Source organism: Rhinolophus hipposideros (genome assembly GCF_964194185.1).
Source record: "Rhinolophus hipposideros genome assembly, chromosome: 14".
NCBI classification, from domain to species: domain Eukaryota; kingdom Metazoa; phylum Chordata; class Mammalia; order Chiroptera; family Rhinolophidae; genus Rhinolophus; species Rhinolophus hipposideros.
In genome coordinates, this window is record NC_138060.1 from 64,651,287 (window position 1) to 64,795,465 (window position 144,179).

The window sequence follows — 144,179 nt, forward strand, 5'->3', positions numbered from 1 at the left end:
AGCATTTATTGAGTTTGTGGTCTTCTATGGGTGTGGTTTGTGGCGCCCCATAACGGTTACAATAGTAACATCAAAGATCACTGATCACAGGTCACCATGAAAAACATAATAATAATGAAAAAGTTTGAAGTACTGCAAGAGTGACCAACCTGTGACCAAAGACACACGTGAACAAATGCTGCTGGGAAAATGGCACCAATAGACTTTTCTGATTCAGGGTTTCCACAAAACTTCAATTTAGGTAAAAAGCAACATCTGTGAGGCACAATAAAACAAAGTGTGCCTGTACAAAGTGTGTGTGTGTGTGTGTACATACATACATACATACACATATCCATTCCATCAGATAGATCCACCCTGATTTACCAGCACCCCTAGAAAAACCATGGGATGGTATAAAACCCAATTGATAATACATAATAAATGTCACTCAGGCTAAGCCAGTTGCCCCGGGTACGCCCAGTGTGAATAGTAAAAGGACATCCCCAGGCCATGTGTCATGCAGCTCTGGAGCATAAAGGTCATCAGTGTGGGTGTGAGGAGCTCGGAGGCCTAACGTAGCTTCTGGATACATGTAAACTTAGGGAGGGAAGGAGACCCTGGGACTCTCCTCGGCTGCCTCCTTCATTTCACAGGCAACCAAACGGAGCCTCAAAGGATCGGGGAACTGTCCCCAAACTGAAGTGTAACACCTGGAATGTTCTTTCTGCTCTAGCAGAAGTTCTCCTCATGCAAAGAAAAGCGGGATTGGAAAGTGGTCTTGTATTGCAGTGTCCTGGAGTCTACACTGCTTGAGCCTACCTTGGAAGTCAGCTGGCCCCTCACCTTTGCAGGTCCTGCTACTCATACCAGGAAGTCGGCCATGACTTGAGGATCAGGTAGGAGAGGAGGCAGCTGGGATGTGAGAACAGACACTCAGGTCAACTCATGCTGGCTGGGGATGGGCACACACATCTCAAAATGATGGCGAGACTCTCTCCTTTAAAGTGGTCTGAAGTCCACTTTGGCCTAAACAATCTGGATAATGTGGATGTTATCACTGGTTGGTTTGATCCCTTCACAAACATTGGTGAGAAGCCTAGAAGGTTTGACCTGGAAGAAACCTGAGGAGCAGCTAGTTTATCCCCAGGATTATGCAAATGCAAATGGCCCAAGAAACTCAGGGATGCATTCCAGGGGTGCAGCCAGGATTTCGGCCCCGGTTATGAACCCTCAGGCACTCGTCCGTCCACTCTGCTCACTGAAACTTAGATGGTGCTTTCCTGGGAAGACTGTCAAGCATCCTGAAACGTGTTCAGTCTTAGCCCCATCTACTTGCCTCTCAGTCTGCCAGTTGTGCCTCTTGAGGTCAGAATTCATGTGCTCTGAAAGAGTGAAAAAAGTGAACTTGTAATCCCACTTTTTGGTGAATGAATAACAGGCAGTCCACTTCTATGATGAGGATACAACTTCTTTAAGGAGACTGGACTGGAAAGCACTAATTATACGCCAGTCATCTGGTCCTCTAACCATGACATTGTTTGGGAAAACCACAGACTTCTCACTTTCCTTTCATCCACCAAGTAACGTTAACTAGCCATCAGTGATGACCAGACACTCAGCCTAATATATTTAACATTAGATAAAGACATCCAAGTAGAGCCATTAGATAAACTTGAATTTGATGTTAAACCTAATTTGAAGATATTTAAATACTTCACACCTCAGGCCTTTGCTAGGGCAGTTGCTTGGATGATTTATTCCTGATTTCTCTAAATTCACTCCGACAAGGTGCACAAAATGCTTACCTATCAAGTGATACCATTTTAGGAAAATTCGTTTTACTGTTAATACTTAAGGGATGGGGGATTTCAGATTTGGGATATCTGCATTCTCCTGCGATACTTGGTACGTGTCCCTGTGCTGATTTTAAATCTCATCCTGGAAGTGAAGTGCATAGGTAAGAAGTGTTGTGTGAGACAAGCACTACATGTGGCTCTGCCATTTGCAAAGATTGGTAATGCAATAAAATACTCAACTTTGAAGCTGTGAGTAATAAAAATGTGACCTTTCCGTGATAGTTCTGAATGCACTTTAAAATTATGCAGTGCCGTGCCCTGGGGTCACTCAAAACAGTATTACTTTTTATAGCTCAGAAGACCATAGAACTTCAGAAATCAAAGGGACTTTTTTTCATCCCGTTCAGGGTTGACAACTAGATTTTGCATAGTTGCCAACCACAGTCTGCCCTCCATATTCATGGGTTCCACAATCATGGCTTCAACTAACCGAGGATCAAAAATAATTCAGAAAAAAAATGGTTTTTGTTGCTAACATGTACCTACGAGGCTTGCGCCTGTACAGAACATGCAGGGTTTTTTTTCTTGTCATTACTCCCTAAACAATACAGTATAACCACTAATTACCCAGCATTTACATTGTACCAGGTTTTCTGAGTAACCCAGAGACGACTTAAAGTATACGAGAGGGTGTGCATATGTTATATGCAAATTCTATTCCATTTTACAGGAGGGCTTGAGCGTCTGTGGAGTTGGGTGTCTGTGGGGGTCCTGGGACCCATCCCCCAGGGATACTAAGGCTCGACTGTGCAATGGGCAGGCCTGGCTCTGGTGTGCTGTGCGGACAGTTGTGATGTGACTGATGGGCTCAGTGGACAGGTGTAATGTGATCAATTAGCAATGTCTGCCGTGGGTGGAGGAAAGGAGTCACTGATAGGACACGTGTCTGCTGTCCCCAATGATGCAGGTGTCCATTGCAGAGAGGGGCAGCCAAAGGCCAAGTGTAGACCACAGTATTGGCCAGAGTCAGCCAGCTGGTCTGTGGTGGGGCTGGACGAGCCAGTGCCCTTCCTATCATAACAGGCTAGCTCTATGAGATCAACTCATAACGTCTACACAATGGGAGATCAAATAACAGTTTCTCAGCTATCTGAAAGCTTTGACAGAAAAGAAAAAAAACAAAAGCAGAACCTAGATTTGGAGGGTGCCATCCCATACCCAGGAAATGTGTGGCAGCTCACTGATAGTTCAAATGAATCTGAAGCTAATTTTCTCGTGAGGCACCATGTAGTATAAACTAAAAGCACACTTTCAGAATTCATGTTGACACACTCAATAAGTGTGTCAAACGTCTGCTCCATGCAAGGTACTGTGTTCGAGTTGTGGGAACACCAAGGATGTGTCCTATGCGAACATCCCTAGAATTCACTCAACAGACACTTACTGAGCACTTGCTCTAGTGAGGCAATGTACTCCTCAGTCCTAGAAATTCAAAGCCAAGCACAACTGGCCTTAAAGGGATTGCCATCCTCGTAGGGGACATCTGGCTCCAGCATCAAAAGTTACAGTAGCTCTGTGTGTGGTTTACATCTGCAGGGGTTTCTGAGAAACAAACAGAGACAATGCTCCACAGACGGGTAAAGTATAGGAAGGGAGAAGCTGGCAATTTTTCAGAACAAATGCCCAGTGAAGATGGGAAACTTCAGGCTTTAAATAGTTTACCACTTTTTACTGAAGTATAGCACGTACATAAATTAAAGCACACAGCTCAGCGAGTTAACACACAGAATGGACTCGTTGCACCCACGGAACCGTCACCCAGGTCTAGAAGCAGAACACTGTCAGCACAGGGGCTCCGTCCTTTGTCCTCCCAAGCGGTCCCCCTTGCATCAGCCCCAAGGGTGACAGCTATCCTGACTTTTTCATCAATTTTTAAACAGACGGAATCACATGATATGTATTGTTTCATTTCTGGCTTCTTTCGCTCAACGCTATTTTTGTCAGAGTAACACAGTTTCGAGTAGCTTCAGTTCTTCCATGTTTGTTACTGTATAATACTACACTGTATAAATACACTTCCGTTTCTTTATCCATTCTGTTTCTGGGGGACATTGGTGTCGCTTCTCTGAGCATTCTTGTATATGCATTTCTACTGGGGGCCTACTTATATGTATCATTGCTGAGCCAGGCATGTAGATATGGTGAGCATTATGTAAATACTTCCATTTCCACAGTGGCTGCAACCAACGCACGCTCATACCTGTACTGCTGGAAAGCCCCATGGTCCCAGGGCCCCATCCACACCTGGTGCTTGCAGTATATTTAACATTAGTCAGTCTAATAGGTATCTCCTTAGAGTTTGATTGGCATTTCCCTGCATTACTAAGGAGAGTGATGGCAGTCTCCTGTCGGTTGGGCATTGGGAGAGCCTTTTCTGGGACATATAACACATGTGCACTACTCTTGCTCATTTCTCCTTGGGACTGTCTGTGTTTTTAATTTGTGCAAGTGTTTTGACAAGTTGGATAATATTCAAAGTATGAACTTCTGTTCATCAAAAGACTCGAGTGTTTCCACTCCGGATGCATAAACCTCCTCAGTTATTTGAGAAGAGAGTTTGCTACAAAGAATTACCAGCTGGATACAAAGCCGGCAACTCGGTAACTGACTGGCGCAAGGCCTCCTGGAGGTAGGGCTGCAGGGACCAGAGGACTCCAGGACTGGCGGACAAAGGGATTGCTTGGCACCCAACTTGGAAGCCTGGAGAGGGGGCTTCAGCTCAGCCTGCTCAGCTGACAAGTGGTTCTCCGAGGAGGCGCTGGGCCACTGAGAAGGTGCCGTCAGGCGGTTCTGCAAGTGCTGGGAGCACCACAAACCAGATGGGGTGGCTGCTATGGGACCCAATGAGCTGCTGCTGCTGGTGCCCGGAGGGCCGGGCAGGGAGCCTGTCCCCTTCTCCAGTGTCCAGTTCCCTCCAGCTGCCCTGTTGGCGGCTCTCCAGGCTGAGCCTCCGAGCCCCTTATCCACAAAGACGGGGTGGGGGTGGAGCAGGGAGACTGCAGCCTAATTCCCAGCAAGAGAACAAGAAGGCGAGCCTGGGCTGGGGTGAGATGGACAGCCAGCAGTGGGCTTGGAACCAGGCTCAGTGTGCCGAGCGGTTAATGGCAGCTCGCCTCGGAGAAGAAGTGTGTTCCGAGGCTTCTCTGCCTTGTCACATCTCATCTCCCAGCAGCCCTTTAACATGACAACTCTCATCATCATCCTTTGAAAGAAGTAAAGGCAACGGAGTTTATGGAACCTGCTCAAGATCACACAGAGTAGACACAGAGTGCCAGGTAGAATACATAATAATTCAGAGCAAGCTAATTCATTTGTATCTTCATATTCAAATCCAAAACTAAAGCAGATTAACTGTGAAAAAGCTCTAATGGATCATGGTAAATGAGACAAGTAAACTAATAGCAGGTCCCCTGACTTAAGAGAACTTTCACAGGAATCAGTATTTCCTGGTCATATTAGCTCATAAAAATATGGCAGACGGCATGCATATGTTTTCTTGTTTATCTTCTACACTCTTTATCTTCTTTCGTTGGCCTTTCAGGAACCTTTGTTGCAGTGGTGAAACACCCCAGGTGCTACTGATGTGGGTTGTTTGGAATTATATTTACCTACTGTTGCTTTCCTGTCTGGGCTTCGTTCTCACAGGTGATCATTCTCTCTGGGTGGGGACAGTCCTGTGCCTTCTGTGGGATCAAACCTGATGTCCAGGCTGCTTGCAGAGCCAGAAACAGCAGGAGAAGTCTCTAGTGTGTGTGTCGCCTGCAGGGCCCTTTGGATGTGGTGGAACCGCCCTCAGTCACCTCGCTTTTTTCGCCCGCAGCCACTGCCTGGACACGCTTCTCCATCTGAGGTTTGCAGAAAATGCCAGAACTCATTTATCCACTTATTCTCAGGCTGAAGTGTAACGTAAGCAGGAAAGCTGACTGCCTTTAGAACACAAGCCGGCGTGGCAGTCCTGTGGAGTGAGGGGTGGGAGCTGAGCTGCAGTGGGCACCCTTGGGTCTCAGGCACCGTGCCAGTTAGTCCACTGCCTCCGAGTGAGGGTCTCCCAGCCCCATCCCACCCTCCCCAATACAACTGGCCTGTACCCTTGCAGCCAACACTAATTGCCAAATGGAAACCTGATCCCATGACTCATTGCTTCGGGGAAGGTAAAACTCTGACCAAGTCCACAAGGCCCATTCCTCTGCAGCCGCCCCTCGGCCGCTTTTGCCTTCACTCCTTGACCTCCGGCCCACGGAGTGCCTCCTGCCTCAGGGCTCTCGCGCAGGCGGTTCCTGCTACACCCTTCCCTCCCCCACCACCTCTTCCCATAGCTGACTCTCAGTGGTACTTCGATGTCCTTACCTAAGGGAGGTTCTCTGGCTTTCCTCCCCTGGCAGGTCAGGTCCTCCCAGGACTTCCTCTTTGTAGCCTCCATCATTTATGACAGACGCTCACATGTCCACGAATCCCACATGTTCTGTTTTTCCCACTAGACTGTAGGTTCCAGGGGGAGGGGGAGCCTGCTCTGTTCACCACTGGGGTTCTCAGCCCCTCCCACTGCACTGGAGCAAGGTCACCATTCCAACGGATGTCCCGAGGGGCCATAGACTTCCATGACCACAGCTGGGGGTGAGGGGTGCCGTGAGCAGCCCCTGGAGCCTAGATTTGCCCTGAACTTTCTCTCCACAAAGGCCAGTGCCAAGCAATATCCTCACACCGGTTAATTTCATTTATTTATCCATCTGGCTAGGCTAGGATGACTGTCACTCTCCAGGGGTCATGGGGGTCACTGTATGAGCAGTCGGATTGGGAGGTTAGAAGTGGGGGCCCGGGGGACCAGCACCACAGGTGTCCTGAGACCACCTTGAAAATCACTGCCCTGACCATGCAGCCCCAAACCAGTCTGACCTCTGAAATCTCTCCTCCACCTCAGGACCCCTGCACCGTCACATTCTGCCCTGCGTGCATTTGCTTTCACCGCTATGACAAAGGACCTGACGCTCAGTACCTTAAAATGCCACCAATTTATCACCTTACGGCTCTGGGGGGCAGAAGTGCAAACTCCATCTCACTGGGCTGACGCCAAGGTGCCAGAGGGACTGCGCTCCTTCTGAGCTTCTGGGGGTGTCCCTTTCCTCTCTGAGCTTTTAGACGATGCCACTGCGTTCCTTGGCGTTTGGTCCCACTCACTGGACCTCTGCTCCTATTGTCCTGTCTCCCCTGACTCTGACTCTCCTGCTTTCTTCTTATAAGGACTCTAGTGATTACACTGAGCCCCCGAGATGCTCCAAGGTAATCTCCCGTTCAGGACCCTCAGTGTCACACACCTGCAAAGCCCCTGTGCCACGTAAGGTTCCAGGGGTCGGCACGTGGACATCTCTGAGGACCATTATTTTGCCCAGGACTCCCCAGGCCCCACACCATCCTTCTTCCCTACCATCTCTAGGAAGGAAATGCCCCCTTAGCTACCAAGGCTAATGCCAGCACCCCCCCTCACTCACACACACACGCCACCTGGCATCCAATAGTATCTGTCGCTGTCTCCCACCGGTGATTATGGTCTCTTTGGAGACAGGCTGGTCTGGTTTTGAATTCTCAGCTCTGCTGCTCCCAAGCTGTGCCGCCTTGGTCCTTGGTCACAAAACTTCAGCTCTCTGGTTCCTTCCAGTGGGCGTACAGATGCCTGCCCTAAGGGCCGCTGGGGGGTGACTGGAAATCACGGTGCAGAGCCTGTTTCCCAGGGCCTGGCAGGAGGAAAGCATTCGGCTAAGGCAGTATGTCACTGCGGTCACTATCGTCAATGTCTTCCCTTTATCTGTCCTAAGGTGGGGTCTGGAGGTCCGTCCTTCTTTTAAATGTGGCTGAGCCATCACACTGACCTCAAACATCGTGACTGGATACACATAGGCTGGGCTTGTCTCTCTGTCATGTTCTTTCCTGAGTTTTTCCCCCACTGGACTATTCTCTGAGCAAAGGTGAGTGAGGAATCGTCCCTGCCCTCAGCAGACATTCCACAGAGCTGGGTAATGGGACACAGAAAAATAAAATTCAAAATAAAGTGGCAAGTGCCATAGTCACTTCAGGAGATTGGGAGAGATTCCGGATGAAGGGATACCTATGCTGAGCGAGGAAAGAACTGCTTTTGCAGGAAAAAGTTCCTGCTCTTTGTTTTCAACGATTATATCACTGCCCGAGGCATTGGGCCAGGCTCTACCATCAGCAAGATTTATGCTTGAGTGTTTCTGAATAATAAGGTTTCACTGCTCTGCTCTTCCAAGCCTGAGCCTGGCACAGACAGAGCGTGTGGTGGGGGCCCGGCCAATCCCAGCACACCCTGCTTTTCCAGGGACAGGCGGGCTGTAATTTTAAAACTGCATAGTCAGTTCGCTCGACTGCAGCATGGTGGCTGCCCAAGCGTCTCCAGGCAGCACAGAGACTCCTGCCCGCAGGAGAATGGCCAGGGGACAAAGCACAGAGCCATCAGGCTGGGCCACACATCAGCGGCTCCCTGACTTTAGATCTTGACTCATTAGAGCAAAGCCAAAGCCCTCCCTCTACCCATTTGATGCATTCGATGCATTCCACGGAACAGCAAGATGGCTAAACACTGGAGAGAGCGCAGTAACAACAAAATCTCCCAAGAAGCATCAGTCCACCTACAGAGGGAGCAACCACAGCAACCCCGACTATCGTTCCTCAACTATAATAATGCAACGATCAGAGTGGCAACCCCACACCAAGCAGATGCTGTCCCCGGAACACAGCACCCTTCTGGGGAGTTATGAAGACCCCCTGTCTTCATGTCTGCACATTCTCAGTAGGAGCTTTGCCAAAGCACTGGGTGACTGCCAGATGTTTGGATAGAATATAAAATCTAAGCCTTTAGCAAACTCTAAGGAGGCCTTAATTTTAGTTCATGAAAACCAAGTTTTGGTTGCCCATAGTTTTGAACTTTATTAATGAATAGCCCTTAGTCGTGCGTCCCAATGAAAATCTGTGGGCTTGTGTGTCCTGTCTGCAAAGAAAGACCTGCATCCCAGGATACAGTCACAGTCCATGCAAGAGGACTGCGGTGGCCTGCGCTGAGTAAAGCCACCGTCCATCCCCACCTGCCAGCGCCACTGACTTGGTTCTCTCTGTCGTCTGTCTTGGGGGAAGCCGAGGAGTATCGCAGACAATGAAAGCTAGAAAATCACCATGAAGCTCCCATCCCTTCGGGAGGCCGTGGCTGCTGGTCATGAAAGACAGAGATGCTAGAACTTACCTCTCGAGAGTGCTGTGACTTCAAGGGTGGGTCACATGCAAAGCACGCCCACGGACTTTGAATCAGAGTGAGTGCTAAACAAGCATTCGTGAGAGGCACGGCCTGAGCTAAGGTGTCTAATGTACAGGAAGTGCTCCGGCAGGCTGCCAGCAACCCCATACACACATGCAGAATATTCCCGATCAAACAACAGCCGTCTCGAGGGCACGATGCTGCCCAAGCTCTGGTCCATTCAGAGGGATCACATGTTTCTATTTGCAGAGGAACAGATCGCAAGCTCCTTGCATGCCTCTGTCTAGTACAGTCATTCTGCGTCTGCTGCATTCCCGGGACAGGAAACGGTCCACAGCTCCTGCCACCCTGGGGCTTACCCTGTTATCGGTGCATGTCTCCTCTCAGCTATGATTGTGCCCTTTTGGGGAAAAATTTGTACAAAATACACCTTTTAATTTTTTTAATTACAAAAGTAATTATAGTTATGTTTATTCATAAATTATGACACATTGAAACATATAAAAGTTTTAGAAGCCAGTGAAAGGGAAGGAAATCCCGGAATCCAGAGATAACCACTAGTTCAGAGTATTTCATTATTTTGTTTGTGCATTGCTTCTCATTTTGTTTTTGCAGTAATGAAGAGAAACTGACTCTGGCTCACAGAAGCAGAGAAATAATTCATTAGGAAGCTATCAGATAGCTCCCAAAATAGTAGAATTTAGTTGGTTTCTACCTTGCCTCTTTGAACAGGGCTGAGATGAACGTCATTAGGTGTACTTTTTTGTCTGCTGTTAAGCTAGTCCCATAGGGTGGGTTTGCAGAGGCAGAGACTTCTGCAGGTCAGATGAGGCCCTGCAGGTCAGGACACTCCTGTTCTTGGGGCCTGAGTGATGATAAGCTGTCATGGCCAGTGTCAGGGTCAGTGGTTTTAGGAAGGAAAGTAAGTGAGTGGCAGGGATCTCCAGGGCTGGCTTGTGGAAGACAGGTGCGCTACGAGGCCTGCCAACCGCTCCCGTCCAGACTGTGCCTGCCGCTGCAGCCCTGTGCGGCCTTCTGATGTCACTGTCGAAAGCTGGACAATTGGAAGGGAGACTGCGTGTGCTGTCCTGTGGCTGTGCTGAGTCCAGCTGTCTAAAGAGAATGGCTGAGGCCCAGCTTCTGTTTAATCCTCCTGCTCTGAGAGGGGCCTGCACTCCTTCTAGAAATGTGTCCCTCCTTCTGCAGTGGCCATCGTGGCTCACGTATCACAGAGGACATAAAATGTGCCCCCGGAAACCTGTGATGTGGTCTACACGCCTGCTCGTCCCACCATCACCTCAATCATAACCCGCCGAGGGCAGGGCGTCTTGTCCGCCCTCGAGCCTCTTCTCACTCATTATCCTCGTTCTCCAGGTGGAGTGGAAGCCCCATGGGGACAGGCACCTGTCTGTTTCCTTTCACTGCCCGTGTCCCCAGCTCCCCTAACAACACCTGGCACTGAGCGCACGTGTGGTGAATATGCTTATGAACCTGAGTTGAGGAACAGCCACGTGGTTCGGTCTGGAGTCTCAGTGACATTGTGTCTCTGGACACGGCTGGACTCTCCTCAGCCTGGGCCCTGGCTGGCACGTCATTTTAGCCTTGTCCTGCCTCTGGGCTTTCCAGTTAGCTCCTCTGACAAAACACACCGTTACTCTTTCTTTTATCCATCTTTCTAGTTTTCATCCATTGAAAGCCACATTAACACACATCCATTAATATCTTTATATGAAACATCTTTCCCACCTAATTAATTTCCTAGGTTCTACATTTTTCTGCTTCCCTGTGATGCAAATGGTAAACTAAGGTCAGTTGTGGGTAAGGATGTATCTAGTTGGGGGACCCGAATTAATCGGGGGGGCCCGAATCCTCCTCCTGCTTTTGGAACTATGCTTATCCAGACCCCAATGGGATCGGTTTTCCCTCTCTCTCCTCATTTCCCTTATGAGCAGCTGGACTTTCTCATGTCGCCCAGATGGGATGAGATACACTATTCTGGCTATGCCTGAGTTTGGTCATCGTGCTGGTCTCTTATTTTAAGCTCGTGGCTTGTGGACTTGTGGCCAGTTCCTGCTCATTGGATGGCCAGCATCACAGCATGTGACAACTGTCCAGGGATGGTGGAACTATGGTCGCCTCGAGTGTAGAAAGGGGATGAGAGCTAAAAGCACTGAGCTCAGCAGGTCCACTGTGATCTGTTAATTGAATTATTTATGCGTCCACCTCAAGTTTCATGTGAGCAAAGTATTCTGAAACATATATATGCATGTGTATATGTGTATATATATATATGTGTGCTTCCTATGTGCGCACGCACATGCACGCACACACAGGAAAGCCTCTGATTTAGTTCCACCCCATGGCAGATATTACTAATACAACCAAACTACAGACTCTGATTCTTCCCTGACCCCTTGAAGTCGGGCTTGGCCCTAGGATTCACTTCTAGTGAAATCTGATGTGTGTCACTTGCAGGTAGAAGCGTTTAAAAAGCCGCTCCATGCCCAAGCTTTTTCATTGACCCCAAGTGGGATCGTAGAAGTATGTACTGTACAGAGGTGCCCCATGGAGGAAGCAGCCCAGAGCCTATAGGGACCGATCTCAGAGTCACCAAACCCACAGTGGACTTGAGTTGAGCAAAAAACACACTCCTGTTAAGCCACTGAGACTTTGTTACGTATCTAGCAAAACCTCTGCATCATGGCCTTTGTAAACCCTTACACGCAAGGCCCCAATACAAGGCCGGTGGGGGGAGACATGGAGACTACCCAGCTGTGACTCAGCAGGAAACAAGGCTGGACTGGCACCTGGGACCTGCTCTCCTCTGTGTTCGCCTCTGCAGTACTCTCCACCCCTTTGCTTCCTAACGACGGTGGACACAGCACGTGGCATCAGGAAAAGCTACTGGCTGCGTCATGAAACAGTTCTGTTTAAACACAAGTTTAGAGCCACAAATTGCCCGTCATTTTTCTTTCCTGCAAAATCATCCCTACTTTACGTGTGAGGTGAGAGATGGATGTGATGGCAGGAAGTCTCAGTAAATTGTAATATTGAGTAGCATCACCAGCAATCATTTTGGCAAACAACCCCACACCCTTGGGACTGAATGGGCTGTGGTGTTCCTGGAAATATAGCCGTCACAGTGAATGATGCAAATATATTTCTTCAAATCCCAAATCATTCACCATATTACTGAAATATGAATGTGGGTAGTTTATAAAATCGTCAACATTTTGAAGGGGCTATGAAATAAACATTCCTGATGCATCTGGGCTCACGCCCACTCCCAGAGCCGGCTTCCCTTGTTCCCGCCCTGCAGAAGGAGACTCGATCCCTCCGTCACTCCATCACTCTGGGCTTTGCAGGATCGTAGATGCTGGAATACACATCCCACAGAACACATGACTTTCTCTGTCACATCAGCCAGAACTGTGTCATGTGGCCACTACGAACTGCAAGGGGTTAAGGGGCAGGGGAGTGGGCTGTGACGAGCTTAGCACAAACATGATGCCATGGAGCTGGGCACCTCATCGCCCTGAACAAAATGAGGGTTCTTAGTAGAGAGGAAGAGACGAATTGATGTTGGGCCAATCGCCAGTGTCTGCCATGAGTACATCATTCATTCATTCATTCATTCATTCAGTAAACATTTCTGAGGATTATCCAGTGCCAGGCCCTGTGCTAGGCCCCCGGGACATGTAAATAAACAAAACAGGCAGAGATTTCTGACCTCCCTGCTGAGCTTTCTTTCTTAGAGGAGGGATGACAATTTTAAAAAGTAATCCTCATAGTAGTTTAGAAGTTGCTAAATGCTTTGAAGGAAAATAAAGCAGAGAAGGAGGCTAGAGATGATGGGCCTGGGGGTGGAGCCACAATTTGATACTGGGTCGTCTTGGGAGGACTCCCTAAGACCAAAGACCTGGGCATCTGAGGGAGCGAGTCTCACCGCCAGTGGGGAAGAGCGTTCCAGGCAAAGGCCCTGAGGTGGGAGGGGCCCCCCTGGCTGGGGGACTGAAGGCCAGAGGCGATGGAGACGAGTGAGCCTGGAGAGAGGAGTGAAGGGGAGTCTCTGTGAGATGTGTGGGCCATCTGTGCGTCACAGAGGCCTGTGGGCCAGCCTGAGGCGCTGGCTACTGGGGCTGGAGCGTGGCGGGAGCGGTGAGTGGGCAGTCCCGTGGTCTGACGTGGATTTAATGGGATCATGCTGGCTGCTTTGTGGAGAAGCAGCTGGAGCTCCTTCCCAGGCTGGAGACCAAGAAACCAGTGTTGAGGCTGCTGCAGTAATGCAGAGACGAGAGGACTGACCGTTTAGGCCACGGCAGCAGCAGTCTTCAACCCATTACAGGAAAGAGACGGGAGCTAACAGTGTCTCCCCAGTAAGTGCGTCCCTTATGACTAACACAGTGTGGGAGCCCGAAATTGAAAGAGCAGGCGGCTTCTTCACTGGCCTTTTCTCTCATCGAATGCCTGCCTTAATTATGTACTATAAAAGGTACTTCTTCAGCATAAGGCAAAGGTCTATGAGCCTACGTGTTTCCTTTCCCTCTGCTTCGTGGAGCTCCTTACCAGTGGACACATTTTATGGAAGAAGAAGAAGCTTGAGGAACTCTGTATGATACCTTGTTTCATATAAAGCCACCAAATTAAAAATAAATGGTGAATGGTCATGCGTTCCTCTTTGGATTTAATAACCAGGGCTTAATCCAAGACTTACACGATTTTGTTCACTGGCCATTGGTTACACGATTTTGTTCACTGGCCATTGGTTGTCACCCCTGTTGGATGCGGCAGCTGTGGGTGATGGGTAGACACTGGCTGGCTGAAATGGAGGAGGGAGCAGATGGTGAATGTGAATGGAGGAAAAGGAGGTGAGTGGGGAGTGGCTGGTGCACAGATGGCAGCATACGTGGCCTGCAGCAGTGCACAGAAGAAGAAAGAGTGAGCTAGTGCTTTCCCAGCCACATCTGCCCCCTCTGCCAGGCTCACAGCTGTCCTCTCTTGTTCACAGGATTCCTGGTGACACGCGGGCAGAGCACGATTCTGGTGCCGCCTCTGGGAGGACCATGGGAAGGCCAGTGCTTCCTGGTGTGGAGAGCAGATGCTTGCTGTGCCAAGAAACGTCTATGGGTATCACAGCTCACTGAGGCTCTGCAAGCCACAGCGAGACGGGGGGTGCTAAGGCGTGAGGCATATGTGTGTACGTGTGTGTGTGTGTGTGTGTGTGTGTGTGTGTTCTCTCTCTGCCTCTGTCTCACACACGCCAGCCATTCCCTTGTCATCCTAGGGTCCTGTCCCTGTTTCCTTCTGTCATCTGGTTCCTCCTTCAGCTGACGACAGGATCACCTTAGCCCCACGAGCCCATCCAGTCATGTAGTGTGAGTAAACGGTGATTAACTTGAGAGGTGATGCTGTCATTAATATCACAGCCACTATGAACTAGAACTACCCTGGGGCACTATTTTTCATTTTGCAAATGGGTAAACTGAGGCTGGAGGTCATAGACAAGTTGACCCACGACATGGAGTGATTCAGGACCAAAGGCAGAATGACACAGAACGGGTTCAGCAGCCTGGCTCCCCGTTTTTGGTTGGCAGCTTTCCCCTGAGGCAAATTTTCTGAGCACTCCCTGTGTCTCAGGTTCATTCTTGTTTTCTCCAGAGCAATCCGCTTCTCCCTCTCCTCTTTCCCTCTCCACCATGTTTAGATATTTCGTGTCACTTAAAGATTGTTCATGTTCCTCCTTTGCTGAAAAAAGTGAAGTTGAAAGATACTAAGAAAACTTTGTCCATCATCCCAACCAACTCTTACTGGTCACGGCCCCACCGCTGTAACAGAAGTGTGTGCAGTTTTGCCTACCTCAGTCTTTTTGCCACGGAAGGACTATCTTTACCCACTTGAAGTTATAACGAGTAGGCTAGTTTACATTCTGGCAATCTTACCCACCCATCACAGACCTTTGTCTATTGTGCATCATTTCAAGTATTGGTTTCTGAGTCATGCATATTGCTTTTGGAATATACACGGAAATTACTGAACATTGTTGGAAAGCAATCAGCCGCGATCCCAGCACCCGCGGCCTAAGTGATGGATTTCTCCAGTCTTCGTGTGTCTACTTGGAGTTAATGGGGCCAAGACGGGTTTCTGTCTGCTCCCCGCCGCCGGCTTTAAGAGTGGGTGGAGATGAGAATCTGAGCCGCAGTTTCCCCCCATGTAAAATGTCGTGCTAGGGCCCCGGAGAAGGCGAGGGTTCTGTACGTGCGTGGCGGGCACGGAGTCAGAGGTTGCAGGGACAGCACCGGGTCCCAGCGGCCACCGCCGCACCGCTTCCAGGCCGCCGATGCGTGCCCTGCCCGCGGGCGCCGCCAGGGGGCGCTGGGTCCGGATCGCACGGCCTGCCCGCGGGGGCCGCCAGGGGGCGCTGGGGCCGGAATGCACGGCCTGCCCGCGGGCGCCGCCAGGGGGCGCTGGGGCCGGATCGCACGGCCTGCCCGCAGGGGCCGCCGGGGGGCGCTGGGGCCGGAATGCACGGCCTGCCCGCGGGCGCCGCCAGGGGGCGCTGGGGCCGGATCGCACGGCCTGCCCGCAGGGGCCGTCGGGGGGCGCTGGGGCCGGATCGCACGGCCTGCCCGCGGGGGCCGTCGGGGGGCGCTGGGGTCGGATCGCACGGCCTGCCCGCGGGCGCCGCCGGGGGGCGCTGGGGTCGGATCGCACGGCCGGCCCGCGGGGGCCGCCAGGGGGCGCTGGGGCCGGATCGCACGGCCTGCCCGCGGGGGCCGCCAGGGGGCGCTGGGGCCGGATCGCACGGCCTGCCCGCGGGCGCCGCCGGGGGGCGCTGGGGCCGGATCGCACGGCCTGCCCGCGGGCGCCGCCGGGGGGCGCTGGGGCCGGATCGCACGGCCTGCCCGCGGGCGCCGCCGGGGGGCGCTGGGGCCGGATCGCACGGCCTGCCCGCGGGCGCCGCCGGGGGGCGCTGGGGCCGGATCGCACGGCCTGCCCGCGGGCGCCGCCGGGGGGCGCTGGGGCCGGATCGCACGGCCTGCCCGCGGGCGCCGCCAGGGGGCGCTGGGGCCCCTGCGCGGCGGCGTTGGCGGCGCAGCCCCTCCCCGGCTGCGGGCACCGCCCCGTCCCAGCATCCTCTGCGGGTAAACAGACATGGCCGGCGAGGGAGCCCCGCAGGACGCTGCGCACGACATGGGCAACCACCTGCCGCTGCTGCCCGGTGAGCGGCCTGGGCCGGCGGGCGGGCGGGGCAGACCCCGGCGCGGCGCCCGTGTCCTCCGGGGGCGCCCTGGCCGTGCGCGGGGTGTGCGGCGGGGCGGGCGGCGCGGGGCAGGACCCGGGTCCGCTCCGCCCGCTGGGCCCCCGGGCGCGTCCTGTGACGGGGAGACAGGGAGGCGGCCGCGCGCGTCCCCGTGTCGTGGTCCCCACGCCGCCGAGCGGAACCCCGCCGGGGGGACACGCGGCCCGCCGGCGTCTCGTTGTGCGGCCCCGGCCCTGCGCGCCGGCGTGGGACGCGGAGCCCCGAGCGCGCGGACGTGCGTGGGGCGGGCGCCGGGAGGGGCCGGCCGCCGTCGGGGCGTGTGGTCCGCGGTCCCGGCGGGAGTGGGGCGGCGCCGTGCGTGGGTCTCAGGCCCGACGGCGCGCGGGCCGGGTCGGGGGCCTTTCTGTGACGGGGCAGCCGGGAGCCGCGGGGCCGGGGCGCGGGGCGCGGGGCGCGGGGAGCGGGGAGCCCGGCCGGGCCGAGCACGCGGAGCCGAGGGCGTGTGTGTCCCGCGCGGCGCCCGGGCCAAAGCCGAGGCTGAGGGGCCTCGGGGCGCCCGCCTTGCTCCGGGGTGGGGCCTCCCCCCAGGACGGGTCCCCGCGCGGACGGGGGATGGGGGGGGCTGGGCGGCTTTTCTAGGTCGCGTCTGAGCGTCAGTGGAGAGGAGCGCGGGCTCCAGAAGCCGCGCACTGAGTTGTGTTCAGAGCTCACGCTCTTTAACCGCGAAGGAAACGACTTGACTTCGTGTTTAAGACGCACGGAGCGGACTTGGCCGAAGGAGGCGGTTCCAGGTGACCAGCCACGTGGGGAGCGGCTTCAGCCTCGCGTGTCAGACGGGCGGCGGCACCTAAGCACTCACGCGGGGACCGGGAGCCACAGCCCTTCAGGGTGAAGTTTACAGTTGTGAATCCAGCCTTGGAGCTGACAGTCCATCTGGGAAACTCTGCAGTGGCAGCAAGTGGCTCTGTGCACCCGCCACGTGAAAGCCATGCTGTCAAACAGGAAATACAAGGACTTGGATCCAGAACGTCGGTTCACATTTGTCTCTCGTGGCTCCTGGTGAAACTTGGATGTTCTTAAGAACATTCTGTGTTTATGTGGAGTGTTACACCGTTGACCGTTTGAATGTAAGATGAAATAATTATGTTGTTCCCTTTGACAAAGCTTTGCGTCTAGGAATTCATAACAATTTATAGAAAGTCCAAGGCCATTACGATCTTCAAAAGCATTTGTATTTTCTCCCCAGAGACCTGGCTGGAGATAGTTTGATTTAAATCATATACACCACGGAGATGGCTCTTGTGATGAGCTTTTGTCTATTTAGGAGATTATTTGGGGTACTTAAAAATACACGAAATACGAGGTCAAAAAGAAGATTCGGTAAATCTTTATGGTTTGTGTAGGGCAGGGTTTTTCAACCTCGTCTCTGACACTTTGGGCTGGAGAATTCTCTGTTGTAGGGAACTGTCCTGGGGCTTGTTCAGCAGCACCCCTGGCCTTTGTCACTAGGACTCCCCGAGTTGTGACAACCAGAAACGTCTCCAGACATTTTCGCAAACCTCTGAGGGGCAGAATCCCCGTGGCTGAGACGCATTGGGCGCGGAGGGGCGCTGACCCGTCGCTGGCGTGAGAGGACGGCGCCCCCTTAGCAGGACAGCCCCTCCTCACCAGTGCAGCCTGTTCCACCCCCCAGACCTGTTGTTGGTAACGCCGGGCTCTTGAAGTGGATCGGCTTAGTTCGCATCGTTTAAAATTTGTGTGGAGAAAGCTTCCTAAAACATTCTTTTAAATATGTTTTATGTGCACTTTAAATTTAAAATCCCAAAGGAACATTTGTATGAGAATGATTCCAAACGCTTCAGTTTTGAATAGTGTAGTGACAGCCAGGGAAGTGATGTCACTGCTACCAAAATCTTTCTGCCGGGTAATAGTGATACCTTTTCTCACTTTCAATGAGCGGGTCTTCCCTGCTTGTCGTCTGTAGGAACTTTTTAAAGTTAAGCGTTTAAAAGAACCTCAGCGGCCACCTTATTCATGCTGTCACTTTTCAGATGAGGAAACCAAGGTTTCCTCGGGTGGAGTGAGGTGTCTGAGCTGTCAGAGTTAGTGAGGGGAGTGACACGTCTCTGACACGGACGAGTTCAGATGACGTGCGGAGACACCCGTCAGGAGGTGGAGCCCGTCGCCCCTTCCGTGGGGCTGCGCCTGGGGCCTCACTGCCAAGGGTACATTCCAGGCGAGCGGCGTGGCAAACGGGACCTGCTGGCAGTGCGCCCTCCACTTGACCAGAGGACAGCGGCCTTTCACCCATGTGGTCTTCCTCCCCCAAGCACAGGCACCTCAGTCTAACCGTGAGCATACAGCAAAGCAGTCCTCATTGAGAGAGAGACTGCGAAAGGCCTGACCGGCTCGCCTCAAAACTGGGAAGGCTGAAAAAACAGGGAGTCTGAGAAAGGAGCGCAGACGAGGCGGAGGAGACAAGCACACGTCACGTGGGAGGAACGGGGACAGAGAAAGGCGAGAGGCTGAGACGGAGGCAGTCCACGTACACGGTGGAGTGGAGTTAACCGCTAGGAGCCAGCGCTGGTCCCTCCCATGTGACGAGTGTGCCCCACTGTGTAAGAAGCCGACTGGAGGGAAACGGCGTGAGGCGTGCGGCTCGCTCTGTGCTGCCTCTGCAGCTCTTCCGTAAACCTCCCACTGTCCGGAGGTAGAGTAGTGGGGGGCAGAGCCCCGCCTGGGCCTCCCTGTGCTGCTGTAGACGTGCTCCCGCGGGGCATCCCCCGGCTCTCCAAGGGGTTTGCGTTGGAAGGGGCCCCGCGTCCGACATGGTCCCACATCTGGTTTTCCTCTTATGATATTCTCCTTTTGCAGTAGAGAACGAGGAAGAGGATGACATCGAAATGGAAGTTGAAGACCAGGATAGCAAAGAAGCCAAAAAGCCAAACGTCATCAATTTTGACACCAGCCTGCCCACATCACACACAGTACGTAATTTAGGAAGGGATCTAATGGGTGTACACATTTCCTGTAGGTAAAAGCTCCGTGAAACAAGCGGCTGGTGTTCGCATTGCACCCGAAATTCTGAGTGGGGTCATGGGCGTAAACGCACTCACTTGTGCTTGTTAAGCAGCTCATACTGTGTCCCGGTGTAATTCTCCGAGGAGTTGTCGCCCTTCCTTCTGTGTCTTTGCCGGTCACGGAGCCACTAAAGTTCTTCCTGTCTATACTGTTGGGCACGGCTCTTACTTAACTTACTGACACGTTTGTCCTTTGTCGTATTTGGACTCAGAAGGGTCTTAGTCAAAAGAAAATATGAACTGAAAAATCGCTCTTGAATTTGTGAATCTGTGAAGAGAGACTCTTCACAAAACATTAGAAGTTCCTCCACTAAGTGTCAGATTCCACTCCCACGTGGCATGCGGTCCCCCGTGCTTATGACCCCGATAAGTATTCGGACCCGCCGTTTTTATTGCTTTTACTCTGACTGGCTCTTCAGTCGCTTGAGCCGTGTGTCCCGACACACCTCCAGTGTCACGCGTGTGTGTTCCCGACAGTATCTGGGCGCTGACATGGAGGAATTCCACGGCAGGACTCTGCACGACGACGACAGCTGCCCGGTGATCCCGGTGCTGCCGCAGGTCACGGTGGTGCTGATTCCCGGGCAGACGTTGCCGCTGCAGCTCTTCAGCCCTCAGGAAGTCAGCATGGTGCGCAACTTGATTCAGAAAGACAGAACCTTTGCGGTTCTCGCCTACAGGTAAAGCACTGGAGTGAGTGCTCCGCTCGTCTCTCCCGCGGAGCCACGGAGGTCGGAGGTCGGGGTGAAAGCTCCCTGGGGGCTGGGGTGCCCTGGGGAAGCCATGAGGCGAGCAAGTCGGTGAGGAGACTGAAAGCTGGGGTGCTTTCCTTACTGTCGTCACCATGGACACTAGGCGTTTACCTTCATTCACAATTGACCTTTCTGGTATTTGAAAATTTGTAATCATTAATATTTAATGAAAAACATTTCTAGAAACTTATTTCCAGGAACTGCATTTAAAGAGAAAGAGGGCTTTTACACTGTAATGTGAAGGATTACTTTCCCCAAAGAATGGCTGTTCTTTCCCTCTGAGAATCCCTGAGCTGTTGCATTGCAAACTAGTGGTAGACTGAAGGAGAATGCCAGCAAACCGGTGGAAACCGGCCGCAGAGGCAGGAAGTGAACACAGGAAGTCCCGGCCCCAGAACAGGGCTGAGCATTCAGGTGCTGGCTACCGAAGGCAAGGAATGTTTGCTTTGGGAAACGGGAGTTTAACCCGTCAGTCCTCCATCCTCTTCAGTGACTAGAAATCTGGTCTTTTCCTAAAAGTGCTCTCTTGGTACTTTCTGAAGCCTCCTTATATGTCTAAATTCCTCCCTAGGATATTAAAATTGTAATAGCTTTGCAATGAGGGTGATTACTCCCGTGTGTATTGCTTTTGTCAACTTTGTATGTTTAAAAATTAAGTGTTCAAAACTGTTTCCTTTAAAAATCTGCCTCGGAAGTAACATACAGGAAAGGGAAGCGCAGTTTGGGACCACGGCAGAGATCTACGCCTACCGAGAAGAGCAGGACTTTGGCATTGAGATAGTGAAAGTGAAGGCAGTCGGAAGACAGAGGTTCAAAGTCCTGGAGCTGAGAACACAGTCGGATGGGTAAGAAAAGCCACGTGTTAAAGCTGTGGGAGCAACTGAAAATGAAACGGGCTGCGTCGAGTTTTGTATTCTGCTGACCTTTACACTTTGTAACTTTTAACAAGCTGTTCTTTTTCCCTTGGAAGGTTTAGCCTACTGGTGGGCATGTTTGCTGTGCGTCCAGTCACTTGGGAAGTTTTTCAAGCTATAGAAGCCTGAGTTCCAACCTCATCCCCTCCCTTGGGAGTGATTAGCCGGGACGAGGCTGCAGCGTCTGTTCTTGGGTTTCTGGGGCATTCTGATGTCCCTGTAGATGTGCTGATCCTGCTGAAACCCAAAGTGCAGCGTCATTTGGGACGTGGCTTCTTTGGGATTAAAGACCTCCCTTCAGTGAAAAGGGGAGGGAGGCCAGAGGTCGTGAGCTCGGTGTAGTCACCGCACAGCTGTGGTGTCTGAGGGCCACGCTGATTACCGCTGCCAGCTGCTGCAGCCGAGCCGTGTCCCTTCAGTGCCACTGATGTCACCCATAAGTGTACTACGTCCCTAATAAGTGATCAGTAACTGCGTGCTGGCTGAGCCTATGGAGACGGAAATTCCGAGCAGACTGTCTTAGCAGTTATCATTTCGGCACGGCTCTCATAGTCAGAGCTTTTCTTAAGTTCAGGGAATACTAAACTCACTCGTAAAAACCCAGTTCACCTAACTTTATTTTCTTAAAAAAAAAAAAAAGTGAGGCCCTTGTCCTGTTAGTGCCTGCTGCCCTGCGGACTGTTGCGCGGCGCTGGCTGGCACGGGAGGCGTGCTGTGAGGTCGTAGGGAGACGCAGACTCCTGGGTCTGCCCGGGCCTCCTGCACAGGCCTCTGTCTTACCTGTTGCCAGAGCTGGACATCCTGCCTGAGCTCGGTGCCGCACTGCGGATGTCTTCTGAACACCTGGCAATTCAGGATTTTATGATTTAAAAAAGAATGTGAGCTGCAGTGAGACAGGTTTTTGTATGTTTGGTTCACATAGTAGGTATTTATAAACATTACTGAATTCCGAAGACGTAGGTGGGTCAGGCAGCCCTGGGGGCTGGAGGGAACCTGGAAGATGGAGGGGTGGGGCTTCAGGCAGAGGACTTCGACACCCTGTGTGCAGGGACGGGCAGCCCTCTTACCTGTCCTGAGACCGTAACGGTTCGTCAAAGGCCAGTTCAAGCTGGAGATCATGAAGTCACACATACAAACCTACACATGCATTTCAACCTGCATTTTTACACATGCACGCGCACATGGCGTCACTCATTTGTCGGTGGTGCAAACGAGAGACTTTCTCCAAGGGCTGCAGTCAGACATGGCAGTCATCTTTCTTGTGAATGCCACTTCCACTGTCTGTGTGTGGTTTACACCTGTAGCTTTCCTTTCAAGACAGAGTCTAAAGATAATCAAAGGCAGCTGGAGTGCGGAATCCTTCCCGATTGTGCCCTTTTTTCCTACTATTAGAATTGTCTGAACCAAATTTGAAAGCATTTTTATGGCTCAACCTAATATTTATTGAAGCAATTTCATTTTTGTAGTTATATTTCATATATTTTATTGTTTTATTTAATAATGTTTACATAAATTAATGTAGCCATGATCACAAACAAGTGCTGTGACAGGCTGGAAAGAAACAAAACTAGCTTCGTTCAAAACAAAACTCAGCTGTTGGGAGAAGAACCAGTCCCGTGTGTCTCAGCCCTGGACACGCTCAACAGTGACAAGGCGGGCACTCAGTCCTCCAAGTGACTCACACAGCCACTCACGTGATCAGGAAGCCAGCGTCCGATTAATGTTTTTATCATAATACAATAACAGATCTTATGGAACTCTTGTAACTACCCAACTATTGTTGGGTAAAATGTAATTCTTAATTTCATTTATTGATGGCCTTAAAGAAGAATCTGGTTTCTAAAGACTTCTGTAAAAGGTATTTTTGCTTTAAAAATATGATTACCATGTATTTGTGTTCATGTGTTAGGTGAAGAAAATTGAGATTTGGTTTGGTTTTAGTGAGCGTTAATAAGAAAATTCTGAACACAAGCTTGAATACAGTCATTTTTTTAAAAACATTTTCCAAAGTAATATAGATGTAAATTTGAGCTTGGAAAGAAATGAAGTTAGTGGAGTGAGTCTAATATTATCATTAAATTAAACCTAGATATTGTCAGACACACGTCACTATTTTACTTGAATGAATATCAGCATTTCATTCATAAATTTTTGTTGGTCAAGACAGTGGTTAATATGAAAGACCTCTTTAGATTTCCTAAATATAATTAATAGTGAAGTAGAGGCTTGTAATATATGGTGTGACTTTGTCAGTCTGACAGTGCTTTGTTCTAGCACATTCCACATTTCAAAGGCTAGGAGATACAAAGCCCCATAAGATAATAGCTCGAAGGTACAGCCCTCTTGTTGGCACTAGCTCATGAAAAGATGTTTGCAATTATGATGTTCTCAAGTAGTGTTCTGGAATGATGACTTTACTATAATGAGAGTTTAAATAATTTTTAAGTAAACAACGATAATGAGTATTTTGATTCTTTGCATATTGAAATGAAATGCACATAGAAGTTAAAGAAATGCACATAGAAGTTAAAGCTACATGTAATTAATTCTCTAGTTGTGTTTTAACTCACTCATGTAAATGGGTTCTTGATTTTCTCCTCCTTTCCTTTCCTCTTCCTCAGGTTAGATGGTTTATGAGAAGGGAAAGGTGTAAGGGTTCAGATGGGGAGATGTGACAAGTGTCTAAGAATGTCTAAGAAATTAATTTAGAAGTATCAAGATATGCAGTAGGAGTTGCTCGTGTGTTTTTTGTTGTTTTTTTTTTCTTTAATATTTCACTTACAGGCTCAGGATATTTGTCTAAAATGTGAAAATCTCCCTTTCCATTCCACAGTGAGATGGAAAATCCACTCCTTAGGTTATCTTTGGTTTTAACTTTGGTATGGTTTATGAAATACAGTATTTTTGAAAATTTCTTCTAACATCAGCATTTGATGAATATGTTTAAACAAGAAAGCTTTGAAAATCTTAGTATTTAAAATTAGCCTTATGTTTAGAAACTTAATCGCTTGTTAGTTTATGTTAAAAATGAACAGCATGCTGTGTTCTCTTGATTTTAGAATCCAGCAAGCCAAAGTTCAAATTCTGCCCGAGTGTGTGCTGCCGTCAACCATGTCTGCCGTTCAGCTAGAATCGCTCAATAAACGTCAGATATTTCCTTCAAAACCTGTGTCCTGCGAAGACCAGTGTTCGCATAGATGGTGGCACAAATACCAGAAGGTGAGAGACGAATGTTTTATGATCTTCAAAAAATGAGGACAGGTGGCTCTTTCCCTGTTTTTAGGAGTAAACGCAAACAAGTCTCACGGTTCGCTCCCCAGGCCCCACGGCGATCCTGGACCGTATGTCAGCGCAGCCAGGTGTCAGCGCCGTGAGGGGTTCCTGCTGTTCTGCTGACCAGTTGGGTGTTCACAGCGTGTGGTTTTTAATTCTGCGGATTCTCTCACTGTAATCAGATCAGACGTTTGGCTCTCAAGTCGTAAACACATAACCTTAAGAAAGGAGAATTTGAGGTACACAGAAAGTAAGCTGTGCTTCCTCCCAACTTCCAGAAGAAAAGCTGGGCAGCGGTCACTTTGTACAGCAGTTGTACAAAACTGGCTTGAGACCAGGTGCTCTGTAAAAGTGCGTTAATTCTTACGTATGTCCTTTTGGCTAGATCATTCTTTCTCTCAAACGGAAAGCTGGTGGAGCCTGTCTGTACTCATTTGTGAGATGTACAAAACAGTCGTATTTATGATTTCTGCCTAAAGAAAAAGATTACTAGTTTCTAAACTTAGAACAAAGTGGCTTTTAAAAACAGAGAAAGACGGTTTCCCTTGCAACCTGAAAGACCGTGCACTGGTCATCCCTGGCTCTGCCAGGTAGACTGGCGAAGCTTCAGTGTCACAGGAGGTTGGCACAGGGGCGTTCATGCAGCGTCTCACATCAGTCCGTGGGCTTGGAGAAATCATCCGGCTTCCACACAGCTGACAGGGCGGCTACTGGGGGCGCTCAGCCTCCACTGGGCGTCTGGAGACTCCTTGTTCTTGTGACTTGTTCTTCCGTACTGCAGTTGGCCAATCTGTGACCTGGTGGTGTGTTGTAATCAGTGTTTCTAAGAAGATTCTAATGAGAAAGTTAGACTTAGACTGCTTCGGGATCCTCAGGGAACCCCGAAACTAGTGTTTCTGAAGACTGCACAGTACCGACATGCCCTGAGTTTGCAGGCAGCTGCCGAGGGGCTATGCAGGGCTTCCTTTTCCACGCCCGATCCAGACACGTTACGTACACGGTTACCCTCGTTCGTCTTAGCGGAGCAGTGGAGGGTTGTGGAGTGTAACTGTTGGAATCAGTATGCTGCAGCTAGTTCTGAGGACGAGTGGGCGCCCAGGACAGCTTCGGGGTTTATTGAGTCGTTCAGTGACTGCTAGTGGTTTGCACTGGGTGGCTGGGACGTTACACGACAAGGAAACTGCATCAAGATGCTGTCAACAGAGCATCTCAATACTCAGACAGTTGTGTATTTCCATCACTGGATATTTGTGGGCGTCACTAAGGTGTTTGGATTTATAGAGCAGCTCCGCCACGCCCAGGTGAGGTGTTTAACCTGATGAAGCATTTAAATACCCTGAGCTGCCTCTCTGCAAAGTTCTAAGCCCCGGGTGAGTGAGTGCGCTTAGTTCCTGCCCGCGTGCTGTGGGCTGTGTCCGTCGGCAGCATCTACCCGTCTTTAACCTGCACTCGGGTTAATGGACAGCCTGCTGAAAGCCCCTCAGCCTGCTCACGTTGCCTCAGAATTCGGCCTTTGCAGCTGGGCTGTCCCCGGCTCGGCGGAGGGAGGAGACACAGGTTCCCTGCTGTCTTTCAGTTTTCCCGTAATTCTGGACTCTGAATGTTAGCCCTTGGTTCTTTTCTGTCAGAAGGTGCTAAGGCGTGAGAGACACAGGAGGTTTGAGGAGACACAAACGCTTCCATCCCACGTATCTTTCGGATTGTTCAGCGGGTTCTCTTGTTTAGACTTTGAGCAGTTTATTGGGTCTTGAAATTTGAATGTAGCTCACTAGGCCAGGAGAAGTTGCTAGTGGATCTATTTTGGGCTCCAGATGATCTGCAAACTCTGTCCTACTTTGGAGAGGCCACTTAGAGCCATTCTGTGTCATACGGGGAGCGGGGTGTCACTGGCACTGGTGGGAGCTCCGTGCCGTGCCCATCGGGCTGTGCCGTTAGCTGGACACTGACCTTCCATGGAGCTGGGTCCCTGACAGGACTTGTCGTTAGGTGCAGGGCCCCGTCCGTCCTCTGCGCGCAGGTCCATTCACGTGGACGCGGACATCCCACAACCGGAAGCAGCGCCCATGGCTCCGTGTCCCTGAAGCAGTGGGCGTGCTCAGGATGGCGGGGTCTCAGGTGATTCTGAGCTCACTCAGGCCGATCAGGCTGCCGTGGGCTTTGCCAGCAGAAAAGTGTTTCAAGGGTCTGGAAGTGTGTCCTTCCTGAGATGGTTTTAGTTAGCCCAGAAACGTTTTGCACATGCCTTTCTTAACATTTGCCGTTAGAATTAAACATTCCAAACGGCATACAATTACTTGAGTTTCCAGACGTGTCCCTGTGTAAGCTTCCGTTCTGACAAGAGGACATTAGAGAAGCGTCCCTAGTGGTTAGGAGGGAGGCCAGTGGGATCAGAAAACACTCTTCCCAAACACACTTCAGTCGGAGACCTTCCTGGTTCTGCGATTCCACCTTTGAGCTCGCGTTCACTCACTGCCTTTCCTGGCAATGCCCCCCTCTCTCGCTGTGTTGACCATCGTGGAGCTCTGGCAACGTGATGGAACGTTCCTGTACCCTGCTTGGAGTGTGGCGGAGTGTTGTAAGAACACGCCCTGCTTGTCCATTCATCAAGCCCTGTGCTCATCAGAAGGGTTGCTTGTGGCCTGGAAAAAGGTATCACATGTGGAACCATGGGGATGTGTTGGAGCTCGGTTCCTACCTCTGCTGACCTTACAGCCGGGGTCGCCCCTCGTCCCAGGCAGCAGGAGCTGAGGGCTCATCCAGAAGGGCCGTACCCTCAGGCCTGGGCTCCCAGCTCGTCTGGCGTCTTCCAGAGCTGCTCTCTGAAGACACAGGTCTTCTCTGCCCCCTCTTCTCAGGGAAGGACTCTGAACAGCATAGGAGGCCCTCTGTCAGTTTGTGGAACGCTGCTTCCTTCCTCCGAAAGCGGCACAGCCTGGTGCTGTGAGGACCCGTCCGCCCAATGGCGGACCTGCACGGAGGTGTGCCAATGCCAGGCATACGGGTCATCTTGCAGGGCGAGCGTGAGAAGCGGGCTGACCGGACTGCCTGCCTCCTGCACGTGTGCCTCGGACACGCTCAGAGGCTGCCTCACTCAGGACACGCCCTGCTAGTGCCGTGACAGCTGACGCTAGGGCCCTCCTCCTCCTCGTACCCAGGCCCCATGCGCAGCTGCACTGCTGACCCGGTCCATGAGGCCTGGATCTTACTGGGCCATGCAGGTCTCCGAATACGAAGGAGGTGATAGGATGGGTGTTTCCTGCAGCCGTAGTGTCTGTTCTTACTGTCCGCCCTTTGGGATTTCTAGTTCCCTGCACTTCAGGATGTTAGCCCTCCGTCCGTAACAAACAAGTCTGCGCATTGTCCCATTGTCCTGGCTTGTCCTCTGACTGTGGTCTCGGTGCGCTCCCATACTGAGTGTGTTCTGTCTGTCGGTCTGCCTTTTTACAGAAGGAGTTCTTTCTAATGTAGGTGAATTTATCTGTTTTTTAATACTTCTGTATTCTAATTCCTAGCTAGAAATGACTTCCTTGGGCAAAGGAACCTTTACTTATTTGTTTAAGTAAAAAATGGCACCTTTTTCCTTTTGATTCCATGCTTTAAACGAAATGAGAGCATTGAAGCTTTAAGCCCAGCAGTTTGTCCTGGTGTGACGCCCACCTTACTTTGTCCCTCTTTCCCTCGCTGACAGGAGTGCCCCGTTGTCAGTCTGCCCACACCGGCACTGTGATGCTCTTGCCTGCCGACAGCGCATAGCGAGCAGGTCAGGACACGCAGGACTCGTACCCCCACTGTGTGTCTTTCTCCAGGTTTGTTAGCTCCCCAGTGCTTACTGAGATTCCCCTGTGAGCTTTACAGTCTGTTGTTCCTGGTTCCAGAGGTTCTAGACTCTCCTGATGTGGCCAGAACAGACCGTGAGGTGAGCGCTGTGGCACACGGGTCAGCTCATACTGTCGCCAAGTCCCCGAATCCTTCCACGCGGCTACGTGGGCGCCGCTCCCAGTCCATACCTCTCCATCTGTCCACTGGGTCTTGCAGTGCTCGTGTGCGGTTTCCCTCCTATTTGTCAGTGGTTATCTTGCTTTCCTTTTCTTCTCTACTCTGGTAGTCTTTTTTGATCTACCCTATTCCTTTCCCACTCAATTTCATGTGTTAACAGTTTATAAAATTAAAAACATCTCTCCGTATGCAGGCTGTTGGGTTCACTGGGAAAACGCGGTCATTTGTCATGTTCTGCCGGTTTGAAGCCTTGTTCTTTGCTCGGGCAGAGTATTCCTTAGTGTGACGTATTCTAAGGTACTTACTGCTGATTGATGCTGAGGTGGTTTTGTTTGTTGTTATTAACAGAACTGCTGTCATGCAGCCCAGATTTGTGTCCTTGTAACACTTTCCAAATTTTCCTGGTTGTTTTCACCTTTAATCTTCCAGATGAATTTTAAAGTGTGCTTCTGAATTCCAAGCTCACTGCTCATGCATTGAATGTATACTTTGAGGACTGACATCATATTTATTGCGTCTTCCCATGAAATAGTGAAATTCTAGCGGAATTGAAGTATAATTCACACTTTTATGTGGATTTAGGCATGCTTCCATTCAGATCCCATAATACAACTGGAAGAGATACATGTGGTTTTCCCCTTTCCCTGAGCTTTATGAAATGGGGACTTGATCATGATGTCTCAAGTAGATGGTCATTTTATCTTTGGAATTGTCTCCCTCCTGTTTACCTCCACAGTGATTCAGTTAAGAGCCATTGAAAGTTTTTACACAAAGAAAGTTTGGATTCTGTGTTGAGGTGTTCGCTGTGGATTAGAATACAGACCAATAATGCGGCCAATAAAAGTATGCTGTTTAGTCGCTCTTCATTTTATGTTTACTAGCTCATACTCAGTACTGAAATTGGAATATTGGAACTTTTTCAAAGAATCAGGATTCTAAGTTGCAATATGTAGTTGAAGGATATAAAAACATGATTGTCAAACTTAATAAGTATCTATTATGTGATTATTTACAAAAGTTTTCATCTTTTTAAAATTAGGAAGTCTGTTCCTGGGCCCTAATCACTTCTCACATGTGGCTCTTTCCACTTTAAGAATCTTTATTGTGTGGGGCGACTTTATTAAGTGACTTGTTTTTCTGTTTTCAGAGAAAGTTTCATTGTGCAAATCTGACTTCATGGCCTCGCTGGCTGTATTCCTTATATGATGCTGTAAGTAGTTCACCAGTAACTTGGTTTCTAGGGTAAGCCGGGTTGTAATTCTGGGCTGTTAGAACAAAACATAGACTTTAAGGCTCAGTGGTCTTTCACTTTCAAAACCAACACCATTCATTACACGTAAGGAGAACAGGTAGAAACCAGACTGCTGGTTAGACGCTGCCTTAACGTATAGAATTTTTAGTTTTCCCACTTTCTAATATAACTTCAGGACAAGATACCAAGATGTTTCAGGGTTTATTAAGCATTTGAAATTTTGTTGGGTCAATGGTAGTTACACTTAGAAAATTAAAGAATCCTTAACAGCGTTTGGGTTTTTTCTGAACAGGTGCATTAACCTGGTCTCCTGACCCCTAGTGAGTGAACTAACTGAGGCATCCACAGGTGGTTTTGCGCCTCAAACTTCAATGCCAGGCACTGTGCCACGGTGCAGAGTTCACTGAGACAGGCTGTTGGAATAGGCCAGCGTCTGGGTTTTGATACAGAAACTGTGTTCAAAGCATGATTCCCATCACTTTCTCTGGTTTGGGCCAAACTACTTGAGTATCTGTAAAATTGGGTAGTAGCAGCTGTTGCACTTGGCACATAGTACACTTTAAACAGATGTTACTTATTTCCCTCCGTGACTCACCTTGCACATAGCACGTAGGGTCTGCACACTTACACTGCACACAACCGAGGAGACGAGGCCTCTGGCCCCCAGCAGCTTCTGACCAGTGCAGATGTACAGGAGACCAGCGTACTCTGCATGTCAGCACTCGTATGTAGTGAACACGTGCCAAGTCAGTGTGTGCGTAGCAAGTGCTAGTGTAATTTACAGGGGCCACAGTCCCCAAGAGAGCAGCCAGAAAAGGGGAGGAGAGCGCAGTTCTAAGCCGCGGAGAACAGGGCACCCCCCGGGCACCAGTGGGGGGCTTGGATCACTTCCGCATAAGAAAACAGACACGGTTAAACTGTAATTCAGACTTTACTATCTAGTCACGACTTAAATTGCTGTTAATGTGTTAGTTTTATTAGAGCGTTAAAAAGCTGGCAGTAAATTGTAAAAAGTCTCTGAACCTTGTAATGGGTACTTTTATTTTAAACAAGGAAACCTTAATGGATAGAATCAAGAAACAGCTACGCGAGTGGGATGAAAACCTAAAGGATGACTCGCTTCCTTCCAACCCAATAGGTACGGAGAAGTCAATCACCTTCCTGTGGCCTGACGTCTCACTAACAGAAGTGCTTGATTTCATAAAACCAAAAATTTTAGTTGTTTTAACTAGTACTTTTATTAGTTCTGAAAAGCACATACATTTCTTTGGCTTTTAGCAGCTTAAAAAAATGAGTATTTTTTACTTAATTGTAATAAAGTTCTTAAATTCTGTGAGCACTCCAATTTTAGCCAAGGTTTTCCAAAGAAGTTCAAATTACAGTCGCATCCAAAACCCTTCCTGAGTGTGAAGACTCCTTCCCCTATTCCCTAAGGTGCCTAACTTTAAAGGACACCCCGTCCCAGGCTGACTCACCTGTAATGTCTGTGTCTGTTTATTAGGTGCCGTTTAGCTTTTTTTCTAGTCAAGTAGCAAATAAGTAACTTGTATTAGATTTTATGTTTAATTTAAAAGGTGGCATTTACAAAGGTACAAGGGAAGATGTTAATTGTAGAACCCCTAAGAGCATATACTTGATAGAAGGTATGTTGTAATAGTGTTTATAATTCTGGGAAATGGGTTCTTTGGGAATCCTGTAGAGAAGGATTTCAAAAGAACATTATCTGCTCATACATTCGCTGGTATTTACCTGCCTCATATTCAAAACTTGAACTCTCTCCCCATTTCTTTAAGATTTTTCTTACAGAGTAGCTGCTTGTCTCCCCATTGATGATGCATTAAGAATTCAGCTCCTGAAAATCGGTAGCGCCATCCAACGTCTGCGCTGTGAACTCGACATTATGAATAAAGTGAGTATGTTGTGATGCCCACATTTCATCAGTCTGGAGACCAAGAGAACTGTCACAGGGTCCATCGTAGAGTCCTTCCATTAGACAACTAGAAAATTAAAGGGAAAGTTTAAATGTGTCATTTGGGACCAGACACTGGAATTGTTTCGCACTCGGCTGTGAGTCCCTCTGTCTAACCAGCTTCACTAAGGCTAATCTCCAGACTTCCTCCTGGAACACCTGTGGTTCTGGTGTCAGTCACTCTTCTTTGTCCAAGATGGTTAGTTGTGTAAGTGAGTATGTGTCAGGTCTCAGAATGTTCTGGTTCTACCTTTAAAGACCCAGTCTTAGAGTGGCCAGAAGGGAAAGGTGGTGCTGGGGAGTCCAGTGTGCTGTATAGTGACATCGTTACGTGAACTTCCCCACTAACGCCTCTTCAACTTTTCAGTGCACATCTCTTTGCTGTAAACAGTGTCAAGAATCAGAAATAACAACCAAAAATGAAATATTCAGGTGAGCGCTTTATTACATTTTTAGTGAGCTTCTGAGTACATTTTCCCAGCTGCCTTAACAAGAGTTGTAGCCACGGCTGTATTTCCTTCCCCTTTCTTTATAAACACTCAGTCAGTGAAGCATGGGGAATAGCTCAGGGTTGGGTGAGTCGTCTTCCCGATTGGGCATTGACAGCAACGTCAGCTACAACCGGGCAGTCCTGTCCTGGTCCTTGTTGAAAATCTGAATGTTGTAGAATATCCGTGTTAGACTTTCTTCCAATAGTTAAGGACCAAACACGAATGCCTCAGGCTTTCTGCTTCCATCAAACATCAGTTTTGCCACAGAGGGCCAAAAATAAAGTAGGACAAGTTTCTGAACAGGGCCCGATGCTGTGTGATATTATAATGGTGTTTGAAAATTATTTTATGACAAATTGATAATTTCAAATCAGGAAGGTAAGGAACCTGCTGTCTGCAAAGTAACCGGCCGCCCAGGGGTGGCCAGGTGGGACCTTCTCGTCGCACGTCCTCCCAGAGACACCTTCAGATGAAGCTGAGCTCTGTATTTTACAATGTGTGTCTTGACAGATTAAAAACTATTAGTTTTCCTTCGGGTCATCATGGAAAATGTTTAGACTGAATACAGCTGGGCTGACTGCCGAGCTCATGCTATCATACTAAGGTTCTGATATTATCTAAAACTAAAAGGTTAGAAAAGATAGCTCATGTAACCTCATTCCTTGGTCAACTTTTTAAAACTCTGTTACAATTGGGCTTTCTTTTTCTCGTGGTAACTTATCCTCTGCTGATCCTCTGCTGTAGTTTATCCTTGTGCGGGCCAATGGCAGCCTACGTGAATCCTCACGGATACGTGCATGAGACGTTGACCGTGTACAAGGCCTCCAACCTGTCCCTGATCGGCCGGCCTTCCACGGAGCACAGCTGGTTTCCTGGGTAATGTCGGGGTCGTTGTGGCTTTTGTGATTTTTGTGGGTTTGCCTTAACTAGGCAGAAAAACACAAATTCCTAAGCAGAGCTGCTAGAATTATAATCAAAAGTAGACAGTAAAATGAATAATTATATTTAAATTCTTTTCATTTCATGCATGGCGCGAAACAGCTATTTTTGCGTCTCATTGAATGTAAAGTTGGGGAGAAAGGTGGGCAAGTGCTGTTATCTCAAAACCACTATACAGTTATCCCAAACGGACTGCATTTTCCTGTCAGCTTGCTCTGAAAATCACTGGTGTTATAACCAGTAGAGCTGTGTCTGACCCCTATTCTGTAACGTATAAAACCAGTGTGTCCCCGGCAGGACCGTTGCAGCCCCCTTTCCTTCTAGTTTGCCCAGTGGCCTCCAGGGTGATCCTGGGCCAGCAGCACCACCTGGGAGCTGCTTCTAGCCACACACACCCCCCCCGTCCCGCCATGTTATCTTCAAGAACCCTATGATTTGTCTTTTGTTCCAAATTCTGGGTCAGCCTGTACTTTTTCGGAAGCACACTGAGTGGGATTAGTGATTTTCCCCACTGTTCTGGACTTAGAACCATGTTGGCTGGATTGTCCAATCTTATTTGACACTCTTCTTAGTCCAGGACTAAAACTAGAATTACTTTGTTAATATAAAGACTAAATGTGGGATATGCCTAGGGAAAAAAGAAATGGTTGCAGTGACATGGTTTGGTTTATTTTCCTTGAGACCAGAAGTGCCATGGCTTATATTTCTGGTTAAATTAACTGACAAAATCATTCTTATTTTGGAAGGGTAGTTCTTCAATCTTAGATGAGAAATATGCTTATCTTCCCCCAATCCCAATTTTAGCTCACACAAAAGTGCACGTTTCTCCAGGGGCTGCTGCTTTCTCACGTGTCTGCTGTACAAAACAGACCAAAAAGCAGGTGCAACTTAGAACGTGCTTTTAAAAACCAGCAATTTGTGAGAAGGAATTCATATTAATAAGATCATACTTTTTTTTTCTTGGCATTGGAGAAAAAATGTAAACATAGCTTAAGAGAACAGTCAAGTAACTTATATTTTGTACAATTATTACATATAAAGACTGATGCCTTACCATTATAAAACGTGTCACCAGGGGTCAGAGCTGACTCAACAGCACCTCACACGTTTTGTGACGTCCACGGTGTCCCGTCCTCATAGGCCCGCTCAGCTCCTCCACACTCAGCCGACGGCTTGTGTTATGGACACAACCCATCTAATATTTGTTCCTCTTTTCCTGCTGCCTTCCCTGTTTCCCAGCATTCTTGTTTTCCAGGGAACCCTGCCTTCCGTGACTGTATTCAGGCTTAACTGGCTCTAGGACCCACTTGTCCGTCTTTCTGGTGGCCCAGGGTCCCCATAGGATTCCCCTCCAAGCACCATTATTTCAAATGAATCAGTCTTTTCTGGACAACTTTCTAAACTGCAACTTTTGCATCCGTGCAGAGTAACAGGGAAACATACAAATAAGAAAATCTGTTTATTCGGTTTGTTTCAGGGAACTGTATAGATCAAAGCTCAGTGTTTTTTCTCCTTGATCCTTAGAATTCGGTTCAGGGATCTGTCTTCATAACGGGTTTATAAATGAAGCTTGAGGCCCAGAAATGTGATTTCTTAGCTGATACCTTTCCTTAACTTTGTAGGTTTGCCTGGACTGTTGCCCAGTGTAAGATCTGTGCAAGTCATATTGGATGGAAATTTACAGCCACCAAAAAAGACATGTTACCTCAAAAATTTTGGGGTTTGACTCGATCTGCCCTGTTGCCCACAATCCCCGACACTGAAGATGAAATCAGCCCAGACAAGGTAGTGCTCTGCTTGTAAGCAGAAAGCAGATTATTTAGCAAGTTGGTATTCTAAAATCACACCTGCTTTGGAAACTACTGCTTTTGATGCCTACGTAAGTAAAAGGCCACCTTCCCCGGAAGGCTGCAGCTCTTAGCCAAATGAAATGGGAAGATTTAAATTAAAATGTACTGTTGAAGAGGATGAAAGCACTCTACTACACTTGGTTTTCAGGACTATCTCCTTCTGTGGCTCGGTGCCATTACCCTGTGGACTCTGATTCTGGTCGCATGTCACTGACGGGACATGGAGACCTCTCCGACAGTGAGCAGACTGTTTCACAAACACATCTGCCATTCCTAGGACGTGAGGCTAACCCTTTGACACTGACACACAGGCACTCCACACAGCAGGCAGGTCCCCAGCCAGGGTGCCACACTCCGTACGTGGCCCTTCAGGAAGCAGGCAGGCCACGCCGTTACTTCAAAAGGATTTGGTTCCTTTCAACTTTCAGTTCCTCTGAGACACTGATTTGTAAATTTTGAAAATACTAAAAAGTTAAAATATGCAGTTTGAGCCCCAGAATAAAGTTTTCATTGTCTTACATGTTTGTTAGTAAAAGAATAGTTTTCTGTGTATCCTCTGCCTGGTGTGTGTTTGAAACACAACACTGGTTATCCTGCTCCAAAGTTGAATTTGAGCCTAAACTACTGGGCAGCAGAGATGCTACAATGTGTTCCCTTCATACAGGCTAGCAGTGATACTGTATTTTCAGGCTGTTTTGTTCAGTGTAAATTCAAGAAAACCTATAAGTAAACTTTATGAGCAAAACTAAATTAAACATGTTCTTTGTTTCAACCATGTAAACTACTCATAAGCAGATAATTGAGGTATCAGGACTAACTTCTGAGGTAAAGTTCAAGATAGACTATTTGCCACCTACCTCTCTTTGCTTACACATTCGAGGGTTTATTGGCAGTTTTCCCATCTGTGTAACTATGGTTTTGATATTACTTCACTGCTTTAATAATTCACTGGAGAGAGTTCAACTAATCGGGTAAACGGACTGTTAAATTCCTTATGTTTTAATTTATCAATATTTTGTCTTTTACCAAACATGCAATAGTTTTGAATGCCTAGATTGAAAACATCAACTGAATATATCATGTTGCATATTTCTGTAAAGAGAGTAAACGAAAAGCCACTCGAGACTGCTGTTGATTCTTCCGCACACACCCCCTGACCCAAAACGCCACGACTGCACGTGTCCCGAAGCTCACTGACTACTGACGTAAGCTGGGGGGTTGTGTGACTGCTGGTGTCCTCTGAGTGGATCCCACAGCACCTCTTCACCTTGAAGCCTGAACCCCCTGCACTGAGGGAACATGGCTTTTACATTTGCCACTAAAAGATGTAATCTCAGAAGTGCTATGCTGTTCACTGACACTTGCAAATAAAACTTCCTAACGTGTGAAAACATGCACATAATACGATTTTCAAATGCTTTCCGCATGATCAAGCCAGACCACTGAAACAGCCAAGTCCGCATAGCGGGTGTTGTGTGACGTCAGCAGTACCCAACGGCATCGCTGTGATGCTTCCCAGTCACCTTAGTACTGCCTGGGAGCGGCAGTGCTCAGGCGCCCTTCCCGCTACACCGCCCGTAGCTCTGCTTTTCACACTTCTTAGCTGGGCTTTAATAGAAATATTGCTGTTTGCCCGTAGAACGCAAAGATGCCATGACTGGCTATGTGGAAAAAACTCAGTTACAAAGGGTCCGAATATAGCAGCTGAAATAAATGCTTTGTGCCATCAACTTGCCCACTGAAAGCATTCAGTGCTCAACTCCTTAAAGACCACATGGACAGGCCTGTTCGTGGGAGTTTTAATACAGGCCAAGTCCTTTTAACTAGTGAAAGAAATCAGCATTTCAGAGGGACAGGAGTATGTCACTGTGTATATGTGGCACGTGAAATACCATCAGATAGACACATCCGATTCCAGAGGAAATGTTACACCGGCTCGAGAGTAAGCCTCGGGCTAACGTGTCCCAGGCTGGCGCGCACAGTTAAGGAGACCGGGACGCCAGAGTGCAGGCTCAGCCTCATGCTAAGAGAGCTAGAACAAGTCTCGGTGTACGAAGGCCAGCGCCTGGGACACATCTGGTCCTCAAACTTTATGCAGGACATTTTATACAAGTCTGTCAATTGTTTTCAAGTACAAGTTTATTCTGGAATTCAAATAAGAACTAATACAGACAGTTGTATAAATGAACCCAATGAATTCAATTGCAAACACCAAGAAATAGTTTTTCTTCAAAACAGTTATTGCATTTTGAGATCAGTGTTACGACTGCCCTGTGCATACGAACACATGCGCACACACACACACACACACACACACAGAGGACTCGGCTCATCTCACAACTGGTCCACAAATACAAGGTGCAGTGGTATAAACCAGAGGCAGAGGCGGTGGCCTTCAGTTTAGAATCGAAAATGTAATGTCATCTCATACATTTCTGAAGACATCCTCTAAGCTGGCTTTCAGGCTGTTATGTATTCAAGTCTTAAATCTCACTAAGGGGGGGCAGGGCGGGAAGCCAGCCTTACCAGAAACGTCCTGCCCGTGCTGCCAGCTCTCATGGACTTGGGGGCTTCTTTATGTAACCCAGAAGTTCGTCTTTTTCCATCTGGTAACCACTTTTCTTCCACTGTTCTCGCAACTGCTGCAGTAGAGCCCCGATTTCTTTTCCTGAAGAAATGCCCACTTTTCTGATGTCGTGGCCACTCACAGGGAACGGGGGGACGGACCACTGCTGCATGTCCTTGAGGAGGCCGTGCTCACCTTGGTACTTGAGGAGCTCGCACACGCGCGTGCTGGCGTCAGGGTCCCTGCACTGAGTGCCAAACGCAAACAAACGTTTAGTCCCATCGCACATCAGAAAGCCCGCCGTCATCTCAGCTTAAATTAAATAGATGCTCGTGTGAGGCTGGCGTTTAAAATGAGCACAGTCCCCAAAATACACTGCGGGTCTTCGCACTGAGAAATCAGCTTCACGATTACAGAAGGCGACCTACACTCTGAGCAAGCCCAGTATGTACTTACGTCTATAACGAAGTCTTGATAGGGCTTCAACGGCTCCGAACTGTCCACTGCTTTAACCAGATCTCTCCTGTGTTTAACTATAAACAAACCGAGGTTTTTCTCTTCTTTCGAAATCTTCAATCGCAAATCCAATTTTGTGACATCATCTTGTGCTTTGAATAATGAGGCCAACAGAGTCATTGGCTTTGGTGAAAAACCTTCAACATTTTTACTGACTTTGTTAAATTCTTCCAAACTTCCATTAGCAGGTAAGCCTGTAAGGACAAAGCATTACCCCCCCCCCATTTTTACTGTGGATAAAGTTAACGAGAAGCATTCATATCCTAAACCCCCACTATCCTGGCACACACAGTGCCAGTCACAGTAGGTAAGACTAGGGTTGGTCCAGTCTGACGCTCCATCTCCCAGGGACCCACTGACACTGCCGCTGTCCTCTCCAGCTCACCCTCCACCCTGGGGGCAGTCCTAAAACGTCCCTGTCTCCATTAATTAACAAGCTGCATCAAGAGGGCAGAGGTGGCAGTGACGTGGCAGAAGACTCACAAGGGACAATCCAGTCGCAAACTCCTGACCACCCACTACTGACGACCACAGAGCAGCCACCCCTCCAGTAGTCTTGTCTTTATTTAAATACAGCCACCAAGTTCCCTAAAGTGAGACAGACTGTAAATCCCACTGTTCTTTCTGAAATTAATTATAATATTTACTGAGCAGTTTCTGTGCCTGTCCCTCTTCTAAGTGCTTTTTGTGTATTAGCTCACTGAATCCCTCCGCCCTGCGTCACAGGTGCCGGGATTTTCAGACCCCATTTTTAGATCAGAAACTAGCCCAAATCAGAGAGCTGATGAGTGGCAAAGCCTTACTCAAACCCACCTCGGGCTCCAGGGGCCACTTTGTACCACTCTCCCACGCTGTCCCTAAGTTGTCCCCTATCTGGTACCAAACTGTCCTACCCGTCCTCAAAGTGTAGCTTATTGTAAAATACGCTTTCTCCTTTTAGAATTCTTCAATTAAATTAGTCAAACATTTCTGCCTTACGAACTTTTAAACGAGGTATGTTTCACTGCCAAAAATGCAAACATTTCATGACTTGGCCTCACCTATGTAAGGGGCCACGTCGAGGTCGTAGATGAGGTGAATCAAATGATTTACATGGTTACCAACAAGAATTTTTTTCAGCTCGACCCAGATCCTCTCTCCTGATATTCCAGCCAAGCCTTGTGCATTTTCTGCAATCGCTTCCAGCGTCTCAGGATCGTGGTCACCAGGCTTATCTACAATTTTCCCATAAAACCTACAAAACAAAGTTCTCACAGTGGATTACCTCTGTGTTGGTGTATCGATCAGAAAAACCTACTTTTCATTCCTTAGGCACTGCCCACACATCCACTGGATCAGACACAACACAGAGTTAGTCAGGGGCAGGAGGGACCTTAGAAACCATCTGGTCAGTTCTCCACCTTCTCTTTCTACCCTGCTGAGAAAACCTGAGATCCAATGAAATATAAGTCACCTTCTTAAATTTGGCAAGAGCTGTAAACCCCCCTCACTGTCACTTCCAAATCACTGACACGCCCAGAATGGCCATCAAGTGCAGTTCCCAAACTGGTACTTACTGTAGGTGAATAAGACATTCTGGTAAAGCACCCAAATGAGGCGGGAATGCCAACCCGCAGCAAGACTAGCCCCTCAACCCGCCTGTCTACACATCGGGACCTTTTTTTAAAAAAAAACTTAAGCTTTTCTAGGACCCATCAGTTCCAAGCAGTTGTTTCAATCCAGTTGTGGAGGGCACAGCCCACACTGGCCCATGCGGGGACCGAACCGGCGACCCTGATGCCACGGGCATTGCGCTCCAACCGAGCCAACGGGCTGCCCCTGCACATCGGTACTTTTAAGGAACAATTTCAAATATGACAAATCAGTTGCTGACATTGAAGCTCATTGCATGGACTCAGAGCTGGAAGACTTACAGCAGCCGTTCAGTTCATCAGTATCTAAAGTAAACGGCTAAGTGACGATGGGTAACTCTCAGTCTATGTTCTAGCCTTTGTAAAAAGAGACTGTCTAGGGGCGGCCGGTGGGCTCAGTGGTTAGAGCAGTGCTCCTAACACCAACATCACCGGTTCGATTCCCACATGGGCCGGTGAGCTGCACCCTCCACAACTAGAGAGAAAACAATGACTTGACTTGGAGCTGATGGGTCTTGGAAAAACACACTGTTCCCCAATATTCCTCAATAAATGAAATTTAAAAAAACACACTGTCTACAAAGAGTCAAGTTTAAAGGAACAGCACTTGTTGACAAAACACGTAGGATGTTACAGGATAGTCTGAGAGTAATCCTAACCTGTGAAAAATTAATATTGACATAAACTAAGCAGGTAGCATAACTTCTAATAAGTTTGGGCCTGTGCAAGCACTCAAATATCTGTGTAATGAATGATCAGCATGGATTAGTAAACTGAAAAGAAAACTAGAAATTTAAAAAAATGATTTAAAGCTGAATCACATAAAAACCACAGAATAGAGTAAATATGTATATGTTTTGGGAATGAAAATACGAAGTATCTAAGTAATATCTCGTGTCATACAACAGCCCCCCCCTTATCTGAGGGGGTAGGTTCCAAGACCCCCAGTGAGTGCCTGAAACTGTAGAAAGTACCAAACTCTGTATGTACTCTGTTTTTCCCTATATATACACACCATTGATAAAGTTTACTTTATAAATTAGGCACAGTAAGAGATTAACAACGACTAATGATAAAATAGAACAATCATACACTACACTGTAATAAAAGTCATGTGAATGTGGTCTCTCTCGCTCTGTGATAACCCATCTGATAATGGAGACGGCTACTACCGTGTCTCTCCAAAAATAAGACCTAGCCGTACCATCAGCTCTAATGCGTTTTTAGGAGCAAAAATTAATATAAGACCTAGTCTTATTTTACTATAACATAAGACCGGGTCTTCATAATAATATATAATATAGCATATATAGGGGCTGGCCCGGTGGCGCAGGGGGTTAGAGCTCCGTGCTCCTAACTCCGAAGGCTGCGGGTTCGATTCCCACATGGGCCAGTGGGCTCTCAACAAAAAACAAAAAAATAAATAAAATATATTTAAAAAATATATATATATAGCATATATAATATATGCTATATTATATAAAATATATAATAATACAATGCCGAGTCTTATATTAATTTTTGCTCCTAAAGACGCATTACAGGTGATGGTCTGGCTAGGTCTTATTTTCGGAGAAACACAGTAATAACAATAAAAAACTGTCATTAATTTTTAAAAATTCTTACCTGAAATATCTTAAAATTCTAAGATAATCTTCTTGTATTCTCTGTTTAGCATGTCCAACAAATCTCACTTTCTTATTTTTTAAATCTTCATAACCATTAAAGTAGTCAAATAAAGTACCATCAAAACCTGTTCATTAGGAGAGGAGAAAATGACTATTAGCAAGTAACAATTGGAAAATAACGTGCATATCTATAATGGAATATTACTCAGCCATAAAACAGAATGAAATTTTGCCATCCACAGCAACGTGGATGGCACACTGAGGGCATTATGCTAAGTAAAGTCAGACAGAGAATGACAAATACCGTATGATCTCATTTATACGTGGAATCTGAACAAAAGCAACACACTACGCTTACAGATACAGAGAACAGACTAGTGGTTGTGTTGGGGGGTTGGACGAAATGGGTGAAGGGGCTCAAAAGGCACAAACTTCCAGTTAAACAGTAAACCAGTCCTGGAGACGTACTGTACACCATGGTGATGAGTTAATAATACTGTATTGCATATTTGAAAGTTGCTAAGAGAGCAGATGTTTAAGTTCTCATCACAAGAAGAAAAATTTAGTAACTATATGTGGTAACGGATGTCAACTAGACTTACTGTGATCATTTCACAATATACACAAGTGTCACACATTATGTTGTACACCTGAAATTAACATAACGTTGTATATCAAATATACCGCAATAAAAAATAGAGAAACTGGAAAAATACAGACATAAATAGCATTCATCTGTATCAGCTATTGACCGTAAGATAAAAATACAACAAAAGGCTTCATTTACAACAGCATACACTCAGAATAAACTAAACAGGAAATGTGCCAGTATGAACTAGGGAGGAGACAAGACACCAAACAGTGGATTGTCAAGTTAATTTGGAAAAATAGAACAGCCAGAGTAATCTGGGAAAAATAAATAAACAAGAATAATATAGGAAAATTAATAAATAAAAATAATGAACCACGGGGAAAAATTTAATAATCCTGGAATAGGGAAGACCTTACCAAATATATTTACCAGGAAAACAAAATAAAGCACACACACACAAAACACCAGAGCCTTCAAAAAAATTGTCAGTAAGTTCAACTACATAAAAAAATCAAATAACACCTGCATGGCAAAAGCCACCACAGAGCAAAGCATAACGTCAATGATACACACACAGAAGTCCCCAACGGCGTCAGTAGGTTCTGGGAGGTACAATGAAACCAATGCCCCCCCAGGCTAACTACACACACAAGGTGAGTGCCTATGGCATCTCATCACCTTACAACAAACTGGCCTTGAACAAAATGACATCATTCGAGGACCTATTGTACTGGGAAAAATGTATGTAAGTCAGTATCATAGAAACAAATGGCTGATTTCCATAACATACAAAAAGCTCTTCCAAATAAACAAAAAGGCTGTACAAATGGGAATATGAGCGGAAGACATACTCGGGTCAGGGGACTTCGTTAGGCAGCCTTTCACTCTGTGAATTCTGAACCATGTGAACCTAACACCCATTCCAAAAAATGTGGCAGACAAAAAATTTTCCACCATATGTTCTCATGTTAAGCGAAAAGAAAAATTGACAAAAACATTTTTAACATAAGGCACATAAAACCCCAGCTATTGATGACCAGATTCATCCCAGTCATCCTAGGACTTTCCTGATTCTAAAACTGAAAGTGGCGTGTCTCAGGAAATATGTCAGCCCAAGCCAACAGCCAGCCACCGTAGGGATGACGAAGGTAAAAGAGAAACAGAGGCACCGGCACCATTCAACCATTCTCATGGGGAGGGTCGTGATCCTCAGACACTTGATCTTCTGGCTTCCCAGAGAGGAAGCACAGAGCCACCTGTCAATTCAGTTGTTGGAACTTGAATGCTCTTTTGATTATCCTAAATGCAACAATACCAGTAAGCTCAGGTTTAACCCTTCCCAAGCCGTTTTGGTTTATGTGGCATTTTGATACGTACAGCAAATTTAAAAGGCTCCAGATTCAAAAAGAAAGAAAAAATGAAGAAAAAATCGTAGCTAAATAAAGACTAAAGTATGATTACAAAGTAACAAATAAATGTGGCCTATGTGTCTCAATGCTATTTCTTTTAATGAACAGACTTTTAACTGTCTCTGGTGAACAAGGAAATACTCAGGTCTTAATTTGGAGGAAAGAAAACAGGATTTGACAAAAGCAAAAATAAGCATTTGAGAAACAAAGTAACCATGAACACCAGAAGTAGGAATGGTTGGTTCATCCAATAGGGTTTGAGCCAACCCTGGACAGAAAAGTGCCGAAAAGTAAGATCAGTGAGTATCATATTGGTGTATGCTTTTGTTTCGCTCTGAATATCATTCTTTTAAAATATGATGAATAAAAATGAGAAAGTTGAGTTGCTGAGAACTAGGAAGTGGTTAAGAACATGACCTCCGGAGCCAGGCTGCTTAAGCTGGAATCCTAATTCTGCAATTTACGAGCTGCGTGACTTTCAGCAAATTACCGTGCACGAACCAGTGTCTGCTTCATAGGGCTGTCGGGAAGATTAAACGTTCGTGGCGTGCTTAGAACAGTGCTTGGAACATTAGAAGGGTCAGCAAGTATTGGAAAAGAGCAGTACCGGTAAGTTCAGCTTGCTTTCACAAACAGAATCTTGCAAAAGAATATTAGTGTCTCTCTTGTAGTTAAGCATGCTGATGAGAAGCCAGTCATGAGACTGGACAGACTGCACTCGCTGGAGGTTTAATTAAGCGACAATGATGTAAAGAGAAACCAGCAACTGGAGTCGGAGCACATCCCGGAGAGAAGACACGCCACCAACGGGGCACACTCTGGTCAGACTTCACTGCTCTGGAAACCGGGCTCAAACCGTGGCTTTCTGTGACTTGAGGCAAATTACTTAACAACCGAGTCGGTTTCCTTGTGACAAATGGGTTCTATCCGCTTCATGAAGCTCCTGTGAGAGCTGACAACCTGTAAGGTGTGACCACCGCTACAGCCTAGCAGGCACTCAGGATGTGACCTGCCATGGCTGTCATTAGCAACCCATCCCACTGTGGCCCGCGACCCTCTTCCCCGAGCCATGAAGCAGACCCATTACTCCATCCTTTCACTACGACTGTCTCTACTCGCTAAGTTACGATGCCGGATGCTTCATCCCTCTTTTCTAATCCAAAGTCTTAAACATAAAAGGCTTTTCTAAAATTAAAGTACAAAATATCCTGCTTCAATTATGTACCAAACCACTAACCTAATTCCCATCTGCTCCCATTAGGATTCTCACTGCTTTTGTTAACAAAACAATTACGCTGAGATGATAAATAGGCCTGCTCTTACACGCCAGCTTGACTGATTAAAGATGGCTCCCAAAATGCAACGTGTGGAAGCAGCTGAGGTCGAGTCTGGGCTCAGCGCAGACGGGGCGCACACACCACCGAGTGCTGTGGGCACCCAGAGAGGGGGACACGTCATGAAAGAGTGCAGAGGAAGCAGAGCGAAGCAGTGCACGTGTGTGTGTGCATGAGTGTGTGTGCGTGTGCGTGAGTGTGGATTTTCCTCACTTGAAATGTCAACATTTTCAGATGTGACCAGTAAGTTCACACTGACTGCAAGCTTTCAGGTTGCACAACATTTCCAGAACACAGGCTCTCCCTGAAAAGAAGGCCCTTAGACCAAATGAAAACATTATTTTCTCTCCATGTTACCTAAAAACATAGAATTTATGGTGAGATCTCTGCGTTCAGCATCTTTCTGCCAGTCAGTTGTGAATTCCACCTCAGCATGTCTTCCATCAGTGACGACATCAATCCGCAGTGTGGTGATTTCAAAGTTTTCTTCATGAAGCTGCAATTAAACATGTTTTTTTTTAAATTAGTTTTTAGCATCATTGGGTGGATTGGAAAACAAGTATGAGTCCTACCAGTTAGGCTTATCTTCCTTCTTTTCAAAGTCAACTAGTGCACATATAGAACAACACCCACAATACTCAAAGGTAGATCCAAAGAATCTTTTTATAATAAGCCCATCATAATTAAAAAAAAGATGAGTGTGACATACAAAAACAGCAACTCTGACCAGTGCTGTGGCAGAGGGAGGAGCCCTTGAAAGTGTTCCGGTTCTCCAATGTCAAACTGGGTAACTCTCTGATGCACCGTTTAATGGCTCCAGTTTGCAAAGAGCTGACCCGCAATGTACAGGGAGTCGGGCTGGGGCACAGGTGACAGGAAGAAACAGTTCACACATCCTACAACTCCTTCACTGGTGACAATCGGTGAAGTCAAAAGAGCGCGGCAGAAAGAGCCGAGGAGCTCCATGACAGTGACACACGAGCTGAGGCATGGACACGAGACAGGACCTGCACACAGGGCAGACGGGTGCACAGGCCGACAGACGGCGCACGTGCAGGACAGACCGGGTGCGCCCGAGGGGCAGACAGGTGTGCGCGCGAGGCACAGGGGGTGTGTGCGAGGGGCAGACGGGTGTGTGCACGAGGCAGATGGGGTGTGTGCGAGGGGCAGACGGGGTGTGTGCGAGGGGCAGACATGTGTGTGCCAGGGGCAGACGGGCTGCGTGTGAGGGGCAGACGGGCTGCGTGTGAGGGGCAGATAGGTGTGTGCGAGGGGCAGACGTGTGTGCGAGGGGAAGACAGGGTGCGTGTGAGGGGCAGACGGGGTGCATGTGTGGGAAAGCGCGCCTGACGGGCTGCACATGGCACTCAGGCCAAGCAGGAGCCGGGACCTCTCCACTGGGACCGGAAGCCACTAACGAGCACTGGAAGTCTGCTCCAGAATCCCTCTCAATCTCACACATACTCTTCCTAGAAACAAGCTAGAAACCACAACTCAGTTTGAGACACAAGTTATTTCTAAAGTCAAGAGGTAAGGAAAGGGTTTGAAATGTTAAGACTGCTTCAGATATATTATGAAACAATGAGAACCCCCAGAACGCCTCTCTCACCCAGAGAACCAGATATTATAAATCAGTGGAAAGGCTAACCTAAAAATAGCCACCGCTTCAAATATATGGTGATGGAAGGAGAACTGACTCTGGGTGGTGAACACACAATGGGATTTATAGACGATGTAATACAGAATTGTACACCTGAAATCTATGTAAATTTACTAACAATTGTCACCCCAATAAAATTAATTAAAAAAAAAAAAAATAGCCACCGCTTGGGGTACCAGATACAGGTGACCGTGGGAGGGAAGCAGCAGAACGAAAACATGGTTACCTGAAAAGCCTACACGACTGCCATGACTCCCATCCCTTCCCCACGTGGTGTTTTAAATGCTAAGAGCCGCCTTATTCTGACCTGGGTGTGGTGAGGATTGTGCTGAGCTCCCCATGACGATGCCTGCTGCACGGACACTGTTGGTCCCACGGCTGCTGGCTGGACTTCCCTCACAGCCCCGCAGCACAACTGTCCAGCACACTGGGCGACCGCCAAACGCAAGCGGAGAGCCAAACAACAGCCCCATGTAAGTAAGGCCAGAGGAAAGGCAGAAGCAGCCCAGAGGAAAGAAAGACATTGTCAAAAGAACTCCAAATGAGACCCTAAAGGAAGGAAGAGAAGATACTCATCTGCTGCAAGAACAGGAAGCTTTCCAAAGAAACATTCTAGGAAAGACCTCTGGAAAGTTTTGAAGACAGTGAAACTTGCAAACGTAATGGAAAGACTGAGTGATCAAGTTAAAGCAACCCCATGGGAAGTGAAATGAAAGGTGACAATATAACACAGGAGGAAAAGGTACAACCAGGTCAGCCCCGTGGTCCCCCGTTCGACGTCACGGGTCCCAAAGCGACGCGTCTAGTAAAGAGAATGCAGTCCGGAGAGGACACGAGAGGCCCATTGAGCGCCCTAGATAGAGAGCGAGGCGCTTCAGCTTGAAATGGAAAACGCCAGTGAGAGAAAGATCAGAGAGGCTTCCAAAAGGACAAGCAATTGGGTCGCAAACGCAGGAGCGGCCTGCCCAAGCTCAGATGGCCCTGGCAACGCCGGGACGTAGGACACAAAGCCTTCCATTTCTGAGTGAAAATGGTTCCCAGCCTCCAGTTCTACAGGCCACACAACCATCAGACCAGAATGAGGCTGAGATAAAATATGTCAGCCATGAGGGGAAGGCTCTCTCGCGTTTCAGACTAGGAAAACGAGGGCGTAAGCGAGAGAGAATACCCAATGGCATCCAGGAAACAGGCCATCTAGTGAGGAAGAGAACAGCGGAGTTGCCAGGAGCTGGTGCAGGGGACCCTGCGGGCAGGGCAGCAGCCGGCCCGACCGTCCAGGTGGCAGTAGACAGGCAGCCCCAGGTGAGGGCTCAGAACAGGAAGTGAGCTGAGAGGAACCTGCCCGTCTGACGGGGCTGCCATCGACGGGGCACCCGGAAAGCCACAGGCAAGGAAACTGCTATTAATCGCAGGGCAGAGATCCATGAGCACAGGAAACGCAGGCGGAACATGCACGGTCCGGCTGTGAAAAACAGCCATCGGCGTGGACCCTGAATACCGAGTTAGCTGAAAACCAGGGCACAGCCGTCCTGAGGCCGAGGGAGGGGAATCATGAGCTGGCGCGGAGGCCAAGTCACCTGCCTCTAGCGTCAGCAGATGCCACCTTCACACCGAGACTAACAACCAACACACGCAGCACAGAACGGCCTCTTGACAATGGGGCAGTGACAGTAAGTACCATAAAAATGACCTGAATGTGGTGTCGACAAAGGGTGTGGGTTTCCAGAGCGGGGTACAGAGGCTGTCATTTGCCTTTGATTAACCAGAAGACACGTGACATTTGTCAACGCACGGCGGCCATGCGGTCGCTCGCCTCACCCGGGCGGTGATGGTGCCGTGCTTCTCCCCCTTGTTGTTGATCATGCGCACGCCCGCCGCCTGAAACAGGCCCTTCATCTGGGCAGGGGTGGCCGTGGTGGCGAAGTCCACGTCCTGCGGCTTCACTCCGCTTAACAGATCCCGCACCGCTCCTCCCGCTATGCGCAGTTCGTGGTTCTCTTTGACGAACAGTTCTGAGACGAGAAAGAACACTTTGATTTCAATGTGTTTCCTCTAAGAAGCACAGAAGCACAAGTACAGGCTTTTCATCAGTCAGACAGCAGAGATCGCGTCACGGAGCGTTGTCACGTGAAAATCAGGAGAACCAGGCCCACAGAAAGGAAGTGACTGACCATAGTGGAATGCCGCTGACACCTGCGAGAAGCGGGACTTGCGCAATTTCTCTTTGCTGACTCCAAAGCTAATTCAGACCCCCACACTGCCCAAGGTCATCAGTGTAAGTCTGAATTATTACCAAAGAATCAAGTGACCAGTTCTTTCCTTCTCCAGGTTTGTGTGCACACTTTAGAAATGTGAAGTGTGTTCCAACATACTTCTCCGTGTGCAATGAAGTTGAAGCAATGTGTTCATGCTACATATCACACAGGACTCTGCCACAGCACTTACGATAAAGGTCACAGCTAAGAGTCCTTCACGAAATAATCTGCCTCCGATGTTTACAACCAACTCCTGTCTCTGCTCCTGAAAAGCCGTACGCAACGGGAACTCCTATGAGGGCATCGGCACAGGAGACCAGAGCTGACCCCTCTAAGCACAGGACAAAGCAAAGCTCACCTCAGGTACCCAGGCACCCACAGGGCGCCATATGGAGCTGGTGAGAAGGGCACCCAGGAACTGGCCTGGCATGCACGGCCCAGCGCTGGACTTGGGTTGGACGTGAACATCAGACAAGGCCTCTCTGTGACCGTGATGGGACAAGACACGTCGTCACCAGGTCTGAACAGACCCGACACGAACACTGCCCAGGTTACCAGCCTGTGACAGTTTATACGCAGGAATGCTCCTTACTTACCAGTTTCAGCCTCGCAGTGTTCTCACCTTCTTAGACCCAAGACCACGTGATACAAGCCCAGTCCTATCACAGTCCTTTCTAAAGCCCTGCCACTGAGACGCCCCCAGGTCCTCCATGGTCAGTGCTCCCCCCACACCCCTGCAGAGACCAACAGCCCAAGGAACTGTGTCCCTGGTGGTCTGGGGCTGAAGGCACTGACCCGACCATTCAATCACATGTGTCAGAGTTCTAGTGTCCCTTGTCACAACTCCAACTGTCATCTGCCATCGCTACCCCGGCCTCTTCTGCTGTCATCCTCCCCTACCTATTCTTTCCGAACCTTCCAGCCCCACTCTCTGCAGCTTCCCCAAAGTGACCTGCTAACAGCTGTTCCTTCCGCCACATTCTTGCCGTAACTAAAGGCTCTCCCACAGGCACTCGGCCTCCCCAATAAGCCTTCTCCAAGGGGAAGTGTTTACACTCCTTCAACGCCACATTTCCAATCAGGTCCCACTGATTAAACATCCCTACTAAGGGGTTCTCAATATGGGGTCCCTGGTCCCTTAAAATAAAAACCATGTATATCAGTCCACAGTTTTCATTACATTTAGAGGTCCTTGACCAAAAGGTTAAGGACTGCCAAACTACTTCTTGACGTTCCCTTCATGTGTCCCTGTCCAGGGCGTCTGAAGCTCCCTCCTGCTGAGTTCCAAGTGCCCTCATTTAGCTCCCTGCCTCCAGTGCCACAGCTCACCGCTGAAATCCAGCCTCTACGGTTCAGATACAGGGGCCTAAGTCAGTAGCAGAATGGCGCCACGTCACTGCCCTTCCAACGACTCTACTCAGGCAGTGAGTGTCCACAGGCCTGCACACCCAGCTGTCTCAGCCCTCACGGAGCTCTGCAGCCCTCTTCAGAGGTCCCCTCTGTACCTGTGCTCACGCTGCCACCTCACCTCACCTCAGCACCTTTCCTACTTATTTATGTAGCTGGGCAGCTGCTATCCACCGTCTCACTGCACAACCCACACTAAGATATTCCGCAGAGCAATCATTCATACTTGTGTGCGTGGGGGGCGAGGGGGCTGGCAAATACGAGTTTCATAAAATAAGACCCTTACTATACACCATGCAATCAATCTATTCTACCCTCTTTTCCTTCACCTTTTTTAATGCTCATCATGACCACGCACTGCGGGAAAAACTCTGATCCAGCTCTCCTTCACTCCTTTCTTGTGACCGACTGTAGGAAGCCTCTCCTGATGGTGGAGTTAAGTGAATTTATTCTAAGCTACTAGAGCAGGCCATCTTTATGGGTACTAATCATGTTGGAAGTACCTGTTCATGTCTTTAGCGTCGCCTACTTCACAGGGTAGAAAACCTCTCAGTCATCTGCACACAAAATTGGCTCACAATGGAACAGAACTGTGATATCCTAGCTTAATAAAAATAAAAAGTGGCTTCATTAGCAAGCATAGTTTTTGAAAAGGTTTTCTTCCTTCAAATCAAAATAGTATCTAAGAAACTATTTTGGAATGTAAAAAGTGGGCAAGTTTTACTTCCATCTGAACCTGCTTTAACAGGATGAAGCAGGTCAAGACAGAATGCATAGATAACCACTGTTTTAAGATTCTCACGCTGGCTCCACTAAAATAAAATGTAAGGTCAAAGTCACGCCATAAGTGAACTGCAATACAGGAAAAGAGACCCAGAACTCAAAGCAAGCTACTCACCACTTTCATTAGCCCTATGGAAATCGGTAACTATTTCCAAAAACCTCACACTTCTAATATTTTAATACAACTGAGAAGACATATGTATGTGCCTGTGTGAAAGAATAGTCATAAAAACTGAGAAAGGCATGATTTTAAACTGACCTAAAACAGCAGGGATTATCAAGCTTTAAGACTCCTTTTTTCCTCAATTACTGACGCCTTCAATCTTCCAGAAACAGGCATACATTCCACCTTCCAACACATTTTGTAAACTACATACGTACTCAGTGAAACTAACACTTAATGCAACTAAACTTAATTGTAAAGTGAGGCCTAGGACTCAAGAAAAGCAGAATCTCATCATTCAAACCGTGTTAATTTGCTTCAACTGCCACATTTGAGAGAAGCTGTTGTTAACTATTCTCATCAGCAACCAAAAGACCACGACATGAATGTGTCAGAAAACTTGGATAACTGTCTCCAATCTTCTAAATTGTATGTTACGTTTCATTAACTTCTTCCCTTTACGATTTTGAATTTTGAGTGTTGGAGGTGGGGGACGGACAGTGCGTGTGAAGTGTAAGCGGGAAGCCCACTACATGGCATGGCTGTCACCACCTGAAAACAGTCTGTTCTCCAGCGTTTGCAGGAGTGGTCAGCTGTTCCTACGGTCCCAAATGCGAATGGGATGACTTTCTGACATCACATACACTGAGCACTGTCACCCAGCAGTGAGTATGGATGACACCCAAGTGGCCACAGCAGCTCTGGCTCATCCACTAACCATGTGGCAAAAATCATTACATTTGGAACTTCAGTCTCATACATAGACCCATAGGTCCCATCTGCCAGTCTTCCAGGACATGACCTTGGGCGCAAGTACTACCTCTACCTTACCATCCTACTTAGTTTCTAACTGCCTGAGCACTTCACTGCCAAGGTGGAGAAACTGCCGCTCTTGAAGTCAGGGGTAGTAAGCCCCTGTTAACCAGTAAGCCACTGTTAAAAGATGTCAGATCTGTAGTAACCAATATCCAGAGCCTTGTTTCCAACAGGAAAGCGCAAAAGGATGTAAACTCGGCCCCCGAGAGCTAACTACCGATGACATCCAATCATTGGCACCTTTCTTCCAAGACGCCTCTTGCAACTGAAGATGAAGATTGGGAGACAGGAAAGCAGCAGCTCAAATTCCAGCCCGAGGTGGAGCCGCGAGATCCATGCTTTTCAAACGGTAACCACATGTGGTTACTGGGCACGTGAAAAGGGACGAGCCTGAATTGCGATGGTCTGCACAGGCTCAGCACCAGGTACCAGCCTTACAAGGAAGGAAGGTGTGAAATAGCCCATGAACAATTTGTACACAAATGTGATATTAGAAAGGTATATTAGATACAGTGGATTGATATGTACTAAAAAATAATTATTAAAATTTCACCCACTTCTTTTTACCTTTTTAATACGGTTACTAGAAGTTTAGGGTGCTTATGTGACTCATACTATGTGTATTTCCACTGGGCAGTGAGTTTCTAGTATTTTCCACTGTCTAATTAAAAATCAGTGAAGCATCAAGTGTAGGCCATCTATTTCAAGACGAGGTGAAGAACCTGTAAGAATCAAGTTCTGGACCATTACCCTGATCTAATTTCAAGAAGAGAAAAGCAGCTGTAGTAATATGTGCACACAAGCAAAGCTATTTTTAGAAAGTGATTCCTCCACCTTCTGTGCTTCAGAATTAGGGAGTAGCATTTTCATAAAAACGTACAAATTCCCAATCAGCTCGAGGGTGGCTCTCTGGCATCTGTACGTTTTAAAAGCTCTCCAGGTGACTCCGATGGACAGCCAGGGTTGCAAACCACTGTGTAGGTCCTGTTTCCACATACATACACCTTATTTCTGAGGTGCCACTAAAACACCCCTTGCTTTGAAATGCGGCTGGGTGGCTGTTTCTGCAAGAGCAGTCGCTGAGACTGAGGGCAGCATAAGGAAGGACAGAACTGGAGAGCATGATGGAGCTGCTATTGGCAGGACTCCGCTGAAGCCACTTCCTGTGTGCCTTCCAGGTAAGGTGTGCATGTGCATTAATGGAGGTGATGCCCATTCCCTTCTGTCTCCAGTTCTCAGAAAGCACTTCCACTCAGAGAGGAAACACAGCTTAGTGCTTACAAGCTGGGTCCTGAAATCAGACTGAACGAGTTCAAAGCCCATCTCCAGGTGGTAGCTATACAAGCGCTGGTGAAGCATTTCACATTCCTAAGCCTGTTTCCTCATCCACAAAGCCAAACATCCCTACTCATTAGGTTCGGGGGCCCAGTCGCGCACTCTATGTAAGCACTTGGCATAGCATACAGAAAAGCCGGGCTTTGGAGTGCAGTCATGTCTTGCCTCCTGTGACTCGGCGAGTGTCGGATTACACACAGTAGGCCTTTCTTTCGTTCCCTAAGAAACCACCCAAAACCGTGAACGCTGGCTCATACACGTTAACCCTCTGCTTCTCCACTGGCACAGGCTTCCTTTAAAGCATGGAAAGGCATCCGTCTCTCACCTGTCAGACCCTTCAGTCCTTCGGTAAAAAGGGACTGGAATTCTGGAGACTGCACCTTCATTGTAAAGAGACACTGCTTTAGAAGGCAGAGTCTGCTCCAACCGCAGTGCAGCAGGGGCCGCGAGGGGGGCAGGCACGTCAGCATCTGGGACGTCCCCAACCGCACATCTAGGAGACAAACGGCGAGGAAGTGACGGGAAAGAAGAGATACACCGCGGTTTTATTTATCAACTCAGACACTCACCCGCAGTTCGGGTGGCAAACAAGTGACAAGCCATGGGATAATGACGGCTCCGTCTGCGCCCGCAGGTGCCGGGTTTACTCCCGAAGCACCGACTACTGTGCTGGTGGACAGCATTTCGGGGTCACTGGACTCCCCTGGGAGGCGGCTTTCAGTGGAAGTGCGTGGGGTACGGGGCTGCCCAAACAGTGGTTCTGCACCGCAAGCGCCGCTCCGGCTTCGCTGGAACACGCGGTCTCCTCCAGGACGCGTCCCCGGTGCGTGCACGTCCCCTCCGCCCCCACCCGCACAGGACACCCCAGGCCACGGGTGTTTGCTAGGCTTCGGGAACGGGGGACTTCCCCGACGTGGCTGCGCCGGGTCCTCGCTCGTTTCCCCCATCCAGCTGTCCCCCGAGTCCCACGCACACCCTGCCCTCGGTTCTCCATCGTCACCCCGTCCGCCACTTGCGGTGACCTCCGAGAGGCGGCAGCAGCGGCCCCCACGGACGCCGCCGAAGAACCGCCCCTTTCCTGGGACGGCGGCCGGGCGCGGCGCGGCCCACGGGGCGAGCGCCCCCCCAGCCCCGCCCGGACCACGGCCTTCGGCGTCTGCCAGCCGCGCCCGCACTCGGAAAGCCCCGGGACCGGCCCGGAAGGGGCGTGCGCCGCCCCCACACCAGGTCCTGCACCAAGTCTCCGGGAGGGAAGCTGCCCGGGGAGGCCCGACGGCTCGGCCGCTGATCGGCCGGGATGTGGCGGGACGCGGCCCGCGGCCTCCCCGTGGGGCTCCGGCCCCCGCGCTGCGGAACGTCTCACCGCCCCGGAACTCGGCCCGCCGGCCCCGAGGGCCGACCCGCACGGGGAGGCCTGGCCGCTTGTGACTCTCCCACGGACCCAGCCCGCTGCGCGCGCCCGCTCGCCCCCCACGCGCCAGCTCACCGCCCAAGGCCGCCGTGGCCGCCGCGTGCACTTCCGGGCGGCGACGATGTGACGTCACAGATGCGCGCCGGCCGGCGGCCAATGGGAAGCGGCAGCAGGACGTGGGCGGGGCCCGGCTGCCCACTCTGTCCCTCCCACCCGGCCTGGCCGCGGCGAGCTGCCGAGCGCCGTCTCCTGGCCTTTCCGAGGCCCGCGCGGACCACCCCGCCACCTGGGAACCCTGGTGACCAGGGACCGTTTATTTTAATTACTTCTCAGCGCACCTCTGGCTTGCCCTGATGTGGTCATCTGCATTGCCTACCTGTGTGACCTTGGACCAGGGACACTGTCTGCCTCTGTAAAACGAGGCTGTTACCACCTCTCCCTGGGGGCTGCAGACTTCAAGGTGTTCCCCCCAGCACCGAGGAATAGTGCTCAGTGAATGCTCATTTGTTATTGTTGCCTGCTCGCGGATTGGCACTCGACTGGTATTATTCTATACCCTAATGTCCGCACGGGGAGAACGGAATTTGTAAAATACTCAGAATCGGAGACACAGTGTGTTCCAGACACCCGATTGATAAATGTAAGCCCTGCGGCCCGTTGAAATGACTGGGCTGTTTTACGTTCCCGCCTGGTTTGACTAACCATTGCCTTTCTTGGTCTGGAGGCTTTTGCAGTTGCACTTGCATTTGACTGGGTTCTTTCATTTTTCCCAGGACAGAAAGGAGTGAGGAAGATGGCAAAGGAATGGGAGTGAGAATACAGCCCTAAATCCTGAAAATGGACAACTTCCAAGACCTTTTACCGATTATCTTAAAATATAAAATAAAATCTGCCTCTCCTAATGTCTGTGTTTTCATGGTTTTTTTTTAAAGTGTAATCTTTCCAATGTAACTTTGTATTGCTTAATTTCCCTAGAAAAATTTGTGTGTCCTCATAATTCTGTGGCTTCCAATGATCAGACCCAGTATCATCAGGGGTGTTCAGCACCCCATTTTGAGAAACACAGGACTGGCTTTCCAAGCTGCCATTCAGAGACACAGCATTGATTCCATCCAACTTAACACAGTAACTACATCTTAACTACATCTATCCTAACTAGACTGACCAAGAAAAAATACAGAGAATTCAGTGTAAAAGAGTATATCGCTACAGACATTAACAGGATAATAGCAGGCATTATGGACAATTTTACACCATCCAATCTGACATTGTAGATGAAATGGACAAATTCTTTGAAAAATACAATTTATCAGAACTGAAACAGGATGAAATTTTAGAATCTGAATAGCCCTTTATTATTAAGGAAATTGAATTTTGTTCAGCAAAGTTCCTACAAAGATAATTCCAGGCCCAGATGGTTTCAGTGGTCAAATTTATCAACCACTTAAGGAAGAAATAACACCAATCTTGCACAATTTTTGTTCAGAAAAGGGAACACATTTCCTCCCATTTGTGGCCAGCGTAACACTGATTACAGCTCTGAAACAAATATTACCCAAAAATGTACAAATCAATATCCACATAAACATAGAAACAAATACCTTTAGTAAACTATTAGCAAATTGAATCCAGCAAGTTGGATTAATCAAGTTGAGTTCATTCCAAGAATGCAAGGTGGATTTAACATTTCAAAGCTAATCAGTTATTTGACGTATTAACAGATCAATAAAGGAAAACTATGTAATCATCCCAATGGATGCAGAAAAAGCACTTAAAATTCAATGCCCATTCATGATAAAAAGTCAGAAAATTAAGATTAGAAGACTTTCTCAATCTGGTAAAGAGAATCTATGAAAAATATACAGCTAATATAGTTAATAGTAAAATACTGACCACTTTTTTTCCTAACCTCAGCAATAAGACAAGGATGCTGAGTCTCAGTGTTTCCTTTCAACATTTTGCCCTAGTTCATAACCATTAACAAGTCAAGAATAAGAAATAAAAGATGTCACAATTGGGAAGGAAGCGAAACTTTCTTTGTTTTCAGATGACACGATGGTTTACATAGAAATCATAGGAATCAACAAAAACCATTAGAACTAATAAGTGAATTTGGCAAAATCTTAGGATTCAAGGTTAATATATAAAAATCTATTGTGTTTTTATGTAGTAACAGCAAATAGTTACAAATAAATTCTGATCGCTAGAATTGTATTGATACACATATAGATATGTATATTACATTAATGTAGAAATAAATGTAACAAAAGAAGCTATATGGTTGGTAACCAAGTATATATAAAGATATTCAATATCATCAGTCGTTAGGAACATGCAAATTAAAACCACATTAGAATATTGAAACCCATTAGAATATTTTAATGAAAAATCCGGGGCTGGCATGGATGTGGAGAAAAGAGAACCCTGTTTTGCACACTTTGGGTGGGATTGTAAATTAGTGCAGCCAATATGGAAAACAGTATGGAGGTTCCTCAAAAAATTAAAAATAGAGCAGTCATGGGACCTAGCAATTCTACTCCTCGGTATTTATCCAAAGAAAACAAAAACACTAATTCGAAAAGGTATATGCACCCCCATGTTCATTGAAGCATCATTTTCAATAGCCAAGATATGGAAACAACCTGAGCGTCCATCAGTAGATGAACAGATAAAGAAAGATATAGTACATAGTACAATGCAATATTATTCAGCAATAAAAAAGGATGAAATCTTGACATTTGCAACAACAGGGATGAACTAGAGGGGGTTACGGTAAGTGAAATAAGTCACATAGAGAACAACAAATACCAAATGATCTCACTTATATGTAGATTCTAAGAAACTAAATAAATTAATCAAAACAGAAACAAGTCCGTAGATAAAGAGAACAAACTGATGTTTGCCAATGGGGAGGGAAAGGGGGATGGGAGAGAAAAAAGCCTGACAATATCAAGTGCTGGTGATGATGGGGACCAACTGGAACTCTCACGCATTGTTGAAGAGACTACAAACTGTTGCGACCACTTTGGAAAACAGTTTGGTGATTTCTGCTAGTTATGTATGCACTTAACACATGACCCAAAAATCCTAATACTAGTACCTGAGAGAAATGAAAACATGTTCACACTAAAAATGCATGTGAATGGTTACATTGGCTTTATCAATAACCACCCGAACCTGAAAGGAAGCCAAATTTTCTCCAACAAGTGAATGGATAAGTACACTGTAGTAATTCAGTGCTATTCAGCAATATAGAAGAATGAACTACTGGTATCCACAATGACATGTCTAAATCTCAAGTCAAGAAAACCAGACTCAAGAGGCTACAAACAAAATAATGCTGTTTATATGACATCCTGAAAAATGCAAAACTAGAAAGACAGAACAGATCCGTCGTTTCTAGGAACTGGAGTTTGAGGGAGGGGGTCACTACAAAGGGGCATGAGAGAATTTTGAGGTGTGATGAAATGCTTCTATGTCTTGATAATGGTGGTGATTACATCACAGTGTGTGTGTGTATTTGTCAAAACACATGGAACAGCACACTAAAAAGGGTAAACTTTCCTGCCTGTAAATTATACCTCAATAAACCTGATTAAAATAGTCTTTCTATATGTTAGAAGAAAAAAACAACAACTAGAACATGAAGATTTTAAAAATATATCTCAAAAGGCTCTCAAGGAATGCTTATTCAAATGAATTCAGTTAGTAAAACATTTACATATCAGGTTAGGATGAAGTACTTTGAGGCCATTAAACTAAAGGAGAAAAGAACCCTGTAGCTAGAACACCTGACTCCCTGCCCCAGTATATTAGTGAGGACCGCCAAAACAGTCCAGGAGTCCTCTCTCCTCCACCCAAGATGCTCTTTATGTACACCCATCCTAAGGGAAATAAAACTTGACCTGCAAAGGAACTGACATTCACAACACAGAAACCCTGCAGGAAGTATTATTCTCTTTGTGGAGCACACACCCAAAAGTAAATACCAAGAACAGAGAGCACGGTTAGGGTCGGGCAGGTTTCCACTACACTGGAAACACCAGAGCCACAAGTACCATGTTTCCCCGAAAATAAGACCAGGTCTTATATTAAGGTTTGCTCCACAAGACCCATTAGGGCTTATGTTCAGGGGATGTCATCCTGAAAAATCATGCTAGGGCTTATTTTCCGGGAAACACGGTAGGAGTTGTGAAGGTAACACTGTTTCCATTCATTCATTCAGTCAGTCAGTCAGTCAGTCAGTCAGTCAGTCAGTCAATCATCAAATGTTTGTTTAGTGTCTACTCTGTACCAATGGCATGTGCGAATACTCACAATAATGATAAGGCTACCTAACAATTTATATTGTGCTTAGAATGGTGCCAAGCATTTTATTAACTCATTAATGCTTAACCAATGCCCAATGAGTTATTTTTCCAATGAGGAAACTGAGGCACAGAGAGGTTAATTTGTTGAAGTTCACAAACTAGACATTGTCAAACCCAGACATTCTAACTCAAAACCACCACTGCATCCTGCTAGCCAGGGGCCCAGTCACTCAGGGCTGGGCACGCCTCCTGAGACATCTGGATTTTATTTTAATGGTCATACTGACATTACAAGTTTTTTAGCGGGAGGGTTTCATAAATGCATCTGTGTTTCATGGGATCAGTCTGGTTGCAGCATGGAGAATGAGTTGGAGAGGCACGGTGTGTGGATTTATTATCCCACGGTTCTGGAGATCAGGAATCTAAAATAGGTCCACAGGGCAGGTTGCTTCTGTGGGCTTTTGGGAGAATCTGTTCTTTTGTCTTTTACAGCTTTTAGAGGGTCCCTTCCTTCACCTTCAAAGCCAGCCGCACATCATCAGCATATCATCATTCCTCTCTGACCCTCCTGCCATCCTCTTATAAAGATCTTTGTGATTCCATCGGGCCCCCTGGATAATCCAGAATAATCTTCCCATCGAAATCCCTCACTTGAATCATACCCACAAGGCAAGGGAACATGTTCACAGGCTCTGGGAATTTGGGGGGCCATGATTCAGCCTGCTGCAATGCCCAAGTGTGTGCTTAATGATTTGGGGATGGGAGGACACGGGAACACCAAGGATTATGATGCTGCAAGACAATCGATTGGTCAACTTGGGACATTAACTGCGTCGACCTTAATGCTGAATACTTGCTCCATTTTCTTTTCCTTCCTGGGTTTTGAGCAGATGGTTTGATTTCAAGTGAAAATAGAGTGATACCCCTCAGATCCGTGCTCCCCACCCCTCCTGTGAGCACCTCATTCCAGGAGACTGTGGCATAAACTATCCTTAATATATCAATGCTCCCAGGAGCATCTGCATTTTAAAATAGGACAGAGAAGGGAGAATAATGCTTCACATAAAGATATGAGTTTATAATGATAGCTTATTAGGCCCCTTGGGGAAGATATGTGAGGCAATATTTAGACAAGTCAGACAAAACATAATTATGACCTAATTTGAATGTTCTGCAATTTTGGTGTGGAGATGGCTGTCTCCTCAAACCCGTCACCCACCCGCCTTTAGTTCTTTGTAAGTGATACTGAGTAATTTGTCTAAAAGAACTAATTCTCTTTCAGGAATGTAGTCTATCTTTGAAACAACAAAAAGTACCTGTTTGAAGAAAAAGTCATTCACTCGTTTTGTTCTCATAAAAGTTTAATAGAAGCCAACTAAAGTTTAAGATCCCCCAGAGGACAAATAAAGATATTTCTCAGCAAAGGTAGAATCACAATTTTCATTGGTGCTGGGGGATTTACCACACAAATGCAATTTTATTTTACATTTAAAAGAGGTAAGTAAATAGACAAATCAATTTCAGCTGTTCTGAAATTTCATACTGGGTCATTAATTTTAAAAGGTGGGACTTCAATAGTAGTTAAAAGAATAGGAGCCCAAGGGTAAAGACTGAGAACAATCACCTTCAAAATTCTGACTTATCAGCAGCCTCCAATCAGAGCAAGAATTGTCTAACCCAACTTCCTGTGGTGTTCTGCACTGCATGTTTTACCTTTAAATACAGGCTCCTGTGGAATTCCCTACCGTGTCAACTCAACTCTTTCTTTCTTAAAGCTGGATCTTCTGATGGATTCTGACAAAACCAAGGTAGGTAAATTTAAGGCCTGACCTCACAGCTAGTGGGGGAGACAGAGATATAAACATAATGTTCAGTATAGTACAAAAATAAAATAAAGACATGCACACGCTGCAGCTGAATGTGTGTGTGTGTGTGTGTGTGTGTGTGTGTGTGTGTTTATGAGAGAGAGAGAGAGAGAGAGAGAGAGAGAGAGAGAGAGAGAGAGAGAGAGAGAGCGCGCGCTATCTTTCCACAAGAGATAACGTTCAGAGTTCAGGCTTAATCCAAAATAATCACACGTTTCTCAAGAGAAATCTTCACCCAGGGCAGTACTTGTTAGGTTTCTTTTAAATTAATTATGACAATGATAGAATTAACGTTTTGCCACCCTGAGCAATGTGACTTCAGGGAATATAAGCTAAATGAGTTCTCTGAGCCTCGGTGTACTCATCTGTAAAATGGGTTTATAGGGCTATGATAATGTGATAATATGTATAAAGCAACTGACAGGCCCAGGCACACAGTAGTTTCTCTCCTGACTAAAATGGAACTCTAATTTACATTAATAATATAAGTTTAACTGTGTAGTTGGTTTGGTTGTTTTCTTCTATATTGGGGTTGATTTCCTGTATCTGGCTTTGAAAGCATTCATTTTAAAAGATGGGACTTCAATACTAGTCATTGTGAAATCATTTTGCAATATGTACTTATATCAAATCATTACATCACACACCTCAAATGCACACAATGTTATATGTCCATTATGTGTCAATAAAAGTCAAAAAATTAAAATAAAAGCAAGAGTTTAAATAAATTGGTCACTGAGTAAAGAACTGAAAAAGCCTAATTAAGCTACTGAGATTCGTTACTGAATAGAGACACGCTTTCAATTTTACTCATAGATGATAAATCCAGGATGGATGTTATACTGGGATTGTTCTAGTAACTACCTCTGATTCAATTTAAATCCTGTTAGGGTGTTTTTATAACAGTTTTATTGAGATATAGTTCACATGCCATAAAATTCACCTACGTGAAGTGTATGACTCAGCAGTGTTCCAGGCAGTCACAGAGTTGGCAGTCATCACCACAATCAAATTTAGAGCATGTCTTTGCCCAAAGAGAAACCTTGGACCCATGAGGAATCACTTCTCACTGTGCCCAAAACTTCCCCTCTCCAGCGCTGGGCAGCCACTACTCTCCTTTCTGTGTCTATGCTAAATATTACGTGGAAGTGGAGTCATTTGATTTGTGGCCTTTTGTGTCTGGATTCTCTTTCATGGCATCATGCTTTCAGGGTTCATCTGTGTCGTGGCATGTAGCAGCACCTCATTCCTTTTCACTGCTTCGTAACATTTCATTGCATGGACATACCACAAGTTCATTCATCAGTCAACGAACACTTTTGCTGTTTCACTGTTTGGCTGTTAGAAGTGATAGTACTTAATGAACATTCATGTACGGATTGTTGTGTGAATGTATTCTGTCCATTTTCTTGGGTATTTTCCTAGGAGTGGAATTTCTGGGTCATATGGTAACTCTATGTTTAACTTTCTGAGGAGCTGTTAGACTGTGTTCCAAAGTGGCTGCACCATATTCCCACCAATAGTCTATGAGGGATCTGATTTCCCAACATTCTCATCGACACTAGTATTGTCTGTCTTTCTTATTTTAGCCACCCTGGTGGGTGTAAGAAGCTGGCTCAGGGTTTGATTGGCATTTTTCTTATGGGTCATGAATTTGACCAGCGTTCATGTTCACCTTGCCTATTAATTAGTACATCTACTTTGGGGATGTGTCTATTCAAATCCTCCACCCTTTTTTTAATTGGGTTAATTTTCTTTTCATTGTTGAATTGCAAGATTTCCTCACTATTTTTTTTCTGAATACAAATCTGTTATCAGACATGATTTCCAAATATTTTCTTTCATCCTGTTCGTTGTCTCTTCACCTTCTTGATGGAGTCCTTCGTAGCACAAAAACTGGTAATCTTGGTGAAGTCCAATTTATCTATTGTTTTCTTGCTTGTGCTTTTGTATATTTAAGGAACCATTCCTAATCCAAGATCATAAAGATTTATGCCTATGTTTTCGTTTAAGGATTTTATAGATTTAGCTCTTACTGTTAGGTTTTTGATCCCATTGGAGTTAATTTTTATATATGGTGTGAGGCAGGGGATGAATACCATTCTTTTGGATGTTTACATGCACCTTTTGTCGAAAAACACGGAGTGATCTCCGTATTTCATTGTCTTGGTATTCTTGGCAAAAAATTGACTGACCATAAAAGTGAGGGCTCATTTCTGGAGTCTCAAGTCTATTCCATTGATTTGTATGCCTCTGACATTTTTAAAATAATGTCTATTCCTGCAAATGTATGGAATAGAATATTTGTCTATAAAGAAGCATAGGAAGAAAATTAAAGGAAATCCTGATCCCACTGTGATAGAATATTCTTCCCTCCTTTGTCATAGTTGCTCTTGCCTTATCATGGTGGGGGGTATGGGCTTGCTCCATTTGGCTGCGTGGGGCCATGCAGTTTGCTCTACTCCTGGGGTGTCAGTGAACGTGACATAAGCAAATATATGATATGCAGTGGGTCTTGTTTTCTTGCACTTTTTTGATCATGTGAAAAAAAGAAACATATGCCCTGCATAGCCACTGATGTGTGACAGATACTTGGAACAAACCTGACCCCGCTCTGCGACCTGGAGCCCAGCCAAGGTTAGTCAGACCTCAGCCAAAACTCAGACACTTGAGCAAGGAATAAATGCTTGTCATTGTTTATCACTACGGTGTTTGTGGTTGGTTGGTCTGTAGTAATAGCCAACTAATACACCTACCACTAGAGATAACTGCTCCTATCGCTTTTGTCCTTTGATAAAAAATGAGATCACGAAAAAAATTATATATGTATGTTTGGACTTCTGTTTTTACTTAACATTTTTCCATAACACCCTGTGTTTTAAAGTTATTGATAAACACTCCTTTTATTATCCACTTATTTCAACCTTAAATTATACATTTCTCTTAATCATTTGTATATCACTTTTATATTACAAGTAAAAATACAATGAATTTCACTTTCTCTCCCTCTCTCACACAAACCTTGGTCTACATTTCTCATTATTTCCACAAAATGGATCCCTAGAAGTAAATAGCTTTAATAGGCTTCTTTGTCCAGAATTCAAGGTGGATTCCCCTGAACCCCAATTTCCATGCTATTACTCCTCACATCTCACCTGTTTGCTTCAGCTAAACCCAGATTGTTTTGCTTCTTAAGAGATACAAGTCAAATTTGATTTTACTTTACTAAAAATAATTTTTGTGAATTCTTCTAGCATGTTCCCAAATTATCTTTGGATATTTACAGTTTATACTGAAGAAGACCATTGTTGCCACAAAAAATAAGCTGTACGAAGCCCTGCCTCTCTTGTTTTCCTTTACGCTCATAGGGAAATAGGGCCTAGAGACAAAGTGTGAGCACCACACCTTGGGAATAGTGGACAAGGGCTCGCACCGCCAGGAAGAGGGCAGAAGCTCCAATTTCCTCTACATCCATAAGAGCGCCTTGCAGAGTGCACATGTGCCTTTGGTGAATATATGCTGAGTAAATGAATGTAAGAAATAGGGAGGATGTTAAAGCAGCTATTCAGGCGAGAAATAACTGCCCTCACAATGATTAATAACTATTTTTAAGGCTTCTATAGTGACAAATAGGCTACATCTAAAATTAGCGTAGGATTTTAAAGGGAGGCCAGACGGCCAATCCTGTATCTAAACTTTTCTGGGCACTTCTTAGCAAATGAATGGATCTCTCTGATCTTTTTTTTACTTTCCGTTTTCCTAAGGAAAATCATATTTTTTAGGTCATCTAACAATGATTGATCTGGTTTCATTTTGGCAACTGCTGAAATTGTTGGTTACCTGGGAAACCCCAGCATCACACTGGCTGCCCATGCACGGGGCATAAGCTGAGCCTTCCAGGAACTCTTGTCCTGGGTGCCCATGGTTTGTCACTTTGCAAACAGTACCCCTAATTTCACCTGGCCACCTCCCCTCTGTGTCTGCTCTAAGGAGACCTGGGCCCCTCTGTTCCCACTTCTCCTGCACTGGCTTTAGGGGCTGTCAAAGTTCAGCCGTTTGGGCTATGAATGGAGGTCCCCTTTCAAAAGCAACAACTACTACCTGCTTCAGATACTCTGTACAGTAAGCTCTAGTCTTACCTAGTCATGCCCTAGGCCCCCCCTTTTTTTTTTTAAGTCTGCTTTGCTAGTCAGTCCCCTTGAAATTCCCCAGACAAAAATGGAACAGAGGACAGGAAAACTCAAGTAGATTTACTTAAATTGAAACACACCAAGGACAGCTGAGGTGCTACACTGGGAACTGCGGAGTGACACGAGGGAGAAGGTCCTGGGTATGCCCCACACCAACACAATGATTGTCACAGTTTGTATAGGACGAGTCCAGGCTGCAGACGCCAGCAATCCGTCACACCCAGAAACTGCCCCCACACACCTACGTTTACCTGAGGGTGCTTGACCTGCTAATGCAGCAGAGAAGGGCTCAGGCATTCCCTGCACCCTGAGCCTGGCTGCGAACAGTGGCACACAGACAGGCACCTTCCTCGTGCCCCATTTTGTGCCCGGTGCTGTGGAGGTGACAGCGGCCCATCAAATACTCTAGATTCTGAAGCTGGGTGATACACATAGAGAAAATAGAAATGCACTGCTTCAGAGCACCTACAGGAAACCTGATTACCTGCCGCCCACCCAAGAGCAAACATTAATTCCAGTGCCTGAATAGAGCAGAACACCAGGAAGGAGTGAAAACGCAGATGAGCTGGCACCAGACGGCGGTATGCGGGCAGCCTTTCCCTGGGCAGCAGTTTCAGCCTCTGGAGTCGGGTGATGGCTGGGCCATCACTGCTCTTTGACAGTTTCTCCTGAGCGTTGCCTAAAGAAGCCCTGTTGCCATCTCGTCATAAAGGAAGCTGCCTGTGGGCGAGTTTTCACCATGACAGCTGCAGTGATGAAACAGTGAAGAAGAACCGTCTCTCAGTCCAGAAGTGCACCCGAGATAAGGTGTATTGTCAGTGCCCTGCAGCTGCATCTGAAGGCTCGGCCGCTGCGCTTCTCAGTAAGTGGGGTCCAGGCTCATTCCTGGCAATCTGAGCAAGCGCCTTCTTTCTGCACCAGACCCTGTGCTCCTCCTAATCATTTAATTACATGGGGGGAGGCGCATAGAAAAGGTGGGATGTCCTGATTGTGAATATAGGACAAACTTTTACAGCAAAAGGGGAAATAAAACCCCTTATAACTCTATTTTAGCAGGGACAGAACTAACAAGGGTGCCCTTTCATGTGCACCATGCAGGTCCCATTGATTCAGGGTCCTGCATCCCATTCTCGGATACTGGCTAAGGAGCTGGACGGTACAAGTCCAGGCAAAGTGAGTGCCATGGAAAGAACACCTGTGGCTTTGTGGATGTTTATGTAAGAGACTTGTTTCCCACTATACCAGTTTCTCCAGGAATTAAAATGAGAGCATATGTTCTGCCAAGGTTTCTTAGAGAATACATGAGTTTAGAAAATAGGATATAGGATATAATAAAATACCTCGGAGAGGAAGTCTCCGAGTTCATTAAGAAAGCTATAAATTAAGAAACAACAACCCAGAAGGGGATGACAGCACTGCATCTAACAGAAGGCTTTCTGTTTCTCTTGGGGGTTCTAGGAGTTTCAAGATGGTTTGGTTTTATATAAAATGTACAAAATTTTGCTGAAAGATCTCACTTGCTTTATGTTTGCTAATTTAATTGTTTACCCAAAGCAACGTAAATATATTTCCATTAATACAGAAAAAAAATGAATGGAATGAAGCAGAAAAAGGGACAGAGAAAGAAGCAGAGAGAGAAAGAAATCAAAATCTCTTAATACTCCATGAACCTAAAATTCATAAACACATGAAAAGTGACTGCTTTTATAGCCATATTGATTAATGTATTTGATACCCAATGTAATAAATTATCATGTTGAAAATTTCATTACCTGCTATAATTTTTATTTTGCGTGAAAAGTTATACCCTGCCTCATAGTTACCACAAAATGTATTAATGTATGTAGCTATATGTTAAAAGTTTACATTTATTATTTATTCTAAATAATAAAGTTTTAGAAATCAAATCACCTCATTTGTGTTTATTACTTGAAAGGCTGCTTGGGGGAGTTTTCAGGCGAAGACCAAATGTATGGCACCTCCCCCCAGACAGAGCAGGCTTGTTCCCCGCTACCAGGCCGCGGTGCTCTGATCTGATTTGTCCCGATGCTGGGTGTTTCCCTATGTAACTTGACTTACTGTGAGTTAAGCGCTGTGAGTTAACGTGCCTCTGTTCTGCACAGGTTCGGGCGTACTGAGTCCCTGCCCTGGATCTGACACAGTCTCAGTGCTGCAGACACAAGCTGTGACATGATGGATAAAGTGCCAGCCCTCTACTATTGAGTCCGGTCTCGGGAACTAGAGGATCACCAGAGACAGGTATGCCCAGCAATGGGGGAGCATGGATGTGGGATGATGGGTAGCCAGACAATATTTAACCACCGGGAGATTTGCGAAAAACTTCTTTTTCCTCCCTGTTCCAAATACTCAGGGTAGCAGCGTCATTTCCATGTTGGCTAAAAGAGTGTTTATTTCTGTGGCAACGATTTGAATCCATGAGTTATATTTTAGGACTGATTCAGAAAATTCATCAGATGTCCAGTAGTAGTTAAAAAAAAAATTGCATGCATTTTACATGGCCCTTATTACTCGTTTATGTTTTCAGGAGTGTGCAGTTTTTCATTTGGGGGTGATGCAACATAACGAGGTAAACATATTATTTGCATTTTATACCTTGGCTTATTTATCTATTCTTTATGCCCCAAGAGATAAATTGCAATGCTGATACTGCTGTACAGGAAAAAAAAGGAAGTAAAAATAAACTCTTTACTTTGAAGGGCCTAACAGAGCATGAATCCTCTTAGCTGCTTTTCAATTTCTGTGCACTGCGGTTGTGTATGCAATTACGTGTCACCATAGCTGACTCAAACATCTCTAAAAGCAGGGTTGGAAATACAACTTTGGTTATAAAATAAATGCCCCAGGCAGAAAAATAAGTTGAAGAGACAAGAGGGGAAAATATTTATAAGTCTGAATTTCAGTAGAATTTGACCAATTCTCAGGAACACGGGGGAAATTCAATGCCAATTGTCAAGATATTGCCTAACTTTCTAGAAATATCTACAGTACAAAAGGTCTGCTCCTATCTTTTCCCAAATTTCAAAAAAAAACCACACAAAAAAACAAAAACAAACAAAAAAAATCAATATATAACACCTGCCAGAAGCCAGATTCTCAGAAGCACTCGAGGAATTTTAGACTGACTCAGTGAAATGTCACATGAGCTAGTAGCTCACAATCTAAGAGACTGTGTTTCTGACGATTGTAGGTAGGCAAACTGTTTGCTTCATTCTGTTCAATTTGAATCTTATTTTAACAGTTTAATGGTTTTCTGATGGATTTTCGTTGGTAGCCATGAGAAGAATGAGTTGAACATGTTGTCATTTTGATATATTTTTCATGCTAGTGAAGTAGCTTTAATATTTTTTATGCTAGTGAAGTAGTTCTACTCGTGCACAATGAAGCATTGCCCAGTTGACATTTATCTAACAGTATGTATTTGAATTAAAGAGATGGCCCAAAGAAATTTGGGTTGTTTTCTCAGCCTGGGACCAAAAATATTAAGGGACCATAGGCAAATGCTGGAGGTGTTTTCAGGGAACAGAGCAGAGAGTGAACAGAATTATACAAGATGTGTGGTCAATTGCTAAAGCTCCAGTAATACCCAACCTTGGGTGGAATTTATCTGGCTTACAGAAAGTTATCATTCTTGGTAATATTTAGATTCCTGTTAGAGTATCTTGTGTTGGCCGTAAGACAACCAATTTTCTTTCAAAAGTATCATCTTTTTAAAATACAAAACATCACAATGATATGTGAAAAAAAAGCATATGGCTGTTTTATGGTAAAATAAATCAATCATCAAAATTTTGGAACGATCAGATTTGGAAAATAATTCCATTTTTCAGCAGCTGTAAAAACAGAATACATGACAAATTCTAATGGAAAGTGTCTCATTATGTAACATATTCAATTATCTCCCCACTGAGATATTCAACAGTTTCATTACTTACTTCAACAATTTAATTGCAAAAGATAAATAGACATTTATTATTTTTACAAGAGTGGTTGTAACATACTATTACTTTGCCAGTCAATAAAAGTCACTAGGGAATATCAATTTTGAATTTTTTTCTGACCTAGAATTCCTCCTGTTATTGGAAATTAGTGCAAAGATAGAGCATATGTAATATCATTTAAGGAAATGTTGACAATTCAAACATCACTTTCTTAACTTGAAGAGGCAGTTGTCTTTGCTGTTGTTTGTTAAGGATTTTTTAAAAAATCTTTGCTTCTCAGGTTTAGTGAATACTAACGTGTACTTTCAATTTATTAAAAACATCACTTGTTGAAATTTTTTAAAAAGATTAGAATATCTGCTTTTATTTTCATTGTTGCTTTAAAAATTCTTGTTCGATGTGGTATGGAATCATCAGAGAGAAAGAAACAAGATTATTTTTTATCAAAAGTGGCGTAATTCTGATTAGCAATACTTATGTTTATTTGAAAAAGGAACTGAATAAAGTTCTGGTCAAGATAGCGGAGTAGGTAAATGCTATGCTTACCTCCTCCAACAACCATATCAAAATTACAACTAAATTATAGAAAAATCAACCTAGAGAACCACCTGATTAACTGAACAGAAGTTCTATAACTAAGGATATAAAGAAGAGGCCACATCAAGACTGGTAGGATGGGCAGATACACAAAATGGACTGGTCCCACAACCCACGTGTGGTGGTTGAGACTTGGGAGAGATATCTCAGCTGCAGAGGAGCTGGAGGAATAAGGGACCTCAACCCCACGCTGGGCTCCCCAGCCTGGAGCACTGGTGCCAGGAAGAGGAGCCCCCACAACATCTAGCTATGAAAATCAGTGGGGATTCTGTCCATCTAGGTGAGAAGGATGATGGGTGGAAACCCACGTGTCCTCTTAAAGGCACATGCACAGACTCTCTCACTTGCAGGCACTCATCCTGGGCTCCAGTGGAGGGACAGTGGCTTATGGAGCACCAGGGACATACAGGGAGAAACTGAGTTATGTGGCTTTAGGGCAAGGGCTGGAGGGACAACTGCCATTGTCCCTGTGTTGAGCCCTCCCCCACAAATCTGAATCTGGGCCAAATCTGAATCTGCACTAACCTGATGGACACTATTCTCCCCACCGTGGTGGCTTCCTGAGACCGCCCCCTTCCCAATTTGCACAGCACTGGAGGCTCTTTTAGCAGCAAACAGCCAACCCCAACTTGTTCACCACCTGAGGCTCTTTCAGTTGCAGTGATTGCTGGTCTTGGGTAGAACTGCATTGTTTCTGAAAAACCCTCAAAGACTTGCAGGCCTCAGGCAGGTGGCAACTGGCTTCGGTGTACTGTGTGCTTTTTATTGAGTGGTCCCCATCTCTGCTCTGGTGCCAAATATAAATCTGCATTAGCTGGGTGAACACCACTGGCCCCACCCTGGTGACTCCCTGAGACCTTGTCTCACACTCCTTGCACACTGCTAGAGGCCCTGTCCACACTTGAGCCTTATAGGCAGCTTGTAGTGGGACAGCTGGCAGTTGGCAACAGGACTTGGGGTACCCCGTGTCTTTGGCTAAGCAGACTCAGGTCTGGCACTGGTGACAACTGTCCTTGGTTCACAGTGTGACCTCTCCTATGCACCTCCAGACCCAGCACAGGCAGCGACCAACCACATGTCACTTTGTAGTTCCTACCAGCTAGCCCTAGGCTGGTCACGGGCAGCAGCTGGCTTTGACCTGTACTGGAGCCCCTCTCAAGAAACCTCAGGACCAACACTCATAGTGGCAAGCTACAGATCACAACGGAACACAACCTGATTAGCCCCATAAGTGGCACACCCAAAGGGTGGTTTTCGCAGACACCAGAGCCCACTGGGGTGAATCTTGTTTCTTGAGGTCAACCCCCACACAGAAGGCTCATCCTTCTCCACACAGAAGGCCAATCTTCACTGCCAGTCAGCCTGAGTGTCAATCCCACACACTGGCATTCCAACAGCAATCAAGGATCAACCATAACAGGAGGGCACACACAACTGTGGAGCACCTGGCTCAGGTGACCAGGGAGACTGCACCACTGGGCCCCACAGGGCACCTACTACAAAAGGCCACCTGGCCAAGACTGGGAGACATGGCAGACCTACCTAACACATAGAAACAAACAGAGAAAGGCAGCCAAAATGAGGAGATAAAGAAATAAATCCCAAATGAAAGAACAGGAGAAAACTCCAGCAACAGCACTTAATGAAATGGATTAAATGTTCTCCTCAAAGACATAGGGTAACTGAACGGTAATAAAACAAGATCTATATATGCAGCCTGCAACAGACCCACTTCAGATCAAAAGACACACAGACTGAAAGCAAAGGGATGGAAAAACATGTCATGCAAACGGAAACAATAAAAAATCTGGGGTAGCAATACTTATATCAGACAAAATAGACTTTAAAGCAAAGGCTACAATAAGAGATAAAGAGATACATTTCATAATGGTAAAGGAATCAATCCAACAAGTTGATATAACCTTGTGAACATCTATGCACCTAAATATATAAAGCAAATATTGATGGACATAAAGGGAAAAATCAACAGTAACACAGTCATATTAAGGAATTTAGCACCATATTTACAACAAAGGATAGATCTTCCAGACAGGAAATCAACAAGAAAACAGCAGCCTTAAACAACACATTAGACCAGAGAGATTTAATTAATCTTTTTAGAACATTTTTCCCTAAAGCAGCAGAATACACACTCTTTTCAAGTGTATGTGGAACATTTTCTAGGATAGACCACATGTCAGGCCACAAAACAAGTCTCAATAAATTTAAAATTATTGCAATCATATCAGAAGTCTTCTCTGACCACAATGTATGAAACTAGAAATCCATTACTAGAAAAAAAAATCTAAAACACACACAAACATATGGAAGCTAAATAGCATGCTACTAAACAGTGAATGGGTTAACAATGAGATCAAGGAAGAAATCAAAAGACATATTGAGACAAATAAAAATGAAAACCCAATAACCCAAAACCTATGGGACACAGTAAAAGTAATCCTAAGAGGGAAATTCATAGCAATACTGACCTCCCTCAAGAAACAATACAAATCTCAAACAATCTAATCTTACACCTAAAGTACCTAGAAAAATAACAATTGGAAAAACCCCAAATGTGTAGAGAAGGAAATAATAAAGATCAGAGTAGAAATAAATGAAATTGAGTCTAAAAAAAAATACAAAAGACCATTGAAACCAAGAACTGAAAAGATGAAATTGATAAACTCTTAACCAGACTCATCAAGAAAAAGACAGGATCCAAATGAATAAAATAAAAAATGAAACAGGAGATGTGACAACTGACACCTCAGAAATACAAAGGAGTACAAGAAAATACTACGAACAATTATGCGCCAACAAATTGGACAATCTGGAAGAAATGGATAAATTGCTAGAAACATACAATCTTCCAAGACTGAATCAAGAAGAAACATAAAATGTGAACAGATGAATCACTATTAACAAAATCGAGTCAGTAATCAAAAAACTCCCAACAATCAAAAGTCCTGGACCAGATGACTTCACAGATTAATTTTACCAAACATTCAAAGAAGAATTAACACCAAAGATTCTCAACTATTCCGAAAAATTCAAGAGGCTCTCAAACGCATTTTATGAGGCCAGTATTACTTTGATTCCAAAACCAGACTAAGACATTGCAAAAAATAAAAAAAAAGTATAGGCCAATACCCGTAATGAATATAGATGCAAAATCCTCAACAAAATATTAGCAAACCGAATTCATCAATGCATTAAAAAGATCATACACCACCATCAAGTGGGATTTATTCCTGGGATGCAAGTTTGTATCAATATCTGCAAATCAATTATGTGACCTACCACATAAACAAAATAAAGAATAAAAATCATATGATCATGACAATAAATGCAGAAAAAGCATTTGACGATATGCAACTTTCATTATGATTAAAAACTCCCAGCAAAGTGGGAATAAAGGGAACATACCTCAACATAATAAAAGCCATAAGTGACAAACCAACAGCTAACGTCATATTCAATGGTGAAAAGCTAAAAGCGTTTTTCTTTAAGATCAGGAATAAGACAAGAATGTTCCCTTTCACTACTTGTATTCAACATAGTATTAGAAGTGCTAGCCAGTGCAATCAGAAAAGAACAAGAATTTAAAGTCATCCAAACAGGAAAGGAAAAAGTAACTCATTATTTGCAGATGACATGATAGTGTATATAGAGAACTCTAAAGCTTCCACCCAAAACTGTTAGAACTGATAAATGAATTCAGTAAAGTAGCAGGATACAAAATTAATATTCAGAAATCGGTTGCATTTTTCATAGAAAAACAATGAACTATCAGAAAGATAAATTTAAAAAAAAAGTCCATTTACAATTGCATCAAAAAATAATAAAATATGTAGGGATAAATTTAACCAAGGAAGTAAAAGAGTTCTACTCAGAAAATTATAAGACATTGGGGAAAGAAATTGAAGAAGATACAAATAAATGGAAGCATAGACCATGCTCATGGATAGGAAGAATTAACATCTTTAAAATGTCCATACTACCCAAAGCAATCTATAGATTCAATGCAATTTCTTTCCAAATATCAATGGCATTTTTCACAGAACTAGAACACATAATTCTAAAATGTATAAGGACCCATAAAAAACCCAAATAGACACAGCAATCTTGATGAAGAAGAACAAAGTTGAAGATACCATACTACCAGATATTAAAGTATATTACAAGGCTATTGTAACCAAAATTGCATGATACTGGCATAAAAACAGACTCATATATCCATGGAACAGAGCAGAGAGTCCAGAAGTAAACTCATGCATATATGGTCAATTAATCTGTGACAAAGGAGGCAAGAATATACAATGGGCTAAAGACAGTCTTTTCAGTAAATAGTGTTAGAAAACTGGACAGATACATGCAGAAAATGAAACTAGACCACCTTCTTATACTATATACAAGAATAAACTCAAAATGGATTAAGGATTTACATGTAAGACCTGATATCATAAAACTCCTATGATATATACATAGATATATACATATATACATATATATATATATGTAACTCAGAGAGTTTTACTGCCTATGTTTTGTATATATATATATATATATATATATATATATATATATGTACACACACACACACATATATAACTCAGAGAGTTTTATGATATATGTGTGTGTGTGTGTATATATATATATATATATACATATATATATATATATATATATATATATATATATATATGTATATATAAAATGTAATAGTGCTTGGACATAAAAAAAGAAAATCTTACCATTTGCAACAACATGGATGGGCCTGGAAAGTACCATGCTAAGTGAAATAAGTCAGACAGAGAAAGACAAATATGATCTCACTTATATGTGGATTCTAACGAACAAAATCAAAGAACAAACAAAACATAAACAGACTCATAGATAACAGAGAAAAAAGTGATTGTTGCCAGACGGGAAGGAGGTTGGGGATTGGGTGAAAAAGGGGAAGGGATTAAGGAGTACAGATTGGTAGTTATAAAATAATCATGGGGATGTAAAGTACAGCACAGAGAATATAGTCAATAATGTTGTAATAACTCTGTATGGTGCCAGATGGGTACTAGACTTACCAGTGTGATCACTTCATAAATTATACAAATGTCTAACCATATGCTGTACATCTGAAATTAATATAAAATAACATTGAATGTCAACTATAATTGAAAAATAAAAATTGAAAAGAACGTGAAAACTGAACATGCTATTAGGTTGGTGCACAAGTAATTGCATTTTTAAAAATGCAATTACTTGTGCACCAACCTAATACAATCAAACCATTTAATTACAGGAATATTAGACAGCGCTTTCTTACTAAGACATCTCTGGAGATCACACCACCAGGCAAAGTGTCTATCCTTACTTCTCCACTCACCATTTATTTCAAAACCAATCTACTCTTAACCTTAACATCTTCTAAATCATACAATGCTCATAAATATCCAGAAACCAAATGCGGATACTGGTGTTTTGCCCAGCCTGAGTCATTTGCTGAAAGAAGTAAACATTATTAATGAGAAATATAAAAAAAAGAGAGAGAGAAGGAAAAGGGAATTGAGCAACTATACGCCATTTCTGTCTTCTATGTTGTGACATTTTATTAATTTCATTAGTAAGTTAAGTAATGAGAGTGGTGAATTAAATAATAATTTAGTTTAGTTAGTTAAGCACATTAATATATGAAGAAAGAGTGTTTCTTGGTATTTCCTGAATGCATCCATTTAGCTAAGGTTTATCTTTTTTTGGTTCTACCAGAATTACATTTCAAATTAACAAAGCATTTAAATAAAGTTTTAAACTGAAAACTGTCAGTCATTTAAATTAGTACAGAACATAGATGTTGCTGTTGAAAGATCCAAAGTTGGGTCTCTCATCCCTTATTTACCATCTGTTTCATCTTTGACAAATGATTTAACTTTCCAGACTCTTTTTCTTCATTGGAAATTGGGTAATAAATAATCACACACCGAATCAGTGGAGGGGCACCGGAAGAGCTGCTGTGTACAATCTGGACAATACACAACAGGTGGAAGCCAAGCGTATGATTTGTTCTTTAAAGATAAGTTCAGATGAAAAACACCTTTGAAAAATTTCAGAGCAAACATTCAAGATTTCTAATTTACTATTCCCAATTAAAGAGCTTCAACTGTCTTTGACATGTAAAACCAGACGCGGAAATGACCACCGCTTTTTCACACTGCCACGCAGAGTTATTAAAACTCTAAATTCTACTCTAAATTCACTTTCGTTGTCTGATTGTTTCAAGTAGATAGAAATATGTTTTTATTGTCTCCAGGCTTATAACTATGCTTTCAATTTCTCTTTTGGCTTTGTTTGGGTTGGGGTTTGTTCAGGTTCATTCGGCCTCTACAAAGCTCAAAGTATCACAAATTTCTTCTCAGTTTATGATACAGAGTTTCTTTTCCCACATTAAATTGTTTTACATTTAAGCCTCTTGTCCTTCTTGTCTTATTGAAATATATCTCAATACTGAATAATAAAAGTGATGATGGTGTTTGTTTTCCATCCAATTAACTGTGCCTAGAACTTTTACTGTTCGAAGTCTGCCCTGGTGTCCTGTTCACAGCTAACCACTGGTCTTACTCCTCTCTCTCTGGCTTGGCCCTCACTGAGGGCCCCAGGAATGCTTTTCCCCTCATTTGTGTGTGTGTGTTAATGCTTTAGGAGTCAATTCAGAAGTCTCTTTGTTCCTACTGTGCCCGGTACACACATTTTTGGGAACCGTTTGTAGATTGGACTACAGTGATTGATTTACATTTCCTTCTACCCTTAGATAAGATTTCTTCATATTTATATTTCTAGCACATAACAGATCATTCATAAATGTTGGTTGGTTAAATGGCCAAATAACTATATTTTACTTTAGAAAGTAGCTGTCAGTTTTTCTTAAAAATTCCACTTAGACCTTCATCTTTCTGTTTTCTGTAGAATTTGATCATCATGGCACGGGTACTCCTGATTCTTTTGGGGGGCGCAGTCATACTGCAAGCAGACTTACTTCCTGATAAAACATGTAAGTGCCATCTATTAAATGCAAAAATCTTTCAAAAAAAAAGCACGTTACAAAAGTGACAGCATTATTTTCTCCTAAATAACCCCTCAATTAGGAAATTATATGTGGATTGTTTAAAAAGGAATAGACTATTTATCCTTATCAGAATACAAACTCTTTAAATATGCTATATTTTAGGAAAGCAAGGTTGGCTGAAATGCAACTTTATTCCTACAATGGCACATCATAATGCAAATGTGGGCGTACAGGCTCCACGGAATAAAGCTGGAGCTGGTGACCACTTTCGGAATGTCTTTCCATGCAAGGGAATAGATAGAGGCCTCACAACCAAAGAACAAAAAATCTTGCACTGTGTTTAGCTCAGAAATTTGTTGATCTATGAGTTTGGTGCCACAACAGAGTCTAAGAAAACTGTCACGTGGTCCCAGTGTTGTCTAAGAGAACTTCCTATGATCACAACAGTGTTTTATATCTTCACTGTCCAGGCAGTAGCCACTAGCCACTGATGGCTACTGAGCACTTGAAATGTGACTCACACAACTAAAGCAATGAAGATTTTCTTTTATTTAAATTTATTTAAATTGAAGTAGCCACATGTGGCCAGTGGTGACCACCATGAACAATGCGTTATAGACAGCACTGGGAATCCATAGGTGAGTGTGGATTGGGGTCACAGACGGCTATTAAATATTCAAGGTCGACAGAAACATCCTGACCACATAATAAAAGAATCAAAGAAGGTTTCATAATTGTGGTGCAATATTATCCCAATTTTAGGAAAAAAAAAGTGAACATTAATATGTGCCCAGGAAAAAAGGATAATGAATATATCACATGTTAGTACCATTCTCAGTGGTAGAATTGTGGGTCAGTTTTCTTTCCTTTCTTTTTTTCCTCATTTGTGCTTTAAAATTTCTAAAATGAGCAGATCTTGATTTTGTAATTGAAATGAAAGCTTTTATTTTGAAAGCAAGGTTAGAGAGTGGTTCATTAAGAAAAAACAGACAAACAAACGTTTCCCCCCAGAAATATCTATTTAAGTAGTTTTGCTGACAAATTTGTTTTGACTTTGAATCATACTAAGAAATAAATCCATTTTATATCATGAACCAGCACACATAAAAATTCATAAGTACATATATAATGGAAAGAAAAGGTTCATGAAATGGAATTTATTCTTATTATATTTGATGCACAAAGAAGTATTTAGTATATTTGATATCTTTCCTATTCTATTTTATTCCATGTCATTAAAAAAATTGCTAGCCACAAACCAATAAAGTATACTAATCAAATAGTGGATGACTTCTCAGATTGAAAACTATGCTTGTAGTGAATAATGATAGACTAAAATATTCATATTGCAGTTAAAAACCAATAGATGTTATAGGTAAATACCTGGACAAAGTATTAAAAAACGTATAATGAGTTAAAAACAATTTTAAAGGAACTTCTTCCAAAATGATTTGAGTATTATACATTCCAGTAGTCATAACAAAATACTACTGTACACAAAAAGGTATTTGAAACATAAAGAGTGCCACGTATGGACAACTGAACACTGTGTTGCCCCTTTTTTCTTTTGATCAACAGTTTCACTTCTCCCACCTGTCAATTTCACCATCAAAGTGGCTGGTTTGGCTCAAGTCCTTTTACGTTGGGAACCGAATCCAGATCAAGAGCAAATGAATGTCAAGCTAGGATATCATGTGAAAATAAATGCCCCCCAAGAAGATGAGGTAAGTGTTCTGACGGCGATCTGTATTAGAGTCAATTTCAATTTGGAACGCATTTTCCTTATCAAAGGGAATTTAACGGGGAAAAAAAGGAAACTGCCGAAGGGCCGTTAGTTGTAGAGTAGTGTCTGTTGAAGTGGCTGAGAAGCATTGCACACATGCCATTTAGCATTGAGCGGTAGCACTGAACATTTTAACTTTGGGACAAGTCTTTCATTTAAAAAAGAAAGTTTTGTAAGATCTGAGGTACAATGGATTATAAAATACTGTTTGTGGTTTCTCTAAAATAGCCAAACAAACACACAAATGGCCGAGAAGAAAATAGGGGAATAAAATGGGAAGAGGGCATGGGGTCTGACCAGACATCAAGTTCAATTCCCGGTTCAGCCTCTTCCTTTGTTTGCAACCTTGGACCAGACACTGAACCTCTCAGAAGCCCAGGTTCACTGCAGGGCTATGTTAAATCACGTGGTACCACTAGATGCCTAATAAAATTAAACACAGGGAGAAGCAGTTGCATAGCATTAACTGTTTTTCCAGAAATATGGAATTTTCTGTCAATTTTCTGTTATCTATGGGAGGAGACCAGAACTGGAGATGGTGGTCAAAGGGGACTGGAGCCTTATTTGTAATATTTAGTTTGGTTTATTAAGATGAATATGTGTCATTGAGGAATTAATTATGAAGTTTTTATTATTACTGGTTTTTAAAAAATGTGTAAATACTAGAATAGGGTAATTTATTTATTTATTAGTTTTTAAAACCATTTTATGGAGGTATGATTGATGTGTAAAAAGCTGTACATATATAATTTATCCATCTCAATGAGTTTAGGATTAAGTATACACTTGTGGAACTGTGGGTTTTATTTTTTTAGTAAACCTATTTCATTGCGTTTTACGTGCCATGGAAAAATGGGAAGAAAATGTCTATTTGATGAAAATAGTTCTCTTAAGGCTCTTTCCCTTTTACGTATTATAACTTGTGGGTTTTATTTTTAGTTTGAAACCAGGAGCACTGAAAGCAAACACGTGAGCGTCCTTCACCAAGGCTTTTCAGCAAGCGTGCGGACCATCCCGTGGCACAACCACACCCTCCGTGCAAGCAGTTGGGTTTCTGCTGAGCTCAAGGCCCCACCAGGTAAGGCCCCGTTTCACATCTCATACTTTGTAGATCTGAGCAAGCCAGAGAGCCAACAGCGCGCTTTTCTTCTCTGGAGTCAGCCGTCACTTCCTGCCCAGGGCTCTCCCACCTCAGTAACATCCTAACCAAGCCTGTCATCGCTTCTTATCATCTCAGTCCATCCAGGGCCACCTGGCACGTCCCTGCAAACACCACTTACCCGCCTCTGCTCAGAAGCCCAGAATGGTCATCAACAAAACGTGGGCTGGTCAGGTCCCTCGTAATTGGGATCAGGGGCATCTTTCCAACCACGCCCTCCAGGGTTCCTCTGCTCTGCTCCGATGGGTTTGTAATCATGATGCCCACACACCGACACGCACCTGTCTCAAAGACTGCTTTCCTGGGCTCGTCTCCTGTGCTGGCTTTTCTGAGCCCTCCCACACTTCAAAGCCCAGATCAAGTCATCCCTGCCCTGAAAAGTCCGTTGGTTTCACCCTATGCAGGGAAGGATTCTCTTCCCCTCAGAACTCATCCGTGGGCTGTGCTGCTTGTTGACACTGACATTGTAACATTACTTATTTTTCACAAACGGATAGATTTCTGCATTGCTAGCTCCAACTAAAAGCCCATGGGAGGCAGGGACAATGTGTTATTGTCCCATGTGTTATTGCATCCAGCACAGCAGTAATACATGCTTTAGATATATTGTTCATTTTCAATTCTGTAACTTCTCATACCACATTGAAGAAAACTGTGCTGACATTCTCCTAGAAGCCACGAGACCGCACACCTAAATGCTGTGAAGAGGGTAACACCACTGTCTCTATACTGTCCTCCAGTAGAAAATTGGGGTTCTAATACTTAAAACCAGTGACCCTTCTGGTTAAACTTGGACACACACACACACACACACACACACAAGGAAAGAGGACAAGCAGGCCACCAAAGCCTGGGCATGTGAGTGCACCTTCTTACAGTTGCCTTGACAGTCTGGTCTGGGTCATTTTCAAACCATTCTCTTGTCACATCATTAGAGAAAAGGCCATTCCCCCACATTGTGGTGGTGACTGAGAACAGCATTTTAAAGACTGTTTCCTTTATTCATTACAACATGTTATTCAGACTGTACATCAGCCAACTCACAATGGACTTGAAACCAAGTACAGAATCTTATCCAAAGTGGACACAAGATTACACATGCAGGCCATTGAGAGCTTTACATTGAGCCACTTCCCACCTCTCTCAATAAACAACTGCAGTACCCTAGCAACGTTGTTTCAGAATAACATTCCTACCATTCTCATTGTCCCCTGACCACACCAATACAGGCGACACTGATGAAAAATTAATTGTTTCTGCCTTGCATCAAACTGAATTCACACCAAATAATTCGTTCTCTGGAAGGGAACTGGGAGATAAGCTGACTCCAGGAATGGCTGGCCACATGTGGGCACAGACCATCTGGGCGTTTAGAGTATGGGCAGGTTCTCATATGGACGCGAGAATGGACGTGTGTGCATGACCTTGGTACACAGCTCTTCACGGTGCTCGCACAAAGCAGACTGACCTCAGCCACCCTTCCCTTTGTCTTTAACTTCTCTGCAGACTACACAGGGCTTCTCTGCCTCTCCCCCTTGGGAGACACTGCATAACAGTGATAAAAATGATCTAATTGACTAACACTAAGCTAAAAAGACTCCCTTCCATCACTCAAGACTGAGTCTCAGGCTTGCCTTTGGATGAGGTCCTCCTTGACCCTCAGCCCAAAGTGTTTCTCTCCTCCTCTGAGCAATAGCATGGCCAATGTCCCACAGTGTGGTCTGAAGAGGGCCATCACCCTGGTGACAATTGGGGTGGAAATGAAAACAAGGCTTCCCAGTCAAAGAAATTGGGGAAATCCTGGGCGAAATGAGCGTAAGGGGGTTCCGTGTGAAATCTTAAGATTTCCTTACAGCGTGAACATGCTAGTGTACGCTGCACACTGAGTCTCTGAAGAGGTGGTGTTATTTGGCAGTGTTGCCAAAACTCCTATCCTTCGGAGAAGTTTTAGGATGGACGTGGCACTGGAGACCTTCCTCAACCAACTCTCTCATTTATAGTTGGAAAACCCAAGGCCCAGGGTAGGAAGGACCAAGGTGTCCCCAGGTAGCCATTGACAAATGTGCGTTAGAACCCCGAGGTTGCTGGACACAAGCTCCGAATGACGACGTGTTGCACTGCTCTTGACCTTTCGTACATGGGTCACACGCAGCCCCTGCCCCCAAAGGAGTTGGAAAGCTCTTTGATGTCAGAAACTCAGGCTCTGCAATCTGAGCTCCATCCCGCAGTAAGTTGGTTCTTTGTAGACAGTAGGTTTCTATAACTACGTGATGGTGATTAGTTTTGATGGTGGATAAGGTGTTCCCAATCCCTACAGTTTCAAAAGAAGCACAAAAATCAGCAACTATCATGTCACTGTCTTATTCTGGTTATTTTTGACCATCTAGGGTCTCCTGGAACCTCAGTTGTGAATTTAACTTGCACCACAAACACCGTGGCCACTAACTGTACACCCTTACGGCCATACCAAGTGTCTCTTCACTGTACCTGGCTTGTCGGCAAGGATGCTCCTGAGGACACACAGTATTTCCTCTACTATAGGTCAGTATCTATTTTTGCTTATGCAAATGGCTTCCTGCAGTTGAAAAACTTACAAGTGTTCCAATTTAGGTACGGATCTCAGACCGAAGAATGTCAAGAGTACAGCCAAGACACACTGAAGAGAAAAAGTGCATGCTGGTTTCCCAGGGCTCTCATCCATAGCAAAGGGCGTGACTGGCTTGCAGTGCATGTTAACGGCTCCAGCAAGCACACTGTGATCAAGCCATTTGATCAGCTGTTTGCTCTTCACGCCATTGGTAAGATGAGCTCAAAGCTGAACTACCCCACTCACCGAAGCCCAGCATTGGGAGGCATTATAAAGATCACCTAGCTTGACTATTTTCTGATGCTCAGTGGCCATCTGGCTTCTGAATATGAACAGGGGCAAGGTCCTCCAGCCTCAACCCTCCTACGTTTGGGGCCAGATAATTGTGTCTTGGAGGCCATGCTGTGCACTCTAGGATGTTTAGCAGAATCCCAGGCCTCCACCCACTAGATGCTAGTAGCACCTTCCCCTGCCAATTGTGACAACTGAAATATGTCTCCAGGAATTTCTAATGTCCCTTGGGGGGGGGCAAATTCTCCCCTGCTTGAGAACCACTAGAAAGGGAACACCTTGCTGAAGGAAACCATGTCATCTCTCAGCAGCTAGGACTGGTGTCGTGCAATTCCTGACCCTGGGTCCTGTGATGGCTTGGTGACACCTCCAAACAATTCTTACCCTTTTCCCCACAATGGCCTCTCAGCAATCCACAGGCAGCCACGTGTCCCATCCTGAAATCTCTCCTTTCCAAGCTGCCTGCCCCCTCTCTTGTGACACCTTTACCGTACTGGTCTGTGTCCTCTGGATATTCCTGAGTTGTAATGTCTCTCTGAGCATGTGCTTCTCAGATATAAACATGTCACTTAAGGTTTCATTTCCTCAGTTCTCAGAACAGAAGGTAGTCTCCTTCCTTCTAGGTACATGTGTTAATGAAACTTATCAGGAGCCTTTCACATAGCAAGTGTGGTGATCGACATTCAGGATTTCAATGGTGGTGGGGTTATTAGCGTGTGCTGTGGAGCCCGGCTGCCTGCACTTGGATCCTGGCTCCTCCTCTGACTAGCTGAGAGACCTCGACAAGCTGGCCATTCCTCTGTGTCTCAGTCTTAGCTGAGAAATGGGGAGAAATTAATACTTCCTACAAGGTTTTTGTGAGAACTGTGCTAATCAAGTATTCTGGATAGTGCCTTGTACAAGTACCCAATAAATATGCAGAATACTATTTAAAGGACGTGGTTTGGCTTGTGACATATCTCTATCTATATCAAATGGAGCATGACTTTGTTTAAAGAATCATAGCATTTACTAAAGAGTAATGCAATTCTTTTTAATAGTGTATTTCTTAGGTGACCTAAAAATGTCACTTTCATGAAAATAGGTAATAAAAAATGCTGAGAAGGACTTGGGAAACAATGATATTAATATGAAAATGGACACAGTCTGGTACAGACCACAAGAATTCATTTGTATATATGATTTTCATTTCATTGAGACAAATCCTCAGATTACTCAAACAAATTGACATTTTGGGTTAAAAATTTTCTGCTTAGGGATGGCAGCCTCTGGAGCCAGTGGGTCTCATTCTTAGCTTGTCCCTATGATTCATTAACTGTGAGCTCTTAGTCACATATGCATCTCAGACAAGAATGCTCTCTTAGAAATAATTTCTACCCACATCACATGGCTGTAGACAATCAAGTGAGACCTCAGTGGGAAGAACTGTAGTTCTTGTTTAAGTAAAGACAAACTCAGTCCAATCCATTCTTATTATGCAAGAGAAAACTGGAACTTTCCACTCCATCCCCTAAACAAACTAAAACAAGATACACACAGCAAAATGAAACAAATACTGAAGCCCAGCGAGGGGAAGTGGTCACCCAGGGCCATACACCTGTTCAGTAGAGGCAGGGCTTGGTGGCAGCTCCAGGGCAATTTCTCTCTAGGATCAGTTTATCCTGGGCTTGGTTCAACTCTGGAAGTGAAAAAGAAATGGTGGGGTGGGTCTTGCAAGGAGCTGAAGAGGGAAGGGATTCAACCATTCAATGCCAACTGGAATCGGGATCTTTGAAGGTTATAGAAAGGATCTCTTCTTCTTCAGTGTTACAAAATGGGGGTCATATGTCAACCACTGGAGTCCAATGGCTTGGAGGTCAGTTTATTACATTCTGAGGGCAAACACTTGAGAAAGTGACATCTTAGAAATGCTTTGAGAAGTGTGAGTGATTGGATGTATCAGCCCCGATCACTGACTTCTCATTCTCTAACCTAGATCAAGTAAATCCTCCAGTGAATGTCACAGCCAGGATTGAAGGAAACCGTCTCTGTATCCGATGGGAGAAGCCAGTTTCAGCCTTTCCGGCCCACTGCTTTGATTATGAAGTGAAAATTTACAACACGAGAAAGGGTTATTTTCAGGTAATTTTTCAGATCTTTCCAATATTCAATGATGCCATTCTTTCAGAAACATTTGAAAAATTATCTTCAGTGACTACTTTGGTTACAGCTTAGAGCTAATAAAGTCAAAGGTAATTTACATCTACCCAGGTTTTATGAAAATAAACCAACCCTTACTGGCCTTTTGTCTTGAAAGGACATCTTTTTGGTAGAAAATAATACAAAATGTCAGATTAAAAACTCATTAGCACTCCTGTTGGTGAAAATGTAAGATGGGCAACCACCATGGAAAATAGTATGGCAATTTCTCAAAAATTAAAAACAGAGATATATATGACCCAACAATTCCACTGCTGGATATACATCCAAAAGAACTGAAAGCAGTATCTCCAAGAGAAATTTGTACGTCCACGTTCACAACAGCCAAAAGGAGGAAACAACCCTTGTCCATCAATAGATGAAAGGATAATGAAAATGTGGCACATATATATGATGTTATATTATTCAGCCTTAAAAAGGAAGGGAATTCTGAGTCATGCTACAATGTGGATGCCCCTTGAGGACACTAAGCTAAGTGAAATAAGCCAGTCACAAAAAGACAAGTACTGTATAATTCCACTTATGTGAGAGATCAAGAGTACTTAGATTCATAGACAGAAGGTAGAATGGTGGTTTCCAGGGGGTGGGGGTGGGGGAGTGGGGAGTTGTTGTTAAATGGGATGAGTTTCAGTTTTGCAATATGAAGAGTGCTGGAGACTGGTTGTACAACACTATGAATGAGCTAAACACCACTGAACTGGACACTTAAAAATGGTTAAAATGGTAAATTCCATGTTACGTGTATTTTACAACTTATAAAAACTCGTTAGCATTAATGGACAAAAAAATTCAAGGGAAATGGAACTGAGAAGAAAGCCAGCATTTATTGAGCACCAACTATGTGCCAGTCTTTATTATGCTAATTTATTCCACCCTCACTGTACCTTAATTATGTAATTATCATTCCCCTTTCACAGGAAACTGAGGTACAGACAGATTAAGTGACTTGCTCAAAGTCATAAAGCTAGAAAAATGTAGGGAAGTCAGGATTCAAACTCAATCTTACTGATAGTAGGCAAAGCACATTCAACCTCATTCAATTTGATTCAACAAAAATTTAGAAATTGACTTCTCCCAGAATGGCGCTAAGATTTTGTTTAAAAAGAAAAAAGAAAAAAGACAGAAAAAGTTTCTCCTTTTAAAACCATGGATATAGGCAATGGAAGTGACTGGAGGGTTTTTACTCAATACAGAAATATGACCACATCTGTAAATCAAAGAATAATTTTGGTAGCAGCATGAAATGCGGGGGTTGGGGGAGGGTCACGTGGATATAGGGATGCCAGTTAATGGTTACTGCAATAGTCCAAGCAAAAGGTGATGGACGAGAGCTACAATAGGCAATGGTTGTGGGGTGGGAGAGGAAGGAAGAAACACTTCTGGGAGTATTTAAGGTGCAGGTGTCAGGGACCCCTCTCTGGGTTGGGGCCCAGGGGATTAGCTGGATGGTGGTGACACTAACCAGTAGACGGAATGTAGGAGAAGGGCTCATTAGTGAGAAAACAGCTGCAACACTAGACAATGTCAGCTTAAGTTGCCTGTGGCAACTGAGCACATTTTATTATACTGAACCATTCAAAACTGCTGTTTTTGCTGATCAAAACTGGGTTCAGTATTGGCTGTTTTCATAGGATTCAATCTAATATTTCCTTAAGCTTGGGCAGCACCAAGGTTCATTGCATTTAAATCAATAACCCAGGAGTTAGGTGTTTTTATTCCTATGTTATGAAATGGAAACCGGCTCAGAAGGGTCAAGATGTTGCCCTGGGGGTAGTTGGAGGCAGAGCCAGGATTCAGCCCACCCATCCTAGAGCCAAGGTCTCTGCTATTTCTATTTCCCTGTGCCCCTGCGCTCCCTACTTCCCCCTCCCTTATATCTCGGCTCAGCAAACTTTTTGTGTAAAGGGCCAGACCATTTCGGCCAGCATTCCTCAGCTTGGCACACAGGACAAACACAACTACAGATGGTACAGAAGCAAACAGGCGCATGTGTGTTCTAGTGACACTATTTGTGGACACTGAAATTTCAATTTCATGGCATTGCCGTGTGCCATGAAATATTCTTTGGATATTTTTCAATCATTTAAAGATATGTAACCCATTCTTAGCTTGAAGACCCTCCAAAAGCAGGCAGCAGGCCAGAGGGGCTTGCAGACTATAGTTTGTTGATACAAAATGTGATGGAAACCAAGTGACATTGTTTAGAAATTTGACGACAGAATATGGAAGGACAAGATGAGGGGATTATGCATTCTGCTATTGGCCACTCCAGCCTTCCAATCTGGAAACATCAACTGAACTCGGACGGAACTTCTGGATCTTACAATTACCCATTTTATGTATTTTGGTTACAAGAGAGCTTTCCCTTGAAGGCTGATGGCCAACCCGTCCACACGGCAGTAGCCTGGAATAGACTAATCAATGTGTCCTATTGGTTTGAAATGGGTCACTGCCCAGTGAGTCACATGACTTATTTATATATGACGTCCCATTCTGATCATTGGCATGGTTATATGTAAACTACGTGTTGAGACAGTGTTATAATGCTACTTTATTTTTCTCATGTAGACAGCAAACATGACAACCAGTGAATTCACCTCAACAATTAGGGATATTTCTAAGTATTCTATTCAAGTGAGAGCAGCGGTGAGGTCTGTGTGTAGAGCTGCGGGGCTCTGGAGCAAGTGGAGTCAACCGACTGATGTGGGTAAGTGGCTTGCGTTTATTTAAAGCAAGCGACCTTATTCATTCATGCCTGAACCATAATCCTGGAAAGCGTGTACATGTACCCGTGCGTGTCGAAATGCTTTCTCATCGCTTCTGTGCCTCGTTTCCTGTCAGCCCACTGCTTTTTGGACCAGAGATGGATTTACCATGGCACCATTGAAGCCCAATGCTCAAAGTTCTTGCTGATGCCAGCCTTTCCAAAATGCTTTACCTATATAATTTTTTTTTTGGTTTCTATTTTGATCCAATTTTTTACAATTAAAAACTTTAAAAAAATATTTTTAAATTGGGGAATATTGGGGAACAGTGTGTTTTTCCAGGACCCATCAGCTCCAAGTCAAGTCATTGTTTTCACTCTAGGTGTGGAGGGTGCAGCTCACTGGCCCATGTGGGAATCGAACTGGCGACCTTGGTGTTGTGAGCACTGCACTCTAACCACTGAGCCAACCAGCCGCCCCAATAATTAAAAGCTTTATTTTGAGATAATTGTAGGTTCTCATGCAGTTGTCAGACATAATACAGAGAGAGCCCACGTAGGTTTCATTAAGTTTCCCCAAAGGGGAACATCTGACGAAGCTGTGTGTGGTACAATGTCCCAACCAGAATGGCGTTGATGCCATGCAGTGATCTTATTCAGATCCCATCAACTTCCTGTGTACTCATCAGCGTACTTAGTCGGTGTAATTGTATCACCTGTGTACGTTCATGTGTCGGTCACCACATTCAAAGCACAGGACATCACCACCAGATCCCTCCTGTGATATACACGCTCCCCTCCCACCCTCTCCTCCATCCTGACCCCTGGCAACTACTAATCCATCTCCTTTGCTTTAATTTTCCCACGTGTAATTTGGAACGCATATTTTTGTTACTTTTCTTAAAGAAGATTCCAAAGTTGAATAAGTATCAGGGCACATAAAGTCTGCATTTGTCACTGGGCCTTCGGTCTAACACACAGAGGATCTAAAGGACAGGACGTCGCCTCAGCTCCTGGGTTAATTCTGCAGCTGTTGTTTTTGACCAAACTGACGAGTTTCCTTGGCAAAGAAGATGATCACTGTGTCTGTGCATGGCTGTGCATGGCACCTGTGAAGGGGTGTGCGGGTCCGATGGCAGCTCTGGGTGAAAGGGCCCCTTTTCACTCCACCAGACGGCAACCCCACACCCTGGAGATGTAGCCTTGCCCCCAGAAAATGGAAACTTCACACCCCGTGTTTGCTATGATCTGGGCGTCTTGGGCACCCTGGGCATTTCAGGAGGAGACGGAAAACAGCCAGTATGTCTCACGTGTGCGTGCCGCAGCCATGCAGCCTGGAGATGCAGACACACGGGGTGATAGGTGTGGCCTAAGAGCTACAAGCACACTGAAGGATGGGAGGCTCCCTGGAGCCTTCCACAGAAAGTACAGGGTTACTTGTACTGGACACCTCGGTCCTCTCTGCCCCTGCTCGGGTTCCCAGGACAAAAGAGGTAATAATATCCACCTTGCCTGCCTCTCAGAATATTGTGAAATACAAACAGTAACAACAATAAGAGTGATAACATTTTTTGATGGTTATTGGCTAAGCACTGTGCTAAATGCTCCACATGCCTTACCTTGGTCCATCCTATCAACAAAACTATTTTTCAGATGAGAGAATAGGTTTGGAAATTTGAGGCAATTTGTGAAACTGCATGTGGCAGAGATGGGATTCAAATCCAGGCCGACTGATTCCAGCACCAGCGCTGTCAGCACCAGGAAATGGAGGCCCAGAGACATCAAATAATTCAGTAGTTATCAAACAACCGAGAGGTGGCTATGAATGGATAATTTTCTCAAATAGATGACGTCTGAGTCAATTAGTGGTATGTGACAGGGTTCTGTGAGCACAGATTTTGCTACCTGTCTGACCTAGTCAGTCACGCCTCACCTCTCGGGGCCTCAGTTTCCCTGAGAAACTGAGAGTGCCTCACCTTAGAGTTCCTTCCTACTCTGCCATTCACGATCCTCTAGGCTCCATCAGCCCCCCGCCACACATTCGGAGAGTGAAATAGTGAACCATGATGAGAGGTTATTTTCCCCTTGTTTTTAATTTACTACTCTCCACTTTAGCGCTCTCTTCCTATAATTGTTTCCTAAGTAACAGCTTCCTGGTTTGGCACTGGGCCCATTATTGTCTCCCCCGAGTGGACCTGACAGCCGTATCCACGGCAGATCCTATTTCATTTACTGCCACCCTTTTCATGAAGATGAGCTGATGAGTATTACTCCTCATCTTATAAATCCATCATTTTTGGAACTTACTCCCCTGCTCAGTTTAGGATCATTAGTGAATTTAATCAATGCGGACTTCATTTTCATCAAGATGATTAATAAACATACAGGAAGTGCGGGCCCCGCTGGGACATTGTGCATGACGCCTCCTTACCCCGTGAGGCTGCAGCAATAATTATGCCCAGCTTGCTGTCTACCCGGCAATTTGGCTGGTACATGCATTGCCTGTACACCGCCTTCCTCCTCTCCTACCCTGCCCCACAGTTGGCAGCCTGGAGCCCTTCCCATGGAGTCGTCCTCCAAGGCACAACTCAGATATCACCTCTTTCTTAGATATTATGACATTCATCTTCTTTATTTTAAGGTCAGGAATTGGAGGCCCAGAGACATCAAAAAATTCAGTAGTTATCAAACAACCGAGAAGTGGCTATGAATGGATAATTTTCTCAAATAGATGACATCTGAGTCAATTAGTGGAATGGCGTAGATTCAATTAACCCATTATCGCCCAAGGTTATTAAATAATAAAGAATGAGATGCAGGGGGAGGAAGTTTTGATTGATGGGAAAAGGGAGACTGGAGGAGATGGGACTATTGTGCGGCTTGAGCTGGCAAAGTCCCTCGAGGTCCAGGGGGCTAGAGAGTGGCACTTACGGGGACAGCCAGCATGTGTGTGTTTGCTGCCTGCCTGGAAACTCTGCCCTAGGTCACCTCCTGTGCTAGGATTTCCAGAGCAAGGATAGTTTCTTCTTTTTTTTTTAATGGAAGCAGCAGTTTTGTTTTATCACCACTCGTTATCACCTGTCCTTCCTCAACTGGCTTCTAGGTCTTATCGTAAGAGCTAACTTCCCACTTTTCATATGTCTTTCTCTTTTTTAAACTTTTGTAACTTCCACATTGTTCTGTTCCTTTATTATCTTTGCTATCTCCTGTTTACCAAAACCTTCTCATTTCCTGACCCTGGTCATAGGTAGAGAAGCCTTTTGGTTTCTGAAGTCCATCATCTTGCCTCCCCTCCACGAAGCTCAGATGCCACATGTGAAGTAAGCAGTTAGAAAAGATTTCCTACAGCACTGCCCTGCCCCTCAGAGAAGAGTGTTTGTGTGCGTCCACCCTGCGTTTGTTCCCAGCTGTGTCACTGGCCGGGGTCAGTCGTTCTCAGTCCTGCTTCTGAGGGACCAGGCTCGCCCACAGTCACAGGCCTTGCCCCTCACGCAAGTGGCCTTTGTGGCGGCCTCAGCAAAGGCCAGGATCTATACGAGAATAGTACAGGTGCCAACTGAAGGCATTTTTAAGGCAGATGTCTTGAGGTTTGAGATATGGTGCATGGGCACCCAGAGAGCAGGACCAGGGTCACCAGCTTGCATAGCGTGAGGTCAAGGCCACGGGGGGAGGGGGGTGCCAGCTGCTCGCCAGGGCAGCTCCTTTCACAGAAAGACGGTCACTCACAGGACATTCTGGCCCTGGCTTTCTTGTAACAGTTTGGGGAGAAGACAGGGTGTTCTTAGAGTCACGTGACACATCCTAGTATCTGTAAGGACTTCACGGATGTAGATTGAGGCAGAAAATCAGGGGGCTTGTGAGGATGTGGGCTGGGTGGAAGTAAGATTCCACTAATACTAATAAACAGGCAACTCTATACCTTTTTCCTCTACTTGACATTCCCGGGCTGTGAATGAGTGAGGAAACCTGGCACCTGGAACTAAAAGCTGGAGGGGTCGGGGCCACCTTTGGGTCCCTCTAACCACCTCCTTGACTTGACACCTAGCAGGGTTCAGTCCCAGGTCCAGAGTGCCACCCTCAGGCCTCTGACTCCCCTGCCCACTCTTCCTTGCTCTCCTTTTTTCTTGTTTCTTTTCCTTCCTTCCTTCTTTTTCTTCTTTCCTTCTTACTCTCCCTCCCTTTCTTTTGTTTTCCTTTCTTTTCTTTCTTTTTACTGCAGTCTTTCTTTTCCAACCAATCCTCACCCTGTGGTGAAACAGAGAGAAAACCAGGAAAGGGAAAGATGAGGGGAAAATATTGTAGAGGGCCCAAATTGGCTTTCCCTAGGTTTCTTAATTTCTGCCTTCTTCTGCTGCTTAACATCTGAATAAATTTTGTGAGTTCTAAAGCTTTTGTGACATAAGAGATGGAAGCTTCTGGGTCAAAAGTGACCCAAACTGGTTGAGACATAAAAAGCGGACCCCATCACAACCTGAAAAACGCACTTGGGCTTGCCTGGCACTCCCATAACGTAGGGTGATACTGGGCGTCCTTTGCCAATGAGGGATTTCAGGTTGGTGAACAAGGTAGTTGGTTTTGTCAACTGCTTCCTTTTCCTACAGTGTGAAGGCAGCTGGGACCACGCCTGGCAGCCCCACGCTTGTCTGCTGCAGGGCCCCCTCCCCCCTGGTGGTCTGCTCTGGCCTGGAGGAGGGCTAGCAGGGGCCTTTCAGAGGATGTCCCAAGTGTCAGGAGTGGGGGTTCCCGCTGTGCTTTCGGGCTTCGCCAGCTCTAGGGGTACCCCCACCCCTTTCATGGAGGAACTCTGCATCACGATGGGTCTGCCAGCTTAGAGGAAGGAGGGATTCTCTTACTGGACCAGGGGGTTTGCTAGACACGCTCAGCGATGTTAACTTGTGTATCTTCAGAAACACAGAGTTTTCCTAATTCTACAGATTTCTAGATTATGAGAACACAGATATGCGGAGAGGGTGAGGAACTGCCCAGAGTGACAGACCTAGAGAGTGCTGGGCCTGGGTCTGGAAGCCTCCTCAGGATTGGCTCTACACTCTTCTTTCTGTGATGCTTTGTCACCTCAGGGGTCATGGTGCCAGCGAGGGAGACTGAGGCAGGAGGATGGGCAGTGGGGGCTCGTGGCTGAGAAAGGGAACACTCTGCCAGCTCATGACCCGGCCAGCCTCCATGCAGATCAAGCAATGGGGACATTTTCAATGATGTCTTCAGGCTCTCCTCATCTACACGACCTTGCCCCAATTGTCCACAGTGTCCATTTGAACACAGATCTCGGAGGGTTTGGACCATCCACGCCCCATACCCCTTTCTACTTCCTAGTATCTGCAATATTGGGTGACTTTCTTTCCCCTCCAGGCCTGTGCTTAATTACTCTGTGTTTTAAGGATTCTGAGCGACTTGACAAAGGTCCCAGGGTCCCAGAGGCAGAGATGGGATTACGTCGGGTCCACGCCTCCAGCTTTTGCCACCATCCTAATCCACTGCGCACCCCGTGCTCGTCATCATATACATGCCGGGTCATAACACAGCGACAGAATTCTCATTGGTTGGCTTATTCTCAAGGTCAAATTGTTAGATGTCTTAATGATGCAAGCTGAAGGCATCAGAAACCAGAGAGCTGAGCGCCAAGTTGCTGATGTCTGAAAAGCATCCAGGACTGGGGCAGAGAGCCTAGAGGGCTGAGAGGACAGGCTGACTTCCTCTTTCAAGAACTCATTTCTGCATAACCAAATAGCAGTGCCCATTAAGCTCTTGAAAAGAAACATCTGTGGCTTCCGCTTTAATGCCAGGAAAGGTATTCACCTTGAGTCAGAGAGAAGGTACAAGTTCCCTGGAAATCACTTGTTCTTAAAAAACTCTCCACGGCCAGAGTCTCCAGAATTCAAATTACTGATGCATTCAGGGGCCCCCAACCTTTACAGCATTGAAATTCTTAATCATTTTTAACTCGAAGGATAAATACAGTCTGCTAACTGTATTCCCCTTTTTCTACCTTCACCAGAATAAGAGTAAATGCAATCTTTAATTCACTTATTTTATCTAAGTGACTCTCGGTTTTTTCACGTTAATAAATCACAGAGCCCTGGGTAATCCATAGGTAATGTCCATTTGGCGGTGGGTAGGTGAAAGCTCTTTCTGGTACTGGATTTACCTGCTAGGTTATGTTTTCGGTGTGGTAAAGTGACCTTCTCTCTGTCCTCTGGAGGTTAGTCTGTTCTCAGTTGGCTGCAGGGGAGTAGTTCTACTCAGGCCCACTGGGACACTGCCGGAGCCAGGTCCTGAGAAATGACTCATCTGCCCACTCCCTCCGAGTGGCGACCATGGCATTGCATCCCACATGGACCTCGCATGCACCAATAACTTTATTTGATTGAATGAAATAAAATCAGTTGCCTCTATATTTTTGCTAATTCAGCAAGAATCTTCACTAATCAGAGTAAGAGGTGAAGCGAATAAGTAGAGAGTGGTTTAACTGAAAAGATTTTTGTAATCCTGGGCAGAAGTAAACGGTACTATTATCAGGCCTTGACATATCAGGCTATGGGGTGTTGCACAATGTGAGACGCAAATTGTTCTGAGTGTGTGGCCCCGATAATATTTACAACACTGCTCATTCTTTCTGCAGGACCCAAACTTGGCCTGTTTAACCGAATTGTAAACAGGATAACTTTGTCTGCTGACATGCTCCTTGCTAAATACTTATTCCATGTATGTGAGTCTGGACTTTCTGAATGTTGGGGGACCTGCCTCATGGTTAAGTGTGTAGTGGTGAGTTTCAGAGATGGGGAGAAGAAGCCGGCAGAGTCCCTTATTCAGGAAACCCGACTGGGAAATAAAGCAAGACGGTATTTGATTTGATGGCATTGGTTTGTCCCAGTCGCTTTTCATATTCGCTCTGAGGATGTGCAGTAAAAACTCGGTTTAACAGGACACTCAGTTACAATCCACAGAACTGACTATTACTCCTAGAATCCCAGCTCCACCCGCCAGCTGTGTGTCCTCAGTAGACTTAGTCCCTCCCCGGCCCCAACCTGCCCCATCGGCTCATTTCTCCATCTGTGAAGCGAGGGGAGCAGCGCCCACCACAAAGCATCACTGGGAGAAGTACATTGAGAAGGTATATTAAGTACTTTGCAACATGTCCGGCATCTGTGAGCCCTCAGGAAAGGTGAATGCAAACACCTGATATAAAAGAAGCTATTCAGTTGCTTCTGGTGACCGGTGACTTTTATTTATTTATTTCTATACTTTGCTACAATTTCCAAACTTGCAGCAACACCAAATGTACTCCTTTCCTGAGACTGGTTTTGTTAAAGGTAAGCATACGCAAACAAATGGTGGCCTGGATTAAGTGGGACTTGAAGGCATTGGGCCGGGAGGCATCGGAAGGGTCAGGTATTTCAAGTCCCTCCTTTTCGCCGGTGAGGGCACTGAGGCCGAGAGGCTGCCTTCATAGCAAGCTGGGAACAGGACCCGTTTCCAGACGAGGCAGAGCAGGCTTCTTTAGCGTTCATGACGGGGTTTGGCAGAACAAAGCAAACAAGGAAAGGAGAATAGGAAGAACCACGGTGACTTCCGACGATTGCAGTTGGGGATGTGGAAGAGTGGATACCGGATGGAGAGACAGTGGGAGAAGTCGAGGAGTCGTTTTTATGGGAAGAAAGCACGAGTTTAACTGTGCACGTTGTCGCTTGGAGACACAACCCCATAGGGTTCACCTCTGGGCAGTTTAGGGTCTAGACCTGGAGTTGTGTCTGGCCTGAGCCAGGAACAAAGACCTGGGAGAAAACTGTGTGGAATGAAAAGTCGAAGCTGTGCTGAACAAACTGCCAAGTTCAAAGAGCAGACCCTGGTGAAAAACACTGCGGGGTCAGGGCTGAGCGGAGAGGCCAGCTGAAATTAAACAGGGGAGAAGGAAATGCCGCTGACGAGAAGAAATATTTGGGTAAAAGAGTCAACGGCTTGGTTTCCAGATGGAAGCAACTGTTAAGTCTGAAGTCCACAAGGGAGGTCAGGACAAATAAACTTGAACCAAACACTGAGAGTCGTTTGCACGCGAATGGGAGAAAGGCGCCAGGGATTAAGAAAGCAGTTTCTGAGCAGGGGAAATGGAGCAGCCTGAACCCCTATACAAGACCTTAGATTGGGAAATAAAGTACGAAGGTGTTTGATGACAGTTTGGAGAGGTGGCAGAACAAAGTGATGCATTATTCAGGATAAAGGACTCCATGAATATTTGAAAGCACAGGGAAGAGATGAAGGGGGAGAAATGAAAGCTTTGGGGAGGCAGAAAATAAACCCCGACTCAGAGTTCTCGGGAAGCACCGTAGCGGGAGACCAAAGCAAAGCTGGGATCACCAGCATGACTCCCTCGCAATGCCTTGAACGTTTGGGTTTAAAGTACTTTGGAGTTTGGGGAAGTCTGAGGCTATTTACAGGGACTTGAAAGTCCCACTTCCACTTACTTCTTGTTTTGTAGAAGAAACCAATGGCGGCCAACTGTGAGTGGGACCTATTCCTCCCAGAGCAGTGTGGTTTCATCACCACAGCACTTAGCACTCCTGCCCCCCTCCTAGCTTGTCATTTGCTTGGTGCTGGTTTTCCCTGATGGCCGGACTCTGTCCTGCGGGAAGGGGGGGCCCACATGTGCTCACCCTGTGTCCAGTGCACAGTACAGAAAGGGAGACCAGCACATACTGGTTAACTGGGTGAGTGATGGAAGGGACAGCAAGTGGCCTCTACCACCAAAAGGAACTTCCTCAAGTTTGCACTCTCCTCTGGAAATGAATCAGGCAGTTTAGCAAGCACATTACACCATTTTCAACACTGAGTAAATGACCTCCGATTTTTCTGGAATGCATTTTTGGTACCTAAAAAAAAAAAAAAAAATCAATCCCCTCCTCAAAGCTGTCATCAAAGCTCAAAGAAGAATCTGTCTCTGAGTGCAGATCAGAAGCAAATTTAACTAAAGAATAATGAAGCATGCAACAAAGTGATGCTGTCTGCAGTTCGCTTTTATTTTCCTGTCTGTGAAATGGGGTGTCACAAGCGTCTGTGAGGGCAGTCACCACACTTCAGTGTCCTCCTAAAAGTCAAAGGGACATTAACCCCTCGGCATGGCCCTATGTCCCTGCGTGGTACTCACGACGCGAGTGGGGAACAAAGTCCCAGCACACAGGTTCAGACAGAGTGAGTAGCACAGCTTTATTTGGGAGCCAATGTCCCTCCAGAGGCCAATGCTCTGGTAAGCACAGAAGGTTATACAGAGTAGAACAGAATTTAATAAGGAACCAAGTCCCAGAGTCAATCGGGATGGAGAAGGTCCCTGGTCCAGGAAAGACAACTAGGCCCACGATGGGTCTGAGGCGAGCTGGTCTTGCAAGGAAGAACTTCAGAGAGTCCTGGAGTATCGTGGCTTGCACCTCGCAGAGGGTCTTAGCTGGAGCGCCCAGTCGGACCACTCACGGCATTGCTCTGGAGTTCTGCTTTTATCTTCTTTTCCTTGGACTTGTTTACTTCTTAGATGATTACCAGAAGTTGTTTGCCAGGAGTTGTTTACCTCTTAGGTGATAACCAGAAGTTGTTTTGGTGAATGTATTTACCGCTCAATTTTGTTATGCTCAGTTTCACATATAAATATAATCATGTTTACTTTTATGTTTATGCTCTAAACATGAACGTGTTTACTTTCACTTTACTCTTACCAGTCTCACACATGTGCGGCCATAGTCCTGTCCCTACTAGTAACCGACTGGTTTTGTAAACCTCAATCCGCATATATAATGCATTTTATATGCTCTATACATGAGGTCTCGCAAGGGGCGTTTCGAGGACAGTAGAGATTATGGAGCATTTATAATAGCAGAGTCTGATGCCATATTGTTAACTGTATTATCCCACACTTTACTTGCTCTAACAGTTCAATTTCCAGCTTTGGAAAAAATATTTTGTAATGCAGTTAGGTTACTCAGTAGGCTTACAATTTTGTAGCTTTTCCCTTTAAAACCTCACTACTCAGCAAAAGCTAATAAGCTCCAGGTAGCACAGCCAAGAGGCGGTGCCCCTGCTGACTGAGTAATAATGCTTTAGGATGAAAAGTGGCCTCAATGCCATCATTTCATTTCACCCTGACATCAACTTTGTGAGACGGATGTTGTCACCCCCTTTTCCAGATGACGAATCTCAGGCTCAGGAAGGTTCAGCCACGGGCCCAGCATTCACCAGCACCTGCGACTCAAATGCCAGCTTTCCGATGCCTCCTCGGGTCTTATCACTTCCCTTGTCTGTCACGGGTTCTAGCCCTGATTTCTTTCCTTTTTTTTTTTTCATCAGGAAATGATGAGCCAAAGCCCTGGACAGAATGGTTTCTGGTTGTGCTTATGACGGCCGCCTGCATCGTGTTTATCTTATCACTCACCTGTAGGAGGTAGGTATTCATCATGTGTGGCTGTGTCCAAAGGGCTCTGCACGTCAAGTTTGTATACTTTTGCTGGCCGTCCACTTGGGTTCTTGTTATCAGATGGATTTATGCCACTTTTATGTCATCTGGACAGCCTTTCCGAGGTGATTGTGGACCAAAGAGTGAGAAACGCTGGGAGGGGATTTACAGAAAGTAATGGAGACAATGTCGCCCCCCCCCCCGCCCCCGCCCACCGTTACCTGCCTCTGCTTGAATCTGTCCACAGTCTGCGTTTCTGTGAAGGCTTTTACACTCGTGTTCTTTTGCTTCCGTATAACGGCCTGCCCCCCTCAGCACTCGGCTCCCTCTCTTGAACCCTCCGCACACACATTTTACATCTCAGCTAGAGGAAGGCAACCCACTGGGGCTGAAATCACTCCAATTCCTCCCCAACACAAACCCCGGTGACAAGGTACCGATTCCTTCCCTGGCCATTGGGTCGTCGGGTCCTGTCTGACCTAACTGTTCCTACGTCAAACACACATTCTAAGAAAGGGACGCAGATTTGGTGACCCACCCTGGAGCCTACAAACGGCCCCATGAGAACTCCTCATCTGTTAGCATTCAGTAAGGTGGTGCCATTTGAGCACGCTTGTTCTTCCTGAGCCCTTAGATAATTTAGACTGTCATTTTAAACAGCTTCACTATTATAAATGTTATATTCAGATGGCACCTACGGGCTGGGGCGTGGCCGTTCAAAGGGGAAAAAAAATCAGGTACAGTCTGTGAGCCAGCACAGCAGGGGGAAGGGGTGCCAACCAGCCTAGTGGGTAACAGCTGGGCACCCTGCCACACACGTGACATAGATCTTCTCTTGTCAGGTCATAGGCGCCACATGGAGCAGATGCCATTGTGTGTTTCTTAGAGGATTCAGAAGCCAGCAGAGCCTTGCAGTCCCCCCAAGGTCTTTAGTTATTGTTACAATGTGGACATTAGGAAGTCTTGGTCAATAAGAGCTTGAATATACAAAACAGCAGGTCCTGGAATGAACTAGGTCAATTGTTAGAGTAATATTTAAGGGCAAGAAAGGATGCGTTTGCTCACATAACTCCCTCCTTTATTCTGTTTTCAGATGTCACTTATGGACCAAGTTGTTTCCACCAGTTCCAGCACCGAAAAGTAATATTAAAGATTTTGTTGTAACCGTTAACTATGAGGTAATGTTGAAAGTTCTTAAGATATTTCCTCTCTGCCCAGCGTTGGGTCCCCAGGGATCTGCCATTGGGTTGCTGGTATTCCGTATTATAAGACAGGGTCTTCTTAGCCAGGGGTCTGTGGTTTTCTGTCGCTTTAGTCATCCTGCTCTGTCTGATTGTTTCATCATACACTGGAAAGGTCCTACTCAATTTTGAGTGTCCTCACCAGTTAGACTTGAATTTGCTATCAGCCATCTTTTCACTGACCTTGGGCAATTCCTTCCACTTCCTTTTCTGTAGAGTAAGGGCATAGATGAGAGAATCCAATACGCTGTTTAGTTCTAACATCTTAACTCTTTCACTGTGTTAATTGATTGCAAGTTTGTTGTTTTTTTTCCAAATGTGTCAAAAATCCACACACAAAAATGTTGATATTTTGACTATTTTATGTATGTAATAACATTTTGAGCTGTTTTGTACATACATGACATTATTTTTATTTTAAACCTTTGTTATATGGTAATAAATTTACCATTATATTGAATTTCAGCAAAAAAAAATTACTGAAAACATACTAAGTAGCATCCATTAGATTTCAGTATAGATAAATTAGAATCTAATGGCATTGATGACATAACAAATTTATTACAAAATGTTACACGATATGGCACACAAAACCTCTTTGTTGTTGATGGTGCAAGCCACCGGAAAACACATCCGAATGTCACAGCTAAAGAGTTAAGAATCCCTGTTTCTGCATGTGGGTACCCTAATCAACAAAATTTCTCAGAGGAATTTTTCCTAGTTCCATAGTATAAGGAACCATAGAGAAGGCAAATGATTTCCCCAGATATGCATTTTTTGGGGGCCTTTTATACCAGAGCACTTAGGCTTAACCGAATGCTCTTACCTATAACTACCCAATCATCCCATCATCATGTAGAAAAATCATCACTTTCCCCCGTGAATCCGCTTGACAGCTTTGTCGAAAATCGGTTTTTCATATATGTGTGGGTCTCTGTCTGGACTATCTATGTGGTTTTATTGACCTATTTGTCTACCTTTATGTCAATACCATACTGTCTTAATTACTGTAGCTTTATTATAAACCTGGAGACAAGGTAGTAGAAGGCTTCCAAGCATAACTTTTTTTTTTTCAGTATTGTTTTTTGTATTCTAGGTGCTTTTTAATTTCCTTATACTAAATTTTAGAGCCATTTTACCAATTTCTACCAAAAAGGCTACTGGGATCTTAATGAAGATTGGGTTGTATTACAAGTTAGTCTGGGGAGAAGTGACATCTTCACGACCTTATCAAGTCTTCCTATCTCTGAACAGGACATGTCACGCTATGTGTTTAGGTTTTCTTTAATTCTCCCAGCCATGATTTGTGAGTTTCAGCATATAGCTATGGCCCATTGATTGTCAAATCTATCCTTAAATCGAATGGTTGTTTAGATCAGCGGTCAGCAAACTTTTTCTATAAAGAGACAGACAGTAAATATTTGAGGGTCAAATGGTGTATTCAATGCCACCATTGTTGTGTGAAAGCAGCCATAGACAGACAACGTGCACACAAATGTGCCAAAACAAACAGGCTACTGGCCAGGTTTGTCCCAGATGGTGGTTTGCAGACTCCTGCTGTAAAGCATGCAACTTTCTTCACACATGTTGTTTGCTCTCTAGCAGAGCACGCAGGATTGGATGGATCAACTAGTGACTGGTTGAAGGGACAGGGAAAGGTCGATAAACAAACACTCACCAAGACGGATCGTTTCAATAAGCTGTGACCTTTCTTTAGAGTTTGCAGTTGGGGGTTTGGAATGATTACAGACAATGGCAGTCACTGACCTAGGGAGGCTGACCAAAGAACCCCCATTAGTTCCATGCTTGGTACCGGGGAACAGCCAATATGCTCTTAACCATAGCTTTTCTGGAAGGACAGTGCGCCCCAGGATGAAACTCTTGTGGTGTATCTGAGCTTTGGCTGTCAGTCCGTCTACACTCCAGATGAGTCATCCCTGAGAAGCTGCGTCTGATCTAAGCAGCTGGCTGAAGCCATTTGTCCTGCCTCTCGATGGAACATGTCAGTGCTGCTATCTCTTTTGGCTGCAGGGCCCCCAAAGAGTGCCTTCAATATCCTGAGGTCGGGGAAAGAAACTGGCTTAAGAGCTTATTGTATAAGCATGAGGTTTGTGGTTAATTAAAATCAAGTCATGTGTGCAAACTAACAACTTGGGGTACACAAGTCGGATTCGGAATAAGCAAAAAATGAACGTCAGGGCACGGCACGCCAGGCTACTGGGTACACTCGCTGTCTCCTACATTGCAGAGTCATGTAAAACCTGGCAGGGGGTGAGGGAGGATGAGAGCAGGTAGAACTGGGAAAATGAAGGGCCGCCCACTGCTGTCCATCCTGTGGCCTCCACCTGGGAGAACATGGGGCAGGAGCACAGGTGACCACGGCTGGGCCCCCAGTGACAGTGCCTCAGTCTCTACCTCCAAAGATGAAACCTGGCCCACCCAACTTTTGGGACTCTGCTACAAAGACGACAAAGGGGCCCCCTTGGTGCTGTTGGCAGTAACAGTCTGCAAACCCCTCGGAAGGGTTGGGCTCCTGGGAACGGAAACCCTTCGCTTGTAAGCACGACCTGCGCATCTGAGCGTGGCTGGGGACCCAGTGCTGGGACTGGAGGGTAGCTGCCATCCCAGAGCTCTCCTTAAGCAGCTTTTGCTTGTCCACACCTAAGAAATTTTAACATCTAAAAGACAGACACTTGGTGGGGGGTGAGGGAGAGGAGGGGCGAAGGAAGGGACAAGTTGGCCTTTAGCTATAAAAAGAGGGCTTATTGTAACACATCTCATCCTGAGATTTGGATTTGTTCGGAGACTGGTTTCCAGCCATTCTTTGTATCCAGAGGGAGTGCATTCCAAAATTAAGTGGACAACAGACTATTGAAAGGATGAGAGGCACAGACCATGTCTGGTGTGTCCTCATGGCACACGCATCGCACAGCGCAGTACCCAGTGTAAATATTAAAAATGTGTGAAATGAGTAAATGAAGTTGATGAATATGGTCTTTTACAGGCTGTGTTATTGTTTCGTTGCAAATTTTCTAATCAATATCAGCATTGTTTATAATCGCCAAAACTGGACATAACACGTACACTATGGACAGACTATGATGGAGTTATTAAAAATGATGCCGCCAAGGATCGCATGACAATAGAATTTACAATATTATGTGATGTTCCACAGAAAGAAATCATTTATGAAGCTGTTGATCCACCTGACTTCACATAACTGTAAAGACAGCTCTCCATGCAGAACAAAGGGCTGCGGAGACAGCGGGCTGTGTTTGGGGGACAGGCTGCTGGGTGTTTGTGTGTGTTTTTGTCTTCTTCCTACTTTGTTTTCTACATTGTCTTCAGTGACCGTCTACTAGTTTTAGAAGCAAAAGAGACTTAAAACCTGTTGTAAAGAAACTCCATAAATGAAAAGTTCTCCAAAAGACATCTAAAGGAGGATGTTTTGTTTTGCAGAAAAGTGGTTCCGGTGAAACAGAAATTGAAGTTGTAAGTTATGTGGAAGAGCCTGAACTCCAGGTGCTGGAAGATTTTGTGTTTTGATAGTCCCTCGGAAAATGAACTCACGCTCACATGCCTCAGTGATAAGAAGAATGAGAACTGCTGTTTGTCGGCTAAGAGGAGTTCAGAATTTACTGAACGCTGTTTAGCTGAGAGGCCACACAGCCAGACGCAGCTCTTAAAAGCATAGATGCATCTCAGAGTGTCCTCCCTCACCGCAGTGATCGATGGCTCTGGCCGCCCTGCCATATATTCTCTCCTCACTCGGTACACAGTAGCACTCCTCACCTGCCAATCTTTGAGATTTCAATTATTTACCTGGAATGGTTTTGGGAAAGAGACTGTTTTTAAGGCTAAAGTCGTCGGCGCTTACTTCTGGCAGTGCCAGTGTGACTGTTGAAGCTGCCAGTGGTAAAACTCAGTTAAAAATCTCAGGAAGAAAGCACTTTGCAACAGTCTGGAGTGATCGCGAACTTGGGTTTAAGATTGTCTTTCCTTCTTTCTTCTAACAAGTGGGAGCTATGGCCCTCTTCTTCCCTGACTTCTTGAACATGTTGGAGGAGGGTGGGAGGAAGAGAGAGAGAGAGAGAGAGAGAGAGAGAGAGAGAGAGAGAGAGAGAGAGAGAGAGAGAGAAGCATATGCCAAGACCCACAGGCACTGTGTAGGTAGCATGATTGGGGCAAGCTCATTTAATAACACGCACGAATACATCACTCCATACCGCAAAAGAAGACAGGATTTGAAGACTGTATTCTTGAAGGCAGCCTGTATAGTCCGGGAATATACTGAGAAAGGCATGTTGGGTTGTGAAGGGATCGCTGAATCAAGGATGAATTCCTGAAGAGACCTTTGCTGACAAAGACTCAGCAGCTGCTGGGCGCCTGGACAAACAGCGCCCCGTGGACCCTACCTCTTAGGTTTGGGGGAGGTCCTATGGGATCCGACCAAACATCCCACCCTGACAGGATGTCTGCCCCTCAATATCCTCCTGTGTGAGTTTGCATCGAGGCTGGGCCTTTGTGACGGGTGATGGGCTGCAGGTAGAACGAGTACAGGTGTGTTCTGGGCAGAGAGGGCGCAGGAGGAACAGTTGCCCCCACAGGGACTCAAACAAGCTGCCGGCGCGTGGCCCTAGGGCGGGAAGCAGAGGAGAGGGGAGGAGGTCCCCGTGCTCAGAACCCCTCCGGGGTGGCATGCTCGCATACGCCTTCCGGAGGTGGTTCAGTGCTTGTTGTTCTGGTAACCACCCACCACAACCAGCCGGGAAGGGGGCTCTGGACTACAGGCACGAACCTTATGACTGCTGTCAGTCACTGCTTCTTTACAAGGGTCATGCACTGACTCTTTGTGTCCTCCCCCCCTCAAATTCATATGTTGAAACTCTACCCTCCAATGTGACTGTATTAGGAAGTGGGGCTTTTGGGGGGGGTGATTAGGGTGCAGCCCTCAGGAATGGGATCAGTGCTCTTATAAAGGGACCGTCGAGAGCTTTCTTTCTCCCTCTGGAGATACGAGAAGTCAGCAGTCTGCAACCAGGAAGAAGGTTCTTATCAGGACGCGACCAGGCTGGTACCCTGAATTTGGACTTCCAGCCTCCAGACTGTGAGAAATAAATGTCTGCTGTTCCTAAGCACCTAGCTTGTGGTACTTTGTTCCAGCAGCTCGAGCTAACATGCCAAGTGGGAGCAGCCGCACCAGACGCCTCACACGTCACCTTTCATCCCGACAAGCCCACATCGCCCTTATCACACCCCCGTTTTCCAGAAGCAGTCACTGAGGCTCAGAGGGATCGTTAGGTAGTGAGTCGCTTAGTGACGACTTGCGTCCCAGCCCCACGGGACCCGGTCTGTGGCCTGAGCAGGCAGCACCACCACAGCACAGAACACCAGGCCCACCTCAGGGCTCCTGATGGAGCAGGTCTGGGTGGAGTCTGACAACCTGCCTTTCTAGCACATTCCCCGGTGCTGCAGCTACTGCTGGTTTCCTGACCTCACCTCAACAACAGCTACCCTGGGCAATTCTGATAAATATCAAAATTTTAAAACCATCTGTTGAAGGAACATGTGCTAGAAAAGTCCTGCCACAAACAATGCCCCTTTTTTGGACTACTGTTTCCTGTCTGACTGCTTTCAAACCAGGGCCGGACACATCAGAGCCTCTGTGCAGGAGGCGGTGAGGAGCCACCCCCTGGGCACTGAGCTCCAACCACCCTCTGGTTCTGGGGACGTGTGTGTCAGGGGCAGCATGGAGCCGCCATGGGTCTCCCTCTGGATTATGGCCCTCCCGCTCCTCACTGCCCAGCTGTGGGACTCATACTCAGTCTTTGAGGACCCACATCCTGCGTCTCCCCCTCCATGAAGACTTAAAACTCAGATTCCGGTTGACGCAGCCTCTGGGGTCTTACTTTGGGCCTTGTCCCCTCTTGGGGCCAGTGCAGTGGGGAACTGACCATCCAGTTTGGACGTCTATCCACTGGACTGTGCCACAGGGAGATGAACTCCTGTACAATCAGTCTTTTTACCTGCGGTTCTGGGACAGCACATGACCCTTCGGAAGGATAAATGCTTCTCGGACCCTCTTAAACCCTCTGTCACCTTGGCCCAGCTACTTGAATAGAGCTGGAACTGAACCTTCTCTGGCAGAGATGGTCAAGGCCTCCAGTAAGCTTGTGGAGAGGAAGGCGGTGTCCAATGAGAACACGATTGGAAATCACCAGGAGACCCGTGGACCTGAGCAGCTGGCTATCGTAGGCTGGCTCTCTTTATGCTGATGATGTGGCTACCTTATGACATGTAAATGGCGCATGAAAGGAGCTGGGCTTTGGGAGTGGCCACGAGCCTCGCCATGGCCCGTCAGAGCAAACATTCCCTTCGCTGGCAGGTTGATTAGACATCAGCTCCCATGTCCCCCCAAGGTCAGGGTGGCGAGTCACTTCCCTCCACGTAGCCTCTGCAGCCCCAGGCTCAGAACACATAGAGGAACTCCAAGACACCCCTTCCAATGAGCACTTTAGCCCAATCTCTTGCCCGTTGGAATTCAGATTGCGCATGGGTGTGGGGTGGGCTGGGATGTTGGAGGGGTAGTTTGCCAACAGCTTAAACATCTGAGCCTCACTGAAATGCCTCAAGGCCTGGAGCTACTTCTGCAGGCTGAGGGCTGGGGGAGAAGTCCATGTAGCCAGAGGACATCCTGATTAGAAATCCAACCACTTACATGGTGAGACTTTTATGTGGCAGGGCCATCTGTTGGTGGAATTAATAACCTCAGATGCTAACTGATTACAGGAAAAAGTAGGTATTTGGAATCGAGAACGGAACCAAAAACAATCATTGACGACTCGCGTAAAGGTGAAAAACCTAATCAGACTGGGACTTCGCGTGAGCCCAAGGATCTTTGTGACCCTGACTGTGGAGCTATTCCTGCTTCTACATCCTACACAGCAAGTTCCAGGTCACATACTTTTTGAAAACCATTCCTCATTTTAGAAGATTGTACTGAACTAAAGGGCAGTCTTGTTTTCTCGCCAGTATCCCTCTGGTTTAGGTAATAAATGTGAACGTGAATGTGGTTCAGCATGAAAAGTGTTTAACGTAAACAACGGTGAATTGTCTAAGTCTGCAAATCAAACAGGAGTACCTTTCTCCTTTCCCCCAAAGACCCTGTCACCACTGCTGTCTTCATCTTTGAGCTAGGACTGTTGCAGTAGCCTGTCAACTGGCCTCTTCACCTCTCGTATTCCCCTTCTTTGAAGGATATATGTAACAGGCACACGTGCCCATGTCTCCCCCATGTCCAAAACCTTTAAATAACTCCCCATCACCTTCAAGTTAAAGCTCCTTTGCAAACCAAGTCCCCTTTGATGGCTCCTCAGTAGCTGTCTAGCCACAACTCCAAGGAGAACTCCTTTGTTATGAGCACTGTGCTCTCTCATCCCGCCATCTTCCAAGCCTCTGCTCAAGTTTTCTCAGGTGGAAAAAAGCTTTTCAACCTCTTTTTCCATCTTATTGACATTTTATCCAGTGTCTTGGCTCTTTGCCACCAGGAAGCCTTTCTCTGCATTCCCCAGGTCCCTTCTGTTTGAGTCTATTTTATCACTTACTATATCACTTAGCATATTTCTGTCTCATTTAAAGCATAAACACTCAGAGGTCAAGAACCATGTCCTGTTGATCTTTGGGACTTTACCACTGAACAGGAAGTGGTTGAACTTAGCTGGACAATGAGAAAGGCCTATTTCTTTCATGAACACCAGACGAGAAAACCGTATTTGCCAGAGGTCTGGCAAGACCAAGCTCCAATTGGCACACTCATTTATTAATGCTGTGTGCTGACGGAAGACATGCAATCATCACTAGGATTAAATAAAAAAGTAGGCAGAACTCACAGTGGGTGCGGCTCTCCTCCAGAAACGCCTCCCTTCACCCCAGCAGCTGGCCACCTTTGGGCCCCTGGAGCTGCCGTGAGCTTTTTAAGGGGCCGGCCCCACCGCTGAGCTCTGGGTACCTGGGTGTCAGGGGCAGCAAGTGCAGCCCACATGGCCATTGGTGCAATGTTAACGCTCTAGCAGACGCTTTTCACCCAGAAGGTGTGTTGTTAGTTTACTCATTTATTCAAATTAAAAGAATTGTCCCTGCCTGGTGATAAAGTGAAAGAACACATAAACCTGGGGTTGAGGGGGCGGAATTGGCTGGAAAGACATCAACAGGAATGTGCTGGTGTCCCAGTTCACAGGTTGGCAAGCTTCTTCTCAAAGGGCTGGGCCTTAAGTACTCTCCGCTGGGAGAGCCAGCTAGTCTCTGTGGCTCCTACCCACCTCCGCCACCCTAGCGGACCAGACGGGGCAGCAAGGAGAATGGCTGCAGGCTGATAATTCCGTATTTACAAGAAACAGGCAACGGCCAGCCCTGTTTGGCCTGTGGGCCAATATTGATCTGCACATAGCTTACTGGTCCAAAATATGGGACATTGGAATGTGCTGTTTCTTTTAGTTTTCTTTTCGTTCCTTTCTCTCTCTCTCTTTCTCGCTCTCTCTCTCTCTCTCTCCCTCTCCATACTCCCCTCCCTCCTTCCCTCCCTCCTTCCTTCCTTTTTTTTAAAAACAGCAACCAAAGTGAAAAAATAACTATTATGTTTAATCGCATAAAATTCATTCTATCTGGGGGGAGGGGTGGTGATGAAAAAATTCTGTTATGTTTCATTGAACTTAATTGTTATGAGTTGGTTTTGCAAGACGCATAGGCCCAGAATTCTGTCAACTTGTTCACCATTCACACTTCTCACACCACCTTTCATGTGTGTTTCATATGCAGTGGATGAGGAAGGTAGCTTTCCTCCTACTTACCTCGGTTTCCCATCGCCCAGAACCGAGCCCGACACATGCTTAGCGCTCAGCATCTTTACCTGTTGACAATTAACTGAAGGAGGGGTGATTGGGGCCGTGCAAACACCCAGTCAGGTGGGCTCAGTATTTGGTTCTGAAGACTGCTCCATGCGGCATCAACCAACCACATAATTTGTTTGCCAACTAATTGTATTATGGTTACGTTCTAGGCAACAAACCATTTTTATAACCCTTTAAAATATTTCTGGAGCCCCTCTTCCCATCTCCTTTTCCCCTCCTTGCCGTATAATCTGGGTTGTGCTCTAGAAACATCCCTTTGTCATAATGCTCTTTGTTGCCAGCTCTAGGACCGTCCCCAGTGGCCCTGACTCCTTGGACACACACACACACACACACACACACACACACACACCCATCCTCACATCATCCACTGCAAGGGGAAAGGCGAGTTTGGCAAACCACCCAGATCTCAGACAGCAAACCCATGCTGCATGCTCAGAGCGGTCAGCCTTTAGAGAGCATAACGTTAGCAGGACCCAGGAGCTCAGCGTTAGAAATGCATAACCTCGGTGAGACTGCCAGGTTCAGCCAATGAAGAGGTCAGGCGGCCCCGTTACATTAGAATTTCAGATACACATTGTATGGAACATACTTACACTGAAAAAGCATTGATTTTTTTTTTTTTAATCTGAAATCCAAGTTAACTGGGCCTCCCACATTTTATCTCACAGGGTAGCTAGCCAGAGGTTGATAAACAGCTCTGAGGCACCTGTGGTCAAGCACAACCAATAAGCAACACCCTTTGCAGGAAAGGAAGTGGACCAGGGTGGAGGAGAGTAATCACCACCCCCTGCGCTGTGTGGCTCTCTCGGCAGGAATCCTACCCCAGAGGCTGCTTTTCTACAAACTGTGTCCAGCTTCTTGGGAAGCTCACTGCCTTATTCTCTTCCTGTTGGGAACTAATATGTATGTATGTGTCTTTGTATGCATGTGTATACAGAAGGTGCCCATAAAGTGTATGCACATTTTAGGAAAGGAAAAAATGTTATTAATTGTAATACTCAATATATACCGATAGCAAAACATGAATACAACTCACCTTTGACTTCTGCAATGACAAGAGGTGCTCAAAGTGGTTCCCATCAGCGTCCAGACACTTCTGATGATGGCGAACTACTGCTTGAGCAACGCTGACCAGAGTCCACTTGTACACATTTTATGTGTACATAAAATGTACACATAAACCTGATAGGTATGTATGCATGTATGGATGTAACTACCTACCTACATACCTACCTGACAACACAGATATCTAGTGTTTTGGGGTGAGGCCTGGAGTCACAAGCTGCCAGCACCTGAGTTCCTAGCCTCCCTGGTGAGCTGTGTGACCTGGGAAAACCTCTGAACCTCTCAGCTTCAGTTCCCCACATCTGCAATATGAATGACAAAGGTAAGTAAAGCACCAGGTTGATTTGCACAGAGACGCGCATACTAGAAGCATAATCGTTGTCAGCTATTATTGTCATTGCATTTCTCTGTACTGTGACAAAATACTGTTCCTGGTCCCTTGGCTACCCCACGCACAATCTGACTCCAAACCAGGTGATTTCACGCCAGCCTCACCTCCTTCATCCTGTGGGCCTCATGGGGTCTCTTCCTAACTCCACAGCACTCCCCTGGGTCTAGGACAGTGCCTGGCACATACAGGGCAGCCAGGAGTCCCTGGACAAATGGCTGAAAACCACATGCTTCTCTGAACGGCTGTGCCCTGGGCCGGTCACCATTCAGAACGGCTCCACCCCCACCTTGCCATGTCCTCGTGCCAGGGCAGTGCCCTGGCTGCTCTCTCGTTGAACTGAAGAAACCAGCTCCTTACTCCATCTGGTCCTTTCTCTCAGTCGATACTTATTTCTAGGTGTTGAAATGCACTGAATTAAAGAGTTCTAAATTCGTCCTGACTGTAAGCCCTGTTACTCTGGGCTTGCAGCACCCCTTTGCCTCTATTTCTTAAATGACAAAGGAAAAAAAACCTGCATCTCCTGCTTCTTAGTGTGTAGAACACTTTGAAATCTATAAAAACAAACTCCAGCTGTTACTCTTTGTTAGTTAAATCCTAAGACATGCATATTTCCTGGTATAGTTTGTGCTGTTCATAATAATTGGTAAGACTACTACTGCACGAAAGGACAATTTACAGAGATTGGGATTATCACATTTAAATAACTCCATTTAGAGTCTACAGACATTCAGATCTATCATGCAGTTGACCTTCTTTTTTTTTTAAAAGCAACAAACAAAACCACTTTCTTTCAGTGTGGTTTATATCGTTAAACTCTGCTAATCCACAAGGGACAGTAACCTGGTGACTGAGGACAGAGGTCAGTTTTAAAATAACTTGTGAGCTCTGTTGAGTCCTGTGGTTTACACCCTAGTTGTGGAACATTACATTTGCATGGCCCATTTAGCAGGAGGGGACAGGCCTCCTTTTGGAATAATGGGCAGCCTGACTGATCACACCCTGGCTGGAGGGCAGGGGGCTGGGGAAATCACACAAAATGGTGACAGATACTCTCCCCTCTCTGGCTTTGCCAGGGTTAGATATGGGCGGGGGTAGGGACCTGTGCTTGGGGACTGCAGTCAAGATCATACCCAGACTCTACCCCTAAGACGCTCTCTGTCTGCTGGAGGGAGAAGGCATGACCACCAGCGATTTAAATACCAGATAAGGAGAGGACAGACACGAGGGGGGACAGATGACATGCCTGACAGTCAGAGAAATGAGAGGTCAATACCAGGTGGGGAAAGTGAGTGAAGATTTGTGGAAAAGCCAGCATCTGAGGGAGGTGCCTGCTGCCTAACCTCTTTTATTAATATTATTAAATATTTTATTTCATTATGAAAATGATCAAATATTAATATTTATATTCATAAATAAAAATATTTAAATAAAAGGTGATACTGGATGGGTCAGTTGGGGTCACCTCATCACCACTATACGAAGCATCCATAGTCTATGCCTGGTCTTTGTGGTTGTCCCAAGTCACTTGAGAAAAGGAACAATAACTAATTTATAAAATACTTGCTAATGTTTGGATAGCCATGCATTAGGACTTGACAAACTTTATCCTATGTAATAAGTGGCAATTATCAGAATGCACCCCAGGCAGTCAGATACCAGAATCCATACTCTTAGCACCAGCATCAGTCATTTTGGGGTGGAGTAATTTTGGGCATATCCAGAGATTGACAATAAAACTTTGATTTTAAAAGGCTTTCTCCTCAAATCACAAGGTTGACCAGACAATTATCCTAATTGTAACAAGAGGAAAACACGGTGCATTCTTGATTATCTGTGTTAATGGAAGAGAACTGTGGCATCAATAATACAATACAGGGCCCGCCCGGTGGCTCAGGCAGTTGGAGCTCTGTGCTCCTGGCTCCGAAGGCTGCCGGTTCGATTCCCACATGGGCCAGAGGGCTCTCAACCACAAGGTTGCCAGTTCAACTCCTCGACCTGCAAGGGATGGTGGGCTCTGCTCCCTGCACCTAGCAACGGGACCTGGAGCTGAGCTGCGCCCTCCACAACTAAGATTGAAAGGACAGCAACTTGACTTGGAAAAAAGGCCTGGAAGTACACACTGTTCCCCAATAAAGTCCTGTTCCCCTTCCCCAATAAAATATTTTAAAAAAATAAATAATACAATACAGTGCACAAAAATCACCTGGTGGTTGATGACATTACGTTAAATTACTTTAAAAATGACGTGACATTTCAGTAGCTAATTATGTACTATTTATGTACTTTTTATAATTCAAAATTCTTTGAGCATATTTGTGGTAAGGTAAGGATGGTGGGAGCGACGAGAAAAAGGTTAATCAGGATTGAACATTACTTCCTGGATATAAATAACCAAAAATTGGATGATAGGAATAGCATGATTATTCTATCTTAAGATACAAAGGTAGGGCAGCTCCCACCTCCCAGGCTGGAAGAATTCTGAGCTCACTTGAAAACGAAATGCATCACCCATGTCTCGTGCCCCATGGGACAATGCTGTTTTGTATATGGGGTATGTGGGCTGGGTAAAAACTTGGGAACACTGAGAATCCAATTATCTGGCAAACTAGACTTTCCTTTTATACAGTTAATCACACATGGATTACATACAAAACAAGAGGGCAAGAGTAAGCACTCTTGAAAGGTTAAATAAGCGAAGAGAAGAGGCCCTTTCCTAGTGCTCGTATTCAGTCACTGGTAACAACCTCCAGAAATGACATTCCACCTGAGCGTTTGGACTGGGGCAAGGGCCTGAGGAAGTCCCTTTGGATGGCGAGGCACAGAAAGTGTGCTGCTTTGACCTTCCCAGTACCCATTATCCCACTTTCTGGAAACACCATCTCAATTGTCCTTGAACAAACTATCCCTCCCCTAGGCATGCAGGCTTGGTGTGATCAAGGTGCCCTGGCTGTGTGACACAAATTGGACTGATCTGTCCCTTCTAGAAATTCAGATATTGAGCAGAGTGGTCTCAAAATTGGCCAAAGAGCAGATTCACTCCCACAGCAGCACCCTGAAAAGACTTTCCCAAGTTCCTGCTGTCTGGACCCTCAAAGAGGCCTGGTTCTTATTCTCACCCCAACTTAGTTACTCAGCATTTCCTCGGCTCAGTGATCTAACCACTGTCATCCTTGGTGTCTGCTCAAGTTAGCCAGAACTGTTTAGTCTGCAACAACCATGGAAGCCAACAGAGCAGACAGGTTTGGGTGGAGGTGCTTCTGAGGCACGTGATACAATATCTTCAGCTCAGTGAGACCCAGCTGATCCAGGGTCCTGATTATCAGATGATGGAGCCGAGAGGTTAAAGGATGGTTTCAGCTGCCGCCTCACAGAAGTAGGGATGGTCTTCCCTGAGGAGTTCTCTGTATCACACAGTCGGGCAACTGAGGCAAAATGCTACTTCAAAGGACCCTTCAATCAATTCATCAATGAGCATTTATTGGAAGGCACTGGGCTTGGCAGTATGGAGAGTACATGGACAGTCAGACCAACGTCCCTGCCCCCAAGGAGCTTACAATCTAGTGGGGAAGACAAGGCATACAGACAGGGACAATCAGTAACAATACAGGAGTTCAGAGAGAATGCACGTAACAGTACAAAAGAGTAACAAAAGTAGTACCAGATGAATGACTACGTGAGTGGTGTTGGCGGGGCTGGCTGCTAATTCAGAGGGAGGGCGTCACAAAGGACGGACGTGTGGGAAGGCTTCACAGACGAGCTGGGGCTGGCACTACCTTGGGACACTTGGGATTTGGGTGAGAAAGAAAAGCGGGAGGGTTATTGCAGGAAGGAGCAGCTGTATGACCAAAAGGCACAGAGGTGAGACCAAAAGCAAGCCATGTTCAGGGGCCAGGGGGGGCCAGTGTGGCTGGGTCCAAGGTGAACTTGTCTTTAGACTTAAAGCGGCCATAAATGCTCCACTTTAGATTTTATCCTTTCAGCAGCAGAGCTGGGAAACCTGAACACAACAGATCTTTTAGAGTAGATGCACAACTCTTAGCTCATGCAGAGGAAGAATGCAAGTTTGATCTTCAGGACACTTCTTTGTGCATTTTGACCCTCTCTACTTCTAAAGAAGATCTGAAACGGTGTCTTTAAGGTTGTCAGTTCCAAAGGGATAGCTCGGGGTCATCTAGCTTTGGGTCCTGGCCAGAGACTTCTGAGTCCCTCTCTGATCTCAAATTATAACTAGCACAAGGGTGAGCGAACAAGTTCCCTGACAGGCAGGCAGGAAAAATTCTCCCAAAAGACAAGGATCTTTACAAATGACAGAATATTTATTAACAATACCTTTAAAAAAAAAAAGATTACATAGGCTAGATCACTGGTAAATATCATTTACACTGGGGTTGGGAACTATCTGGGGTGCCATTTTTTTTTTCGTTCATTTTATTATTTTGTTGTTGTTTTTGTGTGTGTTTCTGTGTGATTTTTAAATTTTGTTTTATTTTAACATAGAAGTAACCATATCAAACTAAGAAAGGAACACAGATTGAAATACTGACAATATGTGTTTTCGGTTACCATCCTAGTTTTTCCACACGTGGAATCCTGATTATGACTTTATTGGATAAATATAGCTAGAAGGTTGAAAAGTTAACTTACATTATCTGTAAAGAGAAATGACAGACTGCAGGCAAATTTGAGCATTCTGAGAAAGAAGAAAACGTGATAGAGTGTTTACATGTGAAAATTTTTTATAGAAAACTTCATTGTCTTTTATACGCACTGTTCCACTCGTGTCAGCTTACAAAACCTCCCCCATTATAACAAATAGTTCTTTCATAAGAATACGGTTTTGTTGATATTGTCATTTTCCAATGAGTGATTTTAAGATTTAGAAGGTAAATCTTATAAAGCAACTAAGCTACTGATTGAAAAACAGGAGAGTCATCGAGAAACCATACAGTTGTACTAAAGATCTTTCATAGTCATGGAAAAAATCTCTGAGGCAGCTTTTTGCCGAAATATGAGAAACCTGCTAAACTCCGTACACGATTTTGATTCAGAAGAAGGGCTCTATTATGAAAGAGATGTACATATTATAGATAAGACATTCTGTAAAGAAATTGTGACTCCATGAACAGAGAATTACCTTTTCTAGAAAATGTACATTCAAAACAGATACATTTAGAGATAGTAACATTATCTAGTATCCTTTGAAAGACTTGGTTGATTCTAGTCACTTTTGGTCTCTGTTACTACAGGATAGATATGTAACTTCAGATTTAATGTCTAAGAATGCTACTACATAGACAGTGCTGACCGCGTAGAGGGACATGGAAGTCTTACTGCACAGACCGTGCTAAGTGCAGGGTGAAATATTGCACAAGTACCTGTTGGGCAGTTAGCGTAGGTTTTGAAATTGCGGCCATTCCTGAAACCATCTCAAGTTGTGTTGAACAATGAAATTCACCACTGGGCAGAAAAACTTACTGTACATGTCAAAGGATTCACGTCAATGCGTAAACCATCCCAAGAGTCATTGACACATGGTGGCCTGGAGTTACAGACCAGCTCTTGTCCTGCCACTAGATACTTGTAAAACTGTACAAGTAATTAACGATTTATTTACCAAGACGAGTTTCAAACTCGGTCTCGAAAGGAACTACTGTCAAATAATAATTGTATGGTTGCGTTGCCCGTTGCATTTTACAGCAGAGGAAAAAATTAATATCTACATTTCATGTTAACTTTAAAAAATTCTATAAAACACTAAATATATAATAAAAATATGCATATAAGGACATATGTAAACTGCTTTGGTAACATCGTATTACAGATGTCTTCAGTGCATTGCAGAGTTTCCAAAGAAACTTCAGACAAAGCTAGATTTGCTTTGAGGAAGTACTGTATAATGCCATCCCTAAAGAAGCAAGAAACATTTTGTTTTCCAGTAATAAGATGTACTTGAACAACAATATTACTTAGTACTGGGTGTCTCCAAAACAACTAGCTAAATGTTGCTTAGATTATAAACAGCAAGTCCTGTAGACTTTTGTCATAAGCTGGACCTGGCTGTGAGGGACATCACGATGGTACCGATGGCGGACAGTGTGCACGCATTGGACGTGGAAGGACCGGCTCCTCTTGCATAGGCGTCTGCAAAGAGAGAACACTGTCACTCAGCGTCACCCCCGACTGGCCACCAGGGGAAGCGCGACCACGGGGCTGAGGGGGAAACAACCGCAACAGGCTGCATTCTACCACAAATGACCATTTCCTAGGACTGTTTAACATCAGGCCTATGAGTACCCAGCTAGGAACCTGAGAGTGGGTTATGGGACCTTCCTGCACCTCCTTTTAAGCATTTGGAAAACGAGGCTGCCCACATCTAACAGAAGAAACTTCACTGTCACTACAACATAACTGGGAACTATTAAGATATATTCGTGATGCGGCAAAATAAACCCGGCTATTCCATTTTGAACTTGACCTTTGTGCTGAGCACAGAGCAATATGACACTTAATTCTCACAAGGACCCGATAAGTATGGAGTATTGTTATTACACCATTTAACAGACGAGGACACGGGACCAGAGAAGGAAGACAGCTTGTCTAGATTAACGTTCATAATTAGCTGAATTGGGATTCAAACCCATGTCTGTCTAAACACATACCTTTCTCCAAAGGAAAAAACAAACAAAAAAACCTCAATCCTTCTTAAACTTTTTCTTATAAGTCTTATATTTTCCATTTGCTCACAATTACATCCTTGTCATCTAATAATTATACCAATATAATTGCTTATAATGTTTTTGTAAAGAATTAAGCCAAGAATCGCCAATCAATCAGCTTAACAACAAAACAATCCTCGAAATGACAAGCAGGTATGAAGTCAGATTTTAACCGCGTGAGATAAACTAACCCTCAAACAAACCCCGAGCCTGTGTGTTTGTGGCCTGGAGATTGCTTCCACAGCTCACCATAAATCTGCTTCCCTTTCCATAGACATTACAGCTGTTGGTTTGGTGAGGGGTACAGAACCCAAGTCTGCCCAGTTTTGTAAAAGACAACAATGTCCTTAGTGTATGTATGTAAACGAGATGTCGTAGACACAAATTCCATCTGGAAACTGGCAGGTCACTTCTGAGTTCAGGGAACAGCTGGGTGGAGCCTGAATTTCCACTGTGAGTCCTGTTCTCTTTGTTAAATAAACAAACACTAATCCAATCCCAGCCAAAGAAAAGATAATAGAAGTGTGCAATGACCAGTGAACACTCTCTCTTCTGATTTGCGGCATCTGAACTTCACAGATGCAATTAAAATTGCTTAGTAATCCTGTCTACACTTTGGTATCCGCAAGACATACTGGACCCTTTCCTCATCTGACAAACATGACGGACGCTTGGCAGACAGGATGAAACTCAGGGCACTGGGGAGAGGGTTATGGCCATGGTTTAAAATATCATCATCTCTCCATTGACGGCCTGAAAATGTTTACCTCCAGACTGCATGGGCCTCTTGCTAAACCCAAAGGCCAAAGAAAAACTACACTTGGATATCTGACTGCAATCTTTTTTTTTTCTTTATTGTGGTAAAATGCACATAACATAAAAGTTACCATTTTAACAGTCATCAAGTGTGCAACTCAGTGTCTTTATGAATTTGCCTATTCTGGTTTTTACGTTTTGTCTTTCACCACAAGAAATAATATGCTGCTGAGATATTTGCAAACATAATATTTGAAAAACAGGAATGAATGTATTTGTTCAAAAAGAATATTCTCACTCACTCTGCAACAATCTTTGTAAACAAAGATAATCTTGACTATATGTGGCCATGTACATTTATGTGCATATGTTACATGTACACATTCAAAGTTAATAGTGTCAAGTTGAAATACAGACAGTGCCAAACAAATGTATACACATTTTTAGAAAGGAAAACTGCATTAAAATTGTAATAATAAATACCAATAATAAAAGAAGTCACATTTGAGTCCTGCAATGACAAAAGGTGCTCAAAGGGGTTACCATCAGTGTCCAGACACTTCTGACTAGGGTGAACTACTGCTTGAGCAATGCTGACCAAAGTATCCATTTGTATACATTTTTGGGGGGCACCCCTGGTATCTTCAGCCAAAGACACTGAATTACACATTGTATCACAACAGACAAACTGCTACAGCTTTCTACAGCCCTCTGCTTCTAACTTTCTGAGCTCTCATTTGGGGGTTATCGTAGATGCCACCACGTGAAGAAACCTGGGAGACCCATCTGGGGCTGCTTTCATCTGATTCTCTGATTGGCAACAGACTAAAGCAGTTCAAACCGGTCACACCGTCTTTTGCAAGAAACTGCCTGTGATCAGCTGACACCAGCTGAGGAAGGCGGACGGTAGTGGCCGGTTTTATTACATGTCTTTCTTTGTGGGTTTTCTTCCGTTGACACCCTGACTCACTGTGAGGGCTTAGAAGAGAGGCAGGCAGGAAGAAGGGAGACAAGCAGCATTCTTACTTGATATCTTTGGGATTCGAATTTGTTCACTGGTGCTGCCGTCTCCTCCATCACTGAATGGCTTTATTTCTATTATGTAATCCTCATCCAGAGGCAAAGAAAGCTCCACCGACGTTTTATTTGTTTCAATGATAGATGTGCTGCTTTGTCTGTTCCATCTATACAAGACCTGCCAACACAGAAAGAACAGGTGTCACCTGCTGTCCTCACAAAGGCCCCAAAGATGGAACATTCAATTGTTTTCCCCTCTTGGCACTGGTGAAATGCAGAAACACTGAGGTTGTCAGGTTGCCCACGTGCATCTGGAAGGCTCATTTGCAGGCAGGGGCATGTCTGCAACTCCCATTTCGTTGTGAGGAAAGAGTGTAAGGGATGTTAGGGGCGGGGGTGGCATGAGGCCACCAATGTGACATGTGGCCTCTCATTACCTCTGGAAGGCTCCCTGACACACCTGGAAGCGCGACTTCCTCCTTGCTGATGTATGGCTCTCACTTACACACGAGAGTAGACTTGGTCCACTGACATTAACTTGCTGACCTCATTTGTCTCATCTGTGAAGTGGGAAAATAATACCACCTTTCTGGGGTGTTTTCCAGATTGCATAAGGATTGACTATCGTGAAGGGCCTGGCTCAAAGGAAGTGTGTAAAAAATAGTATCTAGGAAGGATCAATGGGAATAAGATGTAAACTTCCTTGGCCAAAGTTAGGCACCCAGGGCTTGCACGGTAAATTACTATTCCCAGGAACCCACCCCTAAGTTTCTCATTCAGTAGGTCTGGGGTGGGATTTGAAAACCTCCATTTCTAACACGTTCCCTGATAATGCCGTGGCCGCTGGTCCAGGGACCACAGTTTGAGAAACACAACATTAACTCATCCTCCCGGAAGACGCACTATAAATTCTGATCTCTTGAGGTTAGAGACATAGGTCATTCTTCCATGGAGAAACCAAGCAAAAGAGACATTCATAAAATTCCTTTAAAATAGTTAGGTCCCATTTGTTCCCGGGCATTTCATCACCTTAATTTATGTCCCTCTGCTACAAATTGGAAAACACAACCCCCTTACAGTGAGAAGATTCATAAGCAGCCCCTGCCCCCATCCTCACTTGTACCAAACTCAGCACCCCTCGCTAACAGCCTGGGCCGAACCTCCTCCGGTGCCCTCAGGACTGCCAGGGACCCCTCCCTGTCCTTTGGGAACGCAGGCTGGCTGACCAGGTGCAAGGGCACGACTGGCTTCTCGGAATCAATTGCTTCTTTGATTTACCTCTGTTCCTTGCCAGAGCACAGACAACAACGTAGCTTCAAATCCAAATCCCAAAGAAACAGTTCCAGCCACAAACAGCCCTTTATCAGCATTGCTGATCAGTCCTGTAATATCAAGGTCGGCAGTGGAACCTAGACAAAGGCCAGCAGTTGCTCCCTTCATGCCAGACACTTGCTTCAGCTGATAGGCTTGAAGACAGTGCTTCATTTCGTATGACCCAGGGTGGAAGACACGGAGAACGAGTGGGCCCAGGACGGATGCTGAGAGCATCCGACATCGCTGAATGCTGACCATGAGTCCGAACACTGTACATTTTAAATGCTAACACACATGGGACCTCTTAGGTGGCACTGTTATTATTCTCATTTCAAAGATAGGGAACCCAAGACTTCTTTGAGAAGCAAAGCAATTTGCCCAGGCTCCCATGGCCAGTAAATGGTGGACCCAGCACTCAAACCCAGGCGTTCTGGGTCCACGGCTGATACTCTCACCTGAGACCGACATGGCCACCAGCTACGTGGCTGTAGGCAAATTGCTTCCCCTCTCTGGTCTGTGTCTTCATGAATGAAAAACCAGGGGTTTAGACAATAGAAAACTGGTGGCCCGTATATGTTAACTGGCCCTTTTAGTTTTCCTGTGTGGTTTCTTTTTTCTGTTTCTTTTTTTGTTAAGTTAGATATCAACATTTAAAAACAAGAAATTATACATGAAAAAACATTGACTTCTACTGAGTAAATGAAAGATACGGCCACGCAGGTCTATGGTCTTTTCTGGCAACAACTGGCCGGAGCTGAAAAGCGACTGCGTGTCCTGGACAATCACCAACTCTGAAGTGCAGCACAGTCTCCAATGCTTCCTACTCTGACACACAGGCTCGTGGCCGCCTCCGGACCTTTGCACAACCCATTCACTGTGCTGGGGACACTTGGTCCCAGAGAAATGCCTATCTTCTTCCCTCCTTTGTTCATGGCCCAACTGAAATGTCACTGAAAGAGGCCCTCCCAGGCCTTCACGTAACACAGTAAGCCTCTCCCGTCTATCCCCGGCACAGTGGATTCCCTTCGGTCTGTTATTCCATTTGGTAGCGCTTTATTACCATTCGGTACATTTGTTTATTACTGGCGTGCAGAATAGCTGAGCGGCTGAAAGGTGGGGTGCTGGACCCACTGCCTGTGTTCAGAGCCCCAGTCCGTCTTCAGTCTCCTAGCGGTGTTAATAATACTGTATCATACACCTGAACGTTGCTAAGAGAGTAAATCTTAAATGTTCTCACCACAAAAAAGAAATGGTAACTATGTCACGTGAGGGAGGTGTCAGCTGACACTATGGTGGCAATCATATTGCGATATGTCAATGTGTCAGGTCAACATGTGGTACAGCTTGAACTTACACCGCGTTCTACGTCAATTGTCTCAATAAGGCTGGGAAAAGCATATGCCAGCTACGTGAAATGGGCAAATGAATAAACTCTGCCATGGGTTCTGCATCTATAAAATGGGGGCCAATAACTGCACCAACTTCATGGCTTATGAGAAAGTGAAAATGAACTAGTAGAACGGTGCTTGGCACATATATTTACAGCATTTGTGGAGAGGGCGGTGTCAACAGAACCCATTTATGTAACCTGCCTGGCTCTGCAGGCAGTTCAGTTTGTAATAACGAACCCAGATGTTCTCTGTTTAGCTCATGTCGTGAAGCAGCCTGACGATTTGTGCTGACACAGTGTTCTGGGCCTTCAGATTTTTGAAGTCAACTTCTTTTTGAGGTTGTCTATCCAAGCAGAAATCCCACAAACCTAGACAATTTAGGTGAAAAAGCAAAAGTACACAGACACACACACACACACACGTAGCAGTCCAACAGCCAGTTACGGCAAGTTTCCTTGGAATCTAAATGGGGCTAAATGGGGAGGTGTACGGAGTCTGGCTGCTGCAGTCCCAGCCCCAAAGAGAAGAGAGAGCTTGAGTCGGAAATCGAGACGACTCAGAAAGAGCTCTTTCCTACCACTCGCCTAACCTTGCTACGCCCTCTTGCTCCTTTACAGTCAGCACATGTGGTTTGCGCAGCATGTCACACACTTGACACCCATCCATTACTGATGTGTCCTTAGACACAAATCCCCAACTTGGAGGTGACCTCATATCTTTCACAGATGTAGTTTAGATTCACAAGATGCAATGAACCGACACAAAAAACTACATTTGGAAAAAATATGTAAACCCCTGGCTTGAACAGGTCACACTGTCGGATCTGTTGCTCTGATCCGGGGACGGTCCATGCTCTCTGGCTGTAATTCGCTCCAGCGTTTTCTTCTAGTTCTGTAGAAATAAACGTAGTTGCCCCAGTCCTAGCCAAGCCCAGACGGGCTTCGCTGGAGGTGACTGCCCCGTCTGTCTTGACCTGCTCTCCTCCATCCGTCACACCCTGTCTGGTCCTGTGCTGCTGCCGTGAATGTCGGAATGCCTGCAGAAGTGTCTGCTGAGTCACGGGACTATACGAAGGGCCTTTTCGGGAAGGTGCTCCCCAGACTGCCTCACAGAGGAGGGGGCAGGAGTACAAAGAAGTGGCAAGGAAACAACACTCGTTCTCCAATTTTCCTTGTAAAAATGCCTATCACCTTTATCCCCTGATCACTGAGGCAAATCTCCGCTTGCCTGTAGACGCTGGCCCCTGTGAACCTGGGGACACTCAGGTCCCCTCACTCATGGGTTTCAGCTTCGCCTCTGTGAAATGAAGGGCTTGTGACTAGATGACCTTAATCCCCTCCCTTTGAATCTGAGCTGGTCTGACTGCAGCCAGTCACACCCTTAACCTCTAAGCGGGACTTCGGCCTCCGCCCTCCTTGAGGCCAGCAACAGTGGGGGGGAGTCGGATGCCTTCAGCTCCCCGACTGTGAGGAAGCCCCAGCTGTCCACACAGAGGCCTGGGTGACAGACAGCTGTGCCACCAACCCTCCAACCGAGAAGCCAGCTGTGTGTCACCCTGCCTTACTGGCCCAGTCCAGATTACTAATCATGAAAAATGTGTGACCCCTCGTTTTAGGGTGGTTCCTTAGGCAACAATTAGATCCCTTAAAACACTGACACGATCTTTTACTCCTTTCAGTGGTGACACCCAGGCTCCATGCCTTTTCTTTTCTACCTCATAAAAGTCAGGCTAATATTTATGGGATCAGGCAAATGAATTTTCTGAAAAAAGGCCTTCTTTTTCTATATGTAAATCTCCTTAAGTATAGGGACATGAACGAAAATGATTGACCACTAGTAATACTGAGGAGTTCCTATTGTTGATTAGATAAAAATATCCTCAACACAAGAGCAAAAGAAAGGTGATAGCAGAACTGTGAGTAACATGGTTCTTCATGAGTGTTTTGCAGACACAACCCCAGGGTCTCTATCCATTTCTGACTCTGCCTCAGGACAGATGAGTCTCCAGATCCCGGCCAACTGCCAAGGTCCATATGTCCCAGAGAGGCTGGGGCAGCATGGCCAGGCACAGTGAGACCATGGTCCCTGTGATTCATGTCAGAGACTGTCCCCACTAATGGCAGGACCGGGTGCCTTTGTGAAAAAGAAATTACCCACTTTGTAGCCTTTCACTTCCGACTCATTATCCAGGGCCTTCACTTGATCCCAATTCAAGATAATTTTGGAGTCCGATGAATTCCATATGATGTTTCCGGGGGGCTGACTTGGTGCTATAAAAAAATTAAGATATACGAAGTCACAGATTATTAAGTCTCAATGGATTCTGAGGAATATCTCCTTACTAGAATTTGAGAGTGGAGGCAATTTAATGGGCGATTGCACTAATATGTGTCTTCAAGGTCACTAAAATCTGACGACATACAGCCTTGCAAATGGAAAAAGATTCAGTTGGTCGCCTAACATTTGTAGCTAAAAGAAGTGGCCCTTCCCAGTGAGGAGAAAAACATTTATCTTTCTGTCTTCTGGAGCAATGAATTTTGCATGGCATTCAGAAAGAGTCTGTTAAAATGCTAAGGTAAATTTGAATCCACATAATGACACCAATTAGCATGCAAATGATCATGGGAATGAACTTGGGATATGTCTGATGAATCCCTAAAACATTTCTGAGCGAGGGTGTTCTTACGAGGCTTTCTGGTTGTCACGTTGACCGTGGCACTGGCAGGGCCTGTCCCGGCAGTATTGTACGCCTTGACAGCTAAGTGGTACAGTGCACTGCCTTGCAAGTTGGTGATTTTCGTTGATGTCTGATTTCCAAATGTTCGTATTTTTCTAGCACTCTCTTCCTTGTCATCATGTCTCCAGTATTGAACCTGAGAAAATAAAACGGGAGACTTTGGAAATCCTACCCATCGGGGAGATTTCCATCATCAGGTAATATATTTCTTAATACAGATTCTGATGACGGAGTTAATTTTCTATAACGACGCAGAAGCAGGGCTGCAGAATCCAGAGCTCTGTATGTGCTGAGAAATTATCCCCAGCAAAAAGGGCCCTTGGGGTTCCTAGGTCACAGCGAGATGGTACATTGGCATAACTGTTGTTGGCTAGTTGTTTCTTTTTCTCTATCTTTGTTTTGAGCCCATGTGACCCTGGGCATATCAGAAATCCAAGCTCATCTCGTCAATCAGCTGATAAATGCTCAGACCTGCGTTAATTCTGAAAAGCACACCTGAGGGGCACCACAGGAGAGGGCAGTGAGGCTCTGCTTGACGCCAGGCCTCGGACACGAATGCTTCTGAACTAAACCTAAACATGGTCTGTTCCCACCAGAGTGTGTCCTGGAGGGCTCATTGCAGAGGAGGGACCCTTCCAGACCCAAGCCCCGATCTCTTGCTGACCTCATAGCCTTGTATCCGTCCTCTATTCTTCTCCTTGGGGGAGGCCCAGAAAACTTCAATGTCTGTTGCAGAAAGACTTCTGGCAAAGATGCTGGCGGGGGGTCTGGTAGGTTCTGCATGAGTATGGAAAAAGGTATTACTCTTATCAGCTGCAGTAGGATAGGCTTTTGGGTACCAGTATGATGAGCTGCAAAGAATCCATGGTTATAGGGTCGCCCTGAGTGGTGGTGATGCAAACCCTCGATTGACAGAGGAGCCATGATTGACAGCTGGGTGGGAGTGGTGATGGAGATGGTGGTGAACAGACTGGTCCAAAGGCTCTGGGTTCTAAATTTAGGGGAAAGTGGAAGGAAAGCATCCAGAACTACTTAAGTTTAAGCACCAAGTTTTCATAGCTGCAATTCCTTTAACGCACATCCTTTTTAACTAGCATTTGTCATAGGTGAGAGTCCTCCCGTGTTTCCCTGAAAATAAGACCTGGCCGGACCATCAGCTCTAATGCGTTTTTTGGAGCAAAAATTAATATAAGACCCAGTCTTATATATTACATTATATTGTATTGTTATATTATATTATATTATATTATATTATATTATATTATATTATATTATATTATATTATTTTATATTATTATATTATACCTGGTCTCACATTGTAGTAAAATAAGACCAGGCCTTATATTAATTAATTTCTGCTCCAAAAGACGCATTACAGCTGATGGTCCAGCTAGGTCTTATTTTCGGGGAAGTACGGTAGTCACTGGATTGTGATTATGAGAAAGGAAACGAGAGTAGCGTGACTTGCCTAAGATTCAGGACAGCTGGGTGACAGTTCTGTTCTACACAGTTAACTATGTGAACTTGGACAAGTTATTTACGCTTTCTGCAAAGAACAGTCTGGACCAAGTCTGTTTGCAAATTTCAGTTACTTTTACCAAGTTTTTGCCAAAACTGTGTATCATTTTTATATGTTGATATTTTCTGTACACTGGTCTTTCTTAAAGAAAAACCTAGCAATGTCATGAACAATAATATTCATGAAATCCTGGTTTTGACTTGATAGCTGAGTTTTTTCCTAATGCAATTCAAATCTGTGTAACTATTTACCATTTACCATCAACTTGTGTATTCCCTGTGGCGTGCCCATCACTCCCGAAAGCTCTGGACAAGGAGACCGCTAACGTTTGACCACAACAATATGTGATTCCGTTTATGTGTTCAGTCATCCAGTATTTACTGCGGGTCTATGTGTTATGCACAGTTAGACGCTGGTGACACACAGGTGAAAAATCATTGGCTGGTCCTCAAGAAACTCACCTTGGTGAGGACCTAAAAGTAAAATTTAAAATGTACAACACGTGGGGAGGAGCGGCAGAGTAGACAAATGTGATACTGGGGGAAAGTGAAGTACCGGCCTCAGCTGACCTGGGGAAATGCGAGTGGCCCTTGCTTGCTCACCTCGAGTGTGAAGTCACAAGGGCACACGCAGAGAAGTGGAAGCAGGTATGAGGGCTCAGGCCTGCGGGAGAACTGCAAGTCGTGCGGCTCTCGTTGGAGCACGGAGTGTGCAGCCGGCAGCACGACTTGAGAGCAGAGGTGGGGGCGGGCACGGAGGCCTGCTGAGAGTACCTGCTGCCCTCTCTCTCTGGGGAAAGAATTTACTGAATTTTCATTTGTTCCAAATGACTCCACGTTCAGATATGTTAACATGGTGTCATTCTGAACACGACCTTGGAAACAACAAAGACCAACTCCAGTGGTAATGGGGATTGTGGGAGGGACACTCTGAGTGCACGAGCAGCACAGAGGCAGTGAGAATGTGTGAGAACGCCTGAACACGATGGCACTGGGGACGGCCCTGAGAGCAGTCATGTTGCTTCACGACTTACTCCTTCTTTAGTGACACAGAATAAGTTGAAAGGACGATACGATTTATAAAAATAAAAATGGTGAGAGGGAACGCAAATCCCATTTTGATATTCACTTAGAGGGATAAAGTAGAACAGAATTCTTTTGAAAGTGACGCTAACATGTAAAAAAATATGAAGATCTATGGAGTTCGCAATTTTGGTCCTCGGCAATGGAACTGGCCATTTGTGTTTATCCACAGTGGACTTGATGTCTTTCGAAGACACAGATGATGGTTAATGAACGAAATTTTTTACATTGCACTTTTCTCAATCAGGATGCAACTTCAACTGATGGGTACAATGCTCCATGGAGTCTGTGTCTGAAAAGCAACATCTCAGAATCGCAGACCTCTCCCCTACGTAGGTGACGTGAGCCGTACATACCTTCTTCTGCAGAATACACCACTGTGGTGGGACTGAAAGGGCCCTCTCCCTTGTTGTTGAAGACGCCCACTTTAACCTCAAAGGGCGAGAAGGGCCGCACGCTCTCGTTCCTGAACACATATCTGCAGGCGTCCGCGGAGGCTAGCACTGTCAGCATCCAGATGGCTGTGCCATACGGCCGGAAGGCCACCACGTACCCAAAGCCTCTCCCGTTCTGCAGTTCCTCAGGGACCGTCTGGGAAGGAAGGCAGGCAGTCAGGGAGAAGTGCAGAAGGCACAGCACTTTGACTCAAAAGCCGAAATGGTTCCATCTCCCCGCCCAGAACACGGCTGTCTATATTCTTCCACACCTGTCCTATTTCTGCTTTGTCAAGACTCTTAAGTTTGGGGCTTGCTGCCAGTCCACCTTAGATTTTCAGGGGGCATTGGAGCAAGGAGACAAAACAGACGCACGGAACTCTGCAGTGGAGAGCCTGGCGTCAGACCCGTCCTGAAACAGTCGGAGAGTTGATCTAGAAACCAGCAATTCCCACACGCACCGTCTGATGCGAATCTCCCTCCAGTGCCAAACAGACAGGAGGTGTCAGTGAAGAGGTAAGGACCACCTTGGCTCAGGCAGGGCTCCCCTCTCTGAACTGAGGGGGCTCGCAGACGTCGAGTGACTTCTGTCACCGCGGGGGCTGTGGCCGAATGAGAGATCTTAACTTCTGGCCTGTGGTCTAGAATCCTTCAAAACACATTAAGAACCCTTTCTAAAACTCCCACCTCCTCTCTCAAAATCAATTTTTAATCAATTAGTGGCTAGCCGTTCTCCAGGTTGTTTAATAAAACACCTCACAAAAGAGGGCTCCAGCAGCAAAGCTAATGGCCAGGAAATGGAGCTGCTGGAAACCAAGCCTGTGGCTGGCAGGCGTTTCGAGCCAACTGGCCATGCAACAGTTCAGGAAGAAAGGAAAACCTGGTTTTCGGTGAACCAGGCTTCTTTTATATATACACACACATTTTTTTTCCTGTGTTGTCTCCCGTTTCATGACTGTCCTTCCTGTGATGAATGGAATTAAAATGTAACTCAAGAATTGATGGGCAAGCGCCATCTTTTCCTGCCAGCCATTAGCTGTGTGAGAGGGAGTGTTTGCACGCACACAAACCTTAGCTGTTAAAAACAGAGGAGGCACCTTTCCAGGTATGTTTTTGAGGAAAATAATTCCATCGCCTAGACTGATGGATGTCCTCGTTGCTCTGTGACTCACTTACCTCCCAGGTTATAACCAGCTCAGACTTGCTGCCACCGCCCCCACTGACGTTAGCTGGGGTGACCTCAGGGACTGTGGGGGACAAAACACAGGTCACGTCAGGTGGCAGAAGCTCAGGTGCCTCACATTCAACAAATACTCTGATGCACACGCCTTTGTCTCCTGAGATCAGTAACTCGTGCTCAAGGGGCCGAAAGCATCCCCTCGAGCAAGCGAAATGTGCCAAGGAAACTGCTGTGGTTACCTGTCCCCCTTGCTGACATGGCTAAACACGTGTTTGGCTCCATCCCTAGAGGCCGGGGTCAGTGGGGTGAGGAAAGAATGGAGGTTCTCGTTCTAAAGCTTGGGTGGGCGATTATTAACCATGAGGCGGTACACATGGGGGGCAGTGCACACGGGGGGCAATGCACATGGGGGGCAGTGCACACAAGGGGGAGAGTGCACACAGCCCGTGCAGAGCTTACACTCCAGTAGGAAGGAGAACGCACACACAGAACAACAACCAGGTGGTGGTGAGGACAGCATAGCACGGCATAGAGAATTAGGGGTGCAATGACGTCAGAAGCAGCAGGCTGCTTGGAGTGGGGGTGGGCTAATGGCTTCTGGGAGGAAGGTGAGTTCTGAGCTGGGTGTTGAAGGAAGTGGTGGACAGAGGTTGACCCCTGGCTCTCTGCGCTTAACTACTTTGATCCCCAGTGTTCTCTGTAAAAGAGGGGAAGTAATGCTGGCTCCCTCCTCAGGACTGCTGAGAGGAATTGATTAAATGGATTAAATCACAGTTTTAGAGGAGGGAAGGCACGGGGATTAGCTGTGTTATCATCAAGTAAATAAAAGACTAGAAAGAAAAACTCCAGACACATTTTAACAATGTCTGGCTGGGGCAGGTAGTTGGTGATGGGCTGTGTCCCCTTGATTAAAGCTGAAGAACTAGACCTAAATGGATGTTTTTGTCTCAGAGTGGGGTTGTTGTGCCCATTTACTTAGGGACCTTGCTCTTCCTTCAACAAACCTAGGGCCTCGTCCCAGCTGGGAGCCCTCCGCAGACCCACACCGAGCCCCACAGGGTACAGCTGACTCTCATGTGTGTGTTATTCTCTCCCGTGCTCATTAAGCTGCAAACACAGGAGGTCAGACAGAACGGCTGCCCAGGCTCCTAGGAATTAGCAGGAGCTCCGAATCCTGGCTCCTGGCTCTGGTTTGCACCCTAAGAAAATCTGCCTGAACGTCCCTGAAGAACTTACTTTGCCACCAGGGGTTTCTGCTAGTTGATTTCATTTGAAATGTTGGGTGTGCATTTAAAAAATACATCCCGATGGGAGAATCAATGAAGACAGAGTTAGCATTTGAAAGACCTAAGCATATGTCTCTCCCTGCACAAGGGACCCCAGCGAAGAGTGGGAACTGAACTCTTGATTGAAACTCACTGCCCGTTAAGCTGAGCGTCTCTTGGCCTGATTTCTGATTGTTAGAATCAGCAAGGGAAGAAGGGTGAGCTAAGGGAGGCAAAGAGGGCTGAGGAGCAGGGAGAATTCAAAGCCTTCAGAGCAGCAGCCGCTGGAACAGCCCAGCTGTATCCGGGTGCTACTCACGGGCCTCTTCTGTCCTCCGCTTCTCTGAGGGCCGGCTGGGCTCCCCGATCCCAATCACATTGGCTGCCACAGTGCGGAATTCATACTCGACCCAGGGGTTCAGACCCACCACGGTCGCAGTGAACGTTCGTCCATCGATGAGCTCCGGGACTGAAAGACATTGAAAGGACTCCATGTTGGGAAGACGGGAAATGCTGTCCCTCCATCCCCATCCCCAGGACTGTGCTCAGGCTGCCGCAGCAGTTCTGAGAGCAGCCATCACAGGGAGGTAACCCCAGAACTCTATGCCAAGCCAGTAAGTCAGACACCCACAGAGGACGTCACAAAAGACACAGACTTCAAGGCTGCTCGCTACTTGACTAAGCACTGCTGTCATGGAGCATGGTGTCTAGCTCACTGTATAACGAAAGACACATTGTGTGGTTCTTACAAGGAGCCTAGGAGGGAGGCAGAATGATTCTCTTCATTTTTGTAGATGAGGAAAATGGGCCTCACAAAGGTGAAGTGACTCCCCCAAGGTCACAGACCATGCACCTGGTCTGACTGCTTAGTTCAGCTCTATTACTTACGATAACCATGGAGTAAGAATGTTATTTGCCCATAACACTGGTGTCAGTGAACTCTATTAGCACATCTAAAGAAAGAATCTATACATGTAAAAGGGATGGCCCAGAAGAACAGAAAGGATGGGACACAGAGAGGCAGAACTGGCCAGCGTTCACCTGGCCGTGCTTGGAGAAGGGCTCATTCACAAGAGAACATGGCCCGTCGCTTGATGTCACAGCCCTGAAGCTCTCACCGTTGCTTCTATGCTCAACTGAAAAACTTTTTGAGTTTTAAACTGATTATCATAAAGCGTTCAGGGAGGTGTCCAGTGACAAAGCTGAGGCCATCCTACTGGTGACCAGGCTTCAGTGGCTGCCAGCCCTGTGGGGCCACATGCACACAGTCCTACCCTCCAAAGGTGAAGTGCAGGTTCCCCTGGATTCTAATTCGGAATCTGCACGTAGTAGCCAAACGACCTTTGGTGGGTTGCTTGACTTCTGCATGCCTTGTCTCACCATAAAGTAAGGCTAATAACAATATTTATTCACAGTGCTTTGGGAAAACCCAAGAGAAGCACCTAGCAGAGCATATGGCACATAGCAAGGGCTCAACAAACCCAGGTGGTTTTTTTAAACCACCACCATCATCATCGTTGTTGTCATAGCCACCTCCTTCGTTATATTTATTATGCAGCACTTCCTAGTTTTAAAAATGTGTCACAATCATTTCTCTTGGGCCGTAAACAACTCTTATCATGCCCGTTTAACAGACGAGCACATGAAGATGAATAGAGATCTGCTGAGCAGCAGAGTCAGGACTGGAATTGATACCTTCTAACTGGCGCGTTTCCCATCTCTCCTTCCTAAAGCACTCCTGTGACTCAGAAGGAAGTCACTGATTCAGCTGGAAACGCACAAACCCATTCCTTAGGATGGATAAGTTAAATTAAAACAAAGCAAACCAAAACAAAAACAATAACAAAAAAATGAGGCTGAAAAGCAATACAATTCATGTGAATTGCATAAACCTGGGCCCATCACTCCGTTTATTTCTCCTTCAGAACATCAAGGACACAGAGCCAACCTTTGGGGACTACACGCGTGTATATCTTGCTTACAAAGCTACTCATCTGTCCATTTATTCCTCAAATGAAACATAAATGAAAACCAAAATGAGTCATTTTGGAGGTACAGGGATGTGCAGGGAAGGCAGGGATGCAATGGCCAAATCACATATTTTTTAATATAACAAAATCCCACGCCTCTTCTTGTCCCGATTTATCCATCTGAAAACTGGCCGGTGAGTCTACAGACTCTGTACAGTCCTTAGTTACTGGTTTCTCGACAGCAGTGTATCCACTTTACAAAGACCGTGACCATGGACTAGTACGAGCCACTGCTTCCCACAGTGGACCATTCGTGGTACACAGATGTTTTTAGGGCACACGCAGACTGATGCATTTTCTTTTTATAACTATTGTACTTTGAAATGTGTGTTAAGAGAAAATATAACCAACACAACAGACCTACCATCTTACAGACATCACTGCTAAGGATATATTAACAAACAAATGTGAATTGGTATAAAGAAAAATATTAAATACACGATAGTACAATTGGCTGAGGTCTAGGAAACACTGCCATTAGGGTTCTTGGTAGCTGTGTCTGAAAGATGACCCAGATGCCCCTGGCTCCTGCCACAGTGCTTTGTCTGTCACGCTGAGTTTCAGAAGGCCTGAGAGACACCAGCGCTGGGCATCCAAGATGGTACCTGTGTTGACTGCTTGCCAGCCCACGGAGAATGGAGTCCTCGCTTGAATGACATACATGGTGACAGGGCTGTGGTTGTCGGGCCCGGGTCTCCAGGACAGCTGAGCGGTGGTGTCTGTAATTTCATCTATGGTCACAGCCTCTGGGGGGCCTGGGGGACCTGCAAAAAAGCAAGACCCTTAGAAGTGGAACAGTGTGTTGTGTTCAAAATCCAAGTAAGTGATCACCTACATTGAATGGGTCCTGACTCCTTCAACCATATCCGTCACTTGTCTATTCCTTTTCGAATACATGCTAGGCGCCCGACATTCTTCTAGGCTCAGAAACTACAGAGAAGAATGAGACACCTGCCTCTTCCTTCTAGTATAATAGAACAAACTCATAGGTAAACAAAGAATACCATAAAATATTTGTTCTAGATGCTGATAACATTGGGGTACCACAAGGGCCCAAATTCATTAATTTCATATATCACATATTTATAGGTTCTTCCTGTGGGTCAGGTACTGTTACCTGGGGATGCAGTAGTGATAAATGAAGATTAGAGTCTTCATTTGAGCATAATGTGGATTTGAGCAGACATGGCTTTAGGACTTTGGGGGTCGCAGTACTGCTCCATATATTCTCACTGAGTCGTAATTCCTGGCCCATTCCCCAACCCTCATCAAATGTGAGCCATACTTGTGTGCAAGGGAACTGCTGTGAAGATGGCTGCTGCTCAAGTCACGAAATAGTGGCTTCTTCAAAGGAGTTTCCAAGTCAGGCTGGAGCCTAAGGACCCTCATTTGCAGTTTCTGCAAATCATACCTGTGGTTTTTCTACTTCTCTTTCCTGATGTCCATTGTTTCTGCTCATGTATATACCATGGAAATGGGAGAAAATCACTTTTAAAGGATGGCTTGGAAATCATAAAGAAACAGGGATGGAAAGTGGCTGGCAAGCAAACACAGAACACTAACAGCCAGAGCCAAGTCACAAAGCTGTCCCAGATTCAGACGGGAAAAGCTGTTACCAGGCAGTCAAATGTGTTTCCCAGGAGGCACCACCGAGCACCTCAAGAGAGAAGGTGGCTGTGAGGGAGACAGAATGGCGACCTCATGGTCATCAGACAGGTATAGGGAGCTATTCCTAGGAGGGGTCGGGCACATCCCAGCAGGGCAATCAAAAGTACTGCCGAGATACTGCTGGGCCATGTCACCTGGGCCGGGAAGAAAGAGCCCACCATGAGAGTGGTGCAAAGTTAATGGCAATTTCCTGAAGTAAGACTTTGTTCTGGGACTCACTGCTGAACCCTTTATGCAATGCCCTAAATTTCTCTTTCCTTCTTTAAAAGTCACTTTTATAGACCCACAGATGAGACTAAATTTATCTTCTTCCTCCCACCCCTGAATGAAAGGTTTGGAAATCTGTGTGCTAGAATTGATTAATTTTCCATGGTGACATTTCAGCACGTCAGTCTAATGCCACCTTAATAGAACTGAGGTAACCTTTGGTCTTTGGGACCCTTATTAACCAGATAAAGTCCAGAAGACAATATAATCTTTTTTTCTCACCAGCTTTCTCGTCCCAGCATTCCCATCCCCTGCCCCTTTTGTAACGGCTGCGCCTTTGATGGCCTTTAAAATCAAAGCACCAGAAACAGAAAGTGTTGCTCTCCAAACTCCTCCATGGATTCAGCTAACAGGAAGTATCTGAGCGTGTGATGGCCACTGAGTCAGAAGGGAATGCAGGGTGGTGTGAACGTGGCCGCTGGAGAGAAGACAGGGCTTCCACAGCTGTTTGCTCTGGCATTTCCACCCACCCACCCCACCAACGTGCAGATCCGACCAGACAGAATGTTTACCAGCTTTGTTTTGGGGAAGTGGGGTCCCTCTTTCAAAATGACCAAATGAGCAAATGCTTATCCTCTGAACAAAATGTTACATGGTCACCAGAGTTTTGTCACAGGCCACGGCAGAGGGAACGTTGGTGTGACGCCAGTGTCTCTCTCAGGGAAGGGTGGCCTTTCTAGCTGCCACTAGACGGCTATAGATTAAATAAAGTAAATATCACAATCCAGGAGGCCAGAGCCAAGACTCATAACTGTACTCATTTCAAATACAAAAGCCTACCAGGGAAGGAAAAGGCCCTTCTGCCTCCCACCCCCCTCCCCAACCCTTCCCCCACCCCCCATCTGCGGAAAACCTCAAGGGCAGAGCTGGAGGAGATAAAACAAAAGCTTATGGTTGGAAATGGCACCTTAATTTATTGGCCTTCTTAACTGATTAGACTAGATTTTCTTTTAGACAGAATTTGCAAATTCCTCCTGGTACTTAATATTATTTTCTGTGAAATGAAGTACACAGCATCACTTAAGAACTTCAAGTATTACTGATTTCAATATTTATTAGTCTAATTTATTGGTGTTTAAACCGCCGATGTGAACATTATCCTAATTAAATGGAGGATAAATGTTTAGCGACAGAATTCTTTTGTCCCCAAGAGGAGAGCAGACCGGCTTTGGTGATGGCAACAGCCATTTAAAATGGAAAAACATGTTTCCAGCAGTTGCGCTTGACCCGGGTCTAAAGTTTTTCCCCTTATCTGGCCCTTATCTGGACCACTACTGGAAGGTTTCCCTAGGCCATTTGAAGGGGAACCAAAGCAGGCAGGATGGAAGAGCGATTTTTCTCTAACTTCTCTTGATAGTTTAAGTTGCTAACTCCCACACATTTTTCCTGACAGCATGCCTAATGGGATGGCAAGATTTTTCAGTTTCCAGTAATGCTGGTTTATACACTCAGATTCACCTGCCTCCAAATCTGATGGCCCCTGGATTTCATGTTCTTCACTCAAAGTTCTGCCAACCGTGCCAACACGCCACCAGCGAGGCTTTGGGTGAAGGGGACTCTTGTAAGACGTTGTTTCGATGTTCTGACGGGCCTCACTTAGAAAACCTCCGAGCAAGCAGCAGGCTTGATTCTGGTGTGTATACCAGTTGACAGAGTGTTTACATTTAATTTAAAAATATTTCTTAAAAGTCCATGCACTGTTCCTTTAACAAATTGGTTTTGCGGGGCTTGGAGTCGATCAACTGGTGTGACTCAGACGGGGTTCACAGCCCTTAACGTGAAGTCAGACCACGCTGTCTGGACTCCAGAGATTCTCACAAATGTCAGTTTTTACATCAACTTATTTACTCCAATCCAGGCAGTCAAGTGATGTTTCTCTCTGAAGACGTATTTTAGAAACTGGACAGCACTATTAACTTTAGAGATAAAAGAGGAAACTGGGGAAAACTGGTAATGATTGTACCTCAGTCGCTCTTACGGCCCTGGCTAAAGCACTAACTTGGTCTAGCCTGGATGAAACATAAAAAGGCAGTTTGATCCCTCGGTAAGCCGTTTGCTTTCAGTCATCTCTCGTCCTAGAAGGTCAGTTCCAACGGCTGTCAGTCAGACCACTCCCAGGAGTGATGTTCAGTGTAAAGCAACTGGATTTGTTCCGCCTGTTCTGACAACCCCCTATGAGAAGCGGGTGCACACTTCCATTCTGCAGACTGCTAAGCGCTGGTTACAACGTTTAGCTTCTACCTGACCTTTTCCCTATAATCCTAGACCACTGTGGTTCTTAGAACCCTGTGCAGGAGTAGATGTCACAAAACCAAAACCAAACTCCCATACCTCTGACGATCAGGTCTGCAGCAGCAGACAGCTTGTCCACACTGGTCCGGACCATGCAGACGTATTTCCCAGCATGCTTTAGCTGGATGTTTCGGATCATCAAATCACCAGCTGAATCCTGCTGATAAAGTAGGGGAAGTGGCTACAATTAGTTTGTAATGAGCTCTAAACATCGTTATCACATGAAGGGCACGGTGACTAATGGATTTATTTTACACTGGCTGATGAAAACATTAGTGATGCCAGCCATGGCCTATTAAAAACGAAAGCCTGCCCGAGAGATAAGAACAACAACGTGTTCAGAACACACCTTGGACGAGACCTCAATCTGGCTGCTCTGAGGGTCCAGACTCGTTTGCTACCCATGCTGGAAGCATGTAACTTTTGTCAGGTGGCTCCTGGTCTAGTCCCATGGGTTTCATTCGACATGCCCTTGGCCTATTGCCATCACTGGAGTTCCAATACTTTGGAACCCTGTATTTGGAAAGGCCCACATTTGGGGGCACTTGCATTTCACTGCACAACCCGTCTCACAGCCAGCAGTTTGATCGCTCCCAGGTCTGAATGAAAGGATTATGCGACCCAGACTCTCCACGGAAGCTTTACATCCCCTAGTCTGGGATGGTGCCAATCTGTTGTTGAAATGGCAAATGCAAGCATGGTTAGCAGATGAACTAAGGACATATCCGGGATGGAAGTCTGTGAACCCTAGATATTTCTACCCAGTTCACCAGCACAGTACTTTTAATACACGTGGGGATACGCCGCCACAGGCCGGGGAAACACCATCCCAAAGGTGGCGTTTAACTGAAGAACACTGCCATGCCTTGGAGTTTGGTTTTCTAGCTCGGTTATCAAAAGCTTGGGAAATGACTGCTTGAGCGAGAGAGCACATTGGGGTCAGATCCGGGAAGCCACACTTCTTTCTCAACCCCTAATGGATGACAAGATCAGTTAGGCTTCCTCACCCCAAACGACAGCCCCATATGTTGCTGTGTGCCTTCATGGAATTCTCTGACCCTCTCTGGGCCTAAGTTTATTGACCTGAGATGGAAGGGTGCACTGCCTAATGAGCTAGATGTTGTGTGTGTGTGTGTGTGTGTGTGTGTGTGTGTGTGTGTGTGAGAAATCCTTCGGAAAAGGGAGAAGCACAGAATAAACTTAAACGGGCATTATTGATGACTGTGATCAATCGCCTCAAAGACATTAAATGGAATTCAAGAAGTGCTGTGATTTTTTTTTTAACGTGAAAGCTTTTTTATTTGTAACACTTGGCTTCTCCTCTAGATTCTACTATTTACTGATCAAGTCTTATGATTGCTCAATAAAATAGGATAATCATTGCTACCCGATTTCACAGGGTTTCAGTGAGGACTAAGGAGCCTGTATGTATGGAAATGTTTGAGCAATGCTTTCACATTTTTGGAAATATACGAGGACTCATAAGGAAGCCTCATCATCATTATTACTACTGCTTCTTTACCTAAGACATTTCACTTGTTAGGACTTTGAGTACAGAGTTAAATGAAACTTTGGCCTTACAAAGGGGTGTGCAGGGGAGGTGGAAACCATATAGGTTTTAAGGAAATGGCTCCACTGTCTCAATAATTCACTTTGTTCACTGAGGTCTTGAAAGTTGGAAAAACTTGCCACCTGGAAATTTCAGACCACAGAAACCTCTTATCAGAATTTTCTGACCTTGCGATCTCGAGTGTGCTCTTTATTTACCCATTTTGACCAGATTTGTGTTTTTAAAGTCAAACTGAGACAAAGACAGATAAAGGCAAGACTGAGGAGTCTCCTGGAAGGAGACCATGGCAGCTTTCTCTCTCCCTCTGGAGTCATCTAGACCCAGCTGCTAACTGAGATTTCTGGGAATATGCCATCCAAAGTGCACAAACAGCACCGGCGTATTTTCCCCACTGTGTTTCTAACACAGAGCACTTGTAAGCTGTCAGAGGACAACAAAGTAAGAACTTGTCCGAAACCTGCAATGGGCTGGCTCTGCTGATCCAGAGAAACTGAGATGGGCTGACCTCAGAGCTGCTTCCTTACGTCTTCTATTCAAGTCAGTACTTGGCAGACATGAATGACCCTGGTGGCTGACACACTCCACTCTCACCCTTGGTGGCGGTCTCCTGAATGTGGCACTTGTATCTCAGCAAGAGTCGACTGACGTTAAGACTAGGGTCACAGAGGGGACAAACGTTTCCCTGTAAAGGCTAATGAAAGTGATTCCACAGATGGAACTCTCTAGAAAGGTGGCCATTACTGCTGACTCCATGGGGGTGACTCTGCCTGTCTCTGCCATGGCTGGTCTGCAGCCAGCCCAGCATAAAAGCCACATCTATCTGATTGGCAGAGCCCTATCAGCCAGGCACCTGTTCAGAGTGGCCAGTGCCACTCTGGAACATAATGCTTTTAATATCTCTCCTGCCCAAGACATTGGTTTCTAGTATGAAAACAAAGACTCTGCCTAATTTAAGAAGGTTTTGTCAATTTATGGGTTCCTGTTATTTGAATCAGTGTTACCCATCCTTCAATTAACACAACCATTGAAGCTTATCAAGCACCCTTCTTGTGGGAGGCATTGGGCTACGCCCTTGTGTAGACCTGAAGGGATTTAATATCCTCGGTATCCTTGGGAAGTAGCTATTATCTTTCTCACGTGGTCAAGGTTATTCGGCTGAACCATATCCAAGAGGTCCAGAATGGATAATATTGGCATCCAGCCTTTCTCAACCAGGGTTCCAAGAGCAAATCGTTAATGACCCGAGGCACCCATTCATGCAATGAATTAATTTCTCTCCTGGGCATCTAACACAGTACACTAGTCATACATGATCTTTGAGATAATTGGAAAAAAAAATGTCACTCAAATCATTTTTGGTGTTCTGTGATTCAACTGAGAGACACTGTTTGAGAAAGCCAGCAAGAGTGTAACAGGACTAGTACTACATTGGAGTGGAAAATAGGCCTCGATCAATATATTGTGTGGATAGCCCTGTAAGCCATAGTCCATTTATTCTCCACATATGGGGTGGGGGTAAGACTAGGTGAGCAAATCTGATTCCTACTGCAGCATGGAGGATGGGGAAGGCTTTTCAAACCCCAGCCCCTCTGTCATATTCTGCCGTCTTGTGGTTGGACCACTCCATGAGAATGGCAGCCAGAGTGAGTCTTTGTTAGAAATGGGACTGTAGGGCTGTTTGGGGCAGAAAAACATTTTTTGAGAATGACTGTGATAAATTGAAATTATTTCCAGATTGAACCTTATCTTGGTGTGAGTCCAATGATAATATGTTGTTGTTTTTCTGAAGAGTAAGGCATTTTGAAAATTCAACCCTTTGAATTCAAATTACCTGGAGATAATAAATGATGTGATCAGACTTTCAGATTCAAGAAAGAGAACTCTACTATCACCATGGTGAGTCTTCTAGAAGAACTGAAGTGAGTGTCATCAGAAGCTGCAAAATCTGAGTAAACTGTCCTTAAACGATTTTCTTAAACAGGCTCAGTGGCATATGGTAAGGTAGTGGGCACAGAGCTTGAGATTTGAAGTCTGAGCTCAGTTCTGCAATTGAACAGCTATGTCAACTGTGATTGAAAAACTAAAAAGGGAGGAGGAAGTGCAGGGGACTAAAAGGTTCCAATTTCCAGGTGTAAAGAAAACAAGTCATCGGGACGTAAGGTACAGCATGGGGAATATAGTCAATAATATTGTGATAGCAGGTACAGTGTCAGGTGGTTGCTCGGCTTATCATGCTGGTCACTTCTTTAGGTATATAAATGTTGAATAACTATGGTTGAATAACCCCTGAAACTAACACAACATTGTATGTTAGCTATATTTTAATAAAAATCGTAAAAGAAAAAAAGAATAGCTATGAGGCCAGAGCAAGCCATCCAACTTCCCCGAGCCTCAGTTTCCTCATTCTTACAGGGTAATGAATAACTAACCTGTAGGACTATTGAGAATTAACAGGCCTGCCATATGGGGTCACTCGATAAGTGGTTTACATGCAGAAAGAAGCAGGAATTACCCAAGAGTTTCTTGAATGACATCATCAAAGACTAACTTTCCGTCTTTTTAAGTTAAACAGCTGTTTGAGTCAGTGTGGAGCAGTTCAGCTGCATATGGCATTTCCCGTGGGTAGTCCAATATTAATACTTACCCCTCCGACTCTTTCAAAGTGGTCCCCGTCTTTGTCAAAATCTATCAGGTGTCCGTTAAATGTCCACGTGAACACGATGTCTAGCGAGTGGTCATGTGTCACTTGGCATGTCAGAACAATACTTTCTCCGACAGTGACATCCATGCTGGAAGGGGGCACCATTACCCTGGTTGGATCTGGAGAGTGAAAACAAAACCCCCCAAAAAAAAGTAGAAACCAAGAGGATGAAATACTGAGTAGTTTCCTTTTATTTTTTTCACAGGCTATGACCTGCAAACCTGTCATCTGGGAAGCTGGGATTCAGGCCAGGAGGTCATTTTTAATATGAAATGATGAAAACACTCATTATGAGAACCTCCCAAGAGCAACAGAACTCAGGTGGGGAGCTCTGAGGGTAGCCCACCTAAGAAGACCCTGGAAGGGCCTGCCCTTGCCAGCTGGCTCTGAAATAGATTCTTTAAAAAGGTTTCATATCTCTCCAGCTTCAGTGGAAGCAATGTTTCAGCTGAGTGCAAACAGGAAAATCCATGCTCATTTGAAGTTTGTTGGTTTCTTTTTTTTTTCCCTATCCTAAAAGTGATAAATGTTTTAGTACGGGAAATTTAGAAAATTCAGGAAAGTTAAAAGACGGGCTCAAACACCCCCCCACCCGCCAAAAAAAAGCAAAACTAAAACAAAATAAAATCCAATTTAATTCCTTACCATCCAGGTTAAACCTGTATTTTCATTTTAGGGTAATCCCCAGTCTTTCTGGTGCATAGCTTTTAAGTTGTTTTGTTTTGCACTATTGTCAGCATTCTACACATATGTTTTTCCTGTCTCTTCTCTACTTAATATTAGGTATATTTTTATCCCCATTTTTCATAATCTGCTTCATGCATTATTAAATTTATAGTTTTGACCATTTTGAAACTAGTAGACATTTTAGCAAATTTTATTATACATGTGATTATTAATAATGCTGTAATGAGCATCATTGACGAAATGATATATGTATATTACGTCTTCAAAGTAAGGTCTACTAATTTGTTTTCAAGTTCACCCTTTACATTCTAGTTTGAATTGGAAATGGAATGGGCTTGCTTAGCTGAGAGTACGTAACTCCAGAGCTACACTCACACACAGCTGGTCCCTTACATTCCACTGCAACCGTATTTCATAAATAGCATCAGAGAGTACAGTGGTGAAAAGCAATTTGCATTAAATAGAAAGGTCATGTAAGTGACTAAAGAATGAAATTCTGAATTCAGCCATATTCCAGAAATTTCTCTGTCCTAAACCAAATCAAACAAAGCCAACCCCACAAATTGTAACAAAGAAGACAAGTCCAAAGCAAACAAAACAATAAAAGAACACTCACCAATCCCTTTTCTATTCATAGGATGGGGTTCATGCTTGGGGGGTGCATAAACCTTTATTAAGGGTATGTCTCAGATTCAAATCTCAGCCGGGGATTTTAAAAGGATATCTCATGGAGACTCTTGCTGGACCTTCTTTCCAACAACCCACACTAAAATTTCCTCTTTAAAGAGAGGATTTAAAACAGGTTTCCTATCCTTTTAACCAATTACGGAAAGCAAACATCTTTGGTCATGAGAACAGGAAAGTTTATGTTCATAAACAGATTGTAAGCCAGCAGTGGGATATACTTTTGTTGTCTGAAAACAGGAAACAGGAAAAGATCATGATAAGTGGATTGGTGCACTTTTAGTCACTGTTGAATAAGTGATGTTCATGAAATGAGAAGTCTGAAAGGCCAGCTAGGAGGGCTTGGGAGGGTCAATCCTTTATTTCAAAGCCTGAGGCTTTTGCAAGTCACGTAATCAAAATCTGCTCTATTGATTAAATGACCTCCAGGAATACGTCTGTCTGTCTGTCTATCTATCTACCTATCTATTTATCTATCTATCGATAAAGATATACACAAGATATCTATATACTGTATTGTATTTATATATTGTATCTATACATTGATTTTTTTTTAATGAGGGAAGTAGTTGAGAACAAAATCACCTCAGAATAACTCTAAGCAAAAATCTAGCAATAGCTCCATTTTGACTTAACCTGTCATTTATCATTTTTGAATTTAAATTTTCCTCATCTACACATGAAAAACTCCTGGCTAAAATTATATGCGTCTATGGTTTTTATGGGGCAAGACGTGGCCTAAGTCTCCTTGACTCAGCTGTCCACTGATTTTGCAATTTAGATTTTTGTTTTAATGTACCACTCACTTGTTGATTCATCTACCAAGCATGTATTGTGTGTTATGTGGATAACAAAGAGCGTCCTGGGACCATGAAGGATATAAAGCAGACTGAGGGAATAATAACATTCGTAATAACTGCGTCCTTTAAATTCTAGACACTGTGTTAAGCGCTTTACATGGATTATTTCATTTATTCTTGACAAGCAGGTACTATTATCCTCCCTACTTAACAGATGAGGGAAACTAATGTCTAGAGTGGTTATGAAACTCTCTCTTGTGCTAAGCGACCTCTTTTCATTTAGCTGAAAACATGACATCCATTCACAGATCGTCCAGAGAACCGTCTAAGGGTATAATCCAGCAATTTGCACACTTCATTATGTGTAGTCAACTGAAGATATTTAAATGCAGAAGAAATTCAAAGAAGGCCACGGGGTGAAGATGGTTTGGGAGGGTTTTGCTCAAGAGTAATGAAGTTGGGGCCTTAGGTAAAAAGCAGGGTGCTTTTATGCCTCAAATGCTGGCACAGGCTCTAAGCTTATCCATCAGACCCCGGAGGACAGAGTCCGATGTCCAGGTCTCTAAGAATATCTTGGCTCTCCATCTCCTGACGAATTATGGGTGAGCAGCAAGGAGCCGGCACGTACCCCTGGATTCATGTGCAGTTCTGGCTCTCATTTTTAATTGACGTTTGTTTCCTGAAGAAATGCCCATCCCTTTATGCACATGTAGAGACCTGGGACAGATTTCATTATTGGTGAACTCAGCTGCCTGTTAACCAATAACCAGAGACGGTCCCTAACTCAAGGACTGCGCTAGTACAGTTGCTGTGCGGACAGCTGCTAATTCATTCATTTCCCTCTTGTCGCCAACACACGTTCTCAGCCCCAAAGTAGCAAGAATCAATGCAAAGCAAGTCATGTACTGTACACACACCACAGAGGTCGCCGTGGGACCAGAGAAGATTAAACTAAAGACGTTCAAACCTCATTAGCGACTTGTTTTCTCCAATTGTGTGCTTGTTCAGAACTCCTGTTTTCTGCATTGTGAATTCTGATTAATTCCCTTAAATTTGAATACAAACACTGTACACAAATAAACAGATGGCTTCTTCAAAACAAAACTGTCTCCCCTCCTTTGGTTTTAATTCATCAAGATCAGGAAGGATCTGTATTTACGACTTCTGTTCTGAAGAGTCACTCAAACTATTGTTCTGTGCAGAGAACTCTCAAAAGCAATTAGAACGCAGGATGTGAATTGATGTCTGGATTTGGATATAATTAAATAGCAACAATAAATAGGACCAACTGCTTCTCTAAACTTGCGGTTGGTCCACGCTGCAGAGAATGATAAATTCCCAACTCCAGAAAACTGATGCTTAAAAATATATATATTTACCAAGTGCCCAAACCTCCTAAAGTAAATATATATAAATATATACATATATCTTATATATAAATATGTATATATATATATATCTTTTATGTTTATAGTGTTTTCTATGATATACAGAGGACAGAAAGTAAACTAAGTGCTTTGTTCTAAATACCATGACAACCATGAGAGTTAATTATTAACTACTCTGTTAGTGATTAGGTCAGCAATTATTAGACATACAAATTATCCAAGTCATATTACATTCTGACTTTCACTGTTTAGTGGAAAAGCTTTCTGATTTAGGGCTTTCATCATCTGTAAAAACAAGCGCCTGTAGGGTCACAGGATAAGAATCTCATTTTGCTGTTGCTTCCCCTAGACCATTCCAAAGCAAAGTTGATCATTTCTTTGCCTTTCACTCACAGTGCCTACTGTGTATGTTTGTCATCGTCATTCATGGAAGGTATAAGTGGTCTGACCGTTAAGTTTGCGAACTTGTTGATAGTAGGGGGATTATTCACTGTGAATTTATACCAACTGGACAAACAGTTAACCACATTTACTATTCAGAAGTGCTGAAAAGCCTGTGTGTAAAGGTTAGACGACCTGAACCTTTCGTCAACAATTCATGGCTCTTGTATCATGACAATGCACCAGCTCACACAGCACTGTCTGTGAGGGAATTTTTAGCCAGCAAACAAACAACTGTATTGGAACACCCTCCCTACTCACCTAATCTGGTGCCCAGTGACTTATTTTTTTTTTACCTAAAGATAAAGGAAATATTAAAAGGAAGACATTTTGATGACATTCAGGACATCAAGGGTAATATGACGACAACTCTGATGGCCATTCCAGAAAAAGAGTTCCAAAATTGCTTTAAAGGGTGGACTAGACACTGGCATCAGTGCATAGCTTCCCAAGGGGAGTACTTCAAAGGTGACTGTAATGATATTCAGCAGTGAGGTATGTAGCACTTTTCCTAGGATGAGTTCGTGAACTTAATTGTCCAACCTTCGTACATCTCCTTTCGTTGGTAGATTTCTTAATGGTGACGGTTTTGATGACACCTTTCAGTCAGGTTGTATCTTTTTTTCATATATTAATTTTTGTAAGGAGACTTTTAAAAATGGGATACTTCAAGAACAGGAGCTCGTCAGAGTTGAGAGACAGCTCACCTCAAAAGACACACAGGGGACTGGAAGGAGAACTACTTTTTATAGTGGTTAAATGCCACAACAAAGATGGTTGATTAATGATCACAATAAACCTGGAGGTAGCATCTCTAGGGACGAATTTCAGCATTCTCTAGCTGGTCCCATTTCTTCAATAAAAACAAAACCAGTGGTGAATGAACTGCATGAATCAATTCTGCATAAAAGACAAATCTAAAATGAATATCCTAAACATTAGATGAGAGTGAAAATTCAGTGATTTCCAGCTGGACAAATGCTTTCATTTAGGATGAAATTTAATAGGGATAAAGGCAAAAAGCTACACTTAAAAAAAGGCAGCTACACGGGTACAGGCAGGACAGGGGAAGACTAGATTGGCAGGTCCCATGAAAAA

At 45.4% G+C, this 144,179-nt stretch overlaps 4 protein-coding genes across 12 annotated transcripts in view; 2 read left to right on the forward strand and 2 right to left on the reverse strand.

Moving 5' to 3' along the window:
• The first annotated feature begins 16,163 nt into the window (after positions 1–16,163).
• Positions 16,164–36,605, forward strand: CRBN (cereblon). Its single transcript, XM_081072098.1, has 11 exons — positions 16,164–16,318; positions 19,235–19,347; positions 19,918–20,120; positions 20,888–21,037; positions 24,166–24,325; positions 29,523–29,585; positions 30,681–30,765; positions 31,421–31,536; positions 31,964–32,028; positions 32,832–32,963; positions 34,649–36,605. The coding sequence occupies exons 1-11, from the start codon at positions 16,252–16,254 to the stop codon at positions 34,827–34,829; spliced, it is 1,335 nt and encodes a 444-aa protein (XP_080928224.1). The 5' UTR covers positions 16,164–16,251; the 3' UTR covers positions 34,830–36,605.
• Positions 30,854–54,507, reverse strand: TRNT1 (tRNA nucleotidyl transferase 1). 4 transcript variants are annotated; one of them, XM_081072097.1, is made up of 9 exons: positions 54,458–54,507; positions 53,297–53,464; positions 48,031–48,224; positions 44,910–45,048; positions 41,216–41,342; positions 38,999–39,192; positions 37,899–38,152; positions 37,403–37,689; positions 30,854–31,624 (listed from the first exon to the last, which is right to left on the reverse strand). In XM_081072097.1, the coding sequence occupies exons 2-8, from the start codon at positions 53,439–53,441 to the stop codon at positions 37,432–37,434; spliced, it is 1,311 nt and encodes a 436-aa protein (XP_080928223.1). In that variant the 5' UTR covers positions 53,442–53,464; positions 54,458–54,507; the 3' UTR covers positions 30,854–31,624; positions 37,403–37,431. The 4 variants fall into 4 exon arrangements, with proteins under 4 accessions (XP_080928223.1, XP_080928221.1, XP_080928222.1 ...); XM_081072095.1 differs by lacking the exon at positions 54,458–54,507 and adding an exon at positions 53,541–53,686; XM_081072096.1 differs by lacking the exon at positions 30,854–31,624 and having other exon boundaries at positions 36,995–37,689.
• A 21,768-nt stretch (positions 54,508–76,275) lies between these two features.
• IL5RA (interleukin 5 receptor subunit alpha) lies at positions 76,276–102,352 on the forward strand (the record flags this gene model as incomplete). Its single annotated transcript, XM_081072853.1, has 10 exons — positions 76,276–76,348; positions 77,942–78,087; positions 79,086–79,224; positions 81,693–81,846; positions 81,916–82,103; positions 84,159–84,304; positions 86,951–87,089; positions 97,431–97,524; positions 98,630–98,714; positions 102,237–102,352. 10 exons carry the CDS (start codon positions 76,276–76,278, stop codon positions 102,321–102,323), a joined length of 1,251 nt encoding a protein of 416 aa, XP_080928979.1. The 3' UTR covers positions 102,324–102,352.
• A 10,248-nt stretch (positions 102,353–112,600) lies between these two features.
• Positions 112,601–144,179, reverse strand: part of CNTN4 (contactin 4) — a 783,747-nt gene continuing 752,168 nt past the window's right edge. For 5 of the 6 annotated variants that reach the window (XM_081073436.1, XM_081073435.1, XM_081073438.1 and 2 more), the window contains 11 exons: positions 139,025–139,200; positions 134,850–134,970; positions 131,189–131,347; positions 128,873–129,022; positions 127,285–127,355; positions 126,031–126,265; positions 123,738–123,850; positions 123,023–123,209; positions 122,494–122,606; positions 117,641–117,809; positions 112,601–115,283 (listed from right to left, as the gene is read on the reverse strand). In XM_081073436.1, the coding sequence (XP_080929562.1) occupies positions 115,183–115,283; positions 117,641–117,809; positions 122,494–122,606; positions 123,023–123,209; positions 123,738–123,850; positions 126,031–126,265; positions 127,285–127,355; positions 128,873–129,022; positions 131,189–131,347; positions 134,850–134,970; positions 139,025–139,200 (1,595 nt within the window). In that variant the 3' untranslated portion in view covers positions 112,601–115,182. The remainder of the gene's footprint in view (positions 115,284–117,640; positions 117,810–122,493; positions 122,607–123,022; positions 123,210–123,737; positions 123,851–126,030; positions 126,266–127,284; positions 127,356–128,872; positions 129,023–131,188; positions 131,348–134,849; positions 134,971–139,024; positions 139,201–144,179) is intronic. The other variant, XM_081073440.1, reaches the window with a different exon arrangement.

Excerpts from the sequence above, each read along its gene's own strand:
- CRBN (XM_081072098.1), top strand. The coding sequence starts at position 16,252 with ATGGCCGGCGAGGGAGCCCCGCAGGACGCTGCGCACGACATGGGCAAC. Across the intron at positions 20,121-20,887 it reads TTTGCGGTTCTCGCCTACAG|TAACATACAGGAAAGGGAAG; the intron begins GTAAAGCACTGG and ends CTGCCTCGGAAG. Across the intron at positions 24,326-29,522 it reads GGTGGCACAAATACCAGAAG|AGAAAGTTTCATTGTGCAAA; the intron begins GTGAGAGACGAA and ends TTCTGTTTTCAG.
- TRNT1 (XM_081072095.1), bottom strand. The coding sequence starts at position 53,574 with ATGGCTTGTCACTTGTTTGCCACCCGAACTGCGG. Across the intron at positions 53,465-53,540 it reads GTTTGCCACCCGAACTGCGG|ATGTGCGGTTGGGGACGTCC; the intron begins GTGAGTGTCTGA and ends TTTGTCTCCTAG. Across the intron at positions 38,153-38,998 it reads CGACGTGGCCCCTTACATAG|GCTTACCTGCTAATGGAAGT; the intron begins GTGAGGCCAAGT and ends TTGTCCTTACAG.